This window comes from Quercus lobata, chromosome 3, assembly GCF_001633185.2.
Source record: "Quercus lobata isolate SW786 chromosome 3, ValleyOak3.0 Primary Assembly, whole genome shotgun sequence".
Classification (NCBI taxonomy): Eukaryota; Viridiplantae; Streptophyta; class Magnoliopsida; order Fagales; family Fagaceae; genus Quercus; species Quercus lobata.
The window spans coordinates 68,791,649-68,935,827 of record NC_044906.1 but is presented as its reverse complement, the minus strand read 5'-3'; the positions used below and the strand labels follow the sequence as shown (position 1 = coordinate 68,935,827).

Genomic DNA, 144,179 nt, shown 5'->3' with positions numbered 1-144,179 from the left:
TGTGGCATAACCACGACGTCTAAGCCCAACTTTTATTATATATAATATGATATAGACTAGTTTATAATAGAGACATTTAAAGTTTTTTTTTTTTTTTTTTTTAATCACAATAGAATTTTTTCATAAGCCAACCTTTTTGTTCACTTCAGACTTAGGCTTGTCAAATTATTGATCATCTTATCCCTTTCCTCCCTTAGCCCATTAGATAAAAGATTAAACAATTGTTCCACAAAGGATTTTAATACCAAAACAACAATTCTCCGTCAAAGTCTTGACGACTTCGTACTTTATTAAACTCTATCATTTACAATCAACCCATTGAAGGGTATATAAAAGTTATCCATTCCAGTCCTGTTTGGCTTTTTTTAATTTTAACATATTAATGGATTTTTAACAAGATTTGACAAGAAATAAATTTAAAAAAAGAAAATTTTAAAAAGTTGTTGTTTGTATAGAGAAGAACTAGGCAGCATGCTAGGAAGGGTTGTGTGTTGATTTGTGGGGGAAAGCCCAATCAAATTCACATCATTTTGTATGTAATTGCTACCCATCCGTAGTGGGTGGGGGCTGCCCTTTAACCCAAGGGCAAAGGTGCACACTAAAGTTGACTCCATGATGGACAAATCAAGACTAACCACATCCACCCTAGCCAATCACAACATACATTCAACCACTTTAATGCCCCAACTTGGTTACAAGCTCACGTTACTAAGCTCGGCACTTGGTACGGTTGTCGCAACAATTAATAAATAAAACAATTTACCTGTATTTTATCGATGTGGGATATCGAGGACTGTTTTGCTATTTATTCCAAGTGTCAATGTTCTTTTTTTCCCACTATTTTCTCAAACACGTTATCGCTCAACTTTGTTATTCACGTTCCTTTGTAACTCTAGAGAATGGACTCGCTTCTGCGTGAAAGCCATTGAGCCAAATGGACTCGCTTTTTGGTACCCGTTTTCCCTCTCACTTCTTCTGAAAATATTTGCGTGCGTCTTTGTTATGTATAAAATAATTAAATGGTACTGAAGAAGAATTTCAAACCCGCAATGAAGTTTTTGGAGTCTAATTAGGTGGAAGCTTTAATTTTTGGAGTATCCCATATGATAAAAATTATTTTCTTTTTCTTTGTCCTTCATAACAAAACAGAGTACTAGTAGTGGTTGGCCATTTGAGTTTTATGCTAAAATTCAATATTTGCTTCTATGCTGATGGATTTCTTTGTGAAACTATACTAACAAAAATCTGGGTTTTGTTGTAAATTTGATACCTTTTCATAATCTGAAGCTTAATTGCTTTAAACTTGTAGGTTAATTTCTGTAAACTTAATTTGTTATTTGCAGGTATATATGTGATTAGATTAGATTAGATTCAATTTAATTTAATCCAAATGTAGTTGTATAATTATGAAAGGAACTATTCTGATTTTTGATGAATCAGTTCGCTTGAGCCTTTGAGCCTCTAGTTCTTCCAATTTCTTTGAATGTATGTATATATGTATGTTTTGAATATTTGTAATGTGAATGCTGTGATGTAGGAATGGAGGATGTTCTGAGGAGATATGTCTTTGGGAAGAAGAAGACAACAGAGTTTGCTCACTTGTAAGTACTTCAAATACTGGATTCCTTGAAATATTGATTTTATATAGTTGTACTTGTATATTTGGCTTGCTATTTTCATTCTTTACAAATATTTCAATGCTTGCTAGTTCAGATTAAGTTATAGTTGATTAGAAGGCAACAGAAAAATTCCCTTCACCGCCACTTTTTGGCATTATATATTGTTGGAACAATTGAAGAAAAGAAAGTAATATATAAAAGTGCACTTTAAATACAGCAGAGAGAAAATTGAAAGTTCTTACAACAATAGATTGGAACTTTACAGAAGAATTATTTTCTGAACAAAATTGAAGCATCTGATGCGAGTTTTAGTTTTTGGGGTTTTGTGTGCTTGCATGTGATTGTGTGGATAAAGTTTTTATAAATCTTTGTTTGATATGAGCACAAATTGAAACATTAGGCATGTTGGATTACACTCTACAATTTTCTTATTTTTTTAATCAATCAACAGTTGATTTAAGGTCCCAAGATGTCTTTTATTGACACTTCAATGGCATACTCAATGATAATATGCTTGCCATACATATTCCATGCTTACTTCACTTCCTATCTTGCAGGTGATCCGCTCATTCTTAAACAGAATGAATTGCGCTGGATCATGCTGCCATTTATTATTAGCTGCTCCTTTCTAGGAAAGTATACCACAATCTTGATATGGTGGTGATCTTTAAAATGCCTTTTTATACACTAGTGCGGATGATTACCGAACTCTTTCACAATTAACCATAAACACACACACACACACACATCTTGGTACTTAAGTTTATGAGCTGAATGATACTTATGCTTGGTGGGTCAAGAAAATGAGTTTGTTTTATGGACCTTGTTTGATACTATATTGGAATGACCTTCTACAGGCTCCTGTTAAGGCATTTTTTTGTCCAATTCCATCTCTAGATTGAGATATTTACGTTTGTATTTTGCATATTATTTCAGACAGTTGTATCCAGGCATCAAATAGTTGATATTGACTATTTTTACCAAGGTTTGTAAACATGATGTCCAAAAAGGGGATACAGTGATTGATGCCACTTTTGGCAATGGTTATGATACTTTAGCAATGATCAATATACTTGATAATGAATTAGCCAGGGTTGTGTTTATGCAATGGATATTCAGAATGATGTTTAGAGAATACTTCTTCTTTGCTAGAAGAGTTGCTCAATCCAAACGAGGTGCCCTTTTCTCACAGTTCCATTTATTTGTTTAACTTTATCTGCTAAGAAAAGCAGAAAACAGTAGAGTTGTTATTTTTGGGATATCTCCTACTAATTTTGGATCTATTTTCGGGATATCTTTCTGCCATGGCCCCATTACTTTCATAGTGGTACACATGGCCACTTGTATCCATTTATCTCATTTGCCATGTTTTAAAAAAATAATTTTTGATTTCTATAGTAGTTCACATTTTCTACGCTATCAGAAAATTGAAATTTCCCATCCATGTGAGTCTATGGGATAAGAGAATAAGTCAGGTTTTCATGTGAGTACAATTTTTGAATTCGTAATATTCATGAATATATATTAAAACCTACAAAAATAACAAACACTTTAAAAAAAAACCTGGTATATACCCAAAAAAAAAAAAAAAAACGTCCTATGCAGATCAAAAAAAGACCTGTGAAACTCTTGTCCTTTTTCATGTTTATTGTCTTAGACTCAGCTTATCTACAGTGCATTGGAATCAACATAATACAAATACACGTTTAATTTTTGTCATGTGTTCAAATTGTTTAGTTCCAATGTGTTGGAGCCAAGCCTTACCCTATTGTCTTATGGTGAAAACTGATAACTCCAAAATAAATCGTCCAAGCCCAAAAAGCATCATCCAGAGGTAGCATTTATTACCAGCACAAATAGTTGGATATTGGCATTCAATGCCAAGATCTACATTTACTCTAAGTAACAGACAAATAGTTGTTGCCTTACTTAATGAGCTAGACGTTATGCTAAACTCATAAATGCACACTATTTATGGGAATTAACAAGCTTACGGCTACATAGAAGGAAAGACCACTCCACTTAGAAAGGTGCGCTTTATCACAATATACTTTACTCTCTTTCTCAATCTCTCAAATACTGGCACCACCGGGCCTTCTGGCCTAAGTGGTACCCGGTTATCTTAGTGACCGTCAACTCAGGGGTTCTAGCCCCTGCATAAACAATTACCCAAAAAAAAAAAAATATATATATATATATATATATATATATATATCTCCCAAATATTGGCAAAGGCATCAGAGGGCCCTTGGCCAACACCCCACCGATGTTCAATCCATAGCCTCTTTGTTGTTTTCTTTTGCATACCTGGCTAGACGAAGAAAGCATATTGTAGATTTTTGACTCTAACAAAAGCCATATTCTAAACGTGATGCTTTCCTTTTGATCATTTTTTTTTTTTAAACCAATACATAGTAGCCATTCTTCTAACACGTCACTCAAACAACCAAATCTCATCTTTACACCGAGTGAAAAACAAAACCCCTGAAATAATCTGTTTCATAATTGATACCTCATGACTCTTGATGTTTCCAAACAAATAAACTTGGGTCCATATCCCCTTTCCCCCATTGTACATATGAAATTACTAATAAAAAAATAAAAATAAATAAATAAATAAAAGGTGCATCAAAAGCAATTCAACACCTAAATTTACTTAAAATTTTACTACATCTAACTTCTATATGAAAAATCTTAAGCAAGCAAAGCAACCTACCATTTAAGATTAGTAATAAAAAAACACACATGCATATAAGCAAATTTAAAGAAGCAATTATCAATATTTATAGCAAAAAGAATCCAAGTTTTGCTTTCAAAACACATCTAAGGAAGTTTCCAAGTCAATCTCAGTTCAAATTTATTAAAGCTAAATTTATGTGGAATAGGATTATTATATCTTCTTCAACACAAAAGAAAACGAAACAAAGAAAGAGAAAGAGAAGAAAGTAAGAAAGGGATTTATGCTTCTTGCCAACTTAGATTTATATACTTTTCTTTCTCTTTTATATAACCACTTTTCCTTTTTAATTTTGTTTTATCTATGTCCAGTCTTGTGGTTTTCCCTTTTAAGGAGAAAATGTATTCTGCTTAAATCTTTGTGTTCTTAAGTTTATTTTATATTTCCTATTGTCTTGGTAATTATTTGTTGGATTTTCCTAAATCATATAAGAATAGATTGCGGCCTAATAGCGCTCCCAAGTCCCACCCAAGGAGTTTACACATAGTTTTCTACTTGATTCATATATGGGGCAGAGAATACAACATATCAATTGTGAGTGTTTTGATTCTATTCCAAATGGTATTGGGATAAAAGGTTTGGTCTTCCATTCCTTTTTAGCAACGAGCACATCTTTCCAAAGTATGTGGTAGACTATAATGGCAAGCTATTTTATCTAACCCCTAGAACTGAAATCGTGGTTCTGTCAAAATTGTCCAATCTTTGCCAATGAAAAGTAACGACACAAATCAAACCGGTCTTTGTCGTAGACTTGTAGTCACGTCCACAAAAGTCTGAAGGAGTCCCATATAATAATACAAACTTTTGTATCTAGCTCTGCTTCACACTAACATTTCACCGGCTTCCAGCTACTTGCTTGTCCAAACCAATGAAGCTTCTCAACCCCAATAGTCTTCATGTGATTCTACTCTTTACTATAACCCTGCCATGTTTGCAATATACAACTTCTTCTTTCATTCCAACAAATGAGATTGATCATTTGGCTTTGCTTAAATTTAAAGAATCCATTGATAATGGCCCATTTGGAAGCTTGATATCATGGAATGATTCTATCCAATTCTGCAACTGGCATGGAATTACATGTGGCCGTTGCTATCAAAGACTCGGTCCAGAAGCAAGGACCCAGTCTCAGACAGTGCCTAACTACAACGTATCAAGGAAACGAGCCACAAACTAATTGTTGTGTCTAATGAAACTGATGGTGAAGAAATTCTTGACATCGTGTTAAAGAATATCTTCCATTCTGCTGACTGCTGATGATGAGAATCAGAAATGAGCTTATCAATTATGACGATCTTCATATAGTACTTCTAGTCAATAAAGAATATTGTGGAAGATAAGCAAGACAAGAATATCATGGCAATGAATGTAACTTCCAAAAACAAATATGATCAGGGATCCTTCTCACAGTTACCCCTGCAAACAAGTCATTTAATATAGGAAGAGGAAGATTTAACAATAATAGAGGCTGAGGCCATAAAATAAAATAAATAAAAGGTATAAGGCATTTTGCATATTAGATGTTTATGGATGCCCAATGGCGAGATGTGATAGGCAAGAATCACACTCAAGCACACAGCCTAACTCTTGAAGTATGTATGGTATGGCAGCTTATGGTTCTGAACAAACTTAGAGATTTCGTTGCTTGACTGCAATGGAAAAACAGAAATGAGATTTTAGATAGGGGTGGTTGAAGCATAGTGGCGAAGTTGTGTCATGTGCAGTGGATTATGTCCAAACCTCTCAAGAGGCTACCTCTTCATCAACCACAACTCTTGCCAGTGTAACACCGCAATGGAATGCTTCTACTAAGATTTGGTATGGTAATCAGAGATACTGCAGATGCTAACATTGCTGCTCGATGTGACCTAAGGTATATGGATGCAAGCAAGGACAGCTTCAATCAATGGATCCCAGTTTATCTTGTGTTGCCCATCTGGTGGACGACTTGAAAAATTGAGTGTTCAACTGAATGGTCACTTAAGTGTTCCAATAGGGCTGTGGTCATTTGTTAGCTTTAGAGGCAAACAAATGCTACACTAGTAGGATTTGGCTGGAGGATACTCCTCCATGTTTCCAAAATTAATGGTACATGCTTTCAATAAAATTACCAACTTTTCATTCATAGAAAGAAAATTTAAATAAATAAATAAATAAAAAAGGGTTTACCATTTTCTTGTCCCTAGTTCTGTACTGAATCTTCTCATCACAGGCATGATATCTCTATAGAATATATTTTGAAAGAGTACAACAGTGGCCCAAGCATTTGAGCTAAAATTGGACCATATGCCAATGAAATTATTGCCAACAATGCATTAGGAAGATCATACTCTCCAATGAATTGTAAATGTGTCAAGAGTAGCAAACAAATTACACAACAACAACGTGCCAAGCAAATTTTCCTCATGTATCATATTCTGCAATTTGATCAGCCATTGGTTGCTTCTGTTCCAATGAAACTAACCAACCCCTACCCACATATCTAATAATATGATGAAGTTGACTTTACAAGCTTAGTAGACGGTAAAAAGATTTGGAAATCACATACATGTTGGGCTTCTAATGCCAACAATGACAATTCAGTTACATGACTTTAACGGTGCTTGAGCTGAACGAGTTTCATTATTTTGTTTGACCATGTGAGATGTTGTATCCGCCTAAGCTCTAGTGTTACTTCTCTCATGGCCAGCCTCTCATCTCCCTTCTTCTTGATGCATTTTAATGCAAGCTCGGCGAATGCTTGAATATCTTCATTGCTTCCTTGGCTTAGCACCACATCATCAATAATTTGCAATATACAATTCTCTTCCATTGACAAAACAAAGTAACCTACCAAATTCATATACCCTAGGAATGTTTCTGTGGGATAATCACCTATTAAGACTTCCACCAATACAACCCCAAAGCCATGAACATCACACTTTTCCGCGACATTTAGTGTCGTGACATGTAGTGCCTCTAGATATTCTGGGTCTACGTATCCAATGGTTCCCTCAATGGAACTACCCTAGAAAAATTCTTCTCCAAGTGCAATTAACCGAAAAACCAAAATCTAATACTTTGGCAGTCCAAGACTCATTCAAAAATAGATTTGATGATTTGACATTCAAATGGACTATTGGCCTTGGCCTACCATAGTGCATGTAACAAAGAGCATAGGATGTCTCAGTGGCTATTCTTATTTCTTACTCGATCAAGCCATGAGATCCAGCTAGGAATCTCATTGCATTAACAATGGAGATGATCAAAGAGGGTGCCATTAGAGATGAGCTCAAAAACCAACAGGGGAATTTCAGTTTCAAGGCAGCAACCATAGAGTCTCATTGCATTCTTGTGGCTGATCAATTGTTTAATTGTAACTTGGTTTAAGAAGAAATCTACCATCATCTCAAAGGGCCAATGCATTGGAGGGCCTTTGACTTTAATAGCCACTTACCGTTCATCTAGTGCTCCTTTGTAGACTGTCGTGATTACAGAGCCGAGGATTGGATTAGGATCGTAGTTATTAGTAGCCTGGTGTATGTCCTTGGCAGGGAAAATCTTGATTGGCTCTGATCTCTACCTTGGTTGCAGGTGATTTTCTTTTTTAGTAAAATTGCTCCATTAAATGAAGTATTCTTCTCCGGCCTCAAATAACTGCCTTGCTTTCTTCATCCTGATACTTTTCTCTGCCCATAAAGTTACTAAACAAGTGGATATCACTTCATATGTAGTTAAAGCAAATGTATCTCTAAGTAAAATTACGTCCAAAAAATAAAAGAGAACTAATCTCTGCTAATTATGATATATTTTTCCCTAAAAAGGGTGTGGATGAAATGAGTCAACAATTATATATGTACATGATGATAAGCAAATGGCCAAAATCCATTTTAAGTAAAAGTTACCTCCATAATTCATATCATGAGTATTGGAGCAAATTCAAATATGTAATTAAGAGAATTTTCAAGTACCTTTATAGAAAGGCCACCAAAGTTTGACCAAATACTCATCACAGTGTAATCAAAATCTTACCAATCAAAATCTAATCAAAATTTGATAAGAGATTTATCAAAAAGAACCCCCAATCCAACATCTGGAAAAAGGCCAAGATAATTTAGTATTTCTACTACTTTATTTTTCTCCTTATGATTAAAAAAACAAGCAATATTAAGGAATATTTCCTTCTCTGTTTCATGTAGTCCTTCAAAACTTATTCTAAGTACTTGGAGAATTTCATTTTCAGGAAACTCTTTTAGCCTATTTAATGTACTTTTCCATTCATTGATACTTCTACCATACAAAAACAAACACAAAATCTCAATAGCTAAAGGAAACCCATAAGCATAATATACAAAATCTTCGGACAGCTTTAGATAATCTTTGGGAGGATGACCTTTTTTAAAAGCTTTCAAACTCAAAAGATGAAGAGATTCATCATCAGTCAATCCATTAGCTTCATATATTTCATCTACTCCAAGGATCTGAAGCAAATGCTTATCTCTTGTTATTATAACTCTACTACCTAAACCAAACCAAATCTGATTCCCTGCTAACTTGTTTAAGCCTAAGAGATACAAAAGTGCAAATGCTTCCAAAGTCCATAGGAAAATTGCTCAACCTAGAGACGTTGGATTTGAAACGTTCCCTTGTGTCTGAACTTCCAGCGGAGATTAGTGGGCTTCTTAAGCTACGATATCTTGTGGCCTACAATGAAGACAGAGATACTAAATTCAATATAGATATTCGACGTGGAATAAAGATACCAAATGGCATTAGGCATTTAGAGTCCTTACAGAAGCTTTATGAAATTGAAGCCACGAGCGCTACACTTATAACAGAATTGGGAAGTTTGTCACAGTTGAGGAAGTTGACGATATCTAAATTGAAGAAAGAGAATGGGATGGATTTGTGCAGTGCGATACAGAAAATGAGCCACCTTCGGTCATTGGAAATTAAAGCAACAAGTGAGGAAGAAGTTCTTAATTTGCAATCGCTGCCTTCTCCTCCTCTCCTCCTACAAACTCTTAGCCTACATGGGCGACTAGAAAAGTTGCCAGAATGGATTCCCAAACTCAAGAGTATAGTTCGAATTGTTTTAACCTGGTCAAAATTAATGGAAGATCCATTAAAGGTCCTTCAAGCTCTGCCTAATTTGATGAGTCTTGAGCTTTGCGATGGATACGGAGGCGAGCAATTACATATTGAGGGAAGAAGCTTCCAGAAACTCAAGGAGCTAAGCTTTCTAAATTTGGGAGGATTGAATAGGCTGTTAATAGATGAAAGTGCCCTGCCTCTTCTTGAAGAGCTTCAAATTGGACCTTGCCCGCAGCTGAAGGAGGTGCCCACTGGCATCCACCATCTGAAAAGCCTCAAAAAACTGAAATTTACAGAAATGCCGACCGAATTCGTTCATAGTCTGCAACCAGATGAAGGCCCTGATTTTGGGAAAGTGAAGCATATTCCCTCTGTACTAATATGATAATAGTACAGTTATATATGATGTTTGTACTACCTAATATGATGTTAGACTATCTAATGTGAGTAAAAAATAAAGGAACACCAAATGTGACAATGGTAAAATCATATGTAATGTTTGTACTGCCCAATGTAATATCAACACCATTTAATATGACAAAAAAAAGGAAAATGTCAAATATGACAAAAGTATGGTACTGCCCGATATGACAATGAAACCGTCAAATAAGAGTAACAAATAAGGAAACCACCAAATATGATAAAAGTACAATTATATGTAATGTTCGTACGGTACAATGTGATGATAAAATTGTTAAATGTGAGTAAAAAAATAAAGAAAACACCTAATGTGACAATAATACAGTCATATGTGATGTCTATACCATCCAATGTGATGATGGACAAATTAAATGTGAGTAAAAATAAAAGAATCACTGAATGTGATAAAAGTATGGTCAATTGTGACATCACTACATAATGTGACGATATAACTATAAAATATGAGCAAAAAATAAGAGAATCATCAAATGTGAAAAAAGTACAATCATATTTGATATTAATACTACTTAATATGATGATAGAACTGTCAAATCTCAGTAAAAAAAAATAAGAAAACCACAGATTGTGACAAAAATACAGTCACTCAGTCAGATGTGATGTGATATTAGTACTCTCTAATGTAATGATGGTATAACATGTTGCCTACATGTGGGTGTGGTACTCCCAAAAAAAAGTGGGATATGGTAGATATTGGGACAATTTGTTCTATACATATAAAAAAATAAATAAATAAAAAAACATATCGTTTAAAATAGATATTCTTTTTGGTTTTTTATATGCTATTAGCGGGTTGGTTGGTTTAAAATGGTAAGTGACACGTTTAAGTTTTGTTCATGCTAGTAACTAGTCAGTAGACATAATGGGGGTCAATTGCCCTCCCGGATCCGTCAGTGAGTACAAAGCCGCTCTCATAAGACCCAAACTCCAATACGTCTTTAGAGCTCTACGTCACATAGAAAAAAATAAAAAATAAATAAATAAAGAAAAACCTATTCTATAGCTTTAATATTGCTGATAGGGTTGAATTTGCTACACATATATTTAAGTCGGCGAGAGTGAAGTCATAATTAGAGTTACTATCAATGTAATCTTATTACTATTATCTCTGTTTATCAAATTTCCCCATAATAGCATGTTTACAATATGTTAGGTCGGCTAGGATTGAATTTACTGCACATATATTTAAGTTCGGGAGAGTGAAGTCCCATAGTTCGTGATACAACCTATGCCCATATTGAGATTGAAGAATTCAGCCATACTCACCAAACATGTGTCAACTTGCGTTAAAATTTTGTTCTATACTTCCTCTAAACTAGAATTCTTAAAGGTCCGTGTAGTTGAGAAGATAGAAAAGTAGAATGATAGAAAATGGAAAATAAATGAATATGTTGAAGAATAGAAAATATTTTAATTTCCTTATTTGTGTTTGATTGAGAGTGAAAAAGTAGAGGAATAGAAAAAATAAGTTTGTATAAATTTACTCATATACCCTTGTTAAAAAATAATGTCGTATTAAAACAAAAATGTTACGAACAACCCCAAAAAAATGCAATCAACCAAATTTATCAACAACCAAAAAAAAAAAAAAAAGGCAAAACAAAGCATTATCACACCCCTAGAAGCAAAAATAAAAAAAGGAAACATGCCCACGGCTAAGGAAAGTAGTAGGAATAAAAAAAAGGCAACATCTACCACGTAAAAAGAGGAGGGGATAGTTTAATCATTGACTACAACTATGGTGGGCCAGGGGAGAAAGTACCTAGGCCCACCAATTTTCTATCCTCCCCTTCTTTCCAACCAAACACCAATAAAATCAGTTTTCTTTCCACTTTTCTCTCTCCTATTTTATATCATTCTTATTTCACCCCAACCAAACAAACCCTAAGCCATCATTTGGAATGAGGGAATGGAATGGAATAGAATGAAGAGAATAATTTTAGAATATTCTTCACTTCCATTGTTTGAGAGTTTTAATGGAATGAATGAAAAATACATTCTCTTATTTAGAAGTTTAAGTGGGAGAAAATGGAATGAGTAGGAGGGATATCTCATTCCTTTCTATTCCCTTAGAACCTTAAATTTTCATTTCCCCCGAAATTAGAAGAAATTTGAAGGAATAGAATTAGATTTAATGAATTTTTTACTAAAACTCTCAAAATACCCATATATATTCAGCCCTGTATTTTAAAATAGAATAGGGGTCTAATAATAATATTATCATAAAATTATTCCATTTTGTTCCCTCTATGTTACTTTCAAACAAGATTACTTATATTTCATTCATTTGCATTCTTTTATTTTAAAATATCCAAACAAATTTGTCAACATTTCTTGAAAATTTTCTTCTATACTTCCTTTAAGCCAGAATTCCTAGGTTTTCCTAAAAAAGGGAGACATGCAATTGGGATGACATTTTTATTGAATTCACAAAGAAATTCTATCGCGCCCTAAACACAACCAGAGGACTAAGCATGTGACAATAGCTACACACTTACAAGGTTTTTTATCTTTCAAGCATGCAAAACCTTCAAAGAGCAATAATAAACCCTCAACAATTGTCATATTAGATCAAATCCAATTAAGCACAAAAGTCCAAATATAATAATAACCTCCCAACATCACTAAAAAATAGACTAAATCTCTTACCACTACGAGTCTAAACAAAACATAATTTTTAAACATAAAAATCCAAATCTTATTCCAACGATTCCTAAACTTTACTCATATTCACATCCCAGCAGAAGCCATACACATACTACTCTTTAGGATCAGAATCTAAAAGAGAAAGAGGGGGAATGAGTTGACAACTCAGTAAGTAACCAAATACCAAACTAGTTGAAACAAGCATATAGATTGACAAAATAATACATTGTTTATAAGATCAAATATTTCAGATATGTCAAAAGTTATAATATACTATGGGTTTCAAAATTAACACAATCTTTTATGACTATGGTCATACTATATCCATGTGATTGGACATCAAATTCAGAAGAAACTAGTTTCGTGCTAATGTATATCTCCCATTAGCTAGGTTTAAAAACATGATAGGCTCGTGATGCCCTAGATGAAATTAGTTTCGGTACTAATGAATAACCCTCATTGGTTGGGTATCAAAGTCAGAGCATAGTTAGATTGTTCAAAATCATATATATATATATATATATATATATAAAATGATTGTTCAAACACATATATTTCATTCAAATACATATATAAAATCTTATATATAGTAATCAAATATATTTATGTTGTTTCTTATTTCTTGCTATAAATCAATGTAATAATAAAATTGAAACAAAAATGTGACAATTGTAAATACAGTACTATAAGCAAAAATATAACTTATCAGGATAAGGTTACTTACCTCAGTTAGCACACCACAAAAGACCTTATCCCTAACTCTTCTTCTAAAATCCTTAGATATCATCTAAAATAATTTTTTAGGTACCATTTACTCAATAATCAAATAATTAAAGAAAAACTTGTAATAGTACACAACCCAGAAAAGAAGCTTCTAATATATCCAATAATTTCCCACTATTATCTCACACCCAAAAATCCACATATTCATAATTATATTTTCTTTAATTTTTTGCCACGATTAGTTCCCTAAAAACAAAGCCTATAAAATGACTATAGGGTCAAAACCAAAATTCTTAATACTATATGCATGCTTCATCTTCATGTATTCTGAAAACACCGTCCTTCCCCCCCCCCCCCCCCCGCCCCACTTTTTCTTTTTTTTTGAGTAATGCTAGGGACTTATAAAATGACACAAGTTGTGCCACAACTTGCCACGTGGTTAGTTGTAAGTGGTAGAGGTGTGATGGTAGATTCATATAATTGAATTTAATTGAAGAACTGATAAGGTAGGGCATCTAAGAGCATTCACAGCAGTAGTGCTCAAATAGCTAAAACCCAACACACTAAAAATACCCACAACATCAAAGGTGGTATACTTAAAAAAATTTAATACTTAGCTATAGAAAACTATCATCTCTAGTAGTTCACTGTTGCTGAAAATTATATAGAAATTATGTATTTTATTCCTCTCTCTCTCTCTCATGAACAAATTAGCTATGCTCCCTCTCTTCTTCTTTTTATTTTGCTGAATCTACTCCCTCTCTTTCTTGTCCCTCTCTCTCTCATCTAAGACCTTTCTCCTCTCTTTGATCAGATTGTGGTGGTTGGGTTGATGGATTCCAATATGGTTGTGGGTTATTGTAGTGGTGGTGGGTCGTTGATCATGATTCGGTGGATGGGTTAGTGGGTCACGCCATGGCTCGTGGGTTGCATTTGGTGTGGACTACTAATGGGTCATGTCATGGGTCTTGGGTTAGTGGGTTGTTGATTGGTATGCAGTGTTTTAGATGGGTTCCAATAGCAATGGTTGAAGATGAGGACATTAGGGTTATTTTCTATTGCCCTTACTTGAAGGATCATAAAAATTACAGAGAATAAAAACGTCTTAAGTAATACAAGGGTCCTAGAATTTATAGGCAAGCATGCACCCTTTGGGAATGGACATGCTTGTTAATGAACATACATACTCAATCCAAAATTACAACCTATGAAGTAATACCATCGATCAAGTGGGGTTATTGCATGTGAGAGAGTGTCATATTATGATAATATAATGTATGCGTACCGATGCTAAAACGTTTTAAATATACGTCAAGTTGAATTTAACGACACCATCTTCTGAGTAAGCAAACAAGTATAGGAGCCCATAGTGGGTTTAACAATTGGAACTTGCAGAATGGCATTAAAAAGTGAAACAGAAGAAAATTTTGGTACACTATTTAATAATTTTGATGGGGTTGATCAGTCAGTGGGTTGTTGTCAACGATTAATTAAAGTTTGCCACTTGACCAGGGCCCCTACCAGCCGATTAGGAGCCATTATCATGTGGCGACGGGACAATGAAAGGCTTGATAATTTCCTCTCTTAAGAGGTAGATTTTCACCTGAGAGTTTATTCAAATAGCAGGCAAGACTAATGTCCAGTATGTAGGACAAGATATGAGACTAATAAGTGTTGTGTCCACATTGCGTCCAATGCTCTAATACACTTGATACAAGCCAAACTCTTCGATAGATTTAAGGAGAAGAATTTATACTTTATCTAAATGACTTGAATAGAATATGAAATGACAATTCTTTCCTGTTGATGAAATTTTATGAATAAATCTGTGCATCATTAATAAATGGATTTGAAATAAACAGAGCCTTACAAAACAAAAATGAACCGTTTATCATTCACATAAGATACAGCTCAGAACATTGATCCCAAATGCATAACACCAATTTTTAAAAATTAACCTCTTTTTAATCACTCAAACGAGATGAATATTCCAAATAAAACCCAACTGAATCAAAAGAAACAACATTGTTTTCAACAACAACAATAAATAAATAAATAAAATAAAAAAAAGGTTTCAAAATGCAGTAATCAATAAGATTAGAATAAAACAGCTTTGACCCACTAAATCTAATCTTACTTAAACCAGATCAAACCCATTAACAAGCACAAGAATGATGAATTGAAATACAGACACTTATACATGAAGGCGTTTGTGGAGGTTGATGGCTTACTCTCTGGTGACCACCTCTTCCTTTCTTCCTTTGCTGCCCTTGTCCACCATTTTGGCAGATTTACTCTCTCTCTCTCTCATGCCCAATAGGGACATTCTGCTATTAAAAAAAAAAAAATCAGCTCCTATTAAAAAAAAAATTAATCCTATTCTCTCTCATTTTTATTTACATTTAAATGAAGGACTCATAGGAAAATGTAAAATAATTCTAATGGTTAAAAAAAAAAAAACCAACATAACCTTAACTTATCTTACCCACATAATCACTTGTCTTTCCTAACCTGACCTCCATGGAAAACCCGCATCATAAAAATCTCTAATGGCCTTGACCCAAAAAACCACGAGGGACTCCCAGTAAGCATTAGAAGAATCAAAGTGCTAAAGGGAGTAGAGAATTAACAACTAAGAAGATTATTGATGACGTTGAGAATTGTCACCAATAAGTCACACCGTACTCACGAGTCAACGAACCTGCACAACAAGAACAAACGGAAGAAAAACCCTTAGAGAACACCGGTGTGGTGCCGGCCAAAAGCTCTCCGAAGGTTAAGTCAGAATTCGTCCCTTGAGTTTTTTAGAGGCGTTAGAGAGGGTCCATTTTTCTTACCTTGATTTGCGTGAATATTACTCCTTTTTATAGTGGTAGAGAGTTGCTTTTCTTCTTAACCTCCAGATCTTTCCAATGTGGGACTTTGATACAATTTCCCTTATTGGATCATAGGGCTTTTCTAGGCAAATAGAGATTTCGGATCATGGGCCCTTACCATGTCTGTGCGATGGGCCTTCAGAGCGCGTGGGCCCATCTTTACAAAGGCCAAACAGTGCCCATCCGTCAGGCCCATTAAGATAAGCCCATCAGACTAAATTTTACTATCTTCAGTTGCCCCCTTCACCCCAATGGTCCGTCTGCTTTTAGGTCAAAGGACCAATGGGGTGACGATTCTAATGTATGGGCGTGACGGGTATTTTGATGACGGAGTGGGATTCGCGAAACAGAAGGTTGAAAATGTTTGACGGATCCAACCGTCAGATAGGACGACGGTTTCATACGGATTTAACCGTCAGACATGATGACGGGTATCTTGCCATTTTAGACGGATTAATAGAGTCGACGGTTACAAACTGTTGATGCGAGCAGACAGGTTGTCAGCATTTATTAGCATGCCACGTGTCAATCTCTGAATGGCCGTTGTATAGGATCGAAGCGTCGCTTCGTCTTCCGTGCATCTCCTATATATATGAGGCGTCTAAATCTCTCATTTTCGCATTTCCAAACAGAAAACGTCTGTCAGAGAGAACCGTCAACCTTGTCAGAGCAATCCGTCGAGTACCGGTAACCACCAATTACCACAACCGTCACCCGTTCTGCGCCAGGTGTGGTAAGTATTTACTTCAATTTCTTCAAGTTACATTTTCGTCCAAGTATTGTTGTTAGGCTTACTATACCCGTCAATGTTTTTAAACCCGTCAAGTCTTAGGTTTCATCATTAATTGTAGGAAATGTCTAGCGCGTCAAGTAACCAATCGGTGGTTCGTGACGGGACGGAATACGAGAGTGTATACCCGTCCGGTCATAAAGACCAAGATAGTCCAGGCGAAGATAGGAGTCCGTCTGCATCCTCTTCGTCCTCAACAAGTGAGGATGTGGAGATAATTGAAATAGGGGGTCCTGCTGACGACGGGAATAAAGCACTGGAGTCCGTTGTGGGTGCTGATGGACTAAGGCAGTTCATCATGTTACCAGAGTGGACAGTGCATAGGTTCACGTCCGTCATCCGGGAGAGACACTTCAGTACCTTTAGAACCAATTTTCAGATACCAGATTACATTCCAATCCGTCTCCCCTACGTGTCGGAGAAATGTTATTATGACGGGGTAGAGGGCGTTGGAGTGTACGAGCAGGTGTTGAAGGCTGGACTTCGGTTCCCGCTCTCTACACTCCATAGAGAACTCTTACATTACCTGGGACTGTCCGTCACCCAGATCTCTCCGAACGCCTGGAGGGTCTTCATAGCAATGGAGATTCTTTATGGTGCATGGTCAGACGGAGAAAGGAGATTGACGGTCCGTGAATTTCTTCACTGTTACCGTCCAGATGAGATTGACAGATCAAGGGGGTTGTACCGTTTTGCTAGTCGAAGTCCCCTGTTGAAGATTATCTTTGAGACCCCAGACTCAAATAGAGACTGGAAGAGTCGCTACTTCTTCCTGGAGGGTGACAGATGGATGAACCGTCCAGGAGAGACGGAGTACATGCCCGTCGATACAACTTGGGGAATAATAAACCAAATACGTATACACCCGTCTTACTTGTCCTTTTTTACATATCCGTACACTTTTATGTGCGTATTTTGACCGTCTGTCTTTGCAGGTAGACAGCGTCCGCAGATTAGCCTCGAGGAATTTAGTTTCCTTGAAGAGATTTGCAGAAAAACTAGGCCGGAGGAAAGGACCTGGGCTAAGTTAGTGAATCCAAAGACAATACACTGGTATTGTGACGGTCCAGAACCCACCCGTGAGGCCATTGCATACGACGAAAGAATACACAAACGTGAGTCCGTCTACTTTTACCCTTGAAATTGAAATTTTATTTTTGAGAAAATATCATCATCCGTCCTGTATTGCAGAAATGGACGACGCCAAGAGAAGGGCAATGATAAAATCTCTAGCCGTCGAGCAAAAGAAGACGGGTGAGATCGTTGTTCCCAGTGTGCCGGGGTCATCGGGTAAGAGGAAGCAGCCACCCAAGTCCGACCGTCCACTCAAGCAGCCAAAGGTGTCAATGGAGCCCGTGGTGGGCTTGATGGCTGAGGGCCCTAAGGCCGTCACCCAAGTTAAACAAGGGGCCGGTAAGGGCCTAATGCATGCTCCACCCGTCAGCGAGGAGAAGCCCCCTCCCCTTCTCCGTGAGGACTCGAAGTTCGCTTTGGAGAAGCTTACGTCCATACTTTCTGCAGAGGATTATGAGGATCTTGGGAATCATTCGACGGAGGTGATGGGGGAGACGGGGTTATTTGCCGTCGGACAGGTAACTTTCCTTATCCTTCAGTTTATGTCCGTCCACTCCCTAGTTTCATTTTTGACACTTCTAATTTTGTCTATTTCAGTCCTTGGTTATGATGAAGGGCTTGATGGACCGCTGCCTCAACCGTGAAGCGGCTCTGGAACGGGTACGGTCAAAACTTGGGCAGACGGAAGAGGAGCTTAGCCAGCTGCACAAGTGGAAGGCCACGATGGAGCAGAAGTTCGAACTCTCTGAGAAGACGAGAGAAGAACTTGAACAGAGGACGGAGGAGGCTGGGAAGGCCTTGAAGGTTAGAGCAGACGAGGTGAAGGATCTGAAGAAAAAACTCCGTCATGCAAGGGATGACGCCGTCAGCGAATATCGCAACTCCGAGTCTTTGTTGAAGGAGCTGGCAGGATCGTTCCTTCAAGGCTTCGACGATTCGCTCCGTCAGGTGAAGAAGGCCTACCCAGATCTGGACTTGTCCATGATAACACTAACTGATCAAGGTCAGACGTCTGCTCTACCCGCCGCCTCCGAAAATACGGAGGATCTCTTTGGAGAAGAGGCAGCTCAGGGTGACGGAGAGTCCGCTATGCCGAATGAGGTCGCTGTTGTCGACCCCAATAAAGCAGAGTGAACAATATAATTGTTGATGAGGATCCGTCTCCCTTTTTATGTATTGTTAATAACTTGTAGACGGTTTGGTTGAAGTTTCATTTGTACTGAACAATGCTTTTCATTCATTGTCTTTTCGTGATCTGTATCCGTTAAGGATTTTCTCCGTCTATTTTTATTTTGAATTTTAATTTTTATGTTGATCCGTCCACTTATAAGCTAAACTACTGAAGCTGACTTATATCGTCATGTTGTCCGTCCACCTTGTGGGCGTTTTAGAGCCGTCTGCTTTGTGTATGTACGTAATTTATTCACCGTTTTTGCTATGCCGTCCATTTTACAAACACGTAGTATTACTAAACGTTTTGTTGGTCCGTCCGCTTTTCGGACATGTAGAATTATTCACCGTTTTAGGTGCGTAAATATCTCTAATTTTAATTACGGTGATCCGTTCGCTTTGAGACTGATACCGTCTAAATTATGGACTTGTATAATTATCACCGTCTTGGTGATCCGTCCACTTTATGGTCATGTAGAATTATTAAACGTTTTGGGTGATCCGTCCACTTTGAGGAGTACACCGTCCAATTTGTGGAATTGTGTAACTACTCACCGTTTTGGTGGTCCGTCCACTTTATGGACGTGGAATTATTCACCGCTTTAGGTGATCCGTCCACTCTGTGGACTCAACACCGTCCAATTTGTGGACTTGTATAACTACTCACCGTTTTGGTGATCCGTCCACTTTATGGATAATTTTATTCGCCGTTTTGGTTACCCGTCCACATTATGGCGCATATACCGTCCACTTTACGGACTTGTAGAATTTACTCATCGTTTTGGGTGATCCGTCCACTTTTGGACTTGTATTACTCTCACCGTTTTGGTGATCCGTCCAATTTATGGACTTGTAGAATTTCTCACCGTTTTGGGTGATCCGTCCACTTTTGGACTTGTACTGTTCTCACCGTTTTGGTGATCCGTCCACTTTATGGACATGTAGAATGCTCACCGTTTTGGTGATCCGTCCACTTTTGGACTTGTATTACTCTCACCGTTTTGGTGATCCGTCCAATTTATGGACTTGTAGAATTTCTCACCGTTTTGGGTGATCCGTCCACTTTTGGACTTGTACTGTTCTCACCGTTTTGGTGATCCGTCCACTTTATGGACTTTAAACTAGCATTCGTTAAGTTCGAGGACAATTGTAGTGACATCAAAGTAGAAGAAGATTATAATGGTATCTAATTGCGTAAAGGAAAAATGCCTGCCCCCTTGGGCTTAAAAAAGGCACGACAGGATTGTAGCAAGAGAAACACATGTTAAAGAAAAAACTTATAGTTAACAAAAAGCCAAATGGAAAATTGGTTGCCGTTCGCCGTGTTACTATCACTGGTAGTATTTCCTCAAATGCTCCGCATTCCATGGATGCGGTAGCTTCTCCCCCTCCGTAGTCTCCAAGTGGTATGTTCCTTTCCTTTTCCATGCCGTGACTCGGTAAGGTCCTTCCCAGTTGGGGCCGAGCTTTCCCTGTGTAGGGTCTCTAGCTGCACCCATGACCCTCCTGAGTACGAGGTCTCCTACTTGGAAGTCTCTGTGTCGGACCCGGGAGTTGTAATGTCTGGCCATGCGTTCCTGGTATCTTGCGATCCTTTGCTCCGCTGCCGACCTTACCTCATCTATCAGGTCCAGCTGTAGCCTCATTGATTCGTCGTTCCTGCCTTCGTCATGGTTGTGAACCCTGTAACTTGTGAGGCCAACTTCTGCGGGGATGACCGCCTCATTCCCGTATGTCAGTCGAAATGGCGTCTCACCTGTCGGAGTCCTCGCCGTTGTCCTGTACGCCCACAGTATGCTCGGTAATTCTTCGGGCCATATTCCCTTTGCCCCCTCGAGCCGAGTCTTGATAATCTTTAGCAGGGATCGGTTCGTGACTTCAACCTGGCCATTGGCCTGAGGATGGGCGGGTGATGAGTAGTGGTTTTTTATTCCCAGCTGTGTGCAAAAATCCCGGAAGTGGCTGTTGTCGAACTGCCTCCCGTTATCCGAGACAAGGACTCTAGGAATACCAAACCTGCATACGATGGACCGCCAAACAAAACTTCTAACGTTCTTTTCTGTAATGGTGGCCAAGGCTTCCGCTTCTACCCATTTTGTGAAGTAGTCAATACCCACTACCAAGAACTTGAGCTGCCTTACCGCAGTTGGGAAGGGTCCCATGATATCCAGTCCCCATTGTGCGAACGGCCATGGAGCCGTCATAGGGGTCAGTTCCTCAGCTGGCTGTCCAATAAAATTGCTGAACCTCTGGCATTTGTCGCAGCTCTTAACGTACGACTCGGCATCCTTCTGCATGGTCGGCCAGTAATACCCAGCTCGTACCAGTTTGTGCACCAACGACCGCGATCCAGAGTGATTCCCGCATATCCCTTCGTGCACTTCCCTCATTACGTAGTCTGCCTCTTCAACCCCGAGGCATCTTAGATAAGGGCGGGAGAATCCTCTCTTGTAAAGAACGTCTCTTATCAAGACGAATCTCGCCGCTTGGACTTTCAGCTTCCTCGCTGCCTCCTTCTCTTGTGGCAGTAACCCGTCCTTCAGGTATGAAGCTATCTGGGTGGTCCAGTTTCTTTCGGAGCGTATCTCCTGCATATTGTCGGGGTCTATTAGTGGAAAGAGTTGAACGAAGGAAAGTACATTACCCGGTGTCATCACATGTTCTGCTGAGGCGGCTTTGGCTAGCCGGTCGGCGAGCTCATTTTCTCCCCTGGGGATTTGGACGACCGTCGCTTTTAGTCCGTTGACTCTCGTTCTCACTTGATCAAGATATCTCTTCAACCTTTCCCCCTTGCATTCGTAGTCTCCGTTTACTTGATTGGTCACGACCTGAGAGTCGCAATGGACGGCCACACTTTCAGCTCCGGCGGCTTTGGCTAGGTCGAGTCCTGCCGCCACCGCTTCGTATTCGGCTTCATTGTTGGTAATGGGGAAGTCGAGACGGACCATACATTCGATCTTGTCCCCCTCGGGCGACAGCAACACTATGCCGGCCCCTCCAATTCGCCGATTGGATGACCCGTCGGTGAAGATGCTCCACTTGGGGGGTTCTTCTGCCCCCTTGTCCTCGTCACGCGTAAACTCCGCTATGAAGTCGGCTACAGCTTGTCCTTTAATGGCCACACGCGGACGGTACTTGATATCAAACTCACTCAATTCTATTGCCCACAGTGTCAGTCGACCTGCGGCTTCAGGATTACTCAGTGCCCTTCGCAAGGGCTTGTCGGTCATTACGTTCACGGTGTGGGCTTGAAAGTAATGTTTGAGCTTGCGGGCCGCCGTTATCAATGCGAAAGCGAGTTTCTCCATTGGTTGGTATCTTTCTTCGGCGCCGCGGAGCGCCCGGCTGGCGTAGTATACAGGTTTCTGTGCATTATCCTCTTCTCTAATTAAAGCAGCGCTGACGGCGACAGAGGAGACAGCCAAGTAGAGGAAAAGTTCTTCGCCAGGTTGCGAGGGACTCAATAGGGGTGGTGAGGATAGGTATGCCTTTAGTTCCTCGAACGCTCGCTGACACTCGTCCGTCCACTCGAATGATTTCTTTAATGTGCGGAAAAAGGGCAGGCACTTGTCCGTGGCTCTCGACACGAATCTATTTAACGCCGCTATCTTGCCGTTAAGGCTTTGTATCTCCTTCACATTTCGCGGGGGTGCCATTTCTAGTATGGCTCGGATTTTGTCCGGGTTAGCCTCAATCCCTCTCTGGGATACCATGAAACCTAGGAATTTGCCTGCCGTTACGCCGAATGCGCATTTTCCCGGATTGAGTTTCATGTTGTAAGATCGTAGCGTACCGAACGTCTCCTTAAGATCTTCGAGGTGGTCTTCCTCCTTCTGGCTCTTCACCAGCATGTCGTCGACATAGACTTGAACATTCCTCCCGATCTGCTGCGCGAACATCTTGTTCATTAGCCTTTGGTATGTTGCCCCCGCATTCTTCAGGCCGAATGGCATTACTTTGTAGCAGAATAGTCCTTGGCTGGTTACGAACGAAGTCTTTTCCTGATCGGCCTCGTGCATGCGGATCTGATTATAACCCGAGAAAGCGTCCATGAAGCTTAATAATTGGTGTTGAGCCGTCGAGTCTACTAGGACGTCGACTCTTGGAAGGGGATAGCTATCTTTAGGGCACGCTTTGTTAAGATCCGTGAAATCCACGCACATACGCCACTTACCGCTCGCTTTCTTTACCATTACCACATTCGCCAGCCAATCGGGATAGTAGACTTCCCTGATAAAGCTTGCCTCTTGGAGTTTGCGGACTTCCTCCGCTATTGCTTGGTCTCGTTCCGTTGCGAACACTCTCTTCTTTTGTCGGACGGGTGGAAATGAGGGTGATACATTCAATTTGTGTACCATGACGGAGGGATCGATTCCCGGCATATCGTCATGGCTCCAGGCGAACACATCCTTATTGCTCTTCAGAAAAGCTACGAGCTCTTGACGGATTGCGGGTCTGGCAAGCGTTCCGATCTTGGTTGTTCTGTCCGGATTGGAACTGTCAAGGGTTATCTCCTCCAGCTTCTCTGTTGGTTCCGCCACCGTTCGGTGCTCTTCTATGTTCAAGGCCTGGATTTGGTCTTGCATCTCCATCATAGCGACGTAGCATTCTCGTGCGGCAACTTGGCTTCCGCGTAGCTCTCCTACCCCATACTCCGTTGGGAACCTGATCATTAGGGCGTAAGTTGATGTTGCCGCCTTCCACGAGTTGAGCGTAGGTCGTCCAAGGATAGCATTGTAGGCGGACGAGCAATCGACCACCAAGAATGTCACGTTCCTGGTGATTTGTTGGGGGTAATCTCCTACTGTCACCCGTAACGTTACCGAACCCAGAGGGAATACCTTACTCCCTCCGAAACCAACGAGCGGGGCGTCTGTCGGTATTAGCAGGTCCCTGTCAATCCTCATCTGCTGGAATGCGGGATAGTACAATATGTCGGCCGAGCTGCCGTTGTCGATCAACACTCGGTGCACGTTGTAGTCTCCTGTCCGCATGCTGACGACGAGGGCATCGTCGTGTGGATGGTGTAGGCGCCGTGCATCCTCTTCCGTGAACCCAACAATAGGTTCTTCTCCGTTTGCTATCCTTGGCACTCTGCTCGTCAACTGGACATTCTGTACCATCCGAAGGTATGTTTTGCGAGCCTTCTTTGACGATCCGGCCGCAGCAGTCCCTCCGACTATCATTCTTATGTCTCCAATTGGGGGTCTTGGTCGCTCGTTTTCTCGGCGGAGGTGTTGTTCTTGTGGGGGTTGATCCGTTCTCCCCTTGTTGACGAACTTCTGCAGCTTCTCTTGTCGGATAAGTGCTTCGATTTGCTGCTTCAAGTCGTAGCAATCGGCCGTGTCGTGGCCGTGGTCACGATGAAAGCGGCAATATTTGTCTCTGGACCTTTTGCTGGGGTCACTCTTCAGCTTTCCTGGGAACGTCAGGGACCCTTCATCCTTAATCTGCATTAGGACTTGGTCAATTGGCGCGTTTAGCGGGGTGAAATTTGCGAACCTTCCGCTCATTGGTTTTGGACGTCTGTCCTCCCTTCGGTCTCCCATCCTTCCTTTCTTCCGCCCCTGGTCCTGTCGGGAATCCTCCGGTCTATCTCTTTTCTTGGGTCTATCTTCTCGCGATAGTAGTGCGTCTTCAGCGTTCATATATTTGGTGGCCCTGTAAAGGACCTCCGACATGGTCTTGGGGTCGTTTTTGTATAGGGAGAACAAAAACTTACCCCCCTTCAGCCCGTTTGTGAATGCTGCTACCAATATCTTGTCGTCGGCTTCGTCGATCGAGAGTGCTTCTTTGTTGAAGCGTGATATGTAGGCCCTTAACGTCTCCTCTTCCCGTTGCTTGATATTCATTAAACAAGCCGTGGATTTCTTATACCGATGTCCTCCGATGAAATGCGTAGTAAATTGAGCGCTTAGCTCCTTGAAGGTGCTGATGGAGTTGGGTGCTATCCGGCTGAACCAAATCCTTGCTGCGCCCTTCAGGGTTGTAGGAAAGGCCCTGCACATGATCGCGTCTGCCACTCCCTGAAGGTGCATCAGGGTCTTGAAGGTCTCTAAGTGATCTAGAGGGTCCTTGACTCCGTCGTAACTATCCATACTTGGCATACGGAACTTACTTGGCAGGGGGAAGGAGTTGACGGCTGCCGTGAATGGCGAGTCAGTCCGGTTGACAAGGTCGTCAAGATCACTTGACACTCGCCCCTTGAGAGCGCTCATCATCACGTCCATCTGCTCCTTCATCGCCTGCATCTCCGCGATGATGGATTGTGGAGCAGTGTCCGTCGGGGAAGGGATGCTTATGTCCCGTCGTACTGGTTTGCTCGGGGCGTTACTCCCCTGTGGTCCGTCCTGATTTCTCCTTTCGGCGCTGTTCCCCTCTTGATCCGCTCCTTGGTTATTGACCGCGGCATTCTTTTGGTTCAGCTGCTCTTGTAGGTCGTGGTTTTGCTTGGTGAGGCGCTCCACGGCTGCGGCGAGCGTCCTGACCTGTCTCTCAAGGGCCGTCGTAGGGGCTTCTTCCTGAACGTCATTCGTGGTTGCCATTGAGCGAGTGAGTACCATGTAACTCTCTTGTCTGGGAATCTAGGGAGTACTATACGTCTCTGTTTCCCACAGACGGCGCCAACTGATGACGTTGAGAATTGTCACCAATAAGTCACACCGTACTCACGAGTCAACGAACCTGCACAACAAGAACAAACGGAAGAAAAACCCTTAGAGAACACCGGTGTGGTGCCGGCCAAAAGCTCTCCGAAGGTTAAGTCAGAATTCGTCCCTTGAGTTTTTTAGAGGCGTTAGAGAGGGTCCATTTTTCTTACCTTGATTTGCGTGAATATTACTCCTTTTTATAGTGGTAGAGAGTTGCTTTTCTTCTTAACCTCCAGATCTTTCCAATGTGGGACTTTGATACAATTTCCCTTATTGGATCATAGGGCTTTTCTAGGCAAATAGAGATTTCGGATCATGGGCCCTTACCATGTCTGTGCGATGGGCCTTCAGAGCGCGTGGGCCCATCTTTACAAAGGCCAAACAGTGCCCATCCGTCAGGCCCATTAAGATAAGCCCATCAGACTAAATTTTACTATCTTCAATTATCTTCATCTCTTTGAACTGGGACACTAAAAGAGTTGAAGCAGTGTCTCAGGAGGAAGGTGTTCAAAGGGTTGTCTTTGTTCCTCATAAATCTTCGAATCACTTTATAGGAAGAAACTGTTTAATCAATGTTGTCTTTCTGTCCTAGAATATGTGTTAAAAAAATATACATGTGAACGCCGATTAGTCTGTTGAAGATCAATAGTTTTGGGACAGAGACCTTGTTATTGTTGGTGTTGTAGAATGGTGAAATAGAGACTTCTGGTTGAATGTGATTACTTGATGAAAGATCCTTAAAAGTCCTAATTTAATTGGGATTAAGGTGTATTTTAGGCTATTGGGCTTTATAAAAAATGGTAGGAAAATTATATAGTAACTAGTTTATAATAGAGACATTTAAAGTTTTTTTTTTTTTTTTTTTTAATCACAATAGAATTTTTTCATAAGCCAACCTTTTTGTTCACTTCAGACTTAGGCTTGTCAAATTATTGATCATCTTATCCCTTTCCTCCCTTAGCCCATTAGATAAAAGATTAAACAATTGTTCCACAAAGGATTTTAATACCAAAACAACAATTCTCCGTCAAAGTCTTGACGACTTCGTACTTTATTAAACTCTATCATTTACAATCAACCCATTGAAGGGTATATAAAAGTTATCCATTCCAGTCCTGTTTGGCTTTTTTTAATTTTAACATATTAATGGATTTTTAACAAGATTTGACAAGAAATAAATTTAAAAAAAGAAAATTTTAAAAAGTTGTTGTTTGTATAGAGAAGAACTAGGCAGCATGCTAGGAAGGGTTGTGTGTTGATTTGTGGGGGAAAGCCCAATCAAATTCACATCATTTTGTATGTAATTGCTACCCATCCGTAGTGGGTGGGGGCTGCCCTTTAAACCCAAGGGCAATGGAGCACGCTAAAGTTGACTCCATGATGGACAAACCAAGACTAAACCACATCCACCCTAGCCAATCACAACATAACATTCAACCACTTTAATGCCCCAACTCGGTTACAAGCTCACGTCACTAAGCTCAGCACTTGGTACGGGTCTTGCAACAATTAATAAATAATACAATTTACCTGTATTTTATCGATGTGGGATATCGAGGACTGTTTTGCTATTTATTCCAAGTGTCAATGTTCTTTTTTTCCCACTATTTTCTCAAACACGTTATCGCTCAACTTTGTTATTCACGTTCCTTTGTAACTCTAGAGAATGGACTCGCTTCTGCGTGAAAGCCATTGAGCCAAATGGACTCGCTTTTTGGTACCCGTTTTCCCTCTCACTTCTTCTGAAAATATTTGCGTGCGTCTTTGTTATGTATAAAATAATTAAATGGTACTGAAGAAGAATTTCAAATCGGCAATGAAGTTTTTGGAGTCTAATTAGGTGGAAGCTTTAATTTTTGGAGTGTCCCATATGATAAAAATTATTTTCTTTTTCTTTGTCCTTCATAACAAAACAGAGTACTAGTAGTGGTTGGCCATTTGAGTTTTATGCTAAAATTCAATATTTGCTTCTATGCTGATGGATTTCTTTGTGAAACTATACTTACAAAAATCTGGGTTTTGTTGTAAATTTGATACCTTTTCACTAAACTGAAGCTTGATTGCTTTAAACTTGTAGGTTAATTTCTCTAAACTTAATTTGTTATTTGCAGGTATATATGTGATTAGATTAGATTCGATTTAATTTAATCCAAATGTAATTGTTTGAGTGTGAAACGAACTATTCTGATTTTTGATGAATCAGTTCGCTTGAGCCTTTGAGCCTCTAGTTCTTCCAATTTCTTTGAATGTATGTATATATGTATGTTTTGAATATTTGTAATGTGAATGCTGTGATGTAGGAATGGAGGATGTTCTGAGGAGATATGTCTTTGGGAAGAAGAAGACAACAGAGTTTGCTCACTTGTAAGTACTTCAAATACTGGATTCCTTGAAATATTGATTTTATATAGTTGTACTTGTATATTTGGCTTGCTATTTTCATTCTTTACAAATATTTCAATGCTTGCTAGTTCAGATTAAGTTATAGTTTATTAGAAGGCAACAGAAAAATTCCCTTCACCGCCACTTTTTGGCATTATATATTGTTGGAACAATTGAAGAAAAGAAAGTAATATATAAAAGTGCACTTTAAATACAGCAGAGAGAAAGTTGAAAGTTCTTACAACAATAGATTGGAACTTTACAGAAGAATTATTTTCTGAACGAAATTGAAGCATCTGATGCGAGTTTTAGTTTTTGGGGTTTTGTGTGCTTGCATGTGATTGTGTGGATAAAGTTTTTATAAATCTTTGTTTGATATGAGCACAAATTGAAACATTAGGCATGTTGGATTACACTCTACAATTTTCTTATTTTTTTAATCAATCAACAGTTGATTTAAGGTCCCAAGATGTCTTTTTTTGACACTTCAATGGCATACTCAATGATAATATGCTTGCCATACATATTCCATGCTTACTTCACTTCCTATCTTGCAAGTGATATGCTCATCCTTAAACAGAATGAATTGCGCTGGATCATGCTGCCATTTATTATTAGCTGCTCCTTTCTAGGAAAGTATACCACAATCTTGATATGGTGGTGATCTTTAAAATGCCTTTTTATACACTAGTGCGGATGATTGCCGAACTCTTTCACAATTAACCATAAACACACACACACACACATCTTGGTACTTAAGTTTATGAGCTGAATGCTACTTTTGCTTGGTGGGTCAAGAAAATGAGTTTGTTTTATGGACCTTGTTTGATACTATATTGGAATGACCTTCTACAGGCTCCTGTTAAGGCATTTTTTTTGTCCAATTCCATCTCTAGATTGAGATATTTACGTTCGTATTTTGCATATTATTTCAGACAGTTGTATCCAGGCATCAAATAGTTGATATTGACTATTTTTACCAAGGTTTGGAAACATGATGTCCAGAAAAGGGATACAGTGATTGATGCCACTTTTGGTAATGGTTATGATACTTTAGCAATGGTCAATATACTTGATAATGAATTAGCCAGGGTTGTGTTTATGCAGTGGATATTCAGAATGATGTTTAGAGAATACTTCTTCTTTGCTGGAAGAGCTGCTCAATCCAAACGAGCTGCCCTTTTCTCACAGTTCCATTTATTTGTTTAACTCTATCTGCTAAGAAAAGCAGAACAGTAGAGTTGTTATTTTTGGGATGTTTCCTGCTAATTTTGGATCTATTTTTGGTTTTAACATATATTCATCCTTAGTTCTAAGCTATTTCCTTTCAGTTTTTGTTTTTTGTTTTTTTTTTTTTTTTTGATACCAGGTGAAGGTACAAAACACCAGAAGCTTTTGGCTAATACGGCTATTACTAAAGATTTGGTCCAACCAAAGAGAATTTATGGGGGACTTGATGCACGTCTTGCTCTTGAGGTAATTCCCTGCAAAATGAGGCCAGGAACAGCTTGGAATATGAGCTTGAACAACAACAGTAGGGTTAACTGTTTTTGAGTTATAAAAGTTCTATTCATTCAATTATAGATCAAGTAAAGCAGTTCTAAATGAGATTTGTACATGTGTAATTTGTTTACTATATGTAGAGGTGGATCTCTTTTTCATAATATCCTTCTTATATGTCTGCAAATTTCTTCTACATTACCTTCTGCATTTCTTTCTTCAAGTATACATTACAAAATTTATATGTTGTCAGAGCTATAAAGGAATCAATCATGGCGTCAAATGCATCATCTTCCACCACCAATACCCTCTCAAACTCTTCAGCAAATCTGACACAGTAGCTCCATTCTCTTGCTTTCTAAAGTCTCAAATCTAATGTTAGTGAAACTTGATAACACCAATTACTCGCATTTTTTTTTTTTTTTGTTCAGTTTTCACTCTCCAAAAAACTATATAGCCAATTTGTAAAAATGAAATCTTGAAAAAATTGTCTAAAAACTATCATTTAATTTTGATACATAAGATCTCAGATCCTCTTAATGTATATTCGTAATCTCCCATGATAAATAAATATATATATATATATATATCCGGTTTTTTGACATCTATTGATTTCAATTTTGTTTTTCTTTAAAGGAAGATTTTGATTTTTGTTTAATATGTTAGATTTTTAAGTTTCTTTCTTCCATAGATTTTTTTCTCATGATTTTTTTATCTAGTTGTATTACCTTCTCTAGAGTTTGGTATAGGGCATGATTTGGGATTCCTATGTTACAGTTACACTCATATTTTCTTTAAATTTATCAATAAATCAAGAAATTGAGAACCCTGAGAATATGATAATATGATAAAGTTTACTTTACAAGCATAGTAGACGGTAAAATGGGCTTCTAATGCCAACAATGACAATTTTAGTTACATGACTTTAAGTGATGCAGGGAATGTGATGAGTTGTTTGGATATGGTTTAGAAACAATGAATGGACTAAGGTTTAATCATTCTTTTAGCTCAGCTTGGGGTACGTACAACCTATTAGATTAAACAACAGATTCTCTTCCAAAAGAGGTTGTAGAAAACCTTTCGCAGTAGACCACATTTACTTATAGTGACATGAAAAACTTTCCTTTTGTGGCTAGATCTCCATTCGTATACTCTCATTAGTTGAGTTGCTTAGAACACAATGATAGGTAGATAAGTAACTCTACAAGAACAACAGTTCCAAATAGCACACAAAGGCTAACAATTCTTTCAATTACGAAAACTAATTTACAAAGAGCTTACATTCTGCTACTTATACTAGTTGTTTGGCATTGGCAGCCACTAGATGGTTGACAAGTGTCTAAATCCTATCGGCTAATGCTTAAAAAATCATCTAACTAACTAACTAATTAGTTATAAGAGGATTAGGATATAGTTACTTGAAATTGCCCTACATCATTAAGGGTGTTTGAGTTGAACCAGTTTCAGTATTTTGATTTGACCTTATGAGATGTTGTATCCACCTAAGCTCTAGCATTACTTCTCTCATGGCCGGCCTCTCATCTCCTTCTTCTAGATGCATCTCAATGCAAGCTCAGCGAATGCTTGAATATCTTCATTGCTTCCTTGCCTTAGCACCACATCATCAACAATTTGTAATATGCATTTCTCTTCCATTGACAAAACAAAGTAATCTACCAAATTCATATGCCCTAGGAACGTTTCTGTGGGATGATGACCTGTTAAGACTTCCACCAATACAACCCCAAAGCCATCAACATCACACTTTTCCGTGACATGTAGTGTCTCTAGATTTTCTGGGTCTATGTATCCAATGGTTCCCACAATGGAAATACCCTAAAAAATGTCTTCTCCAGGTGCAATTGAAACCAAAAAACCAAAATCTAATACTTTGGCAGTCCATGACTCATCCAAAAATATATTTGATGATTTGACATTCAAATGGACTATTGGCCTTGGCCTAACATAGTGCATGTAACAAAGAGCATAGGATGTCTCAGTGGCTATTCTTATTTCTTACTCTATCAAGCCATGAGATCCAGCAAGGAATCTCATTGCATTAACCATGGAGATGATCAAAGAGGGTGCCATTGGAGATGAGCTCAAAAACCAACATGGGAATTTCAGTTTCAAGGCAGCAACCATAGTCTCATAACGTTCTTGTGGCTGATCAATTGTTTGATTGTAACTTGGTTTAGGAAGAAATCTACCATCATCTCAAAGGGCCAATGCGTTGGAGGGCCTTTGACTTTAATAGCTACTTCCCGTTCATCTAGTGTTCCTTTGTAGACTGTCGCAATTACAGAGCCAAGGATTAGATTAGGATTGTAGTTATTAGTAGCATGTTGGATGTCCTTGGCAAAGAAAATCTTGATTGGCTCTGTATCTCTACCTTGGTTGCAGGTGATTTGCTTTTCTAGTAACATTGTTCCATTGTGGATGAAGTATTCTTCTTTGGCCTCAAATAACTGCCTTGCTTTCTCCATCCTAATACTCTTCTCTGCCCATAAAGTTATGAAACAAGTGGATATTACTTCATATATATGGTTCTCTTTTTCTGAAGGCCAATAACAGTAAGACAAATTAAAGGGTAGGTAATCTCCAAAATACCTTTAACTAGTCACAATCCAGCATTATGTGCAAGGAAATTGTTAACTTAATTAATGTAAGGAATGAATATAATTGTTTATCATTTTTATTGTATATTTGGAATTAAAAAACATGAATATTTTCTCACCTTTTATCATCCCCAATATGGTATTCCAGAGACTCATAAACTGCAGAAAGAAACTATTCAAGAGACTCTTAACCTGCATCAACAAATAATCATAAGCACATGTATCTTTAACTAAAATTATGTCCAAAAAATAAAAGAAAACTAATCTTTGCTAATTATGATATATTTAGCCCTGAAAAGGGTGTGGATGAAATGAGTCAATAATTATATATGTACATGATGATAGGCAAATTTCCAAAATCCATTTTATGTAGAAAGTTACCTCTTCATAATTCATATCATGAGTACTAGAACAAATTCAAATATGTAATTAAGAGAAAATTGTCAAGTACCTTTATAAAAAGGCCACCAAAGTTAGACCAAATACTCATCACAGTGTAATCAAAATCTTACCAATCACTCGGAATTCATAACAGAAGCAATTAGCAGTGTTGTTGCTGCTAGTACCAGAAAGTGTTACAGTTTTGGTCATACTCTGAATATAAGTTGCAATATGATACTTCATGACAAACCCCAATATATTATACTACTAAATTTGACATGGACGTTACAATTAATCAAATGTGTTGTCCAAACACACAAGCAAACAACATAAAATATAGCATGCAGGAGAGATTGTCAATGTCTATTGTGCCAGACTCTACATTTGAAGTGGAGTTACTAAGATGCTATGAAGGAAGAATTGGAAAAACTAGAAGATGCTATGTAATTAGCCAAGTGGGAATATCCTAAAAGCTGGAATTTATATATATATATATATATACTTCATTTAGTTGAAATGTGCCATTCTCATGATCCCCATTTCTGATTTCCTATTTTTTTAACTGATTTATTAAATGCTAAGACATTCACATTTTATTTTGGGGAGGCTGTCATTCTGACCATCCAAATAGTTTCAAGTTAGAGAAGGGATGGTATGTCAAGGGAATTCAGATCCTCTAGATTTCTTAGGATACTCTACCAAATAAATTTTCTTAAATCTTAACCATTCTTTAATGATTTAATGGTCTAGATGTCAGCATTCCACTAACAATAATCTTAATTATTTTGTTTGCAACATTATTTTATTATTTTAATAATATTGTTAGTGGAATGCTGACATGGTGAAATCTAGACAATTAAATCATTAAAGAGTGGTTAGGATTTAAGGAAATCTACTGGGAGAATACCCTAGGAAATCTACTGGGAGAATACCCTAGGAAATCTAGAGGATTTGAATCCCAAATTTTTATGTTATTTACAATCCTCTTTGATATTATAGTAATGGGGATCACTTCTAGGTGCGATGCCTATCCATTTATATGTGAATAGTATTCATTTTACAAGCTATGAAATGGTACAATGTCACTTTGCTTGGTATTAGGACTTAGGAGGTTCTATCGTGTCTATTGAAAAATAATCATCATCGAACAAACATCATAGGTTGAAATTCTATCATGTCTATTAAAAAAATTGATACACATCAATTTGTAATATTTTTGTATAAAATTTGTAACAAGCCTAAACATTACTCCCTTTTTTTTTCTTTTCATTTTTTTTTCCTTTTTTTTTCTTTTTGTGATCATTATATGTTCAATACGTATATCATTTAAGACCTCATAAAATTTTCATTAAAATAGACCCAACAAGATACTTTTAGACACTAATCAAGATATATCTTTCTACAAAAAAGGACGCACACCTAAGTCTACATCTCATGATATTAAGCACATCATCAATTTATTAATGGACTTGATAAAGCTTGAAAATAGTCTTGAATTATAAGCCCAAACTATCTTTCTGCCATGCCCCCATTACTTTCATAGTGGTGTACATGGCCCACTTGTATCCATTTATCCCATTTGCCATGTCTTAAAAAAATAATTTTTGATTTCTATAGTGGTTCACATTTTCTACGCTATCAGAAAATTGAAATTCCCCATCCATGTGAGTCTATGGGATAATAGAATAAGTCAGGTTTTCATGTGAGTACAATTTTTGAATTCGTAATATTCTTGAATATATTAAAACTTGCAAAAATAACAAACACTTTAAAAAAAACCTGGTCTATACCAAACAAAATATGTCCTACGCAGATCAAAAAAAGACCTGTGAAACTGTTTTCTTTTTTCATGTTTACTATCTTGGACTCGGCTTACCTACAGTGCATTGGAATCGACATGATATAAATACACGTTAAATTTTAGTAATGTGTTCAAATTGTTTTAGTTCCAATGTGTTGGAATAAATCGTCCAAGCCCAAAAGGCATCATCCAGAGGTAGCACTTATTACCAGCACAAATAGTTGGATATTGGCATTCAATGCCAAGATCTACATTTACAAGTAATAGAAAAATAGCTGTTGTACCACCGCACACCCTTGATGCGGTGGTCACTTCACAAGAATAAGTGCTTGTGGGGTTTGGGGGGCAAGGGCCAGAGTTCAAGTCTCCAGGAGTGAGATTCACAAACATATACACTTAGATTAGGTCTAAACTCATAAATGCACACTATTTATGGGAATTAACAAGCTAACAGCTACATAGAAGGAAAGATCACTCCACATGGAAAGGTATGCTTTATCACAATATACTTTACTCTCTTTCTTAGTCTCTCAAATATTGACAAAGGCATTAGAGGGCCCTAGGCCAACACCCCACCGATCTTCAAGCCATAGCCTCTTTGCTGTTTTCTTTTGCAAGATTCGTCCACTTGTGCCTGGCTAGACGAAGAAAGCATACTGTAGATTTTGACTCTAACAAAAACCATATTCTAGACGTGATGCTCTCCTTTTGATCATATATATATATATATATATATTTTAATTTATAAAACCAATACATAGTAGCCATTCTTCTAACACATCACTCAAACAACCAAATCTCATCTTTACACCGAGTAAAAAACAAAACCCCTAAAAGAATTTGTTTCATAACTGATACCTCATGACTCTTGGTGTTTCCAAACAAATAAACATGGGTCCATATCCCCTTTCCCCCATTGTACATATGAAATTATTAAAAAAAAAAAAAAAGTGCATAAAAAGCAATTTAACACCTAAATATACCTAAAATTTTACTGCATCTAACTTCTATATGAAAAATTTTAAGCAAGCAAAGCAACCTACCATTTAAGATTAGTAATAAAAAAAACACACATGCATATAAGCAAATTTAAATAAGCAATTATCATATTTATAGCAAAAAGAATCCAAGTTTTGCTTTCAAAACACATCTAGAGAAGTTTCCAAGTCAGCCTCAGTTCAAATTTATTAAAGCGAAGTTCATGTGGAATAGGATCATTATATCTTCTCCAACACAAAAGAAAACGAAACAAAGAAAGAGCAAGAGAAGAAAGTTAGCAAGGGATTTATGTTTCTTGCCAACTTAGATTTATATACTTTTCTCTCTCTTTTATATATCCACTTTTCCTTCTTAATCTTGTTTTATCTATGTCCAGTCTTGTGGTTTTCCCTTCAAGGATAAAATGTATTCTACGTAAATCTTTGTATTCTTATGTTTATTTTATATTTTCTATTGTCTTGGTAATTATTTGTTGGATTTTCATAAATCATGTAAGAATAGATTGCGGCCTAATACCACTCCCAAGTCCCACCCAAGGAATTCAGCAAAAAAAAAGAAGTCCCACCCAAGGAGTTTGCACATGGTTTTCTACTTGATTCATATATGGGGCAGAGAATACAACATATCAATTGTGAGTGTTTTGAATCTATTCCAAATGGTATTGGGATAAAAGGTTTGGCCATTCATTACTTTTTTATTCCCAATCGTCCAAATTTTCTAAATAGCAAATCGTGGTAGACTATAATGGCAAGCTATTTTAATCTAACCCTTAAAACTGAAATCGTGGTTCTGTCTAAATTGTCTAACCTCTGCCAATGAAAAGTAACGACACAAATCAGACCGGTCTTTGTCGTAGACTTGTAGTCATGTCCACAAAAGTCTAAAGGAGTCCCATATAATAATACAAACTTTTGTATCTACCTCTGCTTCACACTAACATTTCACCAGCTTCCAGCTGCTTGCTTGTCCATATACTCCAAACCAATGAAGCTTCTCAACCCCAATAGTCTTCATGTGATTCTACTCTCTACTATATCCCTGCTGTGTTTGCAACCTACAACTTCTTCTTTCATTCCAACAAATGAGACTGATCGTTGGCCTACCTTAAATTTAAAGAATCCATTGATAATGGTACATGCTTTCAATAAAATTACCAACTTTTTATTCAAAGAAAGAAAAATTAAGAAAAGGGTTTACCATTTTCTTGTCCCTAGTTCTGTACTGAATCTTCTCATCACAGGCATGAGATCACTATAGAATATATTTTGAAAAGAGTACAACAGTGGCATGCGCATTTGAGCTAGAATTGGACCATATGCCAATGAAATTATTGCCAGAGACATCAGGCAATTCAGGCATTGACAACAACCCATTAGGAAGATCATATTCTGTAATGAATTATAAATGTGTCAAGAGTAGCAAACAAATTAGACAGCAACAACATGCCAAGCAAATTTCCTCAAGTATCATATTCTGCAATTTGATCAACCATTGGTTGCTTCTATTCCAATGAAACCAGCCCCAACCCAAATATCTAATAATATGATAAAGTTAGCATTACAAGCTTAGTAGACAGTAAAAAGACTTGGAAATCACATACATGTTGGGCTTCTAATGCCAACAATGACAATTCAGTTACATGACTTTGAGGGGGTTTGAACTGAACCAGTTTCATCATTTTGTTTTGACCATATGAGATGTTATCTTGATTGGCTCTGTATCTCTAGCTTTGTTGCAGGTGATTTGCTTTTCTAGTAAAATTGCTCCATTGCGGGTGAAGTATTCTTCTTTGGCCTCAAATAACTGCCTTGCTTTCTTCATCCCGATACTCTTCTCTGCCCATAAAGTTACCAAACAAGTGGATATCACTTCATATGTAGTTAAAGCACATGTATCTTTAAATAAAATTACGTACAAAAAATAAAAGAGAACTAATCTATGCTAATTATGATATATTTTGCCCTGAAAAGGGTGTGGATGAAATGAGTCAACAATTATATACGTACATGATGATAAGCAAATGGCCAAAGTCCATTTTAAGAAGAAAGTTACCTCCATAATTCATATCACGAGTATTGGAGCAAATTCACATATGTAATTAAAAAAAAAATTTCAAGTACCTTTATAGAAAGGCCACCCACCAAAGTTAGACCAAATACTCATCACAGTGTAATCAAAATCTTAACAATTGCCTAGAATTTGTAACAGAAGCAATTAGCAGTGTTTTTGCCGCTAATATCAGGAAGTAAGGTTACAGTTTTGGTCATAGTCAGAATATAAGTTGCAATAATTTTTTTTTGAGAAACAATATAAGTTGCAATATGATACTTCATGACAAACCCCAATATATTATACTACTAAAGTTGACATGGTCATTACAATTAATCAAATGTCATGTCCAAAGACACGCTAAAATAACATAAAATATAGCAGAGATTAGAAGAGATTTTCCATGTCTATTGTGCCAGACTTTACATTTGAAATGGGGTTATTAAGGTAAATACAGTTAAGTCAAATCTTTGTTCCACTACTAATCTGCTAATAATTGCTTGTTAAATTTAAGGCTGGATATTAGGTATTCAAATCAAAGAGACATAGTCACGTACAAGCTTTAATATCCTCGGTCAACAACTCATTGTTTAAACAAGATAGGTGTGAAAGTGAGAAAACAACAACAAAAAAATTATTCAACTATGGAATTTCTCTCTAAAAGGCAAGAAACTTAATTTCTGTGGATTTCTATTTTGTTCTAAACAAAAAGTAAGACTTTGGTGATGGATTTGAGCCATGATACATTGATAGCAAGGAATAAAAATGTACAAGATTAAGAGTCCACTATGTGCTATCGAAGCAAAATTTCATAAAGAAGTTGGGAGCAATGGTTGCTAGATATTGAGGCTCTGTCAAAAGACATCTGTCCTCCTCTCCAAACCCAAAACATCTGTCCACTGGTTCCTAAGCATCTGAATGTCCTTCATTAGCTTGATCTGCCACCTCTTTGTTGCTTCTATTCCAGCCTCTCTAGTCCAGCTTAAACAACCAGCCATGGACCCATCTCTACTCTTACAAACAAAACTGAATGAATCCCCTCCATTTCGTTCTTCTACCCTTGCTGCTCTCCTCCAGCAGGATTGGTTGCCAGTTGGAAGACTCTATAATGGTCTGGACTTTGCTTATTTTGCTACTGTTGAGGCTTTCCTTCCTTTAGTTCTTAACTGTTAGCTACCTTGCACATTGAAATAAAACTTTTACTATGCATGACCACATTAGTGGCAGGCAAAGGATCTCCCTTGGCTACTTTTAGGTTCTTTAAATTTCCCCTGATATCCTTCAGCCAGCTCTTGATCCATGCCTGAATTGAGTAGGCTGAATGAAATCAGCTCTAATGGACAGATCAAAAAAAAAAAAAAAAGCCTTTTAACAGTTCCAAACAAATAAAACCCCTATGCATACTTAAACATAAAGCAACCATATTATATGGAAAGGACAAGAAGGAAATATATAAGAATTAGAATTCTAGTTTTATTCATTTTGAACTACTTGTCAATGTGTCATGCCTTTTATTAATGGGCTTGTACTCATGGACTTCTAAATAAGGACAACCTAGAAGCCTAATTTCGAATGAAAGAAAAGAACATGGGATAGAACAATAAATCTATATACCTTTGGCAGTAAAAGCTTCCAGTTTCAATGTTTACTTGCTTTCCAGGACATGACTTGCTTTGTCTTGCCATTCTTTTTTCATACATTGTAAATAATATATATATAACTGTTAGATATGCAAGTGGTCATTTTTCTCTTCCTGACGTCTTCTTGGAATAAGCCGCTGAAAATGAGAGCTGGATAAAAAAACATTCATAGAAAGCCTCTTTTTGACATCAATTTTACCAACACAAACTAACAACTAAGCCTCTTTAACAATTATAATTTTTATATAGAAACAGAATTGAAAGTTTGGAATTTTATTGAGTCTTAAAAAAATTAAAAAAAAAAACTATTTTATTTTAGTGAAATATTTTTTATTTGATAATCACAACCGCTACAAGAGGAAAAATTCAGAAATAAAATAGGAAAACACAAAAAACCCAGAAATAAATTTGACCTTTCTCTTCCTTTTCCACTGTTTTACCATCAATCAAACAGAAAATTGAACACAAACCAAAATTTAATAAATAAATAAACAAAAAAACAGAGAATTCACACAAAGTATTGAATAAGACAAGAGAGAGGACCTTGAGGATGCGGTTCACGTTGTAAAGGTCGATGAGATGAAGAGAGAGAGAAAGACACAGTCCGTTGAAGAGGAAAACAGAGTCCAGTGAGAAATTGTGGCGACTGGAGTGGAGTAGTGTGAACATGACAATTACCCAACAACAAGTGGACTAGAAAAGAAAAACAGTGAAAAGAAAGAGGAAATGAGGGAATATTATTGGTGGGACCACCAAAGACAACGAGGTTGACCAAAAAAACCCATTTGCGTGGCTTTTTTCTTTTTTCTTTTTTTCTTTTTTTTCCTTTTTTTCATTCAATTATTCTCATTTGTTTTGGATCCTTTGCCTTGTATTTCTTTTAATATTTTATAAATTGCAGAACCCACCCTTAAGTTTCTCCATAATTCATTTTAATCCTCTAACATAGTTTCATTTTAGTCCTTTAAATTTTGGATTTATTCAATTAAGGTTTTTCCGTCAACTTTTGTAAATTTTTTTGATAAAAACAAATTTGTAAAATATTTTTCAATTATTAATTGAATTCTTTTTATAAAAATTTAAAGATTGAAAAAATAGCTACAACATATAATAAAATTTTATGAAAAAAATCTTAATTAAATAAATTTTAAAATTAGAGGACCGAAATAAAAGAAAACAAAGTTAAAGAACTGAAATGAATTTTGCTTACATTGTATAGATTTGCGGTATTACACAATTTTTTTAAATAAAATTACATATATTCAATTTACATGGAAGAATAAAATCATGGATTAAGGATACTGAACTTCCCACAACTATGGTTTTCCTTAACATCAACAGCCGAGAGTGCCCTAGGACCTAGCCCCATGATTAATGTACCATTTATACATGTTACCAAACCCACCATCACCAATTTCCTCACAAATAAACTTATCAAGCATTGCTTTGCATCATGCATTCTCTGTTATGAGCTCATGTAGTTACTCAAACCCAACTACACTAATAATGAAAACATTATCAAGATTTGTTTGTTTTCTAAATTTATGTAATTAGTTATTCTTCTTTAATTCACTTTGATGGAAGCATGTTATATATATAGTTAAAATGGTTGTGGGAATTTAAAAATCATATGTTGGAAACCTCACGATTTTCCAATTAAGCTGCAAAGCTATTATCAAACAAATTATCAATTTATTAAGTATATAAAATCTAGAAGAATTCATCAATTGAAGATACCCAATGAGTGTAGGGCACCCAAGCTATTTACTTGTGGAACACACAGAAGGAAAAGCAACCTTGAACAAGAGAAAAGATTTTCTAAACAAGAGAGAATTTCAAATCTACACTAGGGAAAAAGTAGACCCCAAATTTGTGGTGTGAATTTAAATAGCTGAGATTTGGTTGATAAAAATCTCTTTTGTGTTTGTTTGTTTATTAACAAGCCAAACTTAAATTTTATTTTTAGACTTATTTGATAAACTAGTGAGGGGAACTTTTGAATCTACACTAAAGAAAAAGTAGACCCCAAAATTGTTGGGGAAAAATAGGAATTTGCTCTTAATTTACAAACTATGCAGCAAAATTATCCTGTTTTGAAACTATTTAACAAAATGCCCCAATTTTTTAAACTCAATTTTAACAAAATCGAGTTATAGGTGAAACTCGACATTAGCAATGTCGAGTTCCATGCATATTTTGCCACTTAAATTTTTTTGAAGATATCAAGTTTTACACCGAGTTTCAAAATAGGAGCATTTTGGTAAATAATTTCAAAACATGTGCATTTTACTACATACTTTTCAAATTAGGGATAAATGGCTATTTTCCCCAAATTGTTGTGAGGGTAAGCAGTTGGGATTTGATTGATAAAAATATCTTTTTTATGTCTATTTATTTATTAACAACCCAAACTTAAATTTTATTTTTGGGCTTTTTTGATAAACAAGCTCAGTACAAAAAATGGGCTTGATAAAGCTTGAAAATAGGCTTGAATAATAAGCCCAAACAATCTTTCTGCCGTGCCCCTATGATTTCCATGGTGGTACACATGGCCCACTTATATCCATTTATCTCATTTTCCATGTTTAAAAAGAATATATATATATATATATATCAAAGTATTAGAATTCTTAGATTTGGGAACCTAGAAGCAGGAGGAAGATTGAGAAAAATTATTACCTATCAAACTCATAGACACTAACGTTGTAGAAAAGAAGAGACAGAAGGGCATCCCCACTAAAGGTTTAGTAATGGTTAGACCGAGCTTTTGCAAAACATGTGGAATGGTGTCAATGTAGAAGGGAAGACATTTGGTGAAGCAACAGATGAACAATACGTGTGTATGGGCCCATAGAATGGGGACAAGAGTTTAGCGTATGTGTGTAATTCAGTTTGCGGAGTTTCTATGCTTAATGAAAATTAGAGGGAGTGAGAAGTATAATTTTAAATGGAAGAAAACAACATATTATTGTGGAAAATTTACAATGGGTAAAGCAAAATTTACCCATGGAAAATTCACACACTTTCTGTCTCCTCTAGTCATGGGAGTGCTCTTAAGTCGAAAACTGGTCAAAACTCTTGTTGTTGATTCATGCTTTTTTCAATTTCTATGGTGTTGAGGTTTTTCTTCTAGGGCCCAAACCCATTAGGAGACAACCCCAAGTCAAAGTACTTAATGTACTTGGGCCTTACAAAACAATCTTTGCGCTTCGGGACAACCATCAAACCTCATTTTTGTGAATGACCCCCTTAATGGAGAAGTTTATGTACTTTTTCATCTCTAAGTAACAATTACTTTGTACTTAGGGTCTGTTTGAATACTGTTTATTGTTGAAAACTGAAAACTGAAAATTGAAAATATTGTAATAAAATAATTTTTAAATGTGTAAATAGTACTGTGGGACCTAGTTTTAAAATTGTTTTTTTAGAAAAAGTAGTTTGTGGGTCCTGTGAACAGTGCACAGAACCCACTATTTTTAAAAGAAGTTTATGTGCTTTTTCATCTCTAAGTAGTATGTACTTAAACTGCAAGCCAATCTTTGATATAAAACAAAAAGTACCGCCCATGACTGATCATAACAAAATGTTTTCTTCTTTGGATAAAAGGTAAGAAAACCAAATTTGGGAACTTAAGAAATAAGTTGAATTCCATGGCATATTTCAGTTTCAGGAAAAAAAAAAAAAGTGGAACTTAACAAACAAGTTTATCTCCATGGCTCATATTAGTCTTCATTATATATAAGAGAAGCATGTATTGTACTAATATTGAAGTGATCATTTGTTTGTAGTAGTAGTAGTAGAAGTTCATAAGTATTGATGGCTTACATTCCTCCACACAAGCGTCACTCATACGAAGCTGCTAGTAGTAGTGAATCTAGTGATATGCATAATAGACCCTCACCAATCCCACAATCCCTTGTTCCTCAATTCAGAAGAAATCTTAATTTGAGGTTGCCACACAAAACCTTTTCACAAAGAAGTGGAAAGATTGTTTATAATTATGCAGAGCAGGCTATTTCCACATGGTTTCCTGTTGGTTTGGATCACAATCACCAGTTTCCATCTTCTGTACATGTTACCCCAGTTCCCTTGCAACTTTTTGGGAGAACAACAGGAACAAATCCACTAGTTTTGTTCAATAACAACAACAATCATCCAGGTAAATGTTATTATTTTTCAGCTCAGATTTTTTGTTTGTAACTAATTATTAATAATGGGTTTGTTGGTTTTGGTTAGTTGAGCAAGTGAGGAGTCCATGGGTGTATATAGCAGAAAATGTTGTGTCAGACTTGCTTTCTTCTTTCGAGAATGTCAGGAATGAAAAGTTGGACTTGGAAGACGTCAAGCCAAAGTTGGTTGCTAGATTCGGAAAGATTCTTTTTCATGAGTAAGTCATGCTTCTATTCTATTCTTTTTTTTTTTTTTTGGTGGGGGGGGTGGGGGGTGGGGGGACACCCTATGAAAATCTAATTCAGTATAATGAAAAAAAGTGAAATTATGAGGTTGGCACGAAGAAGTGAGTGAGATAAATCCAAAAGCATGAGTATTAGGATGACACTTATTTGTTATGCACTTTGCTACCTCAAACCTAAGCAAGGTTGTCAACTGTCAATTCATCTTTATCTTCTGACGAAGAAAATAACTTAAACTTCATTAATCCAAAACTTTAACGATACACTCAGTCAGTTAGAGTAACAATATGATATGAAGTCTGTTGCTGGTGTTGCTACTTAGCACCTTCTCGCCTTAGAAGTTCTACGTAGAGGGTGAGGTCATGAGTTTAAGACTTACTGGATGCCTGTATAACTTTCAAAAAAAAAAGAAAAAGTAAAAAAGAAAGGCATGTCTGGTGTCATTTATTACTAGATATTTGTCTCAACATTACTGAATCTTGTCATATAAAGTTATTACTGTAAAAGCACAAAGTCACACAGAGAAGTTGTCAATAAAACTCGGGCAATTTGTATCTAATGCAATTGTGCAGAAAACTTGCTTATGCAGATATGTGCCCTTCATTGTCATTCACCAAATTATAAAGGGTCTTAGTATAAAGTTGTAGACAGCACTAAAAATCTAACAGTGGTGATACAGATAGCTATTCATTTCTTTCATTTCTCACCATAACCAAAATGGTCCAGTATGTAAAAAAGACAATTCTAATTCACATGATCATAGGCTTTCTCAATATCAAGACATTCATTGCCTATGGAATTGAGTCTAATCTTTATCTCCCTTCCACAAAAGCAATTTGGTACTTGGGCATTATTTTTCCTAACAGTGGTTTTAATCTATTGGCTAATACCTTTGCCAAAATTTTATACCTACAACTAACCAAATTAATTGGTTGAAAATATCTTATACTTCTAAACTCCCAAATTCTTCGGCATTAGAGTTTTAGCATTGAGAGGTTTCCAATGCTATTTTTACTGTATTGGCTAATACATTTGCCAAAAGTTTATACGCATGATTGAGCAAACCATTTCAACGAGAATCTCTTATACATCTAAATCCCATTTTCTTTGGTGCTTGAGTTTTAGCATTGAAAGGTTTTTTAAAACAGTAAAGAGGCATAAACTTCCTGGAAAAAATCTAAAAAATCCTTCCTTCTCCACAATTCCCCAAAATGTTGGAAATATGCCATAGTGAAGTCATCTTGGCCTAGAGCTTTATCTCTAGTGATTTGTAAATGATAGTTATAAACGCAATGATGGTGATTTGTAAATGCCATTATTTAGTAGGTGTATTAGCTAGCTAGCAGTTAGTGATAAATAGGTGTATTGACTTCCTTTATTGGATTTTTGGTTTTTTATCGGTAAGTGAACATAAGCACTTAATGGGTCTTGAACCCATGAACTTGGCCCTTCACCCGATTCTTATGGCGAGAGCATCTAAGCCAGAGCTCATTGGCAACTTCTCTAATAGATTTGATGCCCTAGATTTTGGCTAAGTAGCAATTTGAGCCCTTTGGTTTCAGCCTTCTACAAGAATCCATGTGCTTGCACAAATTAGTCCAATGTCACATCTGAGTGTCAATAGATTGACTGATCAAACGATTCATTTGTTTTGGCAACAACATCTGGATCATTTCATATCCCATTTAATAAATTGTACTAAATTGTTTGAAGTAATGAATGTATTAATATTGATGTTTTGTAACTTCGAAGATTTCACATATCAAATTTGTAATAAGAGAACCCTTTAATATACTTGGAAGAGTTAATTAGCTACAACTTTCTCATGTAGGAGTCCTTCAATCAGCGAAGAAACTACAAGAGTAGGTTTGGCTGCAGAAACTACATTGAGTCAATTGAGGAGATCATTTTACACAAATATTCCTAATTCATATATGGAAAACATTATGGGAGAAGTTGCCCAAAAGATTAAAGTTGATTTTGAAGAGGAGAAAGATTTATACCATGTACAGGTATTTCTTTTGCTGAATACCTCTGCTTATTATATTCACAATTATGCCTTTTGATTTAGTTGGCCACTGACTTCCCCAATTTACTTTCTCATTTTGTATAGTTGTCTGATGCCACACTACCAGATTCAACTATTTCTTGCAAATGCAGTGTGATAAAAGAAGACAAAAGGCTTCAACTTTGTAAGGCAAGTTTTCTGCTCAATATTGGTGCACACTGCATTCAAATCATGCTTAGGTCTGAACTTGTTACCTGGGGTGCTGATGATTTGTTTTCTTCCTGTTTTATTAATTTTATGTGACAAATACATCAATTTAACATGAAATGTATAGAGTAAAAAAGATGATGAGATTAAGTATCTCCTAATTGCTGCCATTGTTTTTGGACAAATGGAATTTTTCTTACTATTTAAGGTTTGGGATTTGATTCATATGGAGAGAGAGAGAGAGAGAGAGAGAGAGAGGGATTTGGGACTAGCATTGGTGAAAAAGAAAAAGAATCTCTGATTTTTTTTTTTTTTTTCCTTTTTCTAGTTATATTTGACTTTCCTTCCAATTGTTTATTATGTGTGATTTGAGACTTATGTTCAAATGTCACTATTCTTGTAGATTGAACTACACCAATTGCGTCATATGGTCATAGACATATCGTGCCTTGATAAAAACTTAGACCTAAGGCTGATGCTATCCACCAAGAGGACCTTAACAGCTTTCACTGTAAGTTTCATGTCTATATTTGCTGCCATCTACGTTATTTTACATTATTTCAAAAAAAAAAAAAAATGGTCATTTTCATCCCAAAATCTTAAAGAAAACTACACAAGGAGAAATCTCTATGCTGGAGCTTTTATGCATCTGAATCCCCCACTTCTGGAGGAGAAAATATGTGGTATAATTTTTAATTGTCATGCATAGACGCGTGTCTCTTCAGGCAAGAAACTTACCGACATCCACCTGAGTTTCCAGCAAAAAGTTTCCTCTAGACGAACATGAATTTGGTATTTGCAATTAGAAGAAGGTTTCTATAAATTAAGTTTTAGTTTTGACTTCTAAAAGAGTTTGTTTTATGAGGTAACAGATTTGGACATGAACATTTTGGTCAGGAAATGGTTTCGCCTAACCTAAAGATTTAATTTTGACTCATTTTCTATTTGTTTATTTATTTACTAGGCTTTTAATCACAAGCTTTGCACGTGAGAAATTGAGCGTTTGATAGAAAAATAATAATAATAGTTGTGTTCAAAAGTTTTATACAATTATATAGGATGAAATAAGTAGTAATAATCCTTCAAATTTTTTTTAACATTATTCAAAGTATGTAAAAAAAACAGAGCAAATATATATATATACACACACTAGGGAAAACAACAATAGACAAGATATAAGGATGGCACCTTTTCTTTTTCCTTTCTCGGACTTTTTGAGCAGAGGTGAAGCAAAACCTGGCCTAATTGTCTCCCAACCTTTATTTTATGGCAAACTAGAAGATGCTAGTAAGTAAGAGCAAGAGGTGTGCATTAAAAAAATCTAGTTAGATTTAAAATTATATTGGTTGAGTTAATTGCATATAATTTTTACTACAAAATGGATTATTTATATTACAAATAAATTAAAAATAATAACTTCATATCTTATGAACTTATTTACAAACTAACACAATCCAATCTCAAGTCTGTATAATTATAATGTTTTTATATATAATTATATAAGTACACTTTTATACATATATACACATGAACATATAATATTATGTATACTTAAATCAATGATTGTACTTACAAGTTTGTTCACAAACACATTATTATGTTTGAGCCGACTTATTTAATAGTCGAGAGTACTTAAGCTTGAACTTGGTTCATTTACTAAATAAACAAACACAAACAAGAAATTTCCCAAATCGAGCTTGAACTGTTCATAAATTATATATAACTTGGTTCATCTACAGCCATAGTACATTTGTGTGTGCATTCAAATGCCTATGTATACATGTGAAAACAAATTATAAAAAAAAACATATTTTTATCATGCTGAAGTTAAGTTTAGGTTAAAGTTTTTTGGTCCTTATTGATAGAAAATTTAAGATTCAATATATTAATTTCTTCCCTCTACATATTTTAGTAGGAAGGATTAATTATCATCATCAATATATATATATATATATATATGATAACTTGTTATTAGAAGTGGGAGAGGGGGGGATTTGAACCTTAGTTCTCCTTATAAAGGAGACCAGTTAGGCACTAAGCTACAAGGATCTTGAAATTATTATCTTCTTTTGTATGAAGAAATTGGACTAAAAAAGAAAAATAGAAGAAAAAATAGAAAAAGAAAAAAGTTGAAAACAGAGAGGGGGGGGATTGGACTAATCTTTACGATATGGGATAGTTTTAGCATGGTATTTCTTTCTCCTAAGAGTCTAAGACTTAAATTTGTGACCAAACTAATTTATGTACTCTCCAGGATGATGAGATGCAAAGCATTAGAAGTCTTATTAATTCTGCAATTCTAGATCAAGATGTGAAGGGTGGGTTGAGATGGCCCTTGGGGAAGGCATCTTCTGGAGGTAGATATTGTGTGGTGGGGGTTTGGCACACAATAGCTAAAGATTATAAAAGTTCATCATTGAGCCTGAAAGTGAGACATGCTGATCGATATGATTTTAGAACTTCAACTGGGGAAGCTACAAGGGAGATAAATCTAAAGCTGAAAAAAATTGTCTCATTATTACAGGTAAGAAACTTATATAACTGAGATGCTTATTATAAGTGAATAAGGAGCTTAGTCCATGTAATCTAATTGAGGAACAAATGTCCAACTAGATTTGTTTTGTTACATTCTTTCGTGTAAGGACCATTCCATAACTTTACTTCAAATTAAATTTTGCCATCACATCATTAGATTATGTGTTCTATTTCATATGACTTAGATGTCATTTTCTATCAAATCCATAAATTCATACATTTAATGTTTTTGTGATTTAGTTAAGTGTCTAGCATTTCATAGGAGTCCGACTTCAATAGTGCTTATGCTTCTGGTCTTTTGTTGCTTACTACAGCATATAGATACAAATTGTGATGAGTATCTTTTTCTCTTTCCTTTATTTCTTCATTATGTGTTATGAACTCCTCTTTCAATTTTCAGGATCAGGAGGTTGAGGTTAGTTCGGTTGCTGAGATGCTTAAAGACAACTTGAAATTGATATGGGATCATTTCTTATGCTGTGAACATTTTTTGACATGAAATAGCAAAAAAGGTGGCGAAAAGATAAAAACAGAAGGGACACTATCCGGAAAAGGGCAGTTTAAATATTTTTGATATGTTTATGGTGTATTTGCTTACATTTTATGGCAATTTTAAGGCAATGGGCATTGATTCAGGACTGTGGTTTTTAGTATAAGATGATATGTCATCTTGTATTGGTTAGAAAACTATTAAATCATAGGGTCTTGTTATCAATTATTATAAAAATCCAATAAACTTTGATAAAGAAAACAATTAAACCCACTTCCAAAGACACCAAATATAATCCAATTGAATATTAAACATAATTAGTTGCATTAATCTATGGGAGAAAACATTGGTATACTTTTGAAAGCTAGAAAGTATTCCAACATGACATAGGTTGAGTCCAACTCTAAGTGACAGAATGAACCCTTGTTAGTAGGATTTCGCACAATAACTTAGTTCGGTTCTACTCATTCAGTTTTTCAATCACCACTGCAGTCCAACAATCAATAGCAAAGACACATTTCACTCATAGTTAAAGCTACAAAATAGCATGCCCAAGTAAGGAGACAAAACCAAAGAGCTTTATTACCAACATTACAACAAATAAGTCCTGACAAAATAAATTGTTGTTGCCACCCAATTAGAGACCTCCCTAATTCATTCCAAAGTGCTAAATCTACTGATTGATCAACCTAGAAGGTAACATTATCCTCCTTTCCATGCACTCTTTAGATTAAGATATGTTGTCCACCAATTCCAACCATAATGGAGATGAGATCATTCATAGCAAACTAGTTGTCATATCTAAAACCTACTTAAAATTCCCAACATTTCTACAAGATTATGAAATTTGAGACAATCTATCAGCAAAAATTTTAAAAAGAAAACATTTAAAATGTAATGGTATGTTCAAAGGACCTTGAACCTACGACTATTGGCAAATTCAAATCCAATTCAAAACTTCCTGCTCTATGAAATTGTGGATGGCATAAGCATATGGTCATGCCTACTGAAGTTTGAATTTTCAAAATTGGTGCTAACTAGTAATAGACTTTAAAAAAAAGTCCCCAGTCCACAAAGCTCCCACTTTCATGGGGTCTAGAAGAGGAGATTGGTAGGCAAATTTACTCCTAATTTTTTTTTTTTGGAGAGGCTGATTCTGGCCCGGTGACTAGTAACATACAAATGGACCAAAATCCTAATACTCACATATTATAACAAAATTAAATGATATGGCCTCCAACAATGGATTAGAACTAAAAATTTAAATCCATCAAGAAGTATGAGTAACTTAATTATCAGAGTGATAGAGATAGATTATGCAATGAAGTGATGAACATGTAAAGGCTTATTTTTATAATTTGTCTAACAATTGGAAGACCTCATCTTCCATATTGTAATTATGTGGAAGGAGGTTCCATTGGGTCTGTAACTTGTTGGTTTCATTTTTAACAATACATTTTAGGCCCAAATCCAAATCTTTGTATGGTTACTAGCTATTAATATTTTACTTGTCCACTGCCTTCTACAACTTTTTTGATTTTTTAAAAGAATAATTTTGGGAAACAACTTTTACCCTTAAAAGACATAGAATTTAGCAACAAATCACATGATTAATTTCTTTCATCAATTCTACGTTTTCTTTGTGTTAGTTCCTATTCAAATTAGATTGGTATCCAATCCAATGAACGAGCATCCAAAGATGCAAATGAAACAATGCAACTTAAAAAGGAGACATACCTTGGCATCAAATGCAAAAGAAATCAAATGGAAACAGTGAAGAAGAAACTTCTTTCAAGGTTGTTTTTAGATGGAGGAATATTTCTTCCAAGTTCGATCAAGATGTTCTCATTTTCTTCGATGGTGGATACTAATTGAAGTCAAAAGAATCATCATCATTGACAAAGTTCTGGGCCATTGAAGAATAACCCAAATCAAACCCATCACTAAAAGTTGAGCCAATTCCCAAATCTGGCAGACCCAAGTGTAAATCGGACCCATATGATGTCATATTATTTGGAAGCTCCATACTAGATGGCAAAGAAATGTGGCTTGTGTCATCAAGGACAAGGACTTGAGGAGGCTGATATTTTCTTACCATATGGTGACAGTCCATCAACATGAAAGCCCTTCAAAGGAGAGTCAAACTCATTACTTGTTGTTTTAATACTTTATGAGCTGATTCATTTCTTTTCACAAGCATTTTATTAATTTTTATGAAATGCTATAAACTTTTTTGATAGGTATGAAATGCTATAAACTTTGATAAAGGAAATAATTAAATCCACTTCCAAAGACACCAGACATAATCCAATTGAATTTTGAAAAAAAACAAATGTATTGCATTAATTTTATGGAAGAGAAATGTTGTATACTTTTGCAAGACTTCCACAATTACATAGGCCGTAGTATAACTCAAAGTGATTGCATAAACCCTTGTCAATAGGATTTCGCACAGCAACTTAGCTAGGTAGGATTTGGCAGTGTATTAATAATCTGACTTTTCTTTTTAAAAATTATAGTTGTTTTTTCAAAGATAACTGGATTACATGTCATATGCTTTCTAATTATTAAAGCAAATCGAATAAACAAAAGTAATGAATAAATGGTCTAGAGCTTGCAAGATTTTAGAACATTGAACACTACATGATTCAGCTTGCCTTGATAGATCTAAGGCATTTTGTTCTTTAAGAGTTTAACTTAAAACACCTAAACCTATTTCAAATTTAATTTAATAGCATTACAATAGGAAACACTAAAAGATTTACAAAAAAAAAAAAAGGAAAGCAAATATAGAAATTGTCAAAACAAAAAAGATGTAATTGCACAGAACAAAGAAATCTCAATGATCTTTAGCTTTTAGCAGTGGTGGTAATGCTCAAAAGCTGCTTGAAACAACTTGGCCTTCTAACCTTTTCTTTATCCCTTACTATCCCAGACTGATTATTCTTCAAACAACTGTCAAAACAATGAATGAAAATTATTTTTAACTATAATGATTATACATAGGCATTGGGTTAAATTTAATGCATATAAGCAAACAACTATATTTACTAATGGCAGTATTCTAGAGAATTCTGAGTGCAAAACATTGCAGTCCAAAAGGTTTAGTTGTGTATCAGAGAGTTGCATCAATAGCAAGGAACTTTTAAGCTAGGAACTCATGGGTTCAGCGGGACAAACTCAATTCCTAAAATATATTCTTTGTATTATTTAAAAATATAAATGCTCTGAGAGAATGACAATGATTCATATGAATAAACATTTTTTTTTTTTTTGGTACAATGACACAAAGAACAAAAACAGCATTAGAATGATGATGACAACAAGGAGGCTTCATGAGTACTCATTGAACCCATTGGAAATATGTCGGTAAAGTGATAACTTACTTCAAAAGCTGCCTGAAACAACTTGGCCTTCCAACCTTTACTTTTTCCCTTACTATCCCAGACTGATTATTCTTCAATCAACTGGCAAAACAACAAATGAAAATTATTTTTAACAGGATATACCCTTCCATATGTAATTGGTTGTTTAGATGTTATGGTTCAAGTCAAAATTTTTTTTTTTTTTTTTTCACTCAAAAGTAAGACCAGAAGTTATCAAATTTATTTATAAAAAAATAAATAAATAAAAGGAAAGAAAAAAGACCCAAGAAAATTTTTATTCTTTTGGAGAAACAGGGCTAACTCTCTCATCCTGGCATCTTCTAGGAATAGAACATTCAAGAAAGCCTCTTTTTGACATCAATTGTACCAATTCAAACTAACAACTATGCCTCTATATCAATTATAATTTTTATATAGAAACAGAACTGAAAGTTTGGAATTTTATTAAGTCCTTAAAAATAAAAATAAAAAATCTATTGTCTAAAAATTATGATTTCCACACAGAAATCAAGAAACAAGCTACTGCTACAAGAGGAAAAATTCAGACATAAAAACAGGAAAACACAAAAAACCCAGAAATTAATATTACTTTTCTTCCCCTTTTCCATTGTTTTCCCATCATTCAAACACAAATTGAACACAAACCAAATATAAATTTAATATTAAAAAAAAAAAAAAACTGTAGGGTCACATTTTTTAGGCCAAGCCCAAAATGAATGGGACTTTAGACCTGTGAGTCCGGTACAATGAATTTGTAGAGAGTGGGCCAAAGAACTAGGTTTTAGCATATGAACAACGGTCATCATGGTGCTCTTTCCGATCAGGTTGAGGCGGACCGGATTCATCAGAGAGGATCGGTCCTTGCCACGGTCTGGGGAGCCTTTTCTTTTCAGTGCCTCTGGTGTGTTGGGGGGTTCCCGCCCCGCCCTTTCTGTGTCACTTTGCTCCCTTTTTATAGTAATTTCCTTCCTCCTGAATGAGGCTCTTAGGGTAGGTACTTGTCCCATCAGCCCTTCCTTCCAGTTGTTGGGAGTGGTTGTAAGGATAGAAAGGTATGGCCGTATCAGGCACAAGGCACTGAATGTGATAATGGTAGCCTTTCCTTTCAACACTTTCATTGTCCTTTTCTGCTTTAGTACTTTTCCCGCTCCGTGAGATGATAGGGAATGTCACTAGCGGTGGCAAGTTACCTCCTCCATCCTCGGCTACATTGTGCCGAGGAGAGATTTTTCCCATGGGCCGGGCCTTTGGCCCAATGTAGTCATCGACATGGGCCTACTGATCTTTTACCCCACACAGAAATAGATAATTCACAAAGAGTATTGATTAATAGAAGAGTGAGGATGCGGATGGATGACGTTGTCAAGGTCAATGAGATGAAGAGAGAGAGAGGGACAGTCGGTTGAAGAGGAAAATAGAGAAAGAAATTATTTAAGGAAAGCTGAAACTGAACTTACAATTACCCAACAAGTGGACTTTTACTATTGATGATGCCATAAAAATCACCAGTGAGCTACACGATCCTCGTATGCTTGAAATAGCGACCTGCAAGAAGAAAGAAGTGACCTAACAAAGAGCACCGGTGTGGTGCCGGCCAAATACCCTCCGAAAGTCAAGTTAGAACTATTCTCAACTCTAGAGTACTAGAGAAGGGTTAATTATGCGTACTTTGATTTATAAGGGCATTGGGGCTTTTATAGTAGTAAAAGGTTGGCACCTCTTTCTTGGTATAGAAGTCTTTTCCTTATAGGAATCTAGTAGTCCCAAACGTGATGAACAAGACCTTTCCTTGTAGAGAAGATCTTCATTTATGCATGTATCTTTCGGAATCCTAGTGCGACTAGGATTCCATTTACCTTAGGATTCCATAGCGTGTGTCTCAAGTATTTTCCATCTAGGGTTTTTGCTGTATCTATCCATAATGGGCCTTTGCATAAGTTGGGCTTGCTCTCTATTGGCCCACGGACCTGGATCCGTCAGGCCCATTTAATAATGCCCGTCAGGCTATATTTTTATCCCCTTCAACTATTATTACGAAACTTCTTATAAATTGAACTTACTAACAGAAGCCTACACTTCAATTAAAGGAATTTAATTTTCTTTCGTTGATTTTGGTTGGGAGAAAAGTGAAAGTGATGACTCATTTGCTTTGTTAAAAAAATGAGAAGATAATTTTTTTATTTTTTTTTATTTTTTTTTATAATAGAAAATATTGTTTATATAAACATACTCATAACTCACAAGCCTTGCTCACACAACATAAGAAATATTTTTTTGGGACAAAATACCTTAGATGTTATTTTTTAAGTTTTTCATCTTAAAATTTATCAATGCGGTTACTTAACTAAAAAAAATACACTTCCGTCCTAAGTGAAAAAATGCATATGACAAAATTTTAAGAAAACAACCTAAGAAACAACACTTAAGTATGTACCTAAGTCTTGTCCCTTTTTTTATAAATAGTAAAGAATAAAAAATTTCCAATATATATATATATATTTATATATATTATAGGTAACATAAACCAAACCCATTTAACAATAATATCTCACAAACATATAAAATTAATTCAAGTGCAAATGAACAACTAAATAGGACTAAATTATCCAACCCCCCTACTCTTTTTTTTACTACATTTAACGTTTATATAAAAAAATTTAAGAAAGCAAAACAACCAGGAGTTTAAGAGTAGTAATAGAAAAACAAACATACAAAAGAACAAATTTACAGAAATTTTTATCAATACTTACATCAAGAAGATTATAAGTTTTGACTTCAAAACACACCTAGGGAAGTTTTATAGTTACCTTAATCAAAAATTGGTAAAGCTAAGTCCATGTGAAATAGGATTGTTAGACATTGTGCCAAAAAGAAGAAATACCTTCTCCAACACACACACACACACACACACACACACACACAAAAACATAGATTTATATGTTTTCTTTCTCTTTTATCTAACCTGTTTTCTCTTTTTTTTTTAATCTTATTTTATCTATGTCTAAACTTTTATATTAACATTACCTTTCCTAAACATGCCATACTAAAATTATATTTTCTCATTTATTAATTAGATTTCTTTATCCCGTTTATATTTCTTTATACATTTCGTTTATTCATTTTTAAGCAATTTTTTTAATATTAGAATATGATGCAACAGATAACATAATTTTTGTTAATTTTAATTATCATGGGCCTCTAGTGCAAGATATCTTTCATTTCCTCTTAAAAAGTTGGTCTATTCCCAAGGTTCACTAGTACACCAATGGCCTCTTAATATATATATATATATATATATATATATATATATTTTAAAAGGTGATAAGATAGTGGCAAAGTGAACATAGATCAATGCTAATTATGTCTTAATATTCAATAAAAAATCACATTATTTTATTTGTGATTATATTATGCTTTGTTACATAGGAGGAATGATATAATTAATTGGCTTTCTTTTATTATCTTTTACTAGTTAAAGGCATGTGTGTTGCACGGTTTACTTAAAAAAAATATATGTAAATAAATTAAAAGATTCAAAACTATATTAATAATTAGTTAGTCACATTATAAAACATAATAATGTTATGACATATAATTAATACATACATTTGAGTAACTTTTTATGAGCACGGTGTGTAATATATAAATTTTACATATTAAAACATAAAATAATGATATACAATCAAAATAAATATGAAATTTATTTTAAATTATATACTTGAAACTTTTGCTAATAGAATTTTAGATGAAGTCAAATTTTTAATTTCTTATAGTTTAGAAAATAGATTGTTATTCATAATAAATTATTGGTAAAAGAGTTTGATCTACTTAACTATCTATTGTCACTATATTAATAATTAATGACAATTAACTATCTTTATGCATTTCGTAGTACAACCTATTACCAAAACACTTTAATTTTGAAAGGAAAAAATTGAAAAGGAATGGGCATTTTGAGGAGATAAAACATGGCATTTGACTTTCCTAATGCATAATGTAGACAAAGAAAGAATAAGTGTTAACCTTATGTGTGGAGTAAAGTTACTTGAGATGATTATATATGAGATCTTCACATGCTTTGTAACCAAATTGACAAACAAACTCTTCATAACAGTGTCATTAAAAAGTAAAATAAATACTAAACTATAACTCTTAACTCATAAAAATAAAAAATAAAAAAAAATAAAAAAATAAAAAACTGAAATTTGTAAAACTTAAACTTTTTCAAGTGCGTGGATTGAAAGTTTTAAAAGTAGATAAATTAACACTTAAATTAAAATTGATGAAAGAAAAACGTGTATTGACAAAATAAAAATTGTAGATAATTCTGTTAGGACATATGTGAATCATGTTAGGAACATATGTCAATTTAGAATTGGCTAATTTTTTGACAAAACATACTTTACTTGTAATTGGATAGATCTAAGATGTGTTTAATGCTTCAAGGAACGAGGTTTCAAGTTCAAGTGTTAAAGCCATGCAAATCTGTCCAAGAATTAAGTGAAGAAGTGCTGGATTTTAAATCTTGACAGCTAGCTCGACAGATAGCATCTATCGAGGTTTAAAAGGCAGCCTTTGCCCAATGCTCGACAGCTGCTCGATAGATACCCTATCTATTGAGATTTAAAAAAATCAGTTTTTCAGATCTGATTTCACTCCAATCCGTGTATACATGTTTGAGCGTTCTTTTCTCACAATCCTAAACATATATAAGGATTATTTTAAGGACCGTCAGAGATGATGCACTTAGATGAAAAGTTTTTTCACAAGCATATTGTGAACTGGAAACGTATGCTTAAGTTCATCTTTCTCTTCAAGAAGCTGCTGCGTTTGTATGCCGTAGGGTTTCGTAACCAAGGAGATTCGTGATCTTCATCGTGTGATGAATTGAAGAACTTTGCAGCCAACATCCTTCTGAAGTTAGTGTTAGTCACGTACTGAGATTCATGCAAAGGAGTAAGCCGCGTATTGGGATCCGCACATTAATTGGTTAGTCACGTACTGGGAGCCGTGCAATAAAAGGAGTAATTGTCACTACAAAATAAGTCCAATCGGGTATTGGGGTAAAGGTTCAATTGTTGGTTGGTATAAGGTACTAGGATTCCTTTACTTGTAACCGCTTGTTGTGATAATAGTAGATTCTCAAGAGTGGTGACCTTAAATTCACTCGGTGGGATTTTGCCTCGGTGGTTTTCCGCATTCGTAAATAAATCACCCATGTCAAATTTATTTTTCGCTGCATTTAGTTTAATTGGTGATTTGTTTGTGCTACCACGCTTATTGCATGCTAATTGAAATTAATTAATCAACTTGGCTAATTAATTGGTTAATTCATCACTAGGGGTCAATACATTCTTGGCCTATCAAATTCATATAGTGAAGAAGAGGAAAAAAAGTTGATATCAACAATTAAGCATTTGTATCTATCCAAAAATTAATGTAGCAATAGTTTAAAAGTTGTAAACTTACTAGATTTAGTTGAAATTGCACATTAGTGGAGATAGAATTTTATATTGTTAAAATTTTAGCTAATAGAGTTTAATCTCTAGCAAACTATCTTCATAAGAGTTTCATTAAAAAGTAAAACCAATACTAAACTTAAACTCTCTTAATTCAAGGGAAATAAAAAAGTGAATTCGTAAAACTTGAACCTTTTCAAGTTTCTAAGCACGATTGATGAAGATAAATAAAATAATATATTTATCTAAAAAATCATAATAATAGAAAATTTAATGATTGATAAAAATCATGTCTAACCATATTTAATGAACAGTTAATATGAACAAAAATATAATGTTAGTCTAATTTGTGGAGTAAATGTTAGTCTAATTTGTTGAGGTGTGAAGCTGAAATCTAAATCTTTAAAACATCATGATATTGCTCAATTATTCTCCTTTTTATTAATTAAAATTATACTACTCAAGAAAATTAATTTAATCTAATAACGCACATATAAACATAACACAAATACAAATGAAACCCTTGTTGTAGGAGAGAATACAAAATTTGATAATTCTTTAATAATTAATAGATAAAGCGTATAAATTTATAGAGGTTTATAAAATGGATTTTATGGATTTAAAATTGCATTTATGACTCATAAGCAAAACTTAAAAAAACAAAAACAAAAACACGTAAACAAAGTAGAGAAATAAATACCTGGAATAGTTTGGATTGTAGGTTTGATAAAGATTTCTACTATGGATTTCAAAAACATCAAATAGCCTAAGTAATAAGGAAATAAAAAATAAAAACAAAGGAGAGTTAGATTTCTAAACAACATAAAAATTGTAAGAGAATGAGAATTGTTGATAATGGGGAGAAAAGAAGAAGAGGATGAAGTTTTGCCTAAGAATATATAAGAATACACGGTAAAACAATATATATATATATATATAGAGAGAGAGAGAGAGAGAGAGAGAGAGAATTTTCAATTGTGAGGAAATTAGATTTCTAATCATTCTATAAATTATAAGAGAAGAATAATTAACTTAGGATGTATGTTTATCCAAAAAAAGAAAAAAGTCATAGATTGAATAAAAAAAATTAGAAGTAATTATCTATAAAAAAAAATGCCAAATAGACTGATTACATTGAGTATGTAGTTGAATACGTTGCTTTATTTATTTATTTATATTCATGTACTATGTTGTTTTTTTCACACGTAGTAATATAATTTAAATAAAAATAGAGGATTAGATGAAGATCGTTGCAGATTTTTTAATTTTATTTTTATGTGTATTATGTTGTTTTTTTTACATGTGATAATATAATTTAAATAAAAAAAATGATTAGATGAAGAGTTTGGATTGTAATTAAATTAATATTTTTATCAACTTAGAAATTATAGGAGAAGAAAATAAGAACATTTTTTTTTTTAAATTTTTATTTTTTTTTTTTTTTTTATTTTTTTTTTTTTTTTTTTTTTTTTACAATTTGGTAAAGCCACTTGGCATAACTACGGCTTCTAAACCCAACTTTTATTATATAGTAAATAATATTAACTTGTGTGTAGCTTTGTACATATGCACGGGTAAAATTATTATACAGTTCAAATTATACACTTTTTTAGAAGAAGTTCAAATTATATGTGGTATTAGCTTTTTTTTTTTTTTTTTTTTTTTAAACCATACATTACACGTGATTGTTTAAATATATATATATATTAAATTAAATTCAAATTTTATCTTATATTTAAATTCTCTATTAAAATCTTGGCTTATCATATTTTTTAATTGAATTTTAAATTTTTATTCCATAATTAAATTCCCCTTTATATATGATTATGTTTTTTATAGTTTATTTATATTCAATTCTTCATTTTTTACACTAAATTAATTCATTTGGCACAAAAATTTAAAAAAAAAAACTTAGATTAGATAAATATATGACGCAAAATTAAACTCCAATTGAAATCCAATTTTTACATTGAATTAACTCACTTTGCACAAAAAATAAAAAACTTAAATTAAATGGGACATATGGCGCAAAATTAGACTCTAATTGAATTCTAATTTGAAATCTAATTGGATTTTCTCCAGTTTTACCTATTAATATAAATATATATATATATATATATAGATAATTCATAAATCTTAATAAAGATTTTATTAGTTAATTTAACTAATTTCATTCAAAAAATCAGATTCTTAGCTATAGTTAATTGGCCACTTGAATATTTTAGTATTTTAATCACTTTTGCTTCAAAACTACAGGGGCTTTGTTGAGTAATATTTCAAAGGCAAGAAGAAAGGTACCTAAGCTCCCCCCCCCCCCTCCTTTTTTTGCTTTTGTTTTCATCTTTCCATTTTTTTTTCTTTTTTTTGAATGAAATTTGTTAAATTCCATTTTTTTTTCTTTTTTGAAACATAAATATTAGATTGAAAAGGAAAGCGGATTACTTTCACCATCATGATTCTCTTTCATAACTTTATAATAAGATCATTATTGTTGTTGTCAAAAAAAATTAAGAAATAAAAAATAAAAAATGAGAATAAAAAAGAAGAAAAAGAAGAAGGAAGAAGGAATCTATGTGCTTTAAGAAATATTATCATCTCCTGTGTTCAAAGACACTAAGAAAAAAAAAAAAAGGAAAAAGGAAAAAAAATTAAAAAGTAATCTATGCTCTTTAAGAAATCTTTCCATCTCTTCAATTCATTTCTAATAACCAAGAAAAGAAGAAATAAAATCTAGACAAAGACACTTTGAAGAGGTACACTTTTGTTCTTTTTCGTAGAATCTGAATTATTTTTTAAAATAACTATCCCCTGAATTGAATGTTATATTTTGTGTGCCTTAATCATGTCAAATATTGCTATTAAAATTTATTACATCTAGTAAGCATAAAATGTCAATTTTTCCATTATATTTTAGTTCATCATCACTTTGTGTCCTAAAAAAATAAAATGGTGATTGTGTGTGTGTGTGTATATATTGTAAAATGGTGTTTGTGTGTGTGTGTGTGTATTAAATGTAAAGGGAGGTAAAATATATATATATATATATATATATATTAGCAAAATATACTTTGAAAAGTCAGAGTCATTGCTGACTCCCTCGGTCCCTACTCCCTCAAACTAGGAGGAAACAAAATGTTTGAGACCCAAAGGCACACTCGGCCCAACCAAGAGCAGTCCCTTATAATCACCCCAATACTGCCAAGGCCATGAAAGCCCTCCAACAAAAAAACCACCCCATCCAGCCACAACTTGATAAAGCCTTGATTAGCACCAAAAAAAAAGGTTGCTGAAACCTTTAGCAATCTATTATAATTTTTATGGCCAAAATGGGCAAATGCCCTTTTTTCGGAAATTAAACATCTTTGTGCCCTCATTCTGAAACTAAATAGGGAAATGCCCCTCTTTTGTAACTCGATAATCTAAAATCGAGTTATATGAAATACTCGATACTCCTATGATCGAGTTATATACAGGTTTTTCCCGCACTGCTGGCATTTTTTTTTTTTTTTTGAATCTCTACATAACTCGATTATTTAAAAATCGAGTTAGTTATACTGTTATAAACCCTGATTTCGTACTGTCTTTGTGTCAGGTGGAGTGTTTCAATGTAACTCGATTTCTGTAATATCGAGTTATAAAGTATACTTGATATCCGTAAAGTCGAGTTATTCTCTTATAATTTCTGCACACCTTCTCCCACTCAGTGTGCCTTGCTCTCTGCTGAACTGAGGACTTTCTGCTGAACTGAGTTGGAACTCCTCCACGGATCAACAGCGGCTTTCTTCAAACTCAATTGAAATTTGTATCACCTCAGGTAAAAAATTCACATCACAATTTTAGGGCAATGTTATTTTCATTTGATATTGTACTAAATTTTGATTTTTTAGGTTGAATGAATGTGAAGTAAGTACATTGGTGTGATTTTGGTTATTTGTTGTAGTAAACGTTGGTGAGAAGAGAATGAAATAATTTCTTTACTATAGCAACATTTTGTATTGCACATAATCATCATTGGTCAGACATTTACAACAACATTTAGTGTTGAAGACAATGTGTAGACATTACCAACAATGTCTATTGTTTATGGTCAAATGTTGGTGTTAGTGTTAGTATTTCATTTTTAGCATGCAATAGTACACAATTTTATGAATGTCTTTGCTGTGTACCATTCTATGCAGGATTACATTATTTAGCAACAGTTGATACACACTGTTAACTTGATCATTTGGTGTTATTGTATTCAGTGTCAATGTCTGGTTCTGGCAACCCACAACTCTATAGGCCTCATGATGTGTTCACTGCTATGGGTCGTTGTTGGGTATTGGAAGATGAGTTCAGCTATCCAATCAATCCGAATTTGCGAAATAGTGCTTACGTTCACAATACCATGAGACAGGAGTGGGCTTGGTTATTTCGTGAACAACAAATGTTTTATGATGAGTTGGTTGGTTTGAAGTTGCCAGTGCCTCGGCGACTCGCATCACAAATGCCCAGAGACAGCATCGACGAACTTCGTAAAGCATTGAACCGCATAAGAGAAGAAAATAATCGAATGAAGATACGTCTTAATCGATATCGAACCCAAGTCGAGATTCGAGAGTCAGTGCAGGAAGGGTGGTACGAGCATGCACAGTTCATGCAATCAATTCTTGCTGATCCCATTTATCAGTCAGACGTGGAGATGTCAGATGAAGAGTAATCGTGTCGTGTCGTGGTGTAATTAGATTTTGTTGGAGAACTATTTTGCTTAACTATGTGTTATATGTATGGTTGCATTTGTACTATGTAAACCTTATTATTGATTATGAGAAGCATGCATGTTATTCGTAATGTAGATTATTCTCACATAAGTCATAAAAGTCAAATATTCTCACACATGATGTTTTTCAATAAGCACGTACGACATAACACAGAAAACATAAAATAACTTACACTAACATTATTAACTTAACCATAGACATAACACACACACACACACACACCACAGTGGCATTCATTCTGATAGGTAGTCCTCGTAGTTGAGGACATTGTTACGTTCTGCCAGAGTGAGTTGCCTGTTTGTTGCAACGGCTTGCTCCTCCGCCAATTGTAGCATATGATACCTGGACCTACGAAGTATCATAAGATTGTTCTCTTTTTTTATTTTCGTCACTGCACGCTCATATTGGTGAATGTTTTGTCGTGGCAGTGTGAGCGAGCTACGCTCGACAAGAGGCGCTCCGAGTTGCAGGAGATCATTGTGCAGAGCGTTGGACTCGTTCACGTGAAAGTCCCACTCCTGTTGCAATCCGGCATAGTATTCCCTCTCGTCAGAATCTCTTTGCGTTCTATAGTTATTTGGAAAACGAGGTAGCATCCAATTACGCATTGACATTGGAAAATGTGACTTTAGATCGGTATGTGTAGAAGTTTTGCAAGGGTAGATGTATGTAAATGGGACTTCGGTATGTGTAGATGTTTTGCAAGGGTAGATGTAAATGGGACTTTATATAGGGGTTTTGCAAGGGCAAGTATTCAGGTGGATGTGACTATAAGTATTCATGTGAATAAAGATGATATGACTTGACAGTATATTGTTCAGTGGCGTCTGTTGGTGCATGTGATTCGTTGAGGTAGCTGTTTCATATGGCTATAGCTTGTGCTACAGTAGCGGGCTGGTGATGTGTACTGCAAAAGAGGTTGCGTATTTATTCACGTGAAGACTATTCAACATTGATGTGCTTCATCTGACATGATTTGACGAGACAATGTTGAGCTGTGTTAAATGTATCATAAACTTCTCAGGGATGCTATAGGTACATCCTTTAAAAATGCTGCATTGCAAAAGGATGCATAGCTGTGTATTGACGTGCGTGTAGGTGATATGACTGGATAGGGTTCAACAGTGCAAAGCTATTGAGCAGCACTACGAACATCAATATAGCAATAGGACCAATAACATCCGAAATTGATGCACAAAATTTTCTGCGCTGCTATGTGTATTGACGTGAGTGTGGATGGGTACTTCTGGTCAGGGTTCAACAATACTGAGCTATCCACCGTAGCTACAGTCATTGCTCCCTATGGTGGAATTTGGCAAGTGTGATTGAAGAAAGCTGATAACAACATTTGGTTTTGTAATGGTTGGCAGGATTTCGCTAAATACCATTCTATCTGTTATGGTTATTTTTTAGTCTTCAGATATGAAGGAAATTCAAGCTTCCATATTGTTATATTTGATAAGACTGCCATTGAGATTCAATATCCACGTAGGAAGAATTGTAAATTGGAAGATCTTCAGGTAAAAATATCAAAAACTTAGATGAAGATGATACAAACATTTCTTCCTCAATGTACAAACCCATAAAACATGAAGTCAGAGAAAAGTTTGTTCTTAAAAAATTACCGATTATGTCCAGAGGAAGAGAGAGAGAGCAATCCAAGCAGCCAAAAAATTCAAGCCTAAAAATCCTTCTTTCATGGGTATCTCGTGCCACATAATATGGTGAGCCTTTATACATAATGTGATTATGATGTTCTCTTAAATATGGCTTGGAAACATATATGGGAAGCAAGTATATTATTGGGAAGCAATTTGTCACACATCAATGTCTTGTGCTATTACCCTCCATCAAAACATATTAAGCAATGAGATTCGGGGAAGGCTGGGTTGCATTTTCGAAAGACAATAATTTAGAAAAAGGAGATGTCTGTGTCTTTGAGGTTATCGAAAGGACTCCTGTTGTGATTAGTGTCTCAATATTTCACTTGGTTGACCATCAAAGTTTGGACAAGGATAACCTGTTTAAAATTTAAACTAGTGATGTTTATGCTTATATTTAATTAGGGACTTTGATCACTACTATGGTTTATTTCTGATGGATGTGGTTTTAAGACTTTTCTCTGACCAGTTTGGTATGTCTTGTTCAAAACTATTCAGAATTCCTGTGCTTCATCTGACATGACTTGTTGAGACAGTACTGAGCTGTGTTCAATGTATCATAAACTTTTCAGCCATGCTCTGCATCCTTGAAAACGGTGCATTGCAAAAGAAGGCATATCTGTGTATTGACTGGACAGGGTTGAACAGTGCGAAGTTGTTAAGCAGCACATGTAGCACTACGAACAACATCTGTGTACCAATGGTGGACAGCTCACACCCAAAATTGATGCATAACCAATTCAGGGATGCTCTGCCTCTTCGAAAACGGTGCATTGCAAAGGGTTGCACATATGTGTATTCACGTGAGTGGGGATGGGTACGTGTGGTCAGGGTTCAATAGTTTCGAGATGTTGAGTATCACATGCAGAACTACATCAATCAAGTGTAGCAATGATGGACAGCTTACCCCCAAAAATTTGCTTACACTTTTGAAGGGTCCTCTGCATCCTTGAAAATAGTGCATTGCAAAATGTAGCATATCTGTTTATTCACGTGAGCATGGATGATATGACTGGACAGGGTTCAATAGTGTCGAGTTGTTAAGCAGCACATACAGAACTGCGAACATGACTTCGCCGAACAGTGCCAAGCTGTGTTAGCCTTTTCCAACCTCACTTGCCAAATGCTAGTATTACGAGCAGTGAGTGTAGCAACAGTAGAGAGTTTTATCCTCCTGTTTCCCTACAAACTTTTCAGGGAGTCTTTGCAGGTAGAAAATGTAGTTACATTTTCTCAACATCAATGTAAAATTACATGAAGAAAACTATGCTTCCAAGTTTTACATCAATGGCTTCCGATCATCACAATTGTAATATTAGGGAGCTTTCAAGCAATGCTACAACAAACCAATAACTTGAATGAAACATTTGAAAGGCTGATCAGGCTTTTAGGCCTTTACCCTATTTTTAAGCAAACCAAATATCGTTGTGAGAGTGTGTTGGGTGAGCCATATGGATTTTCAGTGAGTGAGTGGTTAGTCTGGTTTGGACGAGTCTTTATGTAATGTACCTATATAAAGTAGGACACTATTACAACTAAGATACACAGATACGTGCATATTATATCGTGACTCAAACAACTCATATAAAAGAATTATTCGTATTATTGAATCATATGCGCGGTTGGTCTATGTGGTTTGGATCAGTCTGTATGTATTGAATCTATTAAATTTTCCTACAAGTAATGTGCAATAAATATAATTTGGAGGCATTTCACTTCCTAAGGTTTTCCCTACATTACAAAGCAAAGGACATTGTTCGTCCATGACCCACATTACTTGAATGTAGCAACAAAGAACACGTATGAAAAAAATGAGAAAGTGATTTCACATAAACTTAGCCAAAAGTAATAAACAGTTAATCTTTTGAGTTGCAAAAGTTGAACATACATAATCATCATTTGTCACACATTAACAATAACATCACAGATTTCCCATAATGTGTAGACATTAACAACAACGTCTAATGTTCGTAGGTAGAAATTTTTGGAAATCATCATTGCTTGAATCTGAGAAGTCTGAAATATCTGTTTCATCATCTAACGCAGTAATTTCATTAATAGACTTCATGGCTCGCTCTTGCGCCTTCCCCTTTAGATGCTTCCTAGCTTTTTGGATTGCGTGAAAACGGTCTAGTCGCCTTTGCATTTGATTGTTCTCTTGTTCAAGACGAGCAAGTATGTTGGCAGGTTCATCTCTAGGTAACTCGGCAGAGCGTGCCTTAGGAACTCGTAACCCGTGCCATCGACAATACACCTCTAACTCACACCTCTTCTCGTATAGGGTTGACCATGATGGTTCTACTATAGTGAACTCTATTGCGGTGGTATCTGTACTTAGTTTTGTAGGTTTGCCGACCATGATGTGTCCGACGCTTCCAAGACTCTCATACGTGTATATTGGCATATTAATGAAATCTCTCTTCTTTCCAACCCATTTTCCTCTATAGTGGTCTGTGTATGTATGTAGTTGTTGATCTGTTGGAACTTCTGATGATGCATTTGTTGAAGTAGGTCCAAACTTGTTTCGCATTGTACGATTTGATGTTGAGGCATTGCGACTCATAGCTTAATCAATCTACGAAGTTAGCGGGGTAGAAAGTTAACATTATATCACTGGTGCATTTATAACCTCATTTCACGGTCCAGGCATTACAATTTCACTTATTAGGGCCTGTCATGTCAAACCCTTCAGGAAAAACGCTATATGAACAGGATTTTAAATGTTCCTAATGTCACATCAAAGGTGGGCAGTAGTTGCAACAGTAGATGTAAATGAGACATCTGTGCATCCAATTTCACAATTCTGTATTCACGTGAGTGTGGGTGTGAAACAGTGTCGACCTGGGTATCCACATCGTGTAGAGCACCGAACATGACTTGACTAAGCAGCAGCGTCTGTTGGCGCATGTGCTGCGATTGAAGGAGTTTGATATGACTACAGTTGGTGCGACAGAAGCAGGCTGGTGACGTGTGTTTAGAGTTAGAACTTGGTCACCTTCAAACTTCGCTATATTAATTGTGTTTTGTCTTTCACCAGCAAGTTCGCAATATTAATTTATTAATTATGTTTGGTCTTTCACAAAATAAATTATGAAGATCACAGTGTTTTCTGTGATTTGGTCATTTTGAATGTCTGTAAACATCATGGTGTGTAAATATGAGGTGTTCATTATCTTTGGTCATTAAACATTTACAGGTTAAAAGCATCACTTTGGTCTCAGAACCATCACTCTTACAAATTACGTAGCGCCACAGGCTGAAACACTGAAATTTCTCTTGTAATCGTAGCCAATTAATGTGAGACTGCATTTGAGGGAATACCTACTTACTCGACTATTCGATCAAACATCGTGGTCAAAGACTTGTCGGTTTGAAGCGAGGCCCAATTTGGTCTGAATACCACATCTGTTATACCGTAGATGTTGGTGGTGGCTTGAGCTCCTGGTTATATCTGTTTAATTGTGGACTTTACCTTTACAAAATCTTAAACATCAGGGTGTTTATTATCGTTGGTCATTTTCAAGGATGCTAGTCAAAACGCTCTTCCTATAATTCGTGACTGTTGGTTAGAAGAGATTGCACATAGGTAAAACCATGTTCAACCCTGAAACTAAGCTCTCAAACAAACGCGTGCCATAATAATTTACAGGTTGAAAGCACCACTTTGCTCTTAGAACTTTGATGTTAGTGGCTTGAGGTCACTGTTATATCTGTTTAATTGTGTTTGGTCATTCGTAAAAACATTAAACATCAGGGTGTTCATTATCGTTGGTCATTTTCAAGGATGGTAGTCAAAACACTCTTCTCATAATCCGTGACTGTTGGTTAGAAGAGATTGCACATGGTAAAACCATCTTGAACACTGAAATTGAGCTCTCAAACAATCACGTCCCATACACATTTACAGGTTGAAAGCACCACTTTACTCTCAGAACTTTGATGTTAGTGGCTCGAGCTCACTGTTATATCTGTTTAATCGTGTTTGGTCCTTCACAACATACTTAAACTTCACGATGTTTATTATCTTCAGCTCACTGTTATCTAATATATTATGTAAGGGGCTTTCCCTGTTTGGATTCCTCATATTTGATTAAAAAAAATCCGTTAGACCTAATGCTAGAGTGAATGAGGTCATGCCAAGTGTCGCTTTTATCTTTTTCGACGAGTCTGCACTGCAAGGTTTCATCAATAAATTTTGTAATGAAAATATGATGCATGAGGAATAGTCCAGGCGAGGATCAAATTCAGAATAATATAATTGCTGATTTAAGATCGACAAAAATATCCAATTAGTGGAAAATACATGTAAGCTCAGCAAAACCTCCAATAAAAATAGTTGCCTGAAGTCAAGATATAGCTTCAGCCATTGTTCCAAGGAAAATCTCCTAGGTGGTTCATCGTTAATATCAAAACCTGTAAACGAATTGTGCTTTCACAAAACCTTCCATTTGTATTAATAATTACTATAATCTAAAAACACGTGAGCGTCGTACAGAATTATGAAATAAATGTTATTTACACACAGACTTGGATCTACTTGATATTATATAGAATCACATAATAACATAAAAAATTCTTAGACCATTACATCCATTTCAATAATACTAATGATAGTAACGATGGGCATGAAACTAACCATCATATTAATATATCAAATTACTTTCAACGGATACCATGTTCTTCAAATTGCCACTAAAATAAAAAAATATAGAACTGTCATACAATTCTCCAAATATGTTATAGCAACCACGAACTGAAAATCGTCCCCCCCTTGGGTACAATACCCAATGGGAATCATCAAGAGTCAGATGGTGTAGAAGGTGGAACAGGACGTCTATAGTGAGCTAAGTCCGCTCGCATAGCTCCAACCTCGGCAAGAAGACCATGTAGAAGCTGACCATGGGCTGCCTGAGTCGTCATAATGGTCTCCATCATAGCATGAAGAGAGGGAGGAAGAGGGCATGTATGCGCTGCATCAACAGTGTCAACATCTATCTCATCATCACCATCCTCGGCAACAACAGATGTGGGATCCCCATGCATGTCCTCATCTTGAACATCTCCAGTAGTAGACCGTACTCGTGGTCTGTTGGATGGACCAACACTGAGGTCGACAACCTTCTTTTGGGCAGTTCGCTGTTTCAGAAATTTGGCTCCTATAGGGGCTTGGATGTGAACCAACTCGTGGGAAGGAAAGTTCTTTAATCCTAAATATTTGAGGACCCTATGGATGAGAACTGGGAAAAACAAAGCATGCCTCTTATACTTGCTCCTACGCACCTTGACAATGGTTTCGATGAAAAGGGAAGGAAAACAAATGGAACTATTGGTGACAAGGGCGTAAAGCAAGATACACCTGTCTACAGGGATTGTATGGATATGAGAGATAGGGAAAATGTTGTGACAAGCTATCCTAAAGAAGATATAATTAAGCTTCAGTCAACTCACTTGAGCTAATACTTCGGCCAGAATCCCGATTGTTTGATCGTCCACAAAGAACATCCATAACATCATCAATACGAGGAGACATAGAGTTTGGATAAGTAGGTGTACAAATTATAGGTACATCAAGGGCTTTAGATACGTGCTCCCTAGTTATTGTAAACGGTACACCACGTATGGACGATGCCACCTTGTGACCACCAAGATCCTCATGCACCGATAGATTCGAATAGAATTCTCTAATCAAGTCAGCTGGAGGGGGTTGTATGTTTGTACATAGGGACAGCCAATGCCTAGACTGTAGATTCTCACGAACAAAAGGATGCAGTTCCTGTAAATTGATTTGCCTTTCTCCCAAATACGCCTACGCTTAATCAAGGTTTCAAAGGTTTGCTCATTTTCTGGCGTGAGGAACCTTAATTGATCAAACACCACTTCAGGTTCGGATGCAGCTTTGCATTTTCCCCTCTTAGTCCTCTTCGGACCCATAACTAATCGATGGTCAGTAGTGCAAACACGATCAGCTCACACAAAAACAGAACCAAAATGAAGTTTGAAGCAGAGAACAAAAATTGAAGAGTAACCAGATACCATGTGTAGAAAATCATGCACACAATATACTGTCTAGAGCAGTTTACAACAACACAATGAAAAAACAATATTCTTATTCACGGGTTGTTTAGTTGGTGCAATAATTGTAATGCATTTTGGTCCGAGTCAATAATTTGAAGTTAGAGACCTAGAGTATATAACAGAAGTCTTATTATATAGGAAACATACAAGTGGATTTAGGAACTGACATATTTTCGAAATTCGTAGCTACATGTAGTAAGTTTCACCAGCTTCTACAAAAAACAGAAAATAAATTGCACAATGTACAGTTCAGACATACAACCAGCATATATCTATACCACACACATATGGAGCCACTGGCAAGTTCATTTTGTGGAAGGAAGACAACCTATGACATAGGCAACCTTACTAACAACAATGCATTTGACTAGCCAAACACCCAATTTCATCACAATCTTCATAGACATAGACATAGAAGTGTGAAGCATCAAAATGCAAAATTTGAGAATAATGCACCAACAATGTGTAATTTCAAAGACAGCAACCGTTAAAAGAGTCTTACTATGTAAAATCCTCGACGAATTTGCGCGGGAAATTGTGGGTTCTAGCCGGATGAAGCGAGAGCAATCGAAGATGTAATTTCGGACAGCTGCAAGTTCTGCAGAACTGGGGAAGAGTTAATAAAAATGGGTAATAGATTGTAATGTCCATATAACTCGATTTTCAGGAAATCGAGTTACATGCAATCAAATTTTCAGCACAAGGGCTTGCACATAAACCGACTGTCCGTAAATCGAGTTATGTGTAGCACAAATAACAAGAATCCAGTTAATGGTGGAACGGCTTTCTCATAACTCGATGTTGCAGACAACGAGTTAATTTCAAATAACTCGATTATACATAACTCGAGTTATTTTTCTGGGCCCCCAGATATTTGGACTGGTCCAGATGCAGTCCAAGACGAATCGAAGTTTAAAGGTAGGCCTGCCACAATACTCGATTCTACTTGAATCGAGTTCTGTGCAGTGGACAATCACAAGAATTCAAATTCCTCGAGATTTGGAAAATCGAGTTACGTTGTACACATGCACCCACCCAGCCCATATATTTGGACTGGTCCAGATGCAGTCCAAGAGGAATCCAACTGTATATGGCTACCTCGCACAAAACCGAACTCCGGTAAAATCGAGTTATTTGCAGTAGAATATCTCAAGAATGCAATTTCTGTGTGTAATGGCTTGCATATAAATGGATACATCATAAAGCGAGTTATTTGCAGAGTTACTCAATTTTGTAGAACTTGAGTTATTTTCACTGGTCTCACCCATAGACCTCTTCTCCCTTAATCTTCCTGTTAGGTGTAATCATTTCTCAACATTAATTTAGTGTGGTATTGACAATAACAAGTTGACTGGGCTTGTTAATTATGATACCTCAATTCATGTGTCTGATCCTCAATTTCCTTGTACAATATGGTGAAGGTATTGTGCTGAAGCTAACATAAAGAATTGCCGTTCATGATTATTTTTGTGATGTGATGTAAGCATTACCTGCCTTCAATAAGAAATTTGTAGGGCTGCCCTAAATTCTAGTGTCATCATTCTGCCATTTTGGGACTGCTACAAGTAGTCTTCTAAGTTGTTCCAAAAATCATGCGGAGCCTTTTTATTTAATATTTTTTATTTACTTCTTTTTTAGTGGTATGATTTTCAATAAAATGTAAGTTTCACAGTTTTCATGAAAATTTCTTTTTCATGAAAATTTCTTGAGAAAATGGATTTAGAAATAATCCAGACTCATGATTCCTTATGACAATGATAGAATTACTTGCATTTCTGCCGTGTGGATGACCCACTTTCATAAGCAGTTAATGGCAGCAGTTATGATAGGAGTCTGACAGATGTTGTTTGCAGGTTTGTTTAGTTCAAAGATGATGTTTTTCTATAAATTTTGGTGTCTTGAATGCTTCCGTGTATCCTAAATCTCTCTCCTTTTTTATTTTCCCCTTATATTCATCCTTGCGTTTGCAACACTACTGTTCTTTTGAAGGACTACTGCAACAAAAAAAAAAAAATATCATCCATTTTGTGTAGATTTGATTTCAATATAATTTAATTATCTTATCCAGAAGCATGAGTATGCTCTCTCGAATTTTAATGTTTTTGTACATGCAGGGAGCTTGGCATTGGAATAGTTCCATACAGTCCTCTTGGTCGTGGTTTTTTAGCTGGCAAAGGAGCCGTGGAAAATTTGGCTGCAAATAGCGTATTGGTACATATTTCACCAGTATTTTGTGTTATTCATTTGTAAGATACAAAGATTTTTCAGGAAACAATGATATTTTTCTTTGAGCAACGATTCATCAAGTTCATTGAATAAAACAGTACCTATTTTAGTCCTTGCAGTTTACAAGAAGTTAACTTCATCTATAACATTTGAAAAATTGCTACCAAGTGAAATTTTGAAAATTTAGCTATCAAGCTTTTCAATTTGCCACATTATATTGATTGACACAATTGATGGATTAACTTCTCACTTATTTTTTAAACATCTAAATTTGCAAACATCAAAAATAATGACTAAAAATTATTGCACATGGTGTTATTGTATTAAAGTGTTACAATATATACAAAACATACAACAATGTCATCTGAAAAGAACAAAATCCTATAGCAATAACAATGTTGACCCCCCTAAAATAAAATCCAAGAGTCGCCATTCAATGTAATATAATTGAATGACATGCAAAAAGGCCAAAATCCAAACAAAAGCGCAGAAAAAAATACAGCATCACATTCATTTTAAAATACATATGAAAGTTCATCATAGTAATTAAAAATTTTCCAAGAGTGAAACTCTAAACATCACAAAAGTACCCAATCAATAAAGTTGCAAACTGGGATGAACAAAATAGGGATGAATAGTAAAGTTGCAAAGTAAACACACTCTAAACATCACATAATATTATCATCACTTTGCATCCACCCTAACCACTTAGTCTTGGCACTTGAAAATGTGGACGTTTAACACAACACCGTCCCTCATAATCAGCTCAAATACGCAAACATCTCCTACTTGCAAACTATTTTCCCTCACAAATGCAGACCAACCAGTTGATACGACACATGATGAACCCCCACTTCGTTCATAAATGTATAGCTTCACAGGCCATAATCGGTCCACAATCTGGAGCTTGACAGGGAGTATACTTGCTTTGGTGTAGTCCTTGGTAAACCTGTCTCTTGGTAAGTAGTTGATAATGTCTTGGGGTAAACTCTGTACAAGGAACAATAATAGATATTTAACAAATATATTCCAACAACAAGTATCTAATTGATCTACATCTTTTCACCTAAAAACACAAATAAGAAAAAATCATTACCAACAAAATGTCCAGCCACAAGTATCTAGTGTGACAATCTTTCTAATTGATCTATGAAAAATGATAGTTAATGGGAGTTGCATTTCTAAATTACAAAAATATTCCATTTTAGTGAAGCTAAAAGCTTACCGCACGATCCTTGCCATTAACGTAGGATGGACGCATGATAACAGTGAAAAGGGGATTTTTTGATTTAAAAGCATTGGCTATAACAAGATTTTTAGCTACACCACCGTCTTTCTTAGGATGGGCTGATCCTGAAAGAAGTTGAAAATACGAAGTCATGCACATAAAATTAATAGTAAACATGCTAAACAAATCAACCAGTTGCTTACATAGTATAATCCTCATCAAATACTGTTATTATATTTCTATGTAAATATATATTTCTTATAAATTTTAGTGTTGGAAATTACGTAAGCCTTTTAGTTATCTCAAACTAATCATGTCAATGTCTAAAATTACATTCCTCTTGAAGAATATGGTGAGTAGCATATTTTGCACGCTTCTAAAATTATATGAATAAAGTACTCGTTAATAATCCATAGCTTTTAATAATTTTAGGACTATTAAGGCAGCTAAAGTGGGGACAACTTAAGGAGTTGCATGCTGCAATTAAATTGTGCTCTCCAACTTTGGTGCAAGGAGCACGAACTAACTTTTCATTTAGGTCAACAACAAGAGGTAATGTGTCAAGCGTCTTTATGTTTTCTCATATATCACTGATTAGCAATTATTTGTTTCTTTAAACTTAGGCCATTGTTTTCCAAGAAGACAATCGAGGCTGTGCATATTCAAAATATACCACTTGAATACGTAAATCGAAGTCAAACAGTATTTGTCACGCCCCGAACCCAAAAAGAGCTAGGCACGTGACAACAGCCACACACTTATAAAGTTTACACTCTACAAGTGTGTAAGGCCCTCTTGAACAATTAAATAATTATCCTTAAGAAAATTTCATCAATAAATTTTCAAAATATCCTCAATAAAGAAATTCTCAAAAGATCTCCAAATAATAATCTTTCGACATCAAAAAAAATAAACTAAATCCTTTAAGTCTGAAGGATTACACCAATGGTAATCTTGAAACATAAAAGTTCAAAACTTATTCCATTAATTTCCTAAACTTCACTCATGCGCACATCCCAGCGGAAGCCCAAACATATGCTACTCTTCCTGCTCAAAATCTGAAAGGAGAAAGAGGGGGGTGAGTTGACAACTCAATAAGTAACCAAAATCCAATTAAGTTCTATCCAACAATAGATCTATGAAGTAATAAGATGTAATATGAATCTTCAAAAATTATACTATGCTATGGGTTTTCAAAAATAACTAAAGAAATTTCATAGTCTTAAAATAATGAGTTGCAAATAGATCACATACTTTAATCTTACAAATATATCATAGATGGTTTAGGAAGTAGTCAGTTTTTTTTTTTTATTTTTTATTTTTTTTATATATATCAAAAGCTATAACACACAATAGGTTCTAAAAATACATAAGCAGTTTTAAAGACTCAAATTAGTTCAAATACTCAAACGTAATTCATATTCTTAACAATCTTATGACTATGGTCACGCTATATCCCCGTGACTGGGCATCAGAATACCAATGAATAACCCCCATTGGTTTGGGTATCAGAATACCAATGAATAACCCCCATTGGCTGGGTATCAGAGTACCAATGAATAACCCCCATTGGTTTGGGTATCAGAATACCAATGAATAACCCCATTGGCTGGGTATCAGAATACCAATGAATGACCCCCATTGGTTGGGTATCAGAATACCAATGAATAACCCCCATTGGTTTGGGTATCAAAATCAATTCATAGTCAATTTATCCATAATCATATATAATCATATTTTCAGTATTCAAATATATTTATGATATTTCTATATTCTGTACTTTAAATCCATATAGTTAAAGGAACAATTAAATAAATAAATCATATATTCAATGCTCATATTTATTTGTGAAATTCTCTATTCTTTACTTGAAATCAGTAATACAATAGAAATAAATAGTAACAACTGTGAACAATTTTCAGTAGTTAAAATATGAAAATAAAACTCATTAGAATAAGGTTACTTACCTCAGCTAGCTCACCACAAAGAACTTCTCCCTAACACCGTCTCTAAAATCCTTAGATATCACCTAACAATTTAAAACACCATTTACCCAATAATCAAATAATAAGAATAACCTCAAGTTACTTGACCAAATGAGAAACTTCTAACGTACCCACTGATTTCTCACTATTAATTCTCCTACAGTTTCTCTATGGCTATATTCCATATTCTATCATTTGTATTACTCCAATTAAAATTTGTTTCACGCCAAATCCCAAGCACTGTGTAGTATAAGACTCACCTCACACGATTATTAGGCTAAAAAGTTAAAAGCATTCATTCATAAATATTGAATACTCTGTAAAGCTGAGTACAATTTCTAACAAAAAGCCTTTGTCTCTTATCTCCATAGACTCTAAAGTCAAAGGCTATTGGACTAGTGGTGGTCTAACCAATAGTCCACTATTCCTTATAATTAAATATTCACAAAAGAGTATTATACACCCAAAGCAACTCCATGCCCAACAAAACACCAGAATTGACAATATTACAGAGAAAGCCGTGCCACCCAAAAAGATTTTATCGCCTAAATCCAATTCTTCCCTGTTTACACTTACGTCGTAAAACCCATAGAAATTTTAGATAATTCCGCTACTAGCCAGAGCTACCAACATAAAATATACTCTAAATCCTAGCAAAGCTTAGATTTGACAAGAAAGAGATTTATAGGCTCTTACCTCAATTGTGTAGTCAAATCTTCTCTACTTTAGTATTTTGGATAGTCTCCTCTCTCAAAATATCTGTCAGTATACGCTGACTTAAAATTAGACTATATAAACTAGGGTTTCAACCTTATTTTCTAAAAAACCCCTTAGTAATATTAATTATAAAAGTTGACCCCATAACAAAATTTACTTAAATACCCCTCCTTTTATTTTATTTTATTATTATTATTTTTTTTTTCCGGGTATTACAGTATTCTACTAGACTGTAAAAATATAACCTTCAATTCAGCAAAGGTAATTTATAACTTACAATGTAACGATGTTTTTTGCATCACAATAACAATGTTTGTAATCCTGGATACCCCTATGTTAGAAGAAGAAATACTAAATTGTCTACTTATTAGGCAGAGCAATAACTATGGTTTTAAGCTCATAACATTTTATTAATTAATTACAAGTGATTTCACAAGCTTAATTACAAACCGTACAAGCTTAAATTTTATTTGTTTAATCAAATTTGTAGCATATATTGAGACTATATGCAAAAACAACCGACTAAAGTAGAGCGTGATAGTAATCTGGTGCAATTGTACATATGAAACTTCTAGCCAAGTGAGTTCGATCGCACCTATGAAACTTATATCTATGCCCAAATGGAGCTCACACACTAAAACCACCTGCAGCACCAGTGGCACCAATGAATTGTAAAGAGCTTAGATTGACATTGACTACCTATGAAAACACCATCAACTAGAACATCCCAAACGGATGTTTAGATAACATAAAAGTTTATATTAACCTTAGATGGTCACTTAATACTAAATATTGCTATGTTCTGTCACAGGGGTAGTGAAATGCATAAACTCCAAACATTAGTAAGTTTTTGAAGGCAAAGCAACAATTGAGACTATCTTGGGTGCTCACTCTGGCATCCTAAACAACCCCAAATCTCACAAAGGGTTTAACCTATACCCTGGACTCTCGAGTTCCTAGTGGGGGGGCACTAATGGCTTTGTATTTTGGAAATTTCACAGTGTGGACCCAAGCAATGACAACCATCCAGCATTGGACAAGGACAAGCTATGGCAATGGCTTAGCCTATGGTCACTCTATGACATTCAAGGCAGAGTAACTCCATCCTTTAGTTTGCTTAATTTCAAATTTCAATGAAAGCTAGAGAAGTGATCATGTGTTTTACGGGCCAATGATCAATAATGTCATCATTCCCTCTGTTTCTGTACTTAGGCCAAAAATGCAAATTGGGGTTATATTTTTGCTCTCATGTCATGATTACACAATAATTAGATAAAATTTTCGTAGTTTAACATTTGCAGCTTTCCCAACGTTCTAAATTTAAAGAATTTTATCATTTTATGAGATTTAACAGCCAACTATATTACAACAGTGAAGAGAAGCTCTAACTCAGCAAATGTAATTCAACAAAAATCTGGAATACAATTGTGGTAATATCTAAGTCAACCACCAAAACTATAGGGAATCCAGAAGGTGTGAAATATTAATAAGCTTCAACAGTTCTAAAAAAAATTTCTATTTTAAAGCTTTAATATTGAAGTATAACAACTATCAAAGATTCAAACTCTCTCTAAAAGAATTATGAGCACAAGTCTGGGCTAACCTGTTGAGCAAGACTCCAAAACGCATGTAAAGAAGCAGAAAGTGCAAAAACAACGAAGAAGATAGTGAAGCAGAATTCACGCAAGGATTAGGGAAAGAAAAAAATTTGGACCATTTCTCGATTTATGCGTGTCATCCTTGCGCAGGGGCCATGCGTTTTGAAAATATCATTTGTATTCTAATATGCCTTGATTCCCTTGTTCTGAAAAGACCCATATTTGTCAAGTTTATAGTAGGAAATTTGTTGTTTAGAATTTAATTGATATCTTCTGCGTTTACAATCATTCGCCTTATATAAAGTCTTAAGAAATATTGTTTTGAAATTTTTTAGTTCGTTTTCATAGCAGGCTAAAAGTTCTATTTTCTCATGTTAAATAGGTTGAAACAGTGTATAATGACATAATCAGAAAATGAACACAAACTTTTGATTCAGTTAGTAGCTGGAAAGAATTTAAAGATGTCATCGTCAGTTTCGAAGATGCATCATTAAAATCAAATGAATTACTTGAGCACACAAATACAACTAAAGACAAATCTGATTATCTTTGGTATACTATTAGGTAAATTCATTTCTCATTGAATTATAACCAATTGCATAATCCAATATGTGCGTCTTCTCTTCATTGCATCAGCTTAATGACATTTGTAACAATTGGTGGAGTTTTTGTTTTTTGGTTGCAACACAAGTTTGAACTCACTGTCTTGCACTAAACCAAGACTTCATGCTCAATCTTTTGCGCATGTTGCACATGCTTCAAACATCTTGGAAAAGGGACAATTTATTCTGTGTTTTTTTTTTTTTTTTTCGGTGTAAATCACAAACGTTTCCGTACATAATGAAGAATATAGCCAAATTCTACTTTATATATATATGACTAAATTTATATATAACCCATTGATTTAACCCAACTTAACCTGAGTCATGTGAGTTGGGTTGCATTGGAAAAAACCCTTCAATCCAACCCAATTTGGAAAAAACCCTTTGATTTAACATTCAAGAATTTTTTACTTTTGTTTTACTTTATGTAAGGACGAGCAAGTATTCATGCAGGTGCTACAAATGGAAGTTCTAATGTGAAGTACTTCACGATGGACATTCCAATTGAGTTAAATGATGGGATGGAAATCCAAGTATCAAACAAAATGATTGGATGGTATTATGAAATCAACTCATTCCTACAACAATCCAAGAATTCAAAATAAAATAAAAATTGAGGGAAACGAAAATAAAAGCATGTGCGGTGCATTTGAGGGAAACGTGCTCGGCCCGTAGTCATAAGAATTGAGGGAAACGTGGTCATAAGAATTCAAACTAAATTAACCGAATACCTGCTCGGCCCGTACTGTAGCCAGTGACGCCCGGTACGCAGCAAGGACGTGTGTGGCATGCTCTGCGGTGCATTTTGGCCCGCTCCACCTACCAAACATGAGGTGTCAACAAATGCTCATTACTGAACCTTACATTTAACAAACTTTGCTTTTATATTTCACATCCATATACTAAGCATTGATAAGTTTTTTTTCGTTTGTTAGTTTGGCATATTTTTAATTATATGAAAGAGACAAATAACAAGAACTCAATGAACGTACCTAATGGCAAGGGGCCCTGAGTGCACTGGTGGTAGAGGCGGCCTCACAACAGGGCATAATTGTGTGAACCTTGAATAGGCCCATAGCTGCACCAACAAGAGTGCTCCTCCAATCTGCATCGCATCCTTCTTCGATGCACCACAAAGTTGCCTATACAGCCAGGCCAATGCTGCACTACCCCAGCTATACCGTCTTGCATTGCTGACTGGGTTGAGCAACTGCAGAGGCAGCAGTGAGACCCGGTCCGCAGACCTGTCCATGAACAAGAGGGCCCCCATCCGTACAAGTAGGTGGTAGCGGGCATGTTGCTGCACGACTTCGTCAGCAGCGTCCGCAACTAAGGGATCGGCAAACTGTGCATCAAGCCAGGTGTATCTTATCCTCGCCCCAGCAAGGGTAGACTTGTTTGAGTTTGGTATCGGGGGTGGAGGTTTATGGCCCAACAACTGTTCGCACAGCTCACTCCATTTGTAGTCTGTCTTCCCAGTGACAGGTAACCCATCAACCGGAAGCCCCAGCATCACCTCCATATCTTGCAAGGTGATACCCATTTCTCCATGGGGTAAGTGGAACGTGTGCGTCTCTGGACGCCACCGCTCAACCAACGCCGTGATCAAGGCGTGGTCGACCTCCATATCAGGAACCTTGAATAAACCAGTCAACCCTGCTGCATCTATGTGTTGCATGATACGTGGATCTAACCCACCCTGTGGCAATACACATTTACGGCGTCGAACCTTTATCATGCCAGGCGCCTCCTGCACACGGACGAGTATTGTGTTAGGAGATTAAACATGAGGTAATTATAAAACAAACATGTATTAATAATACTACTACATACCTCGTCAGCGGCGCACCTCCAAAGCGGACTTGACCGATGATTCGGTTGCTAGGACAACTGGGTATCCACATCGGGTCCAGGCCGCACTCTATCTAGTGCCTGCATATCTGACATGGCAGCAAATACATTGTTAGCAATTTTCTAACAAGTAAACCACATTTAATATAAAATAAAAGCATAGATTCAGTAAGACATTATATTTTGAGCACAAGATTTTCAACATCACTTCTTAAATAAATAAGAACTTGCTTCAGGAAAAATTATTTCAGAACTATTTAAATCACTTCTTAAAGCTTAGGATAATTATTAATTAACTATTTATGAAAATATAAGTTATAACACCACTCGATTTGCAAAAACCCCTCATCAAAACCCCAAGCACATTTAAACTCATTAATGAGAAAATCATCATTGCAGCATATGAAAGACAACAAAATTCTCATCTTCAGTAGTAAATTTACTACTTCCTTAAGTTTCAACAAAATAATCAAAATCCCACACAAAACGCAACCTAACATTAACCAACATCAGAAAATATTTCAGAGGGAGAGGACCGTACCTGTAATCAGCGGCGGCGGGAACCAACGACGACTGATGGAGACTCGAGGAAGAGTGGGGAAGCCTGATCGCAGAGCGAGAGAGACAGAGTGTGGAGAGAGAGTGATGGCAGAGAGCGAGGGAAAGAGAGTGTACAGGGAGAGCGAGTGACTGAATAGCGTTGTGAGACGTTAGGGTCCTATTGATTCAAACCGCTGAAAAAAACTCGATTTCCAGTTTCCCGAGTTATGACCGTCTACACAAACATTTTTTTATTGGGAAAAATTCAAAGGGTCAGACTAACTCGACCATACAAATATCGAGTTATTCATTAAAACTCGATTTCTTTATTGTCGAGTTACAAAAGAGGGGCAATTCCCTGTTTAGTTTCAGAAAGAGGGCAAACGAATGTTTAATTTCCCAAAAAAGGGTATTTGCCCATTTTCTCCCTAAATCTACATGATGCAAACTAACCTTAAGTTGTCTTTCTGCCAATCCTCGGTTGAATTTGTAAATGTGGGCAATCATGGATAATTGGATATCAATTAATCACTTTGTTTTATTTTGCATGTCATTCTTGGACTTCTACTTTGTTAGGCATTCAGGATCCAAAACTAGTATACACTTAAGGTTTCCATTAAAGAGGATTGGATTTTTGTTTTTCTTTTCTTTGAACGCGCTTCACTCTTTAAAGTGTCATTTTTATTTATATACATTTAAGGTGCACTTTTTGTTTTTAATTTTTAAAATCCATAAAGAGGCTCGAAGAGCAGTACTCATGGGATCTTTTAGAAATTTTATGCTAATTGTTCTTTTGGTTGATATATATATATATATATATATATATATATATCCTTTGTTAATATGATACTGCAGTTAACATAAAACCTAATTTTGTGAATCTGCATAGGATCTTTCTAATGGTCTTTAGACCAAATGATATCTCCTTCCCCTATTTTCGAGAATCGCTTACAATTTTGCCAATGATCATTATGGGTTCAATCTTGAAGAGTGTATGAGTTGTATTTATGCATGCGTGTGTGTATAGAAAATCTGCTATAGAATTTATTGTGGCAAAAATTGTGTTCTTAGTATTTTCCTGGAAAAATAATTAAAGTTCAAGCATTAAAATGAAAGAAAAAATTACACGTGAAGAACTGAATTAAAAATTTATCAAAGTTAGAGACTATCATTTGTAATGTAGTCTATTTCATTTAGTGAACCCTTTCTCCGTTCGACTTCCAAATACTTTGTGCATGAAAATGTATCAATTAAGTTATAAGACTTTTGGCTAATTACTAACAATCCTTAATGTATAATTTTCATCCTAAAATTTAAAGAAAGATATAATAAACACCTCAATTAAACCAATTGTGTGAATTAGCACCCTTGGTTGATTGTAGTTTTGGTCACTGATGTAATTTTTTTGAAATTTAAAATTTAAATACACAATCGTACTTTTTGAATCGATATAAAGCTTAGCAGTAGCGCAGAGTTATATTGGAGATTATGATATTCATTTCAAATTAGATTTAAAACGAAAGTTTTATCGCCAAGAGTTTTGTATTTAAGTAATATCACATTTTCTCCTTTATCAAGATAATTATTATTCAAATTCCACCTCCTATTATTGTAACGATCAAATCATTATAATAAGAATAAGAAGATGACCAATGACCTTGTTGGTTTTGTAAATTAAAGTCCCTGTAGTCACAACCAGGTCCAGTAAGCAATAATTACATGGACGTGATTGCCATGTACGTGGTTACCCACCTCCAAAATGACATCACTGTCCTCACCAAGCTCATCAGTTGCTGTGCTTTCCATCCTTCTGCTACCTTTATGGACCATGCCCACCAACTGTTCGACCAAATTCTCCAACCAGACATTGTGGTCTTCAACTCCCTGGCCTGTGGATACTCCCGCTCCAATGCCCCTCTTCAGGCCATTTTGCTATTTTCTGATACACTATGCTCTGGCATTGTCCCTGATGACTATTCCTTCCCTTCTCTTCTCAAGGTATGTGCAAGCTCTAAGGCATTGCAAGAAGTTAAACAATTGCATTGCCTTGCTACCAAACTTGGTCTCAACCATAACATATATGTATGTCCCACATTGATAAATATGTATACTGAGTGCAATGATGTGAACGCGGCTCGTGTCTATGAGAAGATAGCTGAGCCTTGTGTTGTTTATTATAATGCAATAATCACAGGATATGCTTGAAGTAGTCGGCCCAATGAGGCGTTGTCATTGTTTCGTGAATTGCAAGCGAGTGATCTCAAGCCTACTGATGTAACACTGCTTAGCATACTTTCATCTTGTGCTTTGTAAGGAGCATTAGACTTAGGGAGGTGGATACATGAGTATGTGAAGATACATAGTTTTGATATATATGTAAAGGTCAAAACTGCTCTTATAGATATGTAGGCAAAGTGTGGAAGCTTGGATTATGGCATGATGCAGTTTGCGAACATGTCTGTAAGAGATACACGGGCTTGGTCAGCCATGGTTATGGAATATGCAACTCATGGGCATGGTTCCAAAGCCATATCATTGTTTGAAGAAATGAAGACCACGAGAGTGTGACCTGATGAGATTACATTTTTGGGTCTTTTAAAAGCTTGCAGCCACACTGGCTTAGTAAGGGAAGGTTGTGAGTATTTCTATAGCATGAGTGACAAGTATGGGATTATTCTGGGTATCAAGCACTATGGATGTATGGTGGATTTGCTTAGTCGAGCTGGTCACTTAGATGAGGCTTATAAGTTCATCGATGGATTACCAATTTAGCCCACTCCCATACTTTGGCAAACCTTGGTATCTGCTTGTAGTAGCCATGGCAATGTAGAATTGGCAAAGCGAGTGATTGGATGAATTTTTGAATTGGATGACTCTCATGGAGGAGACTGTGATCTTATCGAACTTGTGCGCAAGGGTTTGAGTCAATTTCGTACCGGAGGCTTTATCAATTTAACCAGTGGAACGATATATTTCGGTACCGGTCAATACCAGTGTACCATTTCGGGTTTATTGTTATTATATATATATATATATATATATATATGTATGTATATATGTATGTATGTGTGTGTGTATATTATAATAAATATAAAAGTTTACCATAAAATATTACCTCAATTCATAACAAATTATTCATGGTTTTAGACTCTAGCATCAATTAAAAGAAAAAAAACATAATATAAAAAATAGAAAGCTTAATTATTCATTGCATACTAAGAAAACAAATAATACCAATAACTTAATGTAAATAAGTACCACTGCACACCCTTGGTGTAGTGGTCATTCCACAAGTATAAATGCTTATGGAATGTGGAGGGTAAGGGCCGGGGTTCAAATCTCTAGGAAGGAGTTTCACACACATATACAGAAATTCTATCTTGTATAAAAAAAAAAAAAAAAAAAAAAAAAAAAAAAAAAAAAAAAAAAAAAAAAAAAACTTAATGCAAATATATGCCCTTACAAAAATTCAAAAATTACAAAACAAAGAAAAAAGTTTTTTTTTTTTTGGTACCAACCAGTATTTGCCCGAAATTGGCCGGTATGGCCGGTACACAGCCGGTACGGCTGGTATTTAAACCGGTACGAAATGCTGGTGTTTCGATACCGATATACGTACCAGTATGGTACATATTGGCTGGTACAGCCGGTACGGTATTGACTACCTTGCTGGGAGATGGGAAGATGCGAATTATTTGAGGAAACTGATGAAAGACTAGGGGGTGGTGAAGGTACCCGGGTGTAGTTCAGTGGAGGTGAACAATGTCGTGCATGAATTCTTCTCTGGGGAGGGAGTGCAATCTGTTTCTACAGATTTGCACTGGGCACTTGACAAGTTAGTCAAGGAATTGAAGTTGGTTGGGTATGTTCCTGATATTTCTTTAGTTTTTCATGCAGACATGAAAGATGAGGACAAAGAAATTACTCTAAGATATCATAGTGAGAAATTGGCTATTGCTTTTAGGCTTCTAAACTCTCCCCCAGGTACAAAAATTCAGGTGGTGAAGAATCTATGTGGGGATTGTCTCTCTACAGCAAATTGTACAAGTGATAATCAGCAATGAGTAATGAATTATATAAATCTAGCAAGTTAATGATCCGTACCAGCTTCTGGGTTTAGGCAAATGTATGATGCAAGAATGTGCATGGAATCTATTTGTACAAAATTGGTTTCAAAGAGTGGAATAAAGCCTTTTGTTGATTTGTACAGATAAAAAATTGGTTCCAAAAAGTGGAATAAAGCCTTTTGTAATTTAGGCAAATCAATTACTTTTAAAGTCAACTTTTAAACACAAAGCAAGGGAAAATGATGTGGCAGAAGTTTTTCCTGCTCTCAATGAGGACATTTTACAGGTCTGAGTGTCTTTTTGTTGCTATTTTTTTGTGTTTGGTTTTCTGTAACTTTTTATGTAGCAAGGAAAAAAGAAGAAGTCAAAGTTAGTTGTTTCAATATGATAAGTAAATAATAATTTTATTAAATTTATTTTTTCCCACAAAAATACAGACAACCGATGAAGTTGTGGAAATAAGTCAATAATTTTGTCCCAAACTCCTAAATGTGAAAGGCTAATTAGGTGCATTTGTTTCACACAACAGAGGTGATAAATTAATAGTGATTGCAGTAAGCATATGCTGCACGAAATATTTTGTCCACACTTACGTTTTTGCCTATAAATACTGCCATTCACATCATGAGACTATCACCCTAAGTCCAAAAACAAATTCCACACCTCTCTCTCTCTCTCTCTCACACAGACACAGACACAGACACAGAGATGAAAGTATGAAACCCAATTGTGCAATCTTCATCAAGCTTTTATTAGTACAATGCCTAGCAATTGGCTGTGTTTCACGGAGGTACAACAAGTGAGTGGGATTATTTAAGAGAGAGATCATCCTTTTGAACACTAACTACTCTTATTTGATGTTTTCATAACATCAGAACTTTATTCTTGATTTCACCACTCTAAATCTCTAATGTAGTGGCCTTGATAATACTGTGACACAAAACAAAGTTGTTGCTATCCAACAACATGAAAACCCAAAACTAATTTTAGCATTCAATGGCTTTGGCCTAATTACAATGATGGCTCATACCCGTCCAACTGCAATCCTAACAGCCCTTTTGTGAAATCCAAGGTACCAATTTCTCATTAGGAAAGTGTTAAAGTTGTTATCAATTCTACTATATAAAACTTATAAACTAGCTTGATAATAAAGGTAATTGGTGCTACATTGACAACTTAAGTACTTAAATTCCATCACTAATAAAGTTCATTGTATATCATTCTATAGATTTCAGACCTAATTAGCAGAATGCAAGTAAGTTGGCCAACACAGGCCTGCCCAAGCAGCATTGGTTCCTCATTTTGGTCACATGAATGGGAGAAAAATGGGACTTGCTCCAACTCCATCCTTGACCAGCATGAATACTTTCAAGCTTCTCTAAACCTCAAAGACAAAGTAGACCTCCTCCAAATTCTTGAAAGTGCAGGTAACTCTTCATTTCCTTAGTAACTTAAAATTGGTTGTCGAAGCTTAACTTTCATAAACCTTTTCTTTGTTTTTTCTTTTCATTGAACATTGAGTAGGGGAAAAAAAGTTACAGGGATCCAACCAGATGAGAGTTCTTATAGCTTAGTAGCATAAGTGATGCTATAAAAGGAGCAACTAGGTATGATCCTAGGATAGAATGCAATGTTGATGCATCAGGTAATAGCTAGCTTTACCAGCTTTATCTTTGGGTAGGCACTTCTGGGTCACAACTCATCAAATGTCCTGTGCTACCAAAAGGGGGATGTGCCTCCAACATTGATTCCCCCACCTTCTATATATAATAGAGGAAGAAAGTGGAATGTCGCCCTTAAACAAGGTTTGCTAATAGTGTATTGGATATTTCAACTTTTGTCCTGCCTAATTACCAATCATTTATATTCTCTCGTGGCATAATATAATCTATGGAAAAATAATCATATCTATTATGTGCACCTTTACATTGAAGAAAAATAAAATTTTCATTATAGAAATGAAGTCTCTGAGTCCTGATTCATATTGTGTGGATTACTATCAATGATTTTATATTGACGAGGTGCTTTGCAGTTTATGTGCCCGTTTGGATTCGAATGAATCCAGCGTATGCGTTTTCTGATTTTTTTTTTTTTTTTTCAGCCGCATAATATGACTAAGTCAACTGTGAACAGTGCACAGATGCACTGTTTATGGACCCACACATTCCACTTTTCAGCAACTTTTTTATTAAAAATGGGTCCCACAATACTATTCACACATTTAAAAATTATTTTGCTACAGTGTTTTCAGTTTCAGTTTTCAGTTTCAGTAAAAATAAGCTCAATCCAAACGGACCCTATATTAAATTTCTCTAAGAATCTTTGTTAAATAGAAAATCCTAACTTGTCGATTGTTATGACCTTTGGGAGCATGGTACAAAAATACAAAGAATGTTTGACCATGGAATAGAGATAAGGAACCAAGCCAACAAAAACCTAGGCATACACGTCCAAACAAAAAAAAAAAATTTATGCGCAAAGGGTTCATCCTATTACTTTAATTTAGTAGCTTTCCTTCTTTGCCATTTGAGTTACAGCTTATTGGCTTTTTCCAATTACCTTCGTCTATAGCCTATAGGGTGCTATCTTTAGAAGCAGCTGCCACAATAATACCTTTAGCACCTGTATATAGAGAACAACTTTAACATTGATAGTGCAAAGAAGTAGTTACTGAAATATTGACCATTAGAAGGAAGCAGATTTTTCCATATTGGCGAACAAAGGATAGATGTTTAACCTATCTTAAGAAGCCAAGTTGGATTAAAAAAATGTATAAAATTATTACTAAATTAATTCAGAGATATAAAGTTTTAAACAATTCAAGGCAGAAAGGTCCCAAGTTCAGGAGCAACAACAGTTGCTTTTGGCATTTCTAGGAAGTAAGAAGCAATTTAGATTATCAATCGTTGTGTTTGGTATGTAACAAGCAATTTAGGTTATCAATATTTTGCATATTTTAACTTCCTAACAATGGGGAAGAAATACCCTTTCTTTATCTCATATTTAGGCTTCTCGTAAACAACCTTTTCCTCTTTCAGTAACAACATCGCCACCTTAACAAAAGCAGTCCCCATGAATCAAAATTCCTAAGAAAATCTAAACATCCCCATAAAGTATATATTAATCTCCAAAAGGAATATAAGCAAAGCACTTACCAATAGGACTACTATTTTAATAGGAAATTTCTTCCTCAAAGCCAAAGCTTATCTAAAAAATTTTTAGTGAAGCCCAGAGGAAATCAAATGCAACCCATACCCATGTAATGGTAATGATTATAGCAAATTTGTATTTCTATTGCAATTACAGTGCATAATGGTATGTTTGTTATTTTCCATACCTTTTGTTGTTTAGTTTGTAAAGTTTATTTAATACTTATCCTTCTAAATTGCATTACATGGGGTATGTACAATCAAATTTTAATCTGCCTAAGCATTAGAACACAATCAATGATTTAAGAAAAAGAAAAAAAAATGTTGGATTGTTTCTTGGTTCTCTCAGTTTGCTATCTCACATAAACAATGCTTGGGCACAATTTCTAGTTAAGATATCTATCATTCATGGATTCAGATAGAAGTTTGGATACAAAATAACTTTCACTAAGGAAACATGGTTCTATTAACCTCAACGGAGTAGGGCAAAATGTGAAGAACTTGAGAGAGAGAGAGAGAGAGAGAGAGAGAGAGAGAGACTAACAATTAGATAAAAAGGTAGATTCAATGCTAAAGTATGATAAACCTATACCAGTTTTCTATATAACACAAACAATGCTTGGGACACAATTTCCAGTTAAGATATCATTGGTGGATTCACATTGAAGTTAAGATACAACATAACTTTCAGTAAGGATGGAAAGTTTTCAATAATATTTTTTTTACCTTGTACTTCCTAAGTGATGGAAAGTTTGGTTTAGGCATTCTTAAAAACACTTTGAGGGAGCAAATAACAAATGCCACTAACCTAAATCTTTAACTTGTAGTACAACTTTAAACAATGAATAATTCTTCGACTTTCAATTCCAAATTCATTGAAAACCAGTACCTAAACAATAATTAAGCTCCACAAAATTACACAACACTTCAAATCATCACACTAGTATATCTTAAACCCAGTAAAAGAAAACAGAAATTACATAAATAGTTACCAAGTATTTACCATTTAAGCACTCTAAATTATCACACACTCGAGCTGACCCAATACAGAATATTGCATTTAAACCAAATTAAACAACTCCAACACCACCAATATAAATAAGAACATGAAATATAAAGAAAATTTCCAATACCAATAACAGGAAAAATAAAGAGAGTAAGAATAACACAGAACGAATACTCACAACGTGGATCATGTGGTCATGAGAGATGTCGAGGAAGTATTACAGTATAGCTTGCTGGGGACATCAACCAATAATATTGAGATGGAATATTCTTACAATCAAAGATTATTCTTTTGAAATTTGCCCTTGAAATGTGATAGCCCACAACTTAACAAACATTGTGTTCATGTTCAGTCTAGTGTGAATGCCACAATGAGTTCAATTTATCATTTATGGTACATCTCTTTGTGGATGGAGAGAAGAGAACTGAGTTTGGGGGAAATTGGGTTTTCAATGACTTTAATAATTAGGGTTATAATATTTGAAGCTTTGGTAAAAGAAAAGTAAAGAAGCTAATAGTCTAACTCAATAAAATTATTATTATTATTATTATTATTTTGAATAGGGTCTTAGATTTGAATCCCCCACCATAATTAGAAGAAAACTAATATTGTAATACACCAAGTTCATATATGAATGTTTATTAAAGGAATTTTATTTGGTGAGATTTTGTTGGATTGAATAAAATGAGAATCAAACACTAGCACGAGAGAGAAGAATGTTAGGCCGATGGAAGAATTTATTTGTCTAATGATGGAAGGCTCATGCTTCTTTTGAGTTTTGAGCACTTTGTTGAGCCTTCTCACCTAGTTTCTATCTGTTTTAATTGTTCCAATCCATGTGGCTAATAGCTTAGAGAAGTTGCAACATAATCGGGTGGGACAAATGAAGAAATCAAATTTCGCTTGTTTGAATGAAATTGGTGTACTCTATGAAGTATGGTGAGTTGTTTGGGGTAAGCAAACTGAGTGTCTTTTTGTTACAAAGCATATTTCACTTTCCAGGTCATTGAAGACCAAATCAAGACATTGATTTCAAGAGAAAATTATATAATTGATTACAACAAAAAGTTGTTGGATTGAGACAATTAATATGCAATTCAAATTCAAGTTCAAATTTTTTATTTTTTATTTTTATTTTTGTATGTAATCCCATTATAACAATGGATTCTATTGTAATGTATGATCAAGAAAAATGTACAAGAAAATTTGACTTTTTAGGCTCATCCCATGAATATAGGCCACAAGTCAAACCACGTACACTATTATATTTTCTTTCTACTTTTTTTTATTCATCATAATTTCTGCACATATTTAACTAATCTTTGTTGAATAAATGGTCTTAAAGTTTTGTTAGGGGGGAAGGGATAAAATTTGGAGACTTGCAATTGTGTTAAAAATATAGAAAGGCTTAAAGTAAATGGGCTACTTAGGAGATATGCAGGCCATATAGAGTAGTTTTTGGAGTAGTATTGAGTAAGAGAGTCAATTTTGTACTAAAGGCCGTTTTGATTTGACTAGGGGAACAAAATATTTCGGTACCAGCTGATATTGATGTTTTGTTTCGAGTTATTACTCTTTGTATACTTATGCACGCGTGTATATATATATATATATATATATAAGGTTGGTTAGGGTATGTGTTACGAAATGCAACGGTTGTGAGAAAAACATGATAACTGAGTGTTGAACCTAGGATAGTATGGATAAGTTGTGGAGATCCAGCTCCTCTATCAGCTCCAGGACTAGTTGTCCTCCTGATATTGTAAATGAAGAAGATCACACTATTGATGATAATGAGTTGATCCTTGATTTTTGTCATTGGAATATTCCTAAAGTTGATACTAAAACTATTTATAAAACTAGTTTTGTTAAAAGTACTTTTCATTCTGCTTACAAAGCTAGAACTGTTGAACAAATTTTCTCTATTTCGAGAGTTCATGAAAAATGATGTTTGTTCACTAAAAAGAATATTAATGACTTCCTTGCTGCTAAAAAATTCAGTTATTTGCATATTGGTATGGTTCAAGTTGCTATTAAACCACTTACCCGAAAGGGTATTAATGCTTCTATTCTCATGTGTTTAAGAGATGCTAGATTTAAGATTTTTAAAGATAGCATTCTTGGTATGATTACTGTTTCTATTTATGATGGTCCTGTTTATTTTAACTGTTATCCTGATCTTACTCTTGCTTTGGATGATCCTAATATTGTTAAAGCTTTGACATTGAATATTGCTTCATCCGGTTATCACATGGAAGAAGGTAGTAAGCCTTTTGTTTTGATCTATTGTACTTATTATAAACTAATGGGTACTTAAATGAATCCTTGTGCTATGATTCCTAGAGAACCTTCGAGTAAAACCATGTTAATTCAATGTTCAACTCCTGATGCTAAAATTCAAATTCCAAAAATGATTCAATGGCAAGATGTTAAACTTCCTAATGATTGGTTATTGGAACAAGAAACCGCTCTTGCTAAACCTATTTTTGATGAACTTGATCTTACTCATATCCAACAATATCTTGATGGTACTGTTAAAATAAGTTTTCAAAACAATCCACCTTTGAGGATCAACGAAGGAAGACATTCCTTTGCTGGATCTAAAAGTATTTCAAAAAGAGATCGAGAGATCAATGATTTTTTGAAAAAGAATTTGGAAAAATCCTCTGATTTAAAGCTAAAAGGAGTTTCCAGTAGTAATTCACAAGTTAGCACTCCTTTCTATTCTACTAAAGCTGAGTCTTCCTCTCCTTATGACAATGTTGTTATTAATGATGAAGAAGACTCCATTTCTGTTACTCCATCTGACTTTGATTCTCCCCATATTGAAAATCCTCCTGTTTACCAAAATCAATTAAGAGTTTTGACTGTTTTAAATGATGATTTTGAAATTGATTGGGACTCTCTATACAATGAGTTTATGCTTGCAAAAAACAGAACCAAAAGAAAATATTTCCAAAATAATTTTGCTTAATCTGGAAAAGACCGTGTTAAAAGAAAATGGTTGGAAAAGATGAATCAATTGAAAAAACATATTTTGTTTTTTGATTTTCTTGAAAACCATTATGTTTCAGAAGATGAGGTTTCAAAACAACATTTAAATGTGATAAAGAAATCAAATTTTGTTAAAATAGATAAAACCATTATCAGGTCTAGTCATCCTCCTCTTGACTCAATTTTGATAACTACTAAGAAAGATGAAGTGACAAAAGAGGAAGTGAATGCCTCTCCTTTCAAAATTGCTGATGATCAAACTCCTATTGTTAGTCTTATTGAACAAAACAATTTTACTAATCAATCTTTGCATATTATTGGTCAACAACTTGACCGTATTGAAGAAAAAATTGTTGAAAAACCTGTTCCTGTTAAAACTGAAAAACCTTTGATTGATTTACCCAGTCAAAGAGAAAAAGTTATGTTTAAAACTTCTCAGTCCAAGACTCTTGAAATAGTTGAAAAAATGCTTTCTGATTTAAAAGTTAAAATTGAGAGTACTTCTACAAGTACTCCAACTGCTCGAACTATTTCCAAAAAAGAAATTGTTTCTGAAGAAAATACAGATTCTGATACTGTTTCTTCTATTTCTGCAAAAAGAATCTTTTATGATGATTTCCCAGAAATTAAAAGATTTGTTGGGAACTCCAAACCCATGTCTTTTACAAAAAATTGGTATTCAAAACCCACTCCTCCTGATATGTAGTTTGAAGAGAGATCTTTTCAAACACAGTTTTCTGTTTCTGCCGATAAGCTTTATGAATGGAATATTGATGGTTTTTCTGAACAAGAAATCATTAATAAAATGAGTCACATGTCTATGGTTGGTATTGCTTATCAAAATAATCATGATCTTGATCAACCTAAAATTGTTAATCTACTTGTTACTGGTTTTTCTGGTACACTTCGTGGATGGTGGGATTCATACATTACTGAAGAATCTAAAGAGTCTATTAAACATGCTGTTAAAAAGAATGATGAAGGTTTGCCTATTTTTGATGAAAGTATTGGTCGTGGTATTCCTGATGGTATCAATACCTTGATCTATACTATTCTCAAACACTTTGTTGGTACTCCATCCAATATTTCATCTCGTATTTCTGATTATTTGAATAATTTGAGTTGTCCAACTATGTCTAATTACAGATGGTATCAAGATGTTTTTACTTCCAGAGTGATGCTCCGGAAAGATTGTCTTATTGGAAAGAAAAGTTTATTGACGGTTTGCCTCCTATCTTTGCTCATAAGGTAAAACAAGAATCAATGAGTAAAAATGATTCTATTGATTATGATAATTTAACTTATGGAGACATTTTCAGTACTATTAAAAACCTTGGTCTCACTATGTGTAATGATAAAAAAATTTTAAAACACCAATTAAAGGATAAAAGAAAAACTAAATATGAGATGGGAAATTTCTGTGAACAATATAGTTTGCCTCCTATTGATGATTCTTTTGATATTAAAATTGGTAGTAGAGGTTCTTGTTGTAATGTTATAAAAACCAATGTTCTCACCGAGAGTAAAGAGGATAAAACTTTGGGAAAATTTAATAAAAAGAAATCTAATGAACAAACTGTTAATGATTTACAACATGAAATTAATATTGTTAAACAAGAGATAAGTGAATTAAGACATGATAACAATAATTTTAAACAAGGAAATGAGCATAAAGATGGAGATGAATCCAGTCAACAAGCTCTTCTTTCTGATAAAGGTATTCCTGACGCTTTCACTAATTCTCAACTTGTTCTTGTTAATAAAATAATTCCTCCAAAATGGTTTACAAAAGTTAAAATTGTTGTTTCTCTTGATTATCATTTCACTGTTATTGCCATGATAGATTCAGATGCGGATATGAACTGTATCCAAGAGGGACTGATTCCTTCAAAATACTTTGAAAAATCTACGGAAAGATTGGTTTCTGCTAATGGTTCTCAGATGAAAATTAAGTATGAATTGAATAATGCTCATGTATGCCATGCTAATGTCTGTTTCAAGATTCCTTCCGTTTTTGTTAAAAATATGACTGATAAAGTGATTCTTGGTTTGCCTTTTATAAATGCTTTATATCCTTTTCTTGTTGAACATGATGGAATTACTACTGATCCTTTTGGACAAAAAGTAAAGTTCAAATTTGCTTCAAAATTTGATATTGATACTAATACTGCTTCAAACATGATACATGCTAAAATTAAACATCTTAAATTCCTTCAGCAAGAAGTTAGATACAAGAAAATTGCTGAACAAATTTCTGATAAATTGTTGCAATCCAAAATTGATAATTTTCAGAAAATGTTGATTGATGATGTTTGCTCCGATGTTCCTAATGCGTTCTGGCATAGGAAGAAACATATTGTTGATTTGCCATATGTTAAAGATTTTGATGAGAAAAATATTCCCACAAAAGCTCGTCCTATCCAAATGAATGTTGAAACTGTTGAATTTTGCAAAAAGGAAATCAATGATTTGTTGCAGAAAAAATTGATTAGGAATAGCAAGTCCCCCTGGTCTTGTTCCGCTTTTTATGTCCAAAAAAATGCTGAGATTGAAAGAGGAACCCCAAGATTAGTCATTAACTACAAACCCTTGAATAAGGTTTTAGAATGGATTCGGTATCCTATTCCCAATAAGAATGACCTTGTCCATAGGCTGAGTGAAGCTGTCGTGTTCTCCAAGTTTGACATGAAATCTAGGTTCTGGCAAATTCAGATTAGTGAGAATGATAGGTACAAAACTGCTTTTACCACTCCTTTTGGACATTATGAGTGGAATGTTATGCCATTTGGCCTTAAAAATGCCCCAAGCAAGTTTCAAAATATCATGAATGATATTTTCAACTCCTTCAGTCATTTCACCATTGTTTATATTGATGATGTTCTTGTTTACTCTAGCTCTATTGACGAACACTGGAAACATTTGAATTCGTTTCTTGACACTATCAAAAGAAATGGTCTTGTTGTCTCAGCCAAGAAGGTTAAACTATTTCAAACCAAGGTTCGTTTTCTTGGCTATGATATCTCTGAAGGACAGCTTCGTCCTATAGATAGAGCCATCCAATTTGCTGATAAGTTTCCTGATATTATCATTGACAAAACACAGCTTCAAAGATTTCTTGGGTCATTAAACTATGTCACAGATTTTTACAAAGATATGAGGAAACAATGCAAACCTCTGTTTGATCGGTTAAAAAGTAATCCTCCTCCTTGTTCTGATGTTCATACTTCTATTGTTAAACAAATCAAATCTCATGTTAAGACATTGCCTTGTCTTGGTATCCCTACTGTTGGTGCTTTCAAAATTGTTGAAACCGATGCCTCTAACGTTGGTTATGGTGGTATTCTAAAACAAAGAGTTTCTCTTGAGTCATCTGAAGAAATTGTTCGTTTCTATTTTGGTATTTGGAATAATGCACAGTTAAATTATAGTACTATTAAAAAGGAAATTTTATCTATAGTACTATGTATTTCAAAATTTCAAAGTGATTTGTTAAACCAAAAGTTTTTGTTACGTATTGATTGCAAAAGTGCTAAATGTGTTATTGAAAAAGATGTTGAAAATATTGCTTCAAAACATATTTTTGCTAGATGGCAAGCTATTTTAAGCGTTTTTTATTTTGATATTGAATATATTAAAGGATCTCAAAATTCTATCCCTGATTTCCTTACCCGTGAATTTCTGCAATGTCACAATGGCAAGTAGAAGACCGAAAGATAATCATCCTGCTGAAACTTCTAAACAAATTGTTAAAAAAGAACCTGCTTCTCCCCTTGACATTACTAACCGTTTCACCACCCTAGGAACCATACCTAGGCTTAATTACTCCACTGTTCTTGCTTCATCTTATGACCCTTATGCCATAACCCTTGTTAACCAGCCCATTAAAACTGTTTTTCCAAAATATTCCCCTCAATACATCAAAAAACAATATTTCCAACACTTGTTTTATATTGAACCCAATAGAGCCTCTATTTCTGATCCTCTCAGACTTGCTAGGAGTTATTTCACTCCAAAGTTTCATTGGATTCCGGAACATAGAGAAAAGAATTTAAATTATTATTCCGATCTTCTGCGTCATGAAAGATCTATTATTATTAACACCATTTTTGATAAAGATGATACTTCCAAAATTATTTACCATGGTGTTTACTTGGTCAATTTTATTTCTGAAGAAAATTGGGGCTCTTCTCTTACATCTACCAGAACAATGCCAAGTTCCCCCATTCCCTATTCATATTATGATTATATCATGGCTTGGTCAAGATTCATGCTGCACCAGAATGAAAACATATCTCATTCCTGGTTTGTTAACTTTGACAAAAATTTCACTGGTGATTTGCCTCTTTGGTTCAACCACTGGTGGGCCCAATTTGGTCCTATTACTGAATTATTTCCTGCACCATTGCTTGATGCTTTTGAATGTTTCAAGAAATGTTATAGGTGTGATGCTTATGGAGCCAAATTTCCTGCTTTGCTTCATTTTGTTAAAAAATATAAAATACCTTGGATATTGAAATGGCAATATGAGAAAGACGGTGATGTTCTCTCTAAGCATTGGTATGTAAAATGGTGGGGCAAATTCCCTCACTCAACGTATTATTATTGTTGTTGCCTCTATTTCCAGAGAATCTTCATCTGCTGCTGCTTTGCCCATGGCAAAAGATCATTCCCTTGTTCAAAACCCTGCTCCTACTGATGCTCTCTCTTCTTCTTCCGGCAAAAATGTTCAGTCTCCAGAACAAAATAAAATCTCCTCTATTGACAATTTGAAAAAAAATCCTGATGCTCTTCTAGCTTTACTCAAATGGGCAGAAGAAGCTGTTGCTAATCAAGAAGAATCCAAAGCCTCCTCAGAAGAATCTGTTGCTCGCAACCCCTATTTCCCATATGATCAGGAGTTGTTTGGACATGATGAAGATAACACTCCAGATCTTCAAGAAGATTGAGCTTATTTGTCTAGCCTGCATAAAGGCCAAATGCTACAATGTTTACTAGTGAACTTTCACTGTTAATTTCCACTCTTGATGATAATGTTTTGAAAAGATGATTCTCCATGTTTCCCGTGACTTTTAGTCACACCAAGATTGCTTTCAGCAAATTATTACTATTATTTTTTACTGTTAACTTTTACTGTTCACAAGTACTGTTTACTCAAAACTTTGCCTATTTAAGGGGGGATGTCCCTTAAGGGTTTTTCAAGTCAAGTTTTAGTTTTGATTTCTCTTCCCTTAGAACTAGCCTTCTTAGAGAGAGAATTCCTTACTTCTACTACTACTAATACCTTGTTCACCATTGTTCACTACAAACTTTGTAATCCTACAAATCTTGTAACTAGGACTAGTTCAAGCTTTGTAACTGTTAACATGTAACTGTTGAGATCTTGTATTCACTACTACTGTAAGTGTTTATTCTACTTTCAATAACAAGTATTTTCATTTTTATGTTCATTATTTTACTTGTTGCTACCGCCACCTTGGACAAATTACCGCCATACCGGACGGTTCTAAATTGCTTTCATTTACTTTGAACTATTGTTCTCATTTACTTTGAATTATTTTGATATATACCACTTGGCTGGTTCTACTGCCTTATTATTGTTCTTACATTCAAGTTATTTACTTTCAAGCTATTTTTTGTTCTTATTTTCAAGTTATTTACTTTCTTGTTACTTACATTCATTATTTTCTTGACAATACTGTGCTTCTGTCTCTTCCCATCAGCAGTGCGTCCCCTTCCCCCTTTATATATATATATATATATAATGTCAAATCCATATATTTTATAAGCTCAAACATTAGCCTAAATACACTAACCCAATGCATTAGCTTAAATAATATTTTCTATGACATTTTTTTATTTTAAAATATCTTTTATTGTATCAATTGAAATATCTATTTTGGGAAACACTCGAAAATTGCCAGTACAACCTTATATTTTATCTGATGATACATTTTAGAGGAGTAGCAACTTATTTGATGGCCAATGCAGTATATTTTGCCGGTATAGCTGTTACCAGTACGATATTGACTTATTTGGTATTAGGTTTGTTCTTTGCTTTCGTTAATTTGGGATTAGAATTAATATGAGGATTAGGTTTTGCTATAATTTTTTATGCTGGGAACTAAATTTAAACTATGTGTTTCCTAATTTGCTTCTGATTGCCAAGAAGGAAGATGCTTTTGTGTTCTGTAATCTTGCCTTGATTCTAAAGAGTTGTCAAGACATTTTATTTTTTTTTTTAAGAAAAAGAGAGTTGTTAGACTTAGAATCCGTTTGGGAACATCTTACTTAGCTAAAATTGAAAACTTTTTGCTGAAAGTACTGTAAATAAAACTAAAAAATAGCTGAAATAGTACAGTGAGGCCATGAATAATAGTAAAAAGTGCAATGAGATTCATGAATAATAGTAAAAATAAACTAAATAGTAAAAAAAGCTGACTTTTGAAGTCAATGCCTAACGCAACCTTAGACTACGCATTTGGAATCTCAAGTTTATTCGAATTTCAAACCTTTTATGATTGGGAGTTCGAACTTGTTGATTTTCTTATAAACATATGTATTATTATACCTTATTACTAGTGAAATTGATTATATGAGATGGTAGCTAAATAGTAATGGATAATTCAGTGAAGAACATAACATTAGTATAATATATAAGAGGGAAATAGAATAAAAGTAAAATTGGTGCCTATGAAGTAGATGCATGAAGCTAATGGTCCAAATATTCACCTTGATTTGAAAACAATATTCAAAACTCATGGTACCTAAAATTGGACTTGGCTTGGTCCAATGTTCTAGACCGTCAAAATCATGACACGTGGTTAAAAGTGGACACGTGTCATAATTCTGATGAGTCGCTACACAAAGCATTGGATTCAATCTTTGTCTATTAATTTACTATGGATGATACACTTGGAAAATGTTAACTTTTATAGGTACATATTGTTTTTCTCTTCTTCTTTTTTTTAACTTTTTGTGCCAACACTTGAGAGATGTGTGACAAATTACTTATTAGTTCATCCGTCTTCAATTTAAGTCCAAATGAATCAAATCTCTCCACCAATCAAAAGCTTTGTAGTTCGGTGGTATTGAATGATCTCCTTTATGAGAAGAACCATAATTCAAATCCTCATTCCCTCACTGGTTGTAAATTTTTTTTTTTAAAAAAAAAATCCCCTCTCGTCCACTTGGCAACAATTGAATTATTATAAAACTAATTCAAAAAATAAAAAATAAAAAAATTGTCCATCTTTTCTTCCAAGCACAATCTTCTATCCACCATTTTACTTTCCTTTCCCTTATTATTATTATTATTATTATTATTTTAAAGCAAACAATAAATTGTTGTTAAAAATCAATAACAATGAACAAAGGAATTTCTTTGGTATTTTCACTATTCGGAAGCACTTATTTCTCAGTAAATGCCTATGCACCTAGGCTACTCACAGAAACTTGACTAAGTGAATAGGCTCCAAATGTTCTTTAAGACGACAACCGTATCCCAATCAGCTACTATATACAAATCCAATTGAGCCTACCTTCTTAACTCTGTGTGGGCAATTATCCCCTTACAGAAAGTGTTTCCAACATGTGTATTAGTCACATTATTGTTTATGACAATTTTTTTCTACTCAATTATCTCAGCTAGAGATCACTTTCTAGTGATTACTACATGAACATGCATTTATTTCCTTAAAACGAAGAAAATGTGCAAACAAGGAGTTCATTTTTAATCGTTCCTTCCAATAAAATTAAAGCATATTTTTAACAGCTCACTATTAGTGACAATGCCTTTGTTGCCTCCTATTATTGCAAAAACTAAAGATAGTGCTCACATTAGTCCAAGGAACAAGAAACTTGGGACCAATATAAGTTAACTAAGCAGCAGAGATTATGAGTGTCTAGTTAGATTTGTAATTGAGAACAGAAGGGAGAACCGCTAAGAAAAGCAGCAGAACAATAACAGGAGATGCTATTCTAGCACATGCTTGCCTTTCTCTTTAAGCATGGAGAAGTTTTGCTTATTTCTTTTTCTACTGTGAGCCGTCAAATGAAGGATGAGACCCCAATTGTCAGACAATGAGGCCAAGCCATGCATTGTAGTTTGCTTAAACTCTTCCTCATCATTCAGCAAAAAAAAAAAAAAAAACAAACTCTTCCTCATCATGCTGATGTACAAGACGGAGTCCACACTTCACTGTCAAGTCTGGGCAATTGCTAACAATTGAAGCATCAATGTGATTACATTGATTCGACCAATCTGGAAATGAGCTATGTGGTATATAGGATAGCCACATGAATCCACCTAGATGTAACAACATGACATCGTCTTTAGTAAGGCAATAGGCATGGAGAGGTTCCAAAGAACCAACATTGCTTTCCAAATGGCAATAAAGATGATGGGCATTTTCTGAATTAAGAATGTCTAGGATGGCAGTAGGATCCTTGATGTTGACTGAGAAAGAAACACATAGAGCGAGTCCCCTCCAAGTACTATCATCATATAAATTTGGAGGTAGATGGATTGTCACTGGTGGCTTGCCACTACGATGGTTGAACCACTCAAGAATTTCACTTGGAGGAAAACAAGAATTATATACCAAACTTCGATCAAATTCCTGTAAAATAGCAACATGATGTTCAATGAGAGAGAATTTTTCTGACAATTCAAAATTGTTAAAATCAGTAAAAGAGGGGGTGATTCAACCATGGCTCTCCTTATAAGGGGGATCAGACAATGCCACTGATGACTGAACTAGAAGGGAGCTTGGTAGTAATTTGAAAGGAAATACACATTAATTTGTTACCTGTAAATCACTTTTGCTGAGTTGATTATCAGGGTTTTGATCTTCAAGATAGATGCTATCTCTACTGCTTTGCTCTGGGTAAATGGGTCTTCTCAACCTTCCAATGTTTGGATCCTCGTATGAACAACCAGCTTCATTCTTTGGCTTATCATTTGGAGAATCACTAGCTACTGATTGATGGATGAGTTCCATAATGTAAAAAGGCACAGTAGACCACTTAATGATCGTTTGCTCAAACTCTTCCACATCTTGATGGTATAAGAAACGTTGCCCACACTTCTTCACCATCAAACCTGGGAAGTCGCTTCCAATTGAGACCCCAATCTGACTGCTCTGATTAAAAAAATCTGACAATTCCCACGAGGTATGTAGTATAGCCAAATGAATCCCTGTATATTTAACCACGTGAAGTTCTCTTCAGTGATTTGATAGAGAAGGGGAGATTCTAGACTACCTTTCTCAGCATCCAAATGACAAATAAGGTGGTGGGTAATGTCTGAATCCAGATTATCACTTGTGATAGTTGGATGCTCATGGACTGAAAATGAAGCAAATAAAACTAGTCCTATCCAAGTACTAGCATTCCTGAAATTTGAAGCTAGCTGGATAGACAGAGAAGGGCCTGGACTTTAATGCCTAAATCATTCCGGAATTTCACTTTGAGGAGGGCATTTATTCATAGAGAATGTTTGATTTGAGGATGCTTTTGAGGATGATTTTAATGGTTGGTGTTCCACTAAATCTTCACGAATGATGTCCCAATTGTCATAAAGTGAAGCCCTCAAGTGGAATCGAATTTACCAAAACTCGATTCCACAAGACGAAGTCCACACTTCTGTACAATCCAGCCTGGCCAGTCGCTTGCAATTGAGACCTCTATGTGGTTGCATTGATTTATCTTATCTGAAAGCCACCAATATGGTATATACGATAGCCAAATGAATCCATGTAGATGTAACCACTTTGAGTTCTTCTTTAAAGGTGCTATATACATGGAGAGGTGTCAAACCACCTATATCCATATCAAACAGACAACTAAGGTGGTGGGGAATTTCAGTTTCCAGATTGTCAAGAAAATCAGTTGGATACTCTTGGACTGAAAATGCAGCACATATAGCAAATCCCAGCCAATTAGAATCATTATGCAAATTTGAAGTTAACTGGATTGCCATTGAGGATCCAGATGCATAATGGCTGAATAACTCTGGAATCTTAGTTGGATCGAAACAACAATCATATGGATAGTGTAAATGAAAATCCTGTAAAATAGATATATTGATAACTATTCAGTAACACATACAATGTTGGGAAAATTTCAACAAAATATAAATTTGATAATTATAGACTTATAGTAGTCAATATTTGATAAGTTTTTATCAATTGATGGGCTAAATATAAGAGGTTTTATAAAGAATTTTTATAAAATTTAAACTTAATTAAAAAATACATATTAGAATAATGACGTGCAAAAATATGAACTTCCAAAACACAAAACCTTTTGTAAAAAAATTTGGACTTTCAAAAATTTATGGGATTATATTAGAATTATAATAAAAAAGCTCTTCACAAGTGCAACATGTGTATTCAAAAGTTAGATGTTTGAAGTTCATTATTTTTTATTTGATCTTATTAGTTTAAGTTTTTTAAACTTATTATAATTATTGCATAAGAGTATTTTGAATCATTTAAAAAATAGACACCAAAAAAGTTGTGCTCTCTTTAACAATGGTATAGAAGGTTACAGATGGTGTAAAGTGGAAATGAAAGTCTATTAAATTAGACATATAAAGGTCGTGAGAGAAACAGAGAGGTACCTCAGAGTGTTCTTGACGATGACAATAATGGGTTGGTCCCCCCGGCATCAATGAATTTTTGATAGCAAGTTCCACAAACTTTTTCCTGATAATGTGGCACTCTTAATGTCCCATTAGATCTGCCAGTTCCACTGGTTTCTCCCTCATCTTCATCATCCTGATCATAATCATGGCTTGGCTGCTTTATTTTTTCCTGAAGCCCTCTCAATGTCCCATTTGATCCACCAGTTCCACTGGTTTCCCCCTCAACATTATCATCATCATGGCTCTGCTGCTTTGTTCTAGATTGATGAGCAGTAAATTGATAAATGAGATCGGAATTATCAGAAAACATGGTTGAGCATTGGACTAATGTTTGCACCAACTCTCCCACATTTTGCTGGTACACAAGACTGTAACCACAGTTCTGCACCATCAAGTCTTGGCTATCACTACCAAATAAAGCAGTCAAGAGATTGCTACAATTCAACTTATCTGAAAATCGAGCATGAGGTACATGCATGATCCAAATGAATTTACTTTGCTTTAACCAAATAAATTTGTTGTGTTCAGACTCAGGGATGTAATGTTTATTTGACACCGTCCGGCTGCCCATGTCACTTGACTTCTCAAAGAACAAGAAAAGCCATGAGAAATTTCTGTAGCCAAATTGTCAAGAATGAGAGTTGGATGCTTGTGCATTGTGAATGTAGCAAATAGAGCAATTCCTATCCAGTCAGAATTAGTATAAAGATTTGGAATTAGCTGGATTCTCAATAAAGAACCACTTTGATGGCAAAACCATTCTGGAATTTCACATTTAGGAAAACAATCATTATAAATATAGCGTTGACTAGAGCAGCCCTGTAAAATAGAAAATATGGAGCTTCATGAGAGACTGAGAGAGAGACTGAGAGTGTGAGTGTGAAAGAGAGAGACCTGAAAGTAGCTTTGAAACCAATGCTCAAGGCCTCTATTGATACAATTGCTGAGTTCATTCTCATCCAATACGCTTAACTGGATAGAACTGAAGTTTGAATCTTTTGTAGCACCCCCGATACCTGAGTCTATTCCAAGTAAAGCACAAACCCTCCTTGTTCTCATCAAATATGCTGTTTATGCAGAAAGTTGAATTGAGGCAAGTTCTTAAATGGACAAATGTCTATGGATATTATTTACCTGAGGACAAGCATGCCAAGAGGCAATTCTTTGAGTACTTGAAAGGTTTGTCATTTCCTCCAACTTGAAGGAAACAATGTGTCTCATCCTGTATTTGTAATGTAGGGTTAAGCTGAGTCTGGGTCTAAGTGACTTCATCAATGTGCAGAGGAGGAACTTCAAGTTTACCTCAGTGTAGAGGGCTCATCAAAGGATTTTTTTTGAAGGTTCCACACAAAATTTGCTAGACTGCCCTTGTCTTCAGTTCACAATATGCCATGAAGTTTGAGATGCTTATAGCTCATAACCTTCTGCAAAATTCAGAACTGGGTCAACCTATTAAATGCTGATTTTCATTTTCCTACTATCTTTACTACTTGCATAAGACTGACTAGAAATTGAAGCTTTCCCGTTAATGCTTGTCTTGTATTCTAATGGCAATAGGGTGACTCGAACTACTTTGAAAATTTAGTTTGACCTTTAGAGATTTGGCTATAAAATGTGGACAAAGGATCCTAAAGGATAGAAAGATCATTTTAAATGCAAAAACTTAAAAGGAATAAAAGAGTTATAATAGCCGCTACAGTTGCTATGCCAACAATAATGAAATTGTGGCCCTGCGATCCTCACTATATCAAATATTCTTATTAATAGAGAGAGAACAAAAAATATTAAAGACCTTCAACCAGCTCTTCAACCAGTCAAATACAAGCTATATTCTTCCAAAGACCCAATCAAAGACATTAAAATGCACAGCCATTTTAACTTTTGGTTAGCATGTCTTAAATGACCAGCTAACCTAGTAAATTATTACAGACCATTTAGGTGTGATGCAAATCATTTACGATTTATCTCAAACAATCTTGTACACAGCCAACAAATTTGATGTAGCTTCTAAAATTCAGAATGATACACATTTTCTACAAAAGTCAGGATTCTAAGCGACTGCTGTACATAATTTTTTAAATCAAGAAACCAATTAAGTCCAAACGAATGAATAAAACTAGGAAACAATTGCAAGATCTTTCTTCACCATGGTAAGTTAAGCAGAAATTATGCATCTCAATTTGAAAAATCAGATTAAAAAAAACACAAAATCATACCAGACAGTCGCATCCAAGGCAAAAGGAAATCTGGGGCCTGCTAGTGACTTCAACCGCAACCATCCTAGTCAACTGCATTAACAAAAAAATAAGACCAATTAACCAAATTACAATTTTTAAGTTCAGAAACTTATTCAGTACCTTTTTTTTTTTTTTTTTATAGAAACACAATAAATACTTATAAGTTGATATGATATCCATTGCCATTGTGTAACAGATGCAAATGAAACAGTGCTACCAAAAATGGAAACATACCTTGGCATCAAATGCAAAAAGAAACCGGTCAGAAACGACCGAGGAGAAACAGTTTCAATGTGATTTTTTGATTGAGGCATATTTCTTCAGAGTTCATCAACGTGTCCTCTGTTTCTTCGACCCCCAACCTTTTATAGAATACCCATAATCAACAGCATCATCTTCTTGAGGAGGACAGGTGCATTCTACGTGGACCCCCCACATTTTTATAGAATAACAGGTGTCATCTGACTCATGTCTAACTGAAACCTTAACACGATTCTGGTCAGTTGGATTTGATTCATTCAAATGTCTCTGCAGCAGAGACCATTGAGTTAGAGAAAATAAATATTGTAAACATGGAATATGTCCATCTAGATCAATAGACTGATATTCACGATTTTCATAACCATTGATGGAAATTTCAACAAAGCCATGAAAGGCTCTGGTCCAGGAACAATACAGACAACCAATTTTGGAAAATTGCGACCAACAAAGAAAAATATGGAGTTATCAACACTTCGATGATTAAACCATTTCAGCATCTCAGTTCCCCAAAAAGTAATAACATCATGAATGCCATCAAAGCTCTCCATTAACCCAAACAATAGTTTAGATGGTAAATTATTGGAGAACTGCAGATCCATTAATTTGTTGCTTCTTGCACTACCACATACGCTATTTGGTAAAATCCCAATAATTCCTATTACCTGCATGCAATTAGAAAATTCAATATTTTTCATTTAGCAAATCTCGTAAAGTATTTAGATAAAGTAACAAAAATTGTTTCTTTATATATATCTTAAAGAAAGAGAGAGACCTGATTAAATAGCCCGCTTGGTGAGGTATTCAACAACATGGAACCATCCACAAAAACCATAATTAATGATTGTGGAAGTCCTTGAATTTCACGAAGAAGCTTGCAATTCTTAGCATTAAGGTGTTGTAATCTGGGAAATCTGCTAATGCTTTCAGGGATGGTAACAATATTGGTATAAGATAGATTTAATTCTACCAATGCGGGGAAGTAATCAGGCTTCATCAAAAGATCTAATTCAATTATGCCTTCACATCCACGGAGATTCAATTCTCTCATTTTCACAAACCCATATCCGGAAGAGCCATCAAAAGAATCGCACGTCGGTCTCAATTTGGCAGTAGGAGTCCGGAAGTGCCAAAGCTGTTGCAATTTATAAATGCTATCTGGAAGATCCCCAAGGTTTTTGCACTCAGCAAGGTTTAATTGGTGAAGCTTAGTGAGATGCTCGATTGATGAAGGCACCTCTCTAATACCACTCCCTTCTAATTCTAAATACTGTAAACATTCCATTTCTTGATGAAAATTAGGGAGCTTCTCAAGGCTTGTGCAGTCAGTAAGAATAAAATGATAAAGTGATTTCAACCTGAGCTGGCTTGGAAGAATTTGAAGTTTTCTACAACCAACGAGAACCCAATCTGTAAGCTTTTCAAGAGATCCAAAGCATTCATCAATCTCAACTAAATTTTCACAACCAGAGAGGCACAAGTACTTTAAATTTTGGGCCCCTAATTCAGTTAATTTAACTAAATTTTTACAACAAAAGAGGTTCAAATACCATAAATTTGGGGCCCCTAATTCAGTTAATTTAACTAAATTTTTACAACCAGCGAGCTCCAAACTCTTTAAATTTGGGGCCCATAATTTAGGTAATTCCGTAATAAATTCACAACCTCTGAGATTGGCATTTATCAAATTTTCCAACCGACACTCCTGTAGGAAAAAAAAAAAATCAAAAGTTAACTACAACAAAATTTAAAATAAAAAATTTAACAAAAATCTCAATTTAAAAATATACATAATCATACCTGCGTGATTAGCTTTGGCAATCTAATGCGACTATGTGGCATCTCAATAGCAACAAGTTGTTCAGGAAAATACTCAGATGGCCAGTGAAAAGGATAATTGGGCCACTTAAGAAATATTAGACTATTGGGAAGAAATTCAAGTGGTTTACGAATACGCACATTCTCAACTATTAGAAATTTCAGATTTACCATCCTTCTGAAAGTTTCAATGTGTAGCTGCACCTTTACTGATTGAGGCGAATGCAACATTATGCCTCGAATTTTTTTGGATCCCTAAGTGGAGAAGCATCAAGTCAACTATAGAAAGTAATATAATTTTCCAAATGTATAATGATTTTGAAATTTTATGCAAAAACAATATAGATTAACTAGTATTTTATAACATGTTAGAAAGAAAAAAAAAATGAAAGAAAAAAAACAATACATCTACCTAGTGAAAAAGAAAAAAAAAAATAAAGAGCAAAATAATTGAGGAAAAAGAACTTATACCTCATTTCTAGTTAGTACTTCAAGCGAATCCTTAAAACAAAATAACCTGCTACGTTCTTCAAGGATGTCTTGTGCTTCTTGTCGAACAACTTCCTTGCCCATTTGTTGTATCAAGTCATGCATTAACAATCTACCAACTTCATCAACAGATATGAGACACTTATTAACAAGTCTCGGAATGCCAAAGTTAGGACATAATCCACAAGCATTTAATATCTTTACAACATAATCTTTGTTCCATCCTTTGAAGAAGCATGCAATATCGAGGAAAATATTTTTCTCATGGTCATTCAATCCATCATAACTTACTCGAAGTATTTTTTGAACGTCTTTATTGGGGATTTTGTTATACATATCATATGCACTTTCCCATTCATCTTTAGCTTTTCCACACAAATCACGAGCTATTATTTCTAGAGCTAGTGGAAGGCCATTGGAAAAATCTATGAATTTAGTTGCAAGTTCAAAATAATCTTCATCACTTGGTATGTTTCCATGGAAGGCATGCGCTTTAAAGAGTCGAAGAGCTTCATGTTTGTTCAATTGCTCAACCTCGAATTCCTTGACCTTGTAAATTGTACAAACTTTTTCTTCAAAGGCAGCTAACAAGCTTCTATCTCTTAATGTTATAATGACTCTACTTCCGGAAGCAAACCAATTACATTTTCCAAGCAAATTTTCTATTCTTGTCGAATCATCAACATCATCAAGAATTAAAAAAAGCTTTTTACAGCGAAGTCTCCTCTCTATCAAACTGATTCCTTCAAATCTGCTGCCCGCTTTCCAATTTCCATCCCCTAAAATGTCATTAAGAAGTTGCTTTTGTAGTTTGATTATGCCAGTATTTGTACTTAATTTTTCTCTAACATTCTCTAAAAAGCTGCTTCCATCAAAATGTTTAGCAATTTTATTATAAACAGCTTTTGCGATTGTAGTCTTTCCTACTCCGGGAAGGCCATACATCCCTACCATGCAAACTTCATCTAACCCAATATCTAAAATTGACTCTATGGCCTCTGCACGAGAATTTATTCCAACTGGGTATTCAGCAACATATAACGACATCCAATTTAATTTAGCATTTGATATCTCTTCAACAATGTTTTGGATGAAGACAGCTTCAGATTTATATGGAGCGCAGCTGACAATCACATGAAAACATATAATTAGATAGATTAGCAGATGAACTACAAATTCAAGATATTTAGTTGAGTTTGTGAGTTATAAAACACAACTAATGTGTTCTTTTTAAATAAAGTAAATGGAATGTAATTCATATATTTGATAACTATTATTGATATTAACATCAAATTTGAAGTATAAAAATACATAAGAGAAACTCATAATTGGACCTTTGTAGACTAAGTTCGTACCAGATGATATGATCAAAATAAAATTACTTCCATAATTTTGCATGCAATGGTTATGACAAACTACATTAGTAGTATATAAAATTAGTAAATTCACGAATCATGATATCAAAAATTAGATACATACCCTTTCTTGTAATGCCATCCAGATGCATTAGCTGCTTTTCTTAGAGCATCCCTCCACCTCTGCACCTTGTTCTTGTTATTCTTGAACTTCTTTTCGTGATTAGCCAGTGCAGTTCCAAAGTTTCCCTTTTGATTTCGTATTTCTGATGGATCAACATTGTAAAAAACTGGACGAATTTGAACCTCTTGGTCCTTTTCTCTACACTCAACAATCTCAGCAAGTTCATCCAAGCACCATTTGGACTCTGCATAGTTTTTAGAGAAGACAACAACCAAAATCGATGATTTTTTTATGGCTTGGATAAGTTCTTCTGAAATTTCTTCTCCCTTTTGAAGTTTATCATCAATGAAGGTGTCAAAGCCTTTGTCGCACAAAGCTTTATATAAATAGCCAGTAAAACCTTCACGGGTATCTTCACCTCTAAAGCTTAAGAAGACATCATACTTCCATCGGTGAGTGGAAGAAGAAGAGGTGGCTTCTACATTGTTTAGGAAATCCATTGATGGGATCTATAAACGGAAGATTAAGAAAAGAGTGAATTGAATCAGAGAAAGAAATAGGAATCAGATCAGTGCAACAGGAAATGTGTTTGGAATGCAATTAAAGTGAAGAAAGTATTAGAGTGAGTGAGGTGTAGGTATAAGAAAACGAAAAATGCATATCTTTTTAAATAAAAAACAATTGTAGAGTAAAAACACTAGTGTAAACACACCTGTACAATTGTTCTTCGTTCCATATTTGCCCTAGTATTTGCAGAGAATGACAAGGCAGGAAGTGTGTAGACAGGGATTGTGTTCATAATGTTCTGGTCACTAATAGCATTGTCTGCATCAATTTCACCACAGTCAAATATATCATCGGCATGAACATTGGTAGTAATTTCATGGTTATCAATGTCTATCTCAAAGTTGCCTCGATCAATCCTCTCTTCATACTCATCTCCATCGACAAAATCTTCACCATTAACAGTCATTGTGAACCTATCAAAGTCAATTGTAATATGTTAGTTACAAAACATTTTATCTAGTCAAAGCACAAATTCCAATTCATTCAAAGGGCATGACTTTCATTACACATTCTTACGTTAGACAAAAAATATCTTCAAATTAGTTTTGATAAAAAAACCTAGCTATATAGCCGTTTCATACCCAATACAAGAAAGCCCAAATCCTTCTTTGGTCATGCTAAGACTACCTATTTCATACCCAATACCACCAAAAAAAAAAAAAAAAAATCCAAAATCCTTCTAAGGTCATGATAAAAACACACTCTTGATAAGAACCTAACATTACTAAAGACGCTAAATAAATTTTGCTAACAAAAACCATGCAAATAAATACTCAAAATTTACCCTAACAAAACAAAGTTGTATATATTCGCAATATCATAGTATTTTAACTAAGTTATGTTAAGTATCTACCAAATAAATAAGCAAAGTAAAACCCACACTGCAACAATAAATAATACTTAACTACAATGGCAATAAAACCCTTAGTAAATTTGTTGAGAGGGAGGAATAGCGATAGAGAGAGGCCATGTGGTGTGAGATAGAGAAAATGTAGTGTCAGACGTGTAGGTGTTATGGGTGAGTGAGTAGTGAGGCAGTGGGTTTGTTCTGGGTTTGAGTGTTTCAGTTTTCTGCTACGTGTGCTACGTGTTTCAGTTTTTTACTGACATAAATTGAGTCTTACAGATGCAGGTTTACTTTTTAAAAACTTAAGACTATAAGACTCAAGATCCATGAGGCAAAAAAACCTCCACATCAGCAAGTGGAACTCGAGTCTTTGAGATGCGAGTTTTATACTATAAAAACTCGAGATGTTACTTTACTTAATCGTTTTTAATGCATGCTAACTAACGACATACAATCCCAAAATTATGCTAGCCAACAAATTACACCCATGTGTGTACATCATTGAGTGTATAATAGAAAAATGGTGAAATTTACCCAATATTGCTCAAAACTCACTCACATCAGACTATGTATTTCTGTGTAAATATGCAAGTTAGCTACAATATCCATGTCTATGTAAATATATACGATTACTGTAGCTTTTTGTAGCTTTGTATTTTAATTTTTTATTATATTTTCTCTCCCCACTCTCATCATATTATCTCTCTTCCTCTAACTCTATTCCCTGACTATCTCCTCTTGAATTCCAGCATCTCTACAAATTCATCAAAATCATCCTAAATTTAGATCTAAACTCATTAAACCCATATACAAAAATTTAGATCCCAAACTCATCAAACATATATGAATCATTATACCCAATATACCAAAAAAATAATAATAATAATCATCAAACCCATATACAAAAAAAAAAAATATATATATATATATATATATATGAATCATCAAACCCATATTGCACAAAAGAAGAAGAAGAAGAGGTAGAAAAGAAGAAGAAGCACCAGCAGCAGCAGCGGCGAAGAAGAAGCCGTAGCGGTGAAGAAGAAGAACCAGTAGCGATAGCTGGGCGGCGAAGAAAAAGCAGACCAGCAGCAGCAGCGGTGGCTGTGAAGAAGAAGCAGAGCAGCAGCATCGGTGGCAACATGGCTGAGAGAGGGGTGAGAGGCGACAGATTTGATCAGTTGCCCACCTCAAAAAAAAGTATGTGTCTGTGTGAGTACTACCATGATACCATCCTATATGGGTAAGTGGAAGTGGAACACGCGTTTTCCACAAAGATACCTTCCAGTCGTCTCCTCCTGACTGTCCTCTAATTTTTTTGACAACGCGCAATGAATTTTCCACAGTACATGCAAGAAACTTTACCACTTTTTCCACAATACCTCTTTTTGACTAAAAATTATAAGCACAGAGTGAACGCATTCAAACGTCCGTCAGAAACTTTACTGCTCCTTCCACAATACATGCATTCTCTTGTTGACTCATTGAAAAAGTGAGAGTGAACGCAATGAAAAAGAAGAGTAGTGGGTTGTCTGTGTGAATACGACCATCTACCATCCCATATGTACAAGTGTGACTCGCGTTTTCCAGGAAGGTACTATACAGTTGTCTCCTTCTGACTTTCCTCTAATTTTCTGACAAGGCGCAATGAATTTTCCACAATATATGCCTGAAACTTTACCACTCTTTCCACAGTACATGCCAGAAATGCCAGAAACTTTACCACTCTTTCCACAAAACATGCCTTCTCTTTTTGACTGAAAATTAAGAACGCAAAGAGTGAACGCATTAAAAGAAATATATTGCAATCAACTGCATGCCATTTTCTAAAAAAAAAGTAAGTCAAGTCCAGTAAATATTTTGATATTAGATTTCTATTTGTTGGATCTACCTAACTGTAAACAAACAAAACACACAAAATTGATGAAGAAGTTTGTCCACAAATTTGAAAAGAAAGTTCAAGAATCTTCAAATCAATTGTCATGAAATTTCCCGAAGTCCAATACGGTGCTTATAAGTCATCATATGTTGAGAACACTTCTACATCCACAAAATACTGAATTGAAGAGAAAGTATCTTGCTTTTACGAGCTGAAAATAAAAGTTTAGATAGGTATTACATAATAGAGCTTATAAGATAACACTTTCACCACATCCACAAAATACCAAATTTTGGAGCTCCATATGTATGGTGCATTTTCTTTGCCATCCTCACTTAATTTTTGATTATTATATATGCCTCTGTGTCTACATGTTTTTGTAGGTTCAAATTATCATTAATGATAGGTGTAAACATTCCATTTGATTCTGACCTGTGCCCGAGCCCTTCTATACCAATTAGGGATGGCAACGGGTCGGGTTCGGGCCGGGTTACTTTGTACCCGGACCCGACCCGCGGATCTGTATCTATTACCCGAACCCGACCCGGTTAATAAACGGATTTTTTCCCAGGCTCCAAACCCGGCCCGTCGGGCTCCATGGGCCCCGACCACTTTAGGGCCCAATCCTAAGCCCTAATGGCCTAAACCGTGGCCCAATTTTTTTTTTTTTTAAATTCCGTAATTAATTTAATAAATCTCAGATTCTACACTAATTTAATTTATAATAATTATTTTAGATTTCTACAATAATTTTAGATTTCAAATTTCACATAAATCTACAATAATTTACTTTTAGATTTCTCATTTTCCCTTTCAAAACACAACCCCAAATACAGAAATCACAAGAAATAATACATAAAAATCACAAACCCATACATAAATCCTAAATACATAACCCAAATACATAAAATAAAAAAAAAATAAAAAATAAAAAAAATTCTTCCTTACAACAAGATTTGCCACAAGTTCAAATATATACAAAATAAATCCCCCAAATCCAAATCCGGGACCATTACATCAAGTTCAAAAATCTACAAAATAAATCCCACAAATGAATATACACAATAATACCCCTTTCAGGCACCAAGTAATGAACCCAAAAAAGAAAAAAAGAAAAAAAGAGAGATCTTGGTGGTGGCAGATCTTGGCTGAGCTACACTTGGAGAAGACAGATCGGAGCTCAGAGAAGACAAAGAAAGAGAGAAACAAACCTGTGACGATCTTGAGACCGGCGGTGACAGAGCTTGAGACTGACGATGACAGAGCTTGAGGCCGGCGGTGAGATCGTGTGATGGTGGCGGTGACAGAGGTTAGAGCTTGAGGCTGAGTCCGTGAGTGAGAGGGAGAAGAGAGTGAGAAAGGTAGAGGAGACCGAGGCTGTGAGGGAAATGGATGGAGAGTGGGACGGCTGAGTATGGAATATGAGAGGAAGTAGGGTTTTTTTAGTTTATATATATATATATATATATATATATATATATATATATATAAAAGGGGTTTTTTGGTAATTTAATACTTAAACGGGTCGGGTCTGGGTCGGGTATGACAAAAACCCGAACCCGACCCGGACCCGCTTCGGGTTTTTTTTTTTAAAAGACCCATACCCGACCTTATTATTTATCGGACCAGATAAAATCCGACCCATTAGAGTCGGGCCGGACCGGATGTCCTCGGGTCGGACTTTTATTGTCATCCCTAATACCAATGACAAGAAATCAATCTACTATCAAAATTATCAACATTGTGTGTGGAGTCTAATGAGCAGATTAACCCAAAAGTGGCCTAATACAAATTTCCAAGTGAGTTTTTTTTTTTTTTTTTTTTTTTTTTGAGAAGCCAGATCAAAGACCTGGGAACAATATTCCATAAAACAGAAACTTAATGAACATCATACAAAAACAACGGGGCAATATCAGCTGGCAAATCAGATAACCAAACCTGAACCCCCTTAACTGACTTTGCTTTCTTAGCAAGCGCGTCTGCCACAGCATTACACTTACGATTAACAAAAGCAAATTCTACAAACTGAAAAACATCAGAGTGCATCCGAATATCGCCTAAGATGTTGCCGAAACTGGCCATACAATCCGCACCATGAAGGAGAGCATTAATGATAACTGTGGAATCCCCTTCAACCACAACACGATTGAGACCAAGCTCTAAAGCAAACTGAACAGCCTTCAAACAAGCTAAGGCTTCCAAATCTGCCACTGAATGGGCCAAAGGAATGGACGCAGACAGAGCACCCACGGCCTCCCCTCTGTTATTACGAACAATGACACCTAAACCCGCCAAATGAGAAGCACGAAACACCGCAGCATCGAAGTTTACCTTGAAACAATGAGGTTCAGGAGGGCGCCGCTGCTGCATAGAAAAAGGACGAAGAGGAGCGGGCTCCTCTGTCTATGCTTGAAGAAACTCTTGCAGGTAGCTCCCTGCTCTACTGCAAATGCTCTGGACAGGAAGGGCTGGGCGACCAAAGTGGATCGCATTACGTCTATTCCACAAGAACCAAGCAATGGTAACAAAAATCTCAGCTCTGAACTCGTCACGGCAAAACAGAAACCTGGAAAGTAAGTCGTTGAAGGAGCTTGGTTCTGCTGGTACAGAGTGGTTGAACCATTCCAACGTGTTCCACACACCCGAAATAACTTCACAAGCCCAAATTGCATGGATGGCGTCTTCAGGATGATCCTTGCACAGTGCACAGTTCGCATTTGGAACGATGTTCCGCCGATGAAGATTCACCATTGTTGGTAGGGCGTTATTGCAAATTCGCCACACAAAATGCTTTATTTTGTTAGGAACCCGTAGCTGCCAAATACCTTTCCAGAATTTTCTCTGAACTTCCAAGTTTGAGCTACCTGCACTAGAAGATGAATCACAGGAAACTAGCAATTTGTAAGCACTACAAGTAATGAACATACCAGTCAGCGTGAACGCCCAAGTGATTCGATCAACAGGACGTCGAATGCTCAAAGGAATTCCCAAGATAATCTCAGCTTCATGGGGCAGAAACAATTGCTGCACAACCTCCGTTTTCCATGCCACTTGTTCTTGATCAATCAAAGAGGACACTTTCGCATCAGGAGCCAAAGGTGGAAAGGGTGATATGACTGAGCAGTTAGTACTTCCAGGCAGCCACCTATCCTCCTTAATTCGCACAGCCTCCCCTGTACCAATGCGCCAAACCATCCCTTTTCGAATTACATCCCTAGCACTAATAATGCTTTTCCAAGCATAAGACCCCGAGCTAGAAGCTTGAGCTTCCAAGATAGAGTAATCCGGGAAGAAACGGGCCTTGAAAACTCTATGGCATAGAGAATCAGGATTATTAATCAGACGCCACACTTGTTTCGCCAATAAAGCATCGTTGAATTTTTCAATTTCTTTAAACCCCAACCCCCCTACTTCTTTGGCTTCACATAAACGCTCCCATTTCACCCAGTGGGTTTTCCGATTCTCTCCACCATATCCCCACCAAAATTTGCGAAATTAATCCTTCCAGATCCTTAACAAGACCCTTTGGGAGTTTAAAAAAACTCATGGTATAAGTTGGTATTGCCTGAATTACTGACTTGATCAGAACCTCCCTGCCCGCCTGTGATAAAAGCTTCTCTTTCCACCCTTGAAGTTTTTTCCATACTCTTTCTTTAATATAGATAAAACTCTGTTTTTTTGCCCTACCCACCAATGCTGGAAAACCCAAATACTTCTCAAATTGGCATATAGCTGGAACACCCAATACCTGTTGAATCCGAACCCGCACCTCCTGGGGGGTGTTAAAACTAAAAAAGATATTAGTTTTCTCCCGATTAATTTTCTGCCCTGTACCCCTCTCATATGTAGCTAGAATTTCCAGAATTTTCTGACACTCAGCTTCTTTGGCATTGCAAAATAACACACTGTCATCTGCAAAAAATAAGTGTGTTATTTTTGGGCCATTTCTGCAGATAGCTACACCCCGAATATGCCCCTCAACTTCAGCTTTAGTCAATAAGCTTTGCAAACCCATAGCACAAATTAGGAAGAGATAAGGCGACAGAGGATCACCTTGCCGAAGGCCACGACTAGGTTTGATATTACCAACCGGTTGTCCATTGAGCAAGACAGAATAGGATACCGAACTAATGCACGACATGATGAGACTAACCATTCTTTCCCCAAGCCCGAGATGCCTCATAGCACGCTCCAAAAATTCCCACTCGACCCTATCATAAGCTTTGCTCATATCCAGCTTAAGCGCCATTTGACCCACTCTCCCATTTGTTTTCCTCTTGAGATAATGCAGAGTTTCAAAGGCCACAAGCACATTATCCGAGATAAGCCTACCTAACAAAAAAGCACTTTGAGATTCCGGGATAGCACTAGCTAGGAATTTTTTCAACCGGTTCACTAGCACTTTGGAAATCAATTTATAGACCACATTACAAAGGCTAATAGGGCGGAAATCAGCAGCTTTCTTTGGATGTTTAACTTTAGGGATCAAGGCAATAAAAGTGGAATTAAGAGCCTCTGGCATTACCCCAGAATTGAGAGCATTTAGGACCACAGATGTTACATCACCACCCACAATATGCCAAAAGGACTTATAGAAGATAGGGGACATACCATCAGGACCAGGTGCAGTAAATGGAGCCATTTGATCGAGAGCCCTCCTCACCTCCTCAGCATGGAAATCTCGGCCCAGCAAGCTAGCATCTTCCTCAGTTATGGCTGGGTGATTACCACTCAAAATATCTTCAAAGCCTGAAGGATTTGATGTGGTGTAAATGTCCCTGAAATATTGCTCAAAAATACCACCCATTCGGCCTTCATCATCTCTCTACACCCCATCACTATCCTCCAAACCGGCAATGAAGTTTCGTCGGTTTCTTTGGTTTGCCCTACAATGGAAAAACCGTGAGTTGCTATCTCCTTCCTTAAGCCAAGCATTCCGGGATCGTTGCTTCCACATGCATTCTTCCCTATTTTTCAACTTCTGAATTTCTTCCCTCAGCATATAAATTCTCCTCGGGTTAGTTCGATAACAGCCACCTTCTTCAGCTTCTTGCAACTCGTTAAGCTTCTTTTTCAAGGAATTACGGACATGCCCAAAACTTCTTTTATCCCACACCTTCAAATTGAGTTGACAAGCCACAATCTTTTGTTGAAAACCCCAAACTAACTCTGACACAGCTTGCTCACCCCAAGATTCTTTAATCACAGTTTCACAAGATAAATCTTTTAACCACATAGCTTCAAATCGAAATGGTTTACCCTTTCTATAAAATCGCCTGAATTCAGAATCCGAACAAAGCAACAGCGGCTTATGGTCAGAATGGAAAGCATCTAGATGATGAATGCGGGAGGTGGGGAATTTCAAGATCCAATCAATGGTTGCTACACCCCTGTCTAACCAAATCCAGGTATTTTGATCACCCGGTCTACGATTACACCAAATGAAATGGTAGCCATTAAAACCCAGGTCTTTCAGTCTACAGAAGTCCAAAGCATCCCTGAAACTCTGCATTTGTCGCTCCGGTCTATCCAGCCAACCTAATTTCTCATCAGCAAACAAAATTTCATTGAAATCACCTAAACACACCCAAGGCAACGATGAACGGTGGCTTAAATCTCGAAGAAGAGACCAGGAGTTTTCCCGGCTGGCTGTATCAGGGTCTCCATAGAAACTTGTGAAACGCCAGGCGTCATCCACTCCATGGTTAATAATAGCATCAATATGTCGATTGGAAGAAGATTGCACATCCACATCAACATCAGATTTCCAATACAAAGCAAGGCCACCACCTGAATTAACACGAGGAACAAAGAAAAGATTAGTAAATTGAATCCGTCTACCAACTCTCTCTAAAACAGATTTGTCAGCTTTGGTTTCCATTAAGAAAACCAACTTGGGATCTTTTGTAGCTTTGGTTTCCAAGTGAGTTAATTTGTTGTAAAAATTAGATTTCAATTAGAGTTTAATTTTGCTCCACATGTCCCATCTAATCTAAGTTTTTTTAATTTTTTGTGCCAAGTAAGTTAATTCAGTGTAGAAAAAGATGAGTTCAATATATATAAATCATAAAAAACACTTAATCATATATTTAACTCTATATATAAAATTAGAGGAAAAAAGAGTTTGGATGATTTTATATTTATGGGTCATTTTTTTGTGTAACTAAAAATAATTCAAATTTATAAGTTGTTTTTGTAACATACCATGCTATATACGGTCCATTACTAACTAGGTAATGTGTATATATATTCAATTAGAATCATAATTGTTTTGTTTTTGTTAGCTTTCCATAAAAATTAAATTGTTTAGATTTTTTCTGTCATTTTTTCTCTAAACTGATGAGCATATTTTTTATACTGTTGTTTATTAAGATATTTTGTACGCGAAGATCTTGAACCTAAAAAATTGTAATTAAACTAAATAATCTTATGCACCTATCTCCATTCAATTTAGGAGATACTATGGAATTAATCTATTCTTTTTTATTTTGTGTTGTATTTAATAGAATTTCACGTACAATGATTGCGAATTGATATTGTATATGTAGTATCTAATAATGATTTTCAAAATTATATACATAATAATAATGTAACGAGAAACTTAGCATAACTAATATCATGAAAATTGCAAAGAAAAACATTTTAGTATCTCTAAATGTCCTGGTTGAACTAATATCTTATATATTTAATAACTCAAGCTAATATCAATTAAAAAAAAAAAAAAAATACCAAATCAACCATGTTTTTCACTACCAGCTCTTATAGTCTCGGCTACAATGCTAGTAACAATTCTTACAAGGAATACTTTTACTTTTGGTCTTTTCTTTCCATGGTTCATAGCATGGGACATAAAAGTAAAATTTTTTTCCTTTAAAAACAAGTAATTTCTTTCTTAAATTATTGAATTGTTACCAAAACTGGAAAATGGGAGTTTGAACTTTGGTTCTTTTCATAAGGAAATCATTAAATATCACTAAACTATAAAACTCTTGAAGTTACAACTAAAAGTAAATTATTAATGTGACATAAATCAATATAATTTATGCCAATGATTACATTGTTACATAATAAATTAGTTGTGATGAGTGATGACTTTATTTTACGTCAATAGTTATCGACCAAATGAATCATTAAAATTCTAATTGAGTATTTTTTTATTTTTTTTTTAAAAGTTCAAGCAGCTCTTATGATCTACCTTCCAACAAATAGTCAAATTTATACTTACCCTTTTGTTGATTTCATGTTGAAATTTGAAAGTTCAAATAGTGTATAAAACACCCTTGAACGTTTAGACCCCCAATTACAAAACAAACAATTCAAGTTTTATGACAAACAACTAGTGTGCAGAAAATCAACACAAGCTATAAACAGAATTGGTAAATAATCTAAGCCAATTAAAATCACATCCACAACAGAAAATAAAAGGCAAAGATAAAGGGAAGAAAGATGCAAACACAAGGACAACACACGATATGTTATCGAAGAAGAAACCGAAGCCCTCGGCGTAAAACCTCTCCGCCACCCTCCAAGCGATAAGTAATCCACTAGAAAATGTAGTTGAGATATATGAACAACAATAGACCCTTCAAGCCTAATCTATCCAGTGTACCTAAGCCCTCCAAGCTTTTTGCTCCAACGAGGTTGCGCCGAACCTATTTCTTTTCTAGCTTCCCGGATTCCGCTACTTGACCATAGTATCAACCAATGTAAATTGGTTCTTTCCTAACTGCTTCCCAAAACACCAAACAACCCTCTCATAGTAATGGATATGGTGAGAAAAGGTTTTGGTAAAATGCCTCTCAAGGATTTAACAATGGAGAGGAAGAGAGTTGAGGAATTTTAAGAGTCTCTTATGTGAAGATTGTGGATGAATCAATCTTGTTTTACTCTAGGGTTTCTCTCTTAAAATTCTCTCTGGAAACTCTCTTTCTTTCGTGGGTATAAGGGGTATTTATACTGGGGTGAGAATGAAATGTGAAGAGTCGGGTTTTTCAAAATAGGGCTGGCTCGCAGCTTGACTGAGTCACGAGATCCAGCTGCGAGATAACAGAACGGCCAGTTGTCCTATTTTGTCCTATAGTGCTCCAGCTAGCATGACGCTTCAACTTATGGCATGCCTAGCATGTGTGCATCTTCTGGCGGCTTGCAGCCGCGAGTCACCCACGAGATTCAGTCATGAGTCTTTGTTTTCTTGCACACTCTTGAGCATTTCAACACTTTATCTCACTCACTACCCTTACAACAATCCCACCTAAATAGAGGGTTACTAATTACTAAAATACAAGTAAATTTGGTATGGAATAAAGTCAACAAGATGGTTAATTAAATTCAACCTTACAATCTCCCCCTCTGGCTATTCCGTGACAAAACCCTAAAATAGACTCTAGACTTAACATGTGAGTTGGGAATAGTTGAACAAAACTCACTCACACCTAACTCTAGAAACTGTGAAGCTCTTGAATCATATGAACATGAAACTCCTGAAACACAACAATACACTATGATCATTGTATGCAAAAAAGTATGAAATGCATATGAAGCAAGCATGAAGTGATAAAGCAAAGATGGAGTTAAGAAACAAACCATGGCTTGATCAAACAAAATAATCACTACAAGGTAGTGACCACAATGCTCATTCACACTTGGAATGAACACTTGAACAAATAAGCTAACAAGCTCAATGCAAGTCACTTGCATGCCCAACACTCAACCAATGCACAATACACTAAGTATATGCATCTAAGAACAATCCTACAAGGACACAAGAGTGACAGTACTTAATAAGAAAATGCATTACATTTAGTTAGAAGTACTAATTTAACAAAGCATAAAGGTTACATAAAGCATGGTACAGACCATAAAGCCTACAGATAATGAACATAAACCCTAAAAGCTTACAGAAGCAACATGGGTACAAACATAAAAAGCTGAAAAACAACTTAAAGTAAAATATTGAAATTGCATGCTGAAAAAAAAAACTCCCCCTTAGATAATTTCCTCCCCCTTTGATCAAGCTATCACTCCCCCTTTCATTGTATTCCCCTTCTAACAACATCTCCCCCTTTTTGTCATGGAATAGCTACATATCCTCTTCTAGCTTCCTCTGAATCTGATCCAATTGAGTTTGTAGGGAGGTAAACTTCATATCCCACCGAGTGCTGTGATAGTGTAAAGTAGATGTGAGTTCGGACATCTTGGTACTCAACTCGTGGACAGATGTCACAATGTTGTCGAGTCTTTCGTCAAGGGAGAAAGTGCTAAAATGCGAACCACTGTGAGATGTGGAAATTTCCAGTTTGACTCTCTTTCGACTATGACCAATGCTCGCGTTGAATGTACGCATGTTGATTGGACTCGGTTTTGGGCAGGGAGATTCATCTGCTAATGAGTAAATTCCTTTGAGCTTCAAGATCCTGGAAATGAGACAACAAAAAGGAACACATATTCGTGACTCAGTTCCTAGGACGTTTTGCGCAGAACGTGAAAGATATGAGCACATATGTCAATCTCTACATCAGAGATTAGGTCATGAAGAAACAAGGCATGTCCGAGGTTCATATACCCAGTGCTGGATAGGGGGTACAAGTTGTGAAACATCACTATTGTAAGCACTCTCAGTTTTGGAGGGAGAGAGGAAACGCTGACTGAGTTTTCATTGGATGAGAATTCCAAGCCTTGTCCAAGACCATCCTTAAGAAGTTCCTCATCTGGACATAGATCATCATAAACCGGTGAGTGTTTAAGCATTGGCCGGTTGATATGAAGGATCTCTGCCAAATATGCAAGAGAGACTGAAAATTTTTTTCTCCTAACCTAGCACTTGAGTTCTTCTCCTTCCACAATTGCGTTGGAATTTACCAAATTCTCAAAAGCTTCATCCAGGTCGGAGAGAAGATAATTCTAATCCTTGTGGGTAAACCATTTTGGAATGTCAGTGTCATGAAGTGACGATTGGTCAACAGGTCCTTCTAGTAATGGTGTAGCATTTCGGAAATAATTCTCATGAGTCTGAAAGGCAGCATAGGATCTAAATTTGTTGGGATCGAACACTCTTGATGAAGAACGAGTCCCTTTTGTTTGAGGTGAGTAGTCATCGACATCAATGACAGGCTTCTTTCCTTTGGAACTACCTCCTTTCACAGCTACTTTCTTGAATTGAGACATTTCCAATCTGCATCATGTAATAGAGGAAAAGAAAGAGCATAATCCAAAAGACATTATTAGCAGTGGGTTAGTTTCAAAATATGGATAATGAAGAAAACCCTAAGATCTAGATGGGAATGTCTAGAAAATGACAATGAGAGACAATAATGACCCAATGTAGTCACAATATAAAGTAGATTAGAGTATAACCACTGAAAAAACACAAAATGAAAACACCAGACAATCAAATATCCAAACACAGTCAAGAGATATACAAATACCATAGAGAGCACAAAATCCATGAGGAAAAGGCAATAATAGTGAAAAATAAAGAGTAGAGGACAAAACCTATACCTTTTCTTGATGATTTTGAGAAGAAATGAAGCAACAATGGAGTTCGAAGGGGGTGACACGGAGTGTTTGGGTAAGTTTTAGACGAAAGAGAAAATGAACAGTCACATAAAGTTTGAGGGAAAACTGAAAAGGATTTTAAAAACTGCCCTTACTGTGCAAAACATGCGTTTTTCGTGACTGAGGTAAGTCGCCAGTAAGTCACCAAAAACACCCGCCAAAACACTTCAAGCCAAAAGATTTGAAAAAATTTCTAAGTGTTTTTTGCAATTGGAAGTCTCACTCGCGAGGGAGTCACGAGCTGAGCCGTAAAAATCTCTGTGTACCCCTCGCGACTGGACCTTCCACTCGTGAACAAGTCGCCAAAAATTACCCGCAAGCTCGCTGTTGTGGCATGCGACTTGACTGACCCGCGACTGAGTCGCCAAAACAGGGCAACACTGTTTTTGAAATTTTCAGTTTTTGAAGAACAAAATACTTTCCAAAAACACCTAAAACACTCAAAAATCTTTTTGTGTTTGAATCAACAAATATTGAGCATGTGAAAACACATTTTATCAAGTACAATCACATAATTGAATATGACATTCATTGAACATAGACTTGTGTATTGTGTGTGGATATCAACAATGAGATAGTCCTTAGTCTAATGTGAAACTTCAATGATCAATTCAACCAAGGCATACACAATTAGCACTAGATCATGTGACCCATCTCAATTATAGAACTATGCATATATGACCTCCCATAGGACTTGATTACATAATTTGGAGCTTTACATTTGACTCCACTTTCAATCATAACATTTGATCTTTTTGAAACAATCACATCTCATTGTTAGAATGATGTTTGATATTTTACCTTGATGAGATAGTCTTTGGCTTTTTGAAAAATCATACACTTTATTTTTGGTCGCTTTCCCTTTTTCTTAGTCAAATACTAGTATGTGCGACAGGCTCTTGCAGCTCAATATCTCTTTTCATTTGGAGATTTACATTTGGTGAGCTCTTTTCAGCCAAAAAAAGGGGAAGATATATAGGCACAAGTCTATGCATGTCTCAAGATCAACAAAACTATTCACTAATCATTCATGACAAGTTTGAAAATCTATTTACAATAGTCACATAGAGTTCAAGATTTCTTCCACAGTGATAAGAGTGTAAATGAACAAGCTACGCTCGTAAATGCACAAAACCATTAGCATAAAGGTACAAGGCAAAACAAGTTTTGAGACAAAACTCAACAATGTCGATCAAACTTTTTGACTTTCTACTTTTTATGTGGTTTTTGAATTTTTGACACAAAAGAAGAAAAAGATTGATCAAAAGCAACATTTAAAATAAATTTAAATGATAGAATGCAAAAACAAACAAACAAATTTCAACCCACACAATAAATAAGCAAACAACCAAACAAAGTCACAAAGTATAGGAAGTATTGAAGCATGGACATGTTGTAATGCTTATGTATGAGTACACTTTTTCACCCACACGTCACTTGTGTTTGGGGTGATTTCCTTATAGGATTGGGTACGAGAGTTAGGGCTTTCAAACTTTCATGTGAAGCTTTCCAAGCAATTGGTGAAAGCACCAATCATCTTCATCACGTCCATCATTCTGGGATCACCACTTTGATCTCTTGATGGTTCACCAGCCCAATTTCTCCTGTCATTTCTAGGTCATCGTGACCTTGGAGCAGTTGTACTATTCATTACTTTCAGCTTTTGACAATTTGGTCGAGTATGCCCTTGAAGTCCGCAGTGATGACACACATAGTTTGATCTAAGACCTCTTTGTGATCGTGGACGAGACTTGACTTGGATTCTGACCTACCCACAGATTGATTACGGGGGTTGTTCACCATCCATTGGTTCTCCACATTCCTCTTCTCCTCTATCTTGGGCTTCTCAGTAGTAGGGCCAACTTCAACTGACTCTTTGGCTTTTATGAACTTCAATTGCTAGATGAGCTACTCCCTCCGTTATATCCCAACCTGGATTTGTCTGAAAAATGTTTTTGAGATGAAATGACATCATCGAGCTTCTTGGTGGTGACCCTCTCTATCTTAGCATTTGCTTGCACAACCTCTTACTCAAAAAATATCACTTTTGTGTAGGTTTCTAATACATCACCATTCAGTGTTTCTATCTCACATTTGGCCTCCTTATAGCGAATTTGGAGACTTTTATAGTCCTTCTCTGCCTTCTTCATCTTTCTCATAGCTGCCTTTGCCACCCTTGTGTACTCACCCGACTTCTCCAAGAGTGAGTTATAATTCTCTTGAAGATTGACTGTGCTTTCATCTTCTTCAGCATTTGATTCTTCAACAACTCCCAATAATTCTTCATCACTATGTTCTCCAAGTTCACGTACAAGCAAATTCAATTCGTTTGAAGACTCAACATGGGTAATAGTCATAAAAGCAGAATAATTCCCTTCTTCGTCACAACTTTCCTTAGAATCTGAGTTGGATAAATTCGAGTCACTCAGTGTCGTGGCATACACCTTGCCTTTCGATTTCAAATAATTCGGACATTCTTTCTTAAAGTGTCCATGCCCGTTGCATTCAAAACAAGTGACACCTTGTGTAGATTGGGATTCTTTTCCATCTTTCTTTTGAATTCCCTTTTCTCCCTTCCTGAACTTTGGAATTTTCCTTTATCACCAGATTTACCATTATTCTTGAATTTCAAGAATTTCGAAAAATTTTCACCAGGTATGCAACATCTTTGTCAACCACATCCTCATCCAATGAGTCATGGACTTCCGACTTTTCATTAATGGTCTTAAGAGCAAGAGATTTGCTCTTCCGTTGTGTAGGCAGCGACATTTCATAAGTTTGAAGATAACCAATCAGCTCTTGGACTTTGATGTCATCAAGATCCTTACTCTCTTTAATCGTTGTCACTTTGGCATGAAAATTTTCCGGCAATGACCGAAGGATCTTCCTAACTATTTTAGAATCCTTTGTTTTCTCTCCCAAATTGAACTTGCTGACAATCACCTCATTCAGCCTGCTATAGAAAGGGTCAAAGGACTTATCCTCCCTCATTTTTAGCTCCTCAAACCGAGTGGCCAGCATCTGCAACTTGGTGTCTTTCACTTTCTTTGTGCCTTTATAGGTGGTCTCCAATATCTCCCATGCCTCTTTGGCAACGGTAATGTGAGAAATCCTGTGAAACTTATCTGGAGATACACCACAGAAAATAGCATTAAGTACTTTACTGTTAGCATTAGATGCGGCGAGTGCTACCTTATCCCATGTGGATGTGGCTGCCTCAGGCCTGGTCCAACCTATATCAATAGCATCCCAAACAGATTCATCAATGGAACATAAAAATGCTCTCATGCGAACCTTCCAAAAAGCATAATTACTACCATCAAAATATGGAGGTGCATTTAGGGATTGAAACCGGTCCATCTCAAAAAGGGGTCAAGGATCACACTATGGTAATAAAACCAACAAAAGTGTACTCGCTCTGATACCAATTGAAAGTTCAAATAGTGTATAAAACACCCTTGAACGTTTAGACCCCCAATTACAAAACAACCAGTTCAAGCTTTATGACAAATAACTAGTGTGTGGAAAATCAACACAAGCTATAAACAAAATTGGTAAACAATCTAAGCCAATTAAAATCACATCCACAGCAGAAAATAAAAGGCAAAGATAAAGGGAAGAAAGATGCAAACACAAGGACAACACACGATGTGTTATTGAAGAAGAAACCGAAGCCCTTGGCGTAAAACCTCTCCATCGCCCTCCAAGCGGTAGGTAATCCACTAGAAAATGTAGTTGGGATACATAAACAGCAATAGACCCTCCAAGCCTAATCTACCCAGTGTACCTAGGCCCTCCAAGCTTCTTGCTCCAACGAGGTTGCGCCGAACCTATTTCTTTTCTAACTTCCCGGATTCCGCTACTTGACCATAGCATCAACCAATGTAAATTGATTCCTTCCTAACTGTTTCCCAAAACACCAAACAGCCATCTCACAGTAATGGATATGGTGAGAAAATGTTTTAGTAAAATGTCTCTCAAGGATTTAACAATGGAGAGGAAGAGAGTTGAGAAATTTTAAAAGTCTCTTATATGAAGATTGTGGATGAATCAATCTTGTTTTACTCTAGGGTTTCTCTCTCAAAATTCTCTCTGGAAGCTCTCTTTCTTTCGTGGGTATAAGGGGTATTTATACTGAGATAAGAATGGAATGTGAAGAGTCAGGTTTTTCAAAACAGGGTTGGCTCGCAACTTGGTCTCGCAGCTTGACTGAGTCGCGAGATCCAGCCGCGAGATAACAGAACGGCCAGTTGTCCTATTTTGTCCCGTAGTGCTCCAGCTAGCATGACGCTTCAACTTTTGGCATGCCTAGCACGTATGCATCTTCTGTCTGCTTGCAGCCGCGAGTCACCCGCAAGATCCAGTTGCAAGTCTCTGTTTTCTTGTACACTCTTGAGCATTTCAACACTTTATCTCACTCACTACCCTTACAACAATCCCACCTAAATACAGGGTTACTAATTGCTGAAATATAAGCAAATTTGGCACGAAATAAAGTCAACAAGATGGTTGATTAAATTCAACCTTACAAAATTAACAGGCTCATATCTAAACTAAATAATTAAAACCTCAATGAGTTGGTATAATGGTTCTGAAAACATCACAAAATCCATAAGGTGTTGGGTTCAAAACCCCTAACCCTATCTCCTAAGGGATTCCTCCAATTAATTAAGCTAATTTATTCTAATTTAGATTGGGATAAGAATAAGATTAACTCCTATTTAAATATTCAACTTTCTTTCAATTTTTATCAATCACACAAGATTAAATAAATGTCAAGTGTTTTGCATTTGACTAAAAATTGGAGGAAATTGAAGGATTTGATGGAAGAAATCTTATCCCAATATAATTTTTTAAAAAGAATTTCTAAACTTGCTATCATTCATTCAAATAAAAATTTCACCGATAAACTTATTAATAATACAATATTCCATTGTACCTTTTCAATGGATTTTTATAATGGAATCAATTTTAGCAAAATTTTTTAAAAAAATATAAATTTTATCAAAATCAATTGCATCATAATAACAAAATTTAATTTGTGAAGTAAAAACTAAGCATATTAATGGAGTAGTTCAATAAGCTACTTCTACCTTCTTTTCCTTATCAGAAGGAAGTAATACCTGACGAGTAATTTGCATACTCATTTAACTGGCATCCTTACAAGTAGTTTTTCATGAATTATAAAAAAATTAAAGCAAATTCTAATATAATGCCTGAAGGGGACTAAACAGGAACAAGAGGTATCCACCGAAGAAGATCTTTCTCTTTTTTTGGAAGAAAATGAGGATCTGGACAAAATAAATCCACAAGTACCGGTGGAGGACCAAGAAATTACCCAACCTCGTACGTCTGTGATAGTCACAATGGTATTGTTCCCATAAATAATACTAATGATAATAATAATAAAAAGATTGTTCCTAAAGCCCTAAAATTAAACATTCGATATTTTAAAAACAAAATGTTAATTTAAACATATCAAGAAAATCTATTTTGTAAAATACATGAATGAGTTTCCCAAAATAAATAAAATACAAAATATTTGGATTTAAATATTAATTCTAAATACCCCATCACATCAAGAAAGGGAACCTGAAATAAACCAAAGGGAAATGATTTGTTGAAATACACACATGTCAAGTGGCCAGGTGTGTATTTCAGGCATTGACATGTGTGCCTTTTTGCAAGAATTGTTGCAAATCCTTTCCCCAAATGAAAAAAAAATTTAATAATATTACTTTAATAAGTATCAGTAAAAAAATTCCATGCTATAAATTAATCAACTACATCAACGAATCTTGTGCACTTACAAATTACTATTTTTAGATTTGAAGTGTTGCAAACTCTTTTGAGATTCCTTCTTCAAAAAAAAAAAAAAAAAATCGTGGGTTCAATTCATGCCTAAACCAAAAATTGAACGATAGTCAATTTATTGAGATTTAAGAATGGAAATTTCAATTTTAAATCGTGGGTTTCAGGTAGCTCAACTGGTAATGTCTCTGATGGTTGAATTTAAGATCTGGGGTTCGATCCTTACCTACACCAAAGATTGATTAATGTCTTAAGTCCTCATCTTGTAATTAATGTCCTTGCCAATGAAATATAGGAAAAAGAAACAATTAGTGACCTTAATAAAGTCAACGTTTTGACAATAGCCAGGGCTGAACTTTCTATCACGAACCAACATAAACTGAAGGTGCTTATCAAGAATTTTTTTTTTTTTTTTGAATTCCTGCTTATTTCTTGCATAAAAGCCACAATATATGATAGGCCACAAACTAAATGACCCATTGTGATAGAAATTAATTAATTAATTAGTCAAGTTATTAATTAATTAATTTAACATGCAAACGCGTGGTAACACAAACAAATCACCAATAAACTAAATATGCAGCGGAAAATAAATAACACGGTGATTTGTTTACGAATGGGGAAAACCTAACGGCAAAAACCCCACCGGGTGATTTTCATGTCACTACTCCCGAAACTCCACTATTATCACAACAAGCGGTTACAAGTAAAGGAATCCAAGTACCTTACCAACCTACAGTTGAACGCTTACCCCAATATCCAATTGAATTTGTTCTGTAGTGACAGTTCCCCTTTCTAATGCACGACTCCCAGTACGTGACTAACCAATTACGCGGATCCCAGTACACGACTTCAATCACCAACTAAGAAGGTTGTTGGTTGCAAAGTTTTTCAGTTCATTCACATGATGAAGATCAAGAAGATGCTTGGTCACAAAACCCTATGGTGCACATACACAGCAACATCTTCAAGAGAAAGAGATGAACTAGGGCAAGAATTTCGTCTCCGGTTACAATTTTCTTGAATAGAGTTTGCTCAAAGCTTGTGCAACTTGTGAACTATTTGACAGCCCTTAAACTGATCCTTTTATATGTCTAGGTTTAGGAGAAAAGAATGCCTAAAGACATATTCACGAATCCCAAGAAATTCATATTGAAATTCTAAAAATCTTAAACCCTGACAGATAGCAGGTGTCGAGCACACCGAATGAAGAACAGCTTCCTTAAGCTCGATAGATGCAGCTATCGACCAACTGTCGAGCTTTAATGATTTTGCACTCTGAACTTGTTTCCTTGAACAGACTTGAAAGCTTCAATACATGATCTTGAAACAAGGTTTCTTGAAGTATTTAAAACATCCTAAATCTACCCAAATACAAGTAAAGTGCGTTTTGTCAAAGGATAAGCCAATTACATAAAATCAAGACATATGTTCTTAACATGTGAAACACATATGTCCTAACAATCTCCCCCTTTGGCAATCCGTGACAAAACCACAACAAACAAATGAACATATAAGAGAAGTTATAAATCACTCAACTCATATTCACTTGTTGAATACATTAAAATCTATCCTAACACAAACTCTTGAAAAACTTTGCAAGAAGAGAGTTTATGGCAAGTAGAATTTGACAACCTGTATTTCTGAAACACTTTGAACAAAACTCATCAAGGCATCTTTGTGTGAAACAAAAATAATAGATTGCATACAAGTATAAGAAACATGTGTATAAAGAGCAAAAAGAAACAACACATGAAGGAGTAGGTGAAAGAAAAACATACATCAATATAAATAAAGAAATAAGTACAATGTATGTCTAGAAATGGTCACAAGACTTCATGTACAAGAGTAATGTATCTAAAAAGAAAGAAAAGAAAATATACATATTATCCTCACTACATCCCTAAAAAAAAATGTATCAACACTCCCCCTATCAACACTCCCCCTAACAACATGATCCTATACTAACTCTCCCCCTAAGATAGACTACTCTCATACCAAAACTACTTCCCCTTTTTGTCACGAATGACAAAGGGTAAGAGTGTCAAGTAGACATCTCATCGGCAGAGCTAGCATCTCCATTATCATCATCTGAAGCATCATCGTCATCACCATCGTCATCACCATCATCATCATCCTCATCCTCAGAAGCAGAAGCCACAAGAGAAGGCGGTGAAGGAGTAGCCTCAGGAGCAAAGCCACCCATAGACGCCTGTTGTCGTGCAATATGACCAACACGAACGTTCACCTGATACAACTTCGTAGAGAGTGTATCAAGGCGAGCATCCATGTGCTGTAGCTGCACCATGATATTTCCTAGAGACACATCGCTCAAAGAGGAAGGAGAAGCCGATGTGGATGGAGCCGAATGAGATGGAGTGGAACGAGAGGAAGGAGCTGCTGAATCCGACTGTCACGACCAAAGCTGGGCCTCACTACGTTTAACGGTAGCATAATCTATAACACACATGACGGTAAAATGGTCGGATGAGGGAAAAGGAACAGAAAATTGGCGTAGAATCCTCGTGATAACAGAAGGAAAGATGAGCTTATCACAGGTCGCCGAATCTAGATGAACATCTATAATAGACAAAATAAAATGAGAAGGGAAGTCTATGGTAAGATGCTCAAGAAAAGATAACAAAAACCGAGCACGAGGCTCTATGATGGAGTTATAGTGAGAGAGGGGATGCAAAAGAAAAGTCATCACCATGTTCATGAATCTAGGACTTTTAGCAAAAGGTTGACATGGTGTAAAAAGACGCTCACCCCAAGAAGTAGGGCGCTCACAAAAAGCAGACATGAGCTCATCCCTGGACACAGTCCTCAGATGCTCACAACCAGGATAGTCAAGAAACTCTATCCTAGGAACCCGAAACACATCCGCAACTAACTGCGGTGTGATAGGAATGCACGTACCTCGAACGCGAGTGAAGAAAAGAGGTACTGACCGATCAATCCCGTGCATGTCGGAGTAGAACTCCTGGATCAGCATGGGAGGACAGTTGACCGAGGCGTCACACAATGACTCCCATCCCCTACTGTGAATGACAGAGGGAAGGTCGGTGTCAGCAAAATCTGACAAGATGACTTGGCGTTCCGAATGAATGCCTCGTCTAGAAAAGTTCTCCGAAAATTCCTTAAAGGCATCATCATCACGAAACCAGATAAGAGATAAGGTAGGATCAGATGAAGAAGAAGCACCGAAGCGAAGAGGGTTCCAGGCTAGAGTGGATTTACGCTTATGTGCCATAGACATGACTAACGTAAACAACAGAGAGGGAGAGAAAGAAAGACAATCAGAAAAGTCCCAAACATTTTCAAATATATCAAATATATTGAAAAGAAGTACGTTTGCATGGGAAATGTATGACATGCAAAAGAAATTTCATCATGGGCTCAACCCAATACAAACCTACTAGCACACAACCATATAGCACACATCTAAATGCATGGCAAGATCATTATAATGCTAATGTGATGCAATGTATGAGGTTTTAAACACATTTAAGTGAAAACCCAACCCAAAATTTCAATGAAATCTCATCAATTTTGAAAAACTCAAAAATTTTGAAAAACCCCAAATCCTAGGTTTCAAAACATGAAATGCATGAATGAGAAAGGATTAGAAGCTTACCAAGTGAAGAAAAAACTTGAAAAACCTTGGACAATCCTTGAGAACCAAGATAGGAGTGAGATTGGAGTGTTTTTGGGAGAGAAACAGAGAAGTGTCGAGAGAGAGATCGAATGAAATGAGATCCGGATCGCGTAGGGGCTTTATATAGGTGTTACGTTCTAAAGACTTAGGTATTTATGTATTTAGAACTCTAATTTGTATTGTAGCAAACCATGATCAAAACAATGTGTTTAGAAGTGTTTTAGTCTTGCTCAAAGTTGTGTATTTAGTGTAAAATTGAAATCGAGCTAATGCAGAAAAGCATTATGCATTTCGACTGGGCTCGATCGATCGAATCTTAGGCTCGATCATTCGAACGTCAAGCAGAATGTTTTTTTTCTGCAGAATTTCCAACTCAGCCCTAGTTATTTTAAAAAGATTTTAGGGTTTCTAATTTGTCCTAAGTATAAAAGGCAAACCCTAGCCATGTTTTAGTGTTGCTCATATTGCGGTTTGTGTAAATCTCTTGTGAGATCTAGAGGAGCTTTCTTTTACACAAACTTAGGGTTTTCAAGGAGAATATTTATTTACACCTTGATGATCAACTCGATTGCTGCCATTAAAGTTTAAAGAAAACACAAGCGGGTGTGCTTGTATCTGGTGGTGAATCCAAAAAAGGAGTCCGTGGATTCAGAGCTTGCACATGGTCGTGTCAGTAAGTTGTACTGGTTGGTAGCAATAAGAAGTCGAGCGTGGGGGCTTGTAAGTCTTATTGTATGAACTTCGATTCTTTCAAGATAGTGGATTTAAGTTTACCTTGGATAGTCAGGTCAAATCCTCCCCAGGTTTTTACCGGTTTGGTTTCCTAGATGATCATATCTTGTGTTATTTATTTTTCCGCTGCTTTGCATGATATGATCTTTATTATTGTGATAACCTAGATTTGTTAATTTGGACTAAGTAACAACTTGGCTAATTACCTAAGTTAAATCAATTGTTTTAAGGGGTCTAAAAACTATTAAGTAGTATCAAAGCAGGTTGTTCTTTTTTTGTTGATCTTTTGATCACTGAGCTGATCCTTGACCCCTGTTGTCATGGAACACGGACACTCTTTAGTTATTTCTCTTCACTTTGATGGAAATAATTATGCTTATTGGACAGTAAGGATGAAAGTATTCCTGAAATCTATTGATGAGAGAGTGCGGAACTTCGTTGAATATGGATGGGAGAAGCCCACTACTCCTGTTAGTGAGTGGGAAACTTCTCAAAAAGAAGCAACTGCGTTTAATAGCAAGGCTATGAATGCTATCTTTAACACTGTTTCTATGGAGGAATTTAAGAGAATCTCTAATGTTGAGGTTGATCATACTGCTTAGAATATCCTCTAGACTGTGCATAAAGGCACAAAGGCTGTCAAAATAAATAAATTGCAGCAATTGACTTCTAAATTTGAAAGCATTAAGATGTCTGATGATGAATCTTTTGATGAATTCTATGCTAAATTGAATGATATTGTTAATTTTGCTTTTAACTTGGGTGAAATCTATGATCAACCTAAAATTGTTAGGAAGATACTTAGATTTTTAACTGAAGAATTTAGACCCAAGGTGACTGTCATTACTGAAAGCAAGGATGTGGACTCCATCCCTGTTGATGAACTTGTAGGATCTCTTCAATCTTATGAGTTGGATCTACCGAAAACTACCAAATCTAAATCAATGGCTCTTAATTCAGTTGATGATGTTGAAGGTGGTGGATTTGATGATGAGCTCTCTGTTACAGAGATTTCTTACCTTACTAAGAACTTTAGAAACTTTCTCAGGAATAGTAACAGAAAGGCAAGAGGCACAACCACTACTGAACCTAGAAACTTTAGGAAGCATGATCCCACTAAGGTTAACAATAATGATAAACCTAGAGAAAAAGTAGGTCAATCTTCTAATAATTCTTTGGGTTCTCAGTGTTTTGGATGTTAAGGGTATGGTCACATGAAATCTGAATGTCTTACTTATTTGAAGTCTAAGGGTAAGGTTATGGTTGTAACCCTTTGTGATGGTAAAGTTTCTGATAATGAGTCTGATTGTGATGAGGATGGAAACTTCATTGCTTTCACCGCTATTGCTGTAGTCGATGAGAGCATATTTGTTGAAGAGAACCCTTCTGATGGAGAACTCTCTGAAGATGCAGATCTTCAAGAGGCCTATAATAAACTTTGCAAAATTGCTGTAAAGGATGCTATGAATGTTGAACTTGGCCTGAAGAAAATTGAATCTCTTGAGCTTGATAAGAAGAATTTGCTTGTTAAACTGTTTGATGCTAATGAGCTCTTGAACAATGTGAAAACTGAGAATATGATTTTACTTAATAAAGTTAAATCTTTGGAACTTGATTTATCTGTTGCTAGATCTGCTAGTTCTAAATTTGTTCAAATGCTGAGTATTCAAAAGTCTTCTTCTGACAAATCTGGTTTAGGTTATGTTGAAAGCATCTCTGTGTCTACTCCCCATTCTACAAAATTTGTCCCTTCATCTTCTTCCGAACCTTCTGTGAGTGAGATAGTGAGTGAAACTGTCAAACCCCCTATGAGTGAGGTTGTCAAACCCATAGAAGTTTCATTATCTAGGAAGATTAGAGTTGATCTGAAAGAGTCTAAGTCTAAGAAACCTACCCTATCTAAGGACAAGATACATGATAAGCCTACATGGGTTTGTCACTTTTGTGGAAAGTCTGGACACATACGTCCTAACTGTTACAAGCTGCAAGCTGCAAAGAGAGTAAACAAACCAAAAGTACCTGTGCCTTATGCATAAGATCCTATAGTACTTATTAGTGAATTGGTAAAGACTTTAAACCTTTATTCAAATCCTAGAGTTGGTAATCATTCCCATGTGAATAAGAACTCCAATGCTTATGGTGCATTTAAAAGATTTTGGATGCAAAAGACTCGAACTAACTGAGTCTTTCTGACATGGTCCTTGTGCTTCATTGCTCTACCCTTTGTGACCATTTGTTCTTTGGTTTTGTTTTGTTTTTTTTTTTTTTTTTTTTTTTTTTTTTTTTTTTTTTTTTTCTAGGATTTGCATTACATAACATTCATGCATTTCATTCTAGATGTTTTTTTTTAATAAATAAAAAAAAAAAAAGGGAAAAAGGAAAGAAAAAGGAAGCAAATTGTGTTTTGTACTATTCTTCTTGGTTTTTGAAGAACAAAGTTGGTCAATTTATTTTCACATAACATGTCGTTTGTACCTTGTTTAGATTTGATGAGCTTACTAATTGCACTTTACTAGTTGAAGTTTTGCAGTGCATGTTATGTGGGAAAAATGTTTATGGTTTTTGATTATTCTGTCTTAATCTTGAAGTCACATGTTTTTGACTGTTGAATTTGAACTTTTAGAAAAATGCATAAATAACCATCTCACCACTATTCACTAGCCAATCATGAACGCCTTAGTACATATCATAAGATTTTGTGCTCAAGAAAGTGTAACACATACACGAAAAGAACATAAGGTGAAGTCTCGATTTAAATTGCTTAATACTTAAAATTGGTGTGTACTATTAGGCTTGATGCCAAAATCACATGACTTAAAATTGGTGTGTATATTATGAGGCATAAATTCAAGAAACTTACATAATTGCAATCTTATGATCTAGGAGATGTGGGAGTTATAGGATGTAACTCTTTAGGTGATAGTCTCTTTTAAATTCTTTGTGATGAATTTTGTAGACTTTATGATTGATTGTTATTCACATATCATCTCACATGTATCTCAAGCTTTTTCTAGTTGCACATACTATACAAGTTACTCTTTGCTAAACTTTGTACATGTTATTGTGTGTGTTAACGGTCTGACCAACCATGTTTTGCAAATACTTTGAATTTTGTGCAAAATTAATTTGTTGCTTGAAAATTTAAGGAGTATGCAAGAAATTTTATTTTTGGGAAATTTGGGCTTAAAATTCTTGTTTTTGAAAATCACATCATTACATACTCATGCGTTTTGTTCTTAAATTTCAATGCTTTGAGTTGATTCTAATTTTTTTTCAAAAAACTGTGTTTTTCCTCAAATATAGTGAGCCTCTGCCCATTTCAATCGATCCATTCTATTTTTCGATCAATCGAAATTTTTTTAAATATGTTTGAGAGAGCCTCTGACTGTTTCGATCGATCGAAATTGATTTTCGATCGATCGAACTTTTTTTTAAATTGTTTTGTTAAAGTCTCTGTCTGTTTCGATCGATTGAGGCTGTTTTTCGATCGAAACTCATGAAACATGTTTTTTAAAAGTCAGATTGGACTTTTTCAAAGTCACTTTTTCAAAACTTTTCAAACTTTCCTCTCTCTCTCCGACTTGGCTAGGCTCCACTAAGGGATTTTTTGTCGTTTTCCTTCGAAATTTTTGCAAGGTTTTCCTCTCTCTAAGCCGGTAAGTCCTTTATGCCCTTCCTTTTGCATTTTATTTCATGTTTTTATGCATTTTTCATGCATTTCATTGGTTATTTTCAGACTTAGCATATTTTGGGGTTTTTGATGATACAAACCGTATTTTGTGAAATTGATCATTGGGTTTTTGTTCTAAGATGTTATAATCTTGATCCTTGTGGTTTAATTTGATCAATTTTGTGGTTTTTGAAAAATTGAAAATTCTAGGGTTTGTAATTGATTCGAATTGGGGATTTTGTTCAAATTGGGTTAAATTGATGAAATTGGCTTGTTAAATTGATGTAATTGGTCATTATTTTCTGAAATATATCTTGTAAGATGATCAATTAGTCAATATCTTTCAAATTGATCAAGTAAATTTTGGGTTTTTGTGTTAATACCTCTATGTTCAAGCCAATTTTGTGAATTTAAACTTCTTTGGACTTAATTGCACTGCATTAGGACATGCATCATGCCATTTAAATTAGATTTTGTTCTATATTTTTTTTGTGCTAACTTGCAGTCTGCCCTTGGTATTTTTTTTGTTTTTTTTTTTTTTTTTTTTTGTTCCTTTGCTTTGTGTTTTGGTCCTTATCCTAGCACCATGCCTAGGAAAACTAGAGGCCATAGGACCCCTTCCACTTTCTCTAAGTCTCCCTCTAGAAGTGAGGTGTTTAGGAATGATAAGAGTAGAGAGACCTTTGGTACTTTGAACAGTAAGTGTAAGATTTGGGCTGAGCGTGCTGTGGTTTTAGATGAGATTGATCCGGCCATTAGGGCTAACTTTGAGTCTAGAGGTTGGTTGCCTCTCCTAGAGATAGATCATCCACCCCCAACCGCCCTGATTAGAAAGTTCTTCTCGAACCTCTCTTGCCACGTCTATGATTCCAACACCCTTGTTAGGAGTTGGATACGAAGTGTTGAGTTCACCATTACCCCTTGGGTAGTGGCTGAGGCTCTTAGGGTTCCGGTTGTTCGGCAACCTAACTATCCCTATAATGAATCGCCCTCCTTAGATGTTGTCATGTCATACATCATTGGGTCATCTATCCGGTGGGGTTCTGATCCTCGGATCACGTCCGTTGAGCTTACCGAGACTGCCTATCTTTTCTTTAGGATAGCGTGTCATTCGTTGTGGCCTATTTCTCATTTCTACACCATCCCTCTAGAGCGATGTGTGTTTTTGTATGCTTTTGTTTCTGGTGCGTCGATCAGTTTCTCTCATTTGTTCATTCGTTCTGTGAACGAGGTTCATAGGAGTTCTACCATAAGGCATGCGCTTATTCATCCTATATTCATTCATAAGATTTTGCTCTTTTTAGGTCTAGATGGTTTCTCGTCTGGTGAGCCTGTTCATGTCGTTGCTCCCATAGGTGCCACCTTTCTTAGACAGAGGGCTACTCACATGCGAGCTATTCCTTCGCGTCTTAGGGGTGCGTCATCTAGTGATGTTCCCCCTCCTCCCTCTTCTACAGGTACTGATGATGCTGAGGCATCTGGTTCTGCTGCTGCTGCTGCTGATGTTCCTCCATTAACTACTTCGGATGATTTAGACATTCGACGTACATTGGATCATGTCTTGACCGTTCAAGCAGCTCATGGACAGATTTTAGTGGACGTGCTCGATAAGATCCGTGCCTTACGTGCGGAGTTGGCTCAGTTTAAACCACCTCCCTTTTGATGATGGAGTTTGTTTGCCCTTTGGCATTCCATCACAAAAGGGGGGAATACTTTGTAGAGTTTTTGTTTTCAGGGAGAGAGTATTTCTTTGGTTGGAGCTTGTGGAGTTTAGATTGTATCTAGGTGCTTCACATTGTATTTTACTTTTTTAGCTCTTACCATGTTTTTTGATGGGATATTCATGTTAGGGGGAGTGTTATTTTTTTGTTACCTTATATGTTTCTTGTTTCAAACTGTTTATTGATTTATATTTATGAGGTATTCATTGATATATGTCTTTATTGTGTGTTGTTTGAAATCAAAAATTTAATTTGTTTACTTGTATTGTTTTCACACATGTGGTTATGTATTTTGTTTAGTATTTCAGGAAATATACAGGTTGATTCAATTGAGCTGTTGTCTACACTTGCAACTGATGGATAATAGTTAGGATTGAATTTGTTTTATGAGCATTATTTTTGTAAAGGGCTTTTATTTTGTAAACTTTGAGCTTCTAGTTCTGTTTTGTCATGGATTCCCAAAGGGGGAGCTTGTTAAGTTCTAAAGACTTAGGTATTTATGTATTTAGAACTCTAATTTGTATTGTTGGCAAACCATGATCAAAACAATGTGTTTAGAAGTGTTTTAGTCTTGCTCAAAGTTGTGTATTTAATGTAAAGTTGGAATCGAGTTAATGCAGAAAAGCATTATGCATTTCAGCCTGGTTCGATCGATCGAAGCTTAGGCTCGATTGATCGAAGCTCGGGCATAATATTTTTTTTCTGCAGAATTTCCAACTCAGACCTAGTTGTTTTAAAACGTTTTTAGGGTTTCTAATTTGTCCTAAGTATAAAAGGCAAACCCTAACCACGTTTCAGTGTTGCTCATATTGCGGTTTGTGTAAATCTCTTGTGAGATTTAGAGGAGCTTTCTTTTACACAAACTTAGATTTTTCAAGGAGAAGATTTATCTACACCTTGGTGATCAACTCAGTTGCTGCCATTGAAGTTTAAAGAAAACACAAATGGGTGTGCTTGTATCTGGTGGTGAATCTAAGAAAGAAGGAGTCCGTGGATTCGAAGCTTGCATGTGGTCATGTCAGTAAGTTCTACTAGTTGGTAGCAATAAGAAGTCGAGCATGGGGGCTTGTAAGTCTTATTGTATGAACTTCGATTCTTTCAAGATAGTGGATTCAAGTTTATCTTGAGGACAGCTAGGCCAAATCCTCTCCAGGTTTTTACCGGTTTGGTTTCCTGGATGATCATATTTAGTGTTATTTATTTTTTCGCTGTTTTGCATGATATGATCTTTATTATTGTGATAACCTAGATTTGTTAATTTGGACTAAGTAACAACTTGGTTAATTACCTAGGTTAAATCAATTGTTTTAAGGGGTCTAAAAACTATCAATAGGAAAGCTAGTAGTTCTCGACAAATGAAGGTATCGACAGGTATTGAGGGATCTGTCGAGAAGGTGTCAAGAAAATACACGTCGACAACTGAGGTGTTGAGGAGGTATCGAGGATCATCACACCATAATATAGAATAGAAGCTTGATCGATCCACCAGGTATCAAGAAGCTATCGAGCATACAGACCCAATCTCGATAGATCCACCAGGTATCGAGGTGCAGGCGAAATTGCGATAAGAAAAAGCTTAAGGAAGCTCGACAAATAGCCAGCTATCGAGGAGGTATCGAGGAGGTGTTGAGCAAGCATTTAAAAACAGTTTTTCGAGATGTGAAAAACACAAACATGAATGCAATTCAACATGCAACTCAACCAACAATCCAATCAACATATTAAGCTCTTAAAATCATCTCTCAAATGATTAATTCAATAAGCTACTTCTGCCTTCTTTTCCTTATCAGAAGGAAGTAATACATGACGAGTAATTTGCATACTCATTTAACTGGCATCCTTACAAGTAGTTTTTCATGAATTATAAAAAAATTAAAGCAAATTCTAATATAATGCCTGAAGGGGACTAAACAGGAACAAGAGGTATCCGCCGAAGAAGATCTTTTGGAAGAAAATGAGGATCTGGACAAAATAAATCCTCAAGTACCGGCGGAGGACCAAGAAATTACCCAGCCTCGTACATTTGTAACAGTCACAATGGTATTGTTCCCATAAATAATAATAATAATAATAATAATAATAAAAAGATTGTTCCTAAAGCCCTAAAATTAAACATTCGATATTTTAAAAACAAAATGTTAATTTAAACATATCAAGAAAATCTATTTTGTAAAATACATGAATGAGTTTCCCATAATAAATAAAATACAAAATATTTGGATTTAAATATTAATTCTAAACACCCCATCACATCAAGAAAGGGGACCTGAAATAAACCAAAAGGAAATGATTTGTTGAAATACACACATGTCAAGTGGCTAGGTGTGTATTTCAGGCATTGACATGTGTGCCTTTTTGCAAGAATTGCTACAAATCCTTTCTGTAAATGAAAAAAAAAAATTAAATAATATTACTTTAATAAGTATCAGTAAAAAAATTCCATGCTATAAATTAATCAACTACATCAACGAATCTTGTGCACTTACAAATTACTATTTTTAGATTTGAAGTGTTGCAAACTCTTTTGAGATTCCTTCTTCTTCAAAAAAAAAAAAATCATGGGTTCAATGCATGCCTAAACCAAAAATTGAACGATAGCCAATTTATTGAGATTTAAGAATGGAAATTTCAATTTTAAATCGTGGGTTTCAGTTAGCTCAACTGGTAATGTTTCTGATGGTTGAATTTAAGATCTGGGGTTCGATCCTTATTTACACCAAAGACTGATTAATGTCTTAAGTCCTCATCTTGTAATTAATGTCCTTGCCAATGAAATATAGGAAAAAGAAACAATTAGTGACCCTAATAAAGTCAACGTTTTGACAATAGCTAGGGTTGAACTTTCTATCACGAACCAACATAAACTGAAGGTGCTTATCAAGAATTTTTTTTTTTTTTGAATTCCTGCTTATTTCTTGCATAAAAGCCACAATATACAAAATAGATGAAAACCTTGAAACCTTCATCTCATTTGAACTTGGAAAGATTACCACTTGGCTGAAACGTCGGGTAATCGTGTAAATATAAATAATACTTCCTCCGTCTCACTTTGTTTGTCCTATTTGAAAAGTCAAATTTTTTAAGGGAACATCATTTACTGTCTTGTCTACCTTTTAAAAATGTATAAGTTTCCAAAACTACCCTTAAATAAATTTATCAAAAAATTGAATTAGTAAATTAATAGGGGTATAATAGGAATATTAGTAAATTAATGACTTTTATTTTTAGAAATAGGACAATATTTTGAGACATCTTAAAATGGAATAGAGGACAAATAAAGTGGGACGGAGGGAGTACGTAGTTAAACGTTTAGCAAAAATCTTATTATAAACCTAACCCCAAAGACATACAATTGGAGTTCAAAACAAACTAAGGTTCTGAATTACATCTGTGCTCAAGGATCAAGTACATCTTGATTCCTCCTATACAACAAAAGAGCTAAACTACTATACAAAAAAAAAAAAAAAACTCTACAATCTAACAAAATCCTTGCCACCTCTAATACTCTTGCTGCTTTCAGGAAGAACATGTGCGCTGAAATATAATAAAGTGAGCTGTGAAGCCCAGTAAGGTTTTAAACTCCATTGGCCCTTAATAAGAATGCATGTAAATCAAATATTTTATGGATATGCCAGCTTTAATAAAATAACCTTTATACTATTCACGTTCTTCTTAAAATAACTTATGAATTTTCAGATAAAAATACTTCATTTTCCTTTCATACAATAATAAAAGGACATAATGAGGAACTTAAACATAATCTAGTAACATTAACTTTGAATAGACTATAAAATACTTTATCATAAACTTCTCATCAGACTTATAACACATTTAACATACCTTTCTTATCATCATACTTTTCTTATAATTTCCAAATAGCTTAATAGCTCATTTATAATACATATTAGTTAATCCAATTGTAAGTCTGTCACAACTTTGGGAGGCTTCCAGCACAAAGTGTCAGGCATCCAGCATTCCTCACAATGCCAGGTAATCTCGGGATCATATCATAATACATATTTTCAACCATAGGGATAGGTTGGCATCCTCCACAAGTTAGTCGTTACCAACAAGGTATAGTAGAGCTAGCCCCACTTTTAATGGCCAATCAGAATCTCCATGGAGATACCAGTACTATAACCCCTACTGGTTGAGTTTAGATTATAACAATAGAATAACTGAAAACTATATTTTTCTAATAACTTTGCTTTTACATAAATGTTTCACAACAGTAGCATATCTACTTCATTCTTAACTATTGCGTTTGTGATATAAATAATAGCATCAATATGCTAAAATTATTATGTATATAAGATTGAACAACTCACGAACATATACTTTGCTTAAATCATGCTTATATGTAATATCTCTAATTAAAAGGTTTTAATGCATAATAGTTTTCTAAACAATTTTAATACTTATCAAACGCACATGTCACATATCCTTTACCTGAAAACAGAGGACGCGAGAGATTTGTATAAGAGGAGCTCAAGTGTCCATGTTCTCATTCTCGTCACCTAAATGAAAGACCATACTTATTACTGACAAACTCTTCTTAAGTATATAAACTCATACCTCAATCACAACCTAAATCTCAAACTCAAGAAAATCTTAATTCCTATCATATAAGGTTCCCTAAAGCACATGATACAATCATCAAACACATTATGTACCCAAACCATAGAGAAACCAAGGCATAAAATTTATCTATGATCCAAACATACCAAAGGATGAGCATATTAAATTATAGCTCAAAACATTCACCCTAACTTGAGAATTAAATCCACAAAATCAGGTGTACCATATGTTGTTCATTGCTTATTTCAATAGTATATGCCTCATTTGTAAAATATAAATGGGCCGTCCATACACATCTAAATGTCATGAAATTTTATAGAACCACTCCCTATATGTCTAGTATATACTATAAAAATTTTGGAGTCAAAGCATTAACCATGATTTATTAAAAATCACGTAAGACAACATGCTCAAATCTGTCCTAACAGAAATTCATGCAATTTAGAAATTAAACTATTATTTTTATATCAATCTAAATACTGTGAGACTACTTCCATAACAATCATGTGTGTCTTAGAATTCATAAAAACTACTCCTAGTATCCTAATTCACAGAATATGATTTAATACAAATTTTTCTTGTTGTAGACATCAAATCTATCACAGTGATAGTTTTAGTACATGTTCTTACAAAATCATCAACTAATAGCAATAGGCCTTCATTTCAATTGGGTATTTTTATACCTATAGTATACATACTAAAATACGTTAATAAACATCCAAATGACCATAATATCATCAATATTCCAAATTACTAAAACAGAATCACAAGTTCAGCTTCTAAAATCAGAACAGAGGATAAAGAAAGGAAAATAAACAAAACAATTATACTATCAAAATACCCAAAATAAGATATAGTTTTATCTACTTACCCACAACCTTTGAAATTAAACTTTAGTAAGAGTTTGATTTCTTCTTATAGAGAGATATTTATGATTTTCGATGAAAGAAAAGGAGGGCTGTTGTAAGATGTAAGAAGCTACTGATCCTAGAGCAAAGAAAGAAGAAAAGAAAGAAACAAGGAAAGATGGACAAAGAGTGTTTCTGGTGCAGCAAAGAAGATAAGGGAGGAAGACTTTGTGGTTGGTCACACGTAGTGCAAAGGAAAAAGGGTT

The 144,179-nt window shown here is 35.5% G+C and overlaps 8 protein-coding genes, 2 long non-coding RNA genes and 2 pseudogenes across 14 annotated transcripts; 5 read left to right on the top strand and 7 right to left on the bottom strand.

Annotated features, from left to right (window-relative positions):
• Positions 1-16,794: 16,794 nt before the first annotated feature.
• Positions 16,795-19,216, top strand: LOC115979801. The gene is made up of 4 exons (XM_031101859.1): positions 16,795-16,845; positions 17,838-18,017; positions 18,094-18,494; positions 18,574-19,216. Exons 3-4 carry the CDS (start codon positions 18,096-18,098, stop codon positions 19,108-19,110), a joined length of 936 nt encoding a protein of 311 aa, XP_030957719.1. The 5' UTR covers positions 16,795-16,845; positions 17,838-18,017; positions 18,094-18,095; the 3' UTR covers positions 19,111-19,216.
• An 8,204-nt stretch (positions 19,217-27,420) lies between these two features.
• On the top strand, positions 27,421-29,388 carry LOC115979142. Its single transcript, XR_004088953.1, has 3 exons — positions 27,421-27,513; positions 28,097-28,160; positions 29,114-29,388. It is a non-coding gene; the product is annotated as an uncharacterized LOC115979142 (long non-coding RNA).
• A 1,841-nt stretch (positions 29,389-31,229) lies between these two features.
• LOC115981341 (calmodulin-binding receptor-like cytoplasmic kinase 2) lies at positions 31,230-32,887 on the bottom strand. The gene is made up of 5 exons (XM_031103490.1): positions 32,790-32,887; positions 32,678-32,702; positions 32,416-32,488; positions 31,889-32,178; positions 31,230-31,514 (listed from the first exon to the last, which is right to left on the bottom strand). The coding sequence occupies exons 1-5, from the start codon at positions 32,885-32,887 to the stop codon at positions 31,230-31,232; spliced, it is 771 nt and encodes a 256-aa protein (XP_030959350.1).
• A 10,020-nt stretch (positions 32,888-42,907) lies between these two features.
• Positions 42,908-48,959, top strand: LOC115982621. Its single transcript, XM_031105267.1, has 7 exons — positions 42,908-43,325; positions 43,403-43,553; positions 45,410-45,590; positions 45,692-45,775; positions 46,197-46,304; positions 48,048-48,317; positions 48,729-48,959. Exons 1-7 carry the CDS (start codon positions 42,983-42,985, stop codon positions 48,825-48,827), a joined length of 1,236 nt encoding a protein of 411 aa, XP_030961127.1. The 5' UTR covers positions 42,908-42,982; the 3' UTR covers positions 48,828-48,959.
• A 12,342-nt stretch (positions 48,960-61,301) lies between these two features.
• Positions 61,302-62,497, top strand: LOC115982202. Its single transcript, XM_031104738.1, has 2 exons — positions 61,302-61,477; positions 61,908-62,497. The coding sequence occupies exon 2, from the start codon at positions 61,913-61,915 to the stop codon at positions 62,360-62,362; it is 450 nt and encodes a 149-aa protein (XP_030960598.1). The 5' UTR covers positions 61,302-61,477; positions 61,908-61,912; the 3' UTR covers positions 62,363-62,497.
• Positions 62,498-78,017: 15,520 nt separating this feature from the next.
• LOC115983098 lies at positions 78,018-78,128 on the bottom strand (annotated as a pseudogene).
• Positions 78,129-82,625: 4,497 nt separating this feature from the next.
• On the top strand, positions 82,626-85,378 carry LOC115981339 (annotated as a pseudogene).
• A 14,451-nt stretch (positions 85,379-99,829) lies between these two features.
• On the bottom strand, positions 99,830-101,922 carry LOC115978742. The gene is made up of 3 exons (XM_031100600.1): positions 100,930-101,922; positions 100,282-100,740; positions 99,830-100,241 (listed from the first exon to the last, which is right to left on the bottom strand). Exons 1-3 carry the CDS (start codon positions 101,215-101,217, stop codon positions 100,095-100,097), a joined length of 894 nt encoding a protein of 297 aa, XP_030956460.1. The 5' UTR covers positions 101,218-101,922; the 3' UTR covers positions 99,830-100,094.
• Positions 101,923-101,931: 9 nt separating this feature from the next.
• On the bottom strand, positions 101,932-105,801 carry LOC115978743. Of its 5 annotated transcripts, none has more exons than XR_004088850.1 (5): positions 105,239-105,801; positions 104,984-105,055; positions 104,070-104,191; positions 103,662-103,989; positions 103,184-103,586 (listed from the first exon to the last, which is right to left on the bottom strand). XR_004088850.1 is itself a non-coding variant. In XM_031100601.1 (3 exons), exons 1-2 carry the CDS (start codon positions 103,724-103,726, stop codon positions 102,745-102,747), a joined length of 495 nt encoding a protein of 164 aa, XP_030956461.1. In that variant the 5' UTR covers positions 103,727-104,062; the 3' UTR covers positions 101,932-102,188; position 102,744. The 5 variants fall into 5 exon arrangements, 2 of the variants coding, with proteins under 2 accessions (XP_030956461.1, XP_030956462.1); XR_004088852.1 differs by having other exon boundaries at positions 103,184-103,834; positions 103,902-103,989; XR_004088851.1 differs by having other exon boundaries at positions 103,184-103,789; positions 103,902-103,989.
• A 61-nt stretch (positions 105,802-105,862) lies between these two features.
• On the bottom strand, positions 105,863-111,830 carry LOC115979189 (TMV resistance protein N-like). The gene is made up of 6 exons (XM_031101163.1): positions 111,464-111,830; positions 109,761-110,028; positions 109,049-109,557; positions 107,552-108,692; positions 107,063-107,335; positions 105,863-106,967 (listed from the first exon to the last, which is right to left on the bottom strand). Exons 1-6 carry the CDS (start codon positions 111,604-111,606, stop codon positions 106,020-106,022), a joined length of 3,282 nt encoding a protein of 1,093 aa, XP_030957023.1. The 5' UTR covers positions 111,607-111,830; the 3' UTR covers positions 105,863-106,019.
• Positions 111,831-117,166: 5,336 nt separating this feature from the next.
• On the bottom strand, positions 117,167-118,222 carry LOC115981338. The gene has a single exon (XM_031103489.1). It carries the CDS (start codon positions 118,220-118,222, stop codon positions 117,167-117,169), a length of 1,056 nt encoding a protein of 351 aa, XP_030959349.1.
• Positions 118,223-141,785: 23,563 nt separating this feature from the next.
• Positions 141,786-144,128, bottom strand: LOC115979642. The gene is made up of 3 exons (XR_004089132.1): positions 143,937-144,128; positions 142,937-143,004; positions 141,786-142,041 (listed from the first exon to the last, which is right to left on the bottom strand). It is a non-coding gene; the product is annotated as an uncharacterized LOC115979642 (long non-coding RNA).
• Positions 144,129-144,179: the final 51 nt, after the last annotated feature.

Coding starts and splice junctions, on each gene's coding strand:
- LOC115979801 (XM_031101859.1), top strand. CDS start 18,096: ATGGACGACGCCAAGAGAAGGGCAATGATAAAATCTCTAGCCGTCGAG. Junction 18,495..18,573: donor GGTTATTTGCCGTCGGACAG/GTAACTTTCCTT, acceptor TGTCTATTTCAG/TCCTTGGTTATGATGAAGGG.
- LOC115981341 (XM_031103490.1), bottom strand. CDS start 32,887: ATGACCAAAACTGTAACACTTTCTGGTACTAGCAGCAACAACACTGCT. Junction 32,179..32,415: donor CATATTGGGGATGATAAAAG/GTGAGAAAATAT, acceptor CTTTATGGGCAG/AGAAGAGTATTAGGATGGAG. Junction 31,515..31,888: donor ATTGGCCCTTTGAGATGATG/GTAGATTTCTTC, acceptor GACATTTTTTAG/GGTATTTCCATTGTGGGAAC.
- LOC115982621 (XM_031105267.1), top strand. CDS start 42,983: ATGGCTTACATTCCTCCACACAAGCGTCACTCATACGAAGCTGCTAGT. Junction 45,591..45,691: donor AAGATTTATACCATGTACAG/GTATTTCTTTTG, acceptor CATTTTGTATAG/TTGTCTGATGCCACACTACC. Junction 46,305..48,047: donor GGACCTTAACAGCTTTCACT/GTAAGTTTCATG, acceptor TGTACTCTCCAG/GATGATGAGATGCAAAGCAT.
- LOC115982202 (XM_031104738.1), top strand. CDS start 61,913: ATGTCTGGTTCTGGCAACCCACAACTCTATAGGCCTCATGATGTGTTC.
- LOC115978742 (XM_031100600.1), bottom strand. CDS start 101,217: ATGGTGAAGAAGTGTGGGCAACGTTTCTTATACCATCAAGATGTGGAA. Junction 100,741..100,929: donor TCAGCAAAAGTGATTTACAG/GTAACAAATTAA, acceptor GCTATTTTACAG/GAATTTGATCGAAGTTTGGT. Junction 100,242..100,281: donor TTGTACATCAGCATGATGAG/GAAGAGTTTGTT, acceptor CTGAATGATGAG/GAAGAGTTTAAGCAAACTAC.
- LOC115978743 (XM_031100601.1), bottom strand. CDS start 103,726: ATGAGAATGAACTCAGCAATTGTATCAATAGAGGCCTTGAGCATTGGT. Junction 103,175..103,661: donor GGTTTCAAAGCTACTTTCAG/GTCTCTCTCTTT, acceptor TTTATTTGGTAG/TGATAGCCAAGACTTGATGG.
- LOC115979189 (XM_031101163.1), bottom strand. CDS start 111,606: ATGTTGCCACCGATGCTGCTGCTCTGCTTCTTCTTCACAGCCACCGCT. Junction 110,029..111,463: donor CTTCGCCGCTGCTGCTGCTG/GTGCTTCTTCTT, acceptor TGACTTTGATAG/GTTCACAATGACTGTTAATG. Junction 108,693..109,048: donor GGATGGCATTACAAGAAAGG/GTATGTATCTAA, acceptor TGTGATTGTCAG/CTGCGCTCCATATAAATCTG.
- LOC115981338 (XM_031103489.1), bottom strand. CDS start 118,222: ATGGAAACCAAAGCTGACAAATCTGTTTTAGAGAGAGTTGGTAGACGG.